The 144,179-nt window shown below is 45.6% G+C and overlaps 2 protein-coding genes across 3 annotated transcripts in view; both read left to right on the top strand.

Moving 5' to 3' along the window:
• The first annotated feature begins 57,147 nt into the window (after positions 1-57,147).
• Positions 57,148-136,971, top strand: LOC147691879 (prospero homeobox protein 1-like). Of its 2 annotated transcripts, none has more exons than XM_086938149.1 (5): positions 57,148-57,401; positions 91,923-93,347; positions 126,289-126,396; positions 134,668-134,862; positions 136,267-136,971. In XM_086938149.1, exons 2-5 carry the CDS (start codon positions 91,944-91,946, stop codon positions 136,450-136,452), a joined length of 1,893 nt encoding a protein of 630 aa, XP_086794275.1. In that variant the 5' UTR covers positions 57,148-57,401; positions 91,923-91,943; the 3' UTR covers positions 136,453-136,971. The 2 variants fall into 2 exon arrangements, with proteins under 2 accessions (XP_086794275.1, XP_086794277.1); XM_086938151.1 differs by having other exon boundaries at positions 57,365-57,503.
• A 6,235-nt stretch (positions 136,972-143,206) lies between these two features.
• Positions 143,207-144,179, top strand: part of LOC147691878 (prospero homeobox protein 1-like) — a 2,316-nt gene continuing 1,343 nt past the window's right edge. The window contains exon 1 of the mRNA XM_086936698.1: positions 143,207-143,404. Within this exon, the coding sequence (XP_086792824.1) occupies positions 143,279-143,404 (126 nt within the window). The 5' untranslated portion in view covers positions 143,207-143,278. The remainder of the gene's footprint in view (positions 143,405-144,179) is intronic.

Raw genomic sequence — 144,179 nt, 5'->3', positions numbered from 1 at the left:
GGGAACTTATTATTTGCGCCTTTGCTGCGAACTACGATGTTAAATTACTGAAGCTGATACTGAGCACGGACACAGCAGCAGGAAGGTGTGCACTACGTTGAGTGGAACTGCTAGTGGCCCTCAGACTGGGGAGTTGAACTGAATCTAGATGGGGTGTTGTGGTTCCCTTCGCCCCTGAACTAATTCTATGCAACGGAGGTGTGAAGCATCGACTCCGCAATCGGACCCCAGTAACAGCGCGCATTAGCGATGGGGTTGGGCTATTGCAGGGTGCGTAAGTCTTGGCTAAACCCCTGAAAGCTGTTAGGGTGGACGCTGACAGACCTCACTATGGGTAAATTAAAAGGGAAGAAAGAAGGAAGGCAGCCGCTATCGAATAGCGAACTCCCTGGCCAATCTGAACCAGACGCGCAGGAAGCACCTCGAGATCCTAGCATGCAGCAGCAATTCGATAAGATTCTGGCGGCCATTGCAGATTCCTGCACAGCTCTTCAGCAATATATCGCGCAGGTGGCAACGGGCCTTGGCCTCCTGAGAGCAGACCACTCTAAGTTGGCAGACAGGGTGAAACTAATGGAGGGAGCGCTTCAAGACGCAAAACCAGCACGGAACGCACTGAAGGCCGCGGTGACTGATGCCTTGGACCGGATCGCGGCGTTGGAGAGGCTGGCCGAGGATGCCAAAATTAGAAATCGGCGGAATGATATTCGAGTAGTGGGTCTGCCTGAAAAGGCGGAAGGGTCGGACAAGGTGCAGTATCTAGAGACCTGGTTGAAATCGGTGGTGACCCCCGAGGGATTGTCTTCCTTTTACACCTTGGAACGAGCGCACAGGGTTCCAGCTAAACCGCCGCTGCAGGGACGACCTCCAAGGCCGGTGGTGGCCCGCTTGTTGCACTTCAGAGACAGAGATTTGCTACTCCAGAAAGCGCACACTGATGGCCCTTTCCACGTCGGGAATAGCAAGGTCAACATATTCCCGGACTATACCTTTGAGGTCCAATGGCGCCGCTACTCCTTCTTGTCAATTAAAAGAGAATTGAGAGGGGAGGGCCTCCAGTATTCCTCGCTGTTCCCAGCTAAACTGAGAATAATTGTAGATTACAAGACCTGCTTCCATGAAACCCCAGACGAAGCATGGACATGGCTGGAATCTTATAGGGCTGGAAAGGACGGTCGGGGACGAGGGACTCACAACGCCTCAGAGGGACTTCCACAGCGCAGATCGCAAAGGCTTCGGCAGCGGCGGCCGGGCCTGCGGAGGCCCTCCACATCACAAACTGAGGCAGAGCGGCGGGAGGTGCTGGAGGCGGTATCTGCTCTCTCAGAAGATCGGTTGATGCACTCTCCAGAAGGTACTGACTCAGAAAAGGACAAAGAGCAATCAGAAACTGAAACCTCAGAAGCGGACAGTATACGAATGCTGCTGATCACACTAGGGACAGCGGATGGATTACTGGATGAGTAAAGGCTGTGGTATGGGAAGCTCATATACGACTGACAGAGATGGAGAGAGGGATGATGGACATTATAGCGATGGTGGGTCAACGGGGTTGGAGGCTGCGCGGGGGTGGAGGGACCCTTCCATTCCAAATGGAGAAACATGCATGTTGTATCTTATTTCGGGTTATCGGGGCGGGCATGAGTCTAGGGTGTAAACGGCGGCCCATTGCCACTGAGCTCCTCTCGTTGCCCATAAGTCATGCCCTCAGTAACTACTGGTGGGCTTAGAAGTATGCTAATGTTTGCAGTGGTTTGGATGAGGACTAGCGGTTTGGTTCTAGGTCCTGTTCTTGGGGGGGTGGGAATGTTGGGTAGTTGGGAGAAAAGTTGGGGCAGTGGGTTCACCGGTGTGGTTCCTGGAATACGGATTGAAATGCGTATAGTGTACTATAATGATGGGGGCGACTCATGATTTACGATGTATTACCTGAAATGTGAGGGGGCTTCACACAATGATAAGGCACCACAAGATCCACGCCTACTTAGTCAGAAGAGGGATACACATAGCATTACTTCAAGAAACTCACCTCACTAAGGCAGAGGGCTTAGCTTTGCAATGGAGATGGAGAGGACAGGTATTCAGCACCGCATACTCTGCATTTGCAAGGGGGCATTGATTTGGATTAGGGCCGAGATTCCTTTCCAAGTGACAAAACAGACAAAAGACCCTGAAGGAAGATTTGTGGCAGTAGAAGGGAGACTACGAGGTAGGGATATAGCGCTTTGTAGCATTTACGCACCAAATATTGACCAAGCGCGCTTTCTAGAACGCTTATCTGGCATGTTAGCACATTACTTTACAGGCTCTAAAGTACTCGGAGGGGATTTTAATTCCATAGCAGACCCATCACGAGATAGATCACACCCTCCACTAGCGGACTCCCCTGTGTATAGATTGTCTAAATGCAGGAGGGAGTAGCAAAACAGATGGGATTTAGTGGACGTATGGCGCACACACCATCCACATGCCCGGGACTACTCATACTATTGTGCGTTGCACGATCTGCACGTTTGATTGGATGCAGTTTTATGCTCCACGCTGCTGGTGCCCTCCATAGTACACACTGAATACCTCAACAGGACATTGTCTGATCACAACCCACTGATGTTTACTGTGCGCTGGATGATGGCACAATCTGCCATCCCCACCTGGCGACTTTTCCCTGAAACGTTGGATGACCCGATTTTCCAGAGGGAAATAGAGGAAGGGATAACACATTACTTTACTGAGAATGCGGGGACAGCGTCCACAAGAGCCATGGAATGGGATGCCTTTAAAGTGGTAGTACGAGGGCTCTGCATTAGTAAACATGTAGGAGTGAGGAAGGTGTTGCTACAGGATGTAGACTGTGCCGAGAGCAGGCTAAGAAAGGCGGAATTAGCAAGGCCTGGACACCCAGAGGTACAATCAGAGGTGGCCGCAGCTAAAGAAGGGGTGGTGGTGGAGGTAGGAAGACTGCGTTGCTTCGATCATAAAACTTACATCTCAAAGGCACACGCTGAGGGAGATAAGGCGGGGACATTGCTAGCTTGGATGGCTAATCTGCTGAATCGGGGCCTGCCAATATTGGCTCTAGAAGATGAAGATGGGGAGGCGATGTTCACCCAGAGTGAGATATTGAACAGATTCTTGCAGTACTATGAAGCATTATATAGCAGCTCGTTGGTGGCAGGGACATCCAAAATCGACTCCTTCCTGGGTGGGATCTTACTTCTGGAGTTGGAAGAGGAGCAAGCGCAATGCTTGGGCCGTGATATAACGATTGAGGAAGTTAGGAGTGCTATCAAGCATATGGCCCGTAATAAAACACCGGGAGTAGACGGATTGCCTGTAGAGTTCTACTGGCGATATGTAGATTTATTGGCTCCAAAGTTGTTAGAGATATATAGAGAGGCGAAGGAACTAGGTCAACTTCCTGGATCAATGCAGGAAGTGCTTGTGATCCCACTATTAAAGCCCGGCCGGGAAGGGACGGATACAGCCTCCTATCGCCGAGCTTGCTGTCAGAATTTGGAGATATAACAGGCCTATGGGTGAACTGGACCAAGACATGTCTGTTTCCAATGAGACCCGGGGAGCCACCACCCACCACATCTAGGGAAGGGCAATGGGAACCGAACTGCCTGGCGTACCTGGGTGTACATGTATATCATAGGGCCAATGATATGCTGGAAGGGAATGTAGGGAGATGCATTAGAGCATTAAAGGGTAGCATGGCCTTTTGGGCTACTCTCCCGCTATCCGTCACAGGTTGGTTAGCTTTATTAAAAATGGTGGCGCTGCCTAGGTTGTTATATTTCTTTAGAGCGTTACCGGTCTGGATACCGTGTTCGATCTTTAAGTCCTTGAAATCCTTGATTGTGGGGTTCTTATGGGGATCTGGTAGGCGAAGAGTGGCCCAAGCAACACTAATAAGACCACAGGTAGAGGGCGGGCTAGCCGTCCCTGATTTCGAATTGTATTATCTGGCGGCCCAGCTACAGGTATTGACGCAGGCAGTGGCGAGTGAATTCAGAGGCCCTGAGCACCTGAGAGGCGGGAGAATACCACGCCATGTTATATCCTACATAGTCATGCAACAAAAACGAGACCTTAGGGATCTTTCCATAGAAGAAAAGACACTGAGATTGTGCTGAGATTGTGCAGAGCGGGAGTTCTACATCCCTATGCGCCCCAAATTCCGCTGGGGATGGCTACAGTGTTACCCCACAGAGGCGATTGGACGCCTCTACAGGACTGAGAACAAGCGGGGATCCAAGTAATTGGGGATTTATATGAGGACGGGGAGTTGTTAACCTACCAAGCATTACAAGAGAAGTACGATTTACCTGGAGGAGGTTTTTCAATACACGCCGCGCTGGTTCATGCATTACGGGTACAGTGGAGGGAAGGGCTCATCGAACCTAAAACGACAAAGGCATGCCTATATGTAATGATGGCGGCAGGGACATTCAAAGCGGTCACATGTTTGTACTCTAGAATGCTGAATAAAGGGCTGGCACTGTTAGATACATTGAGAGGCAAATGGGAGCTGGGCATTGGGAAACCCATACCAGAGAAGGCATGGGAGCAGGTTGTAGGTAGGGCTTGGAAAAGCACGAGGAACGCAAGATTTCAGCTGGTGCATTTCTATATCCTACACCGGGCATACTTAACACCAGTTAGAATTAAGAAGTATTTTAAAGTGGAAGAAGCAGCGTGCCCCCGATGCGCGAGCAAAGGGGTAGAACTGGAACATATGTTATGGGAGTGCCCTAATTTAGAAGACTACTGGGAAGAAGTGGGAGACACGCTGCTCTGACCACGGAGCGACACTTAACTTTTGACATCGCAACATGCACACTGCACTGGTTCCCTCACACGCCTAAGACTAAGGTGACAAGCACATTTATAGATATGGGACTACTGCTGGCGAAAAGGGAAATCACCAGGCATTGGAAATCAAAAAACTGACCTAATAGCAAGAGATGGAAAGCTGAGTTCCTAAAGTGGGCAGGCAGTGAGAGTACCCTTAGATATCAGCAGGCGCGCCGGCTCAATAATGAAAAAGCCCTAGATTCAGCAAATGCATGGGAGGCACTGGTACAATCCTTATCGGATCACCAAGACGAGGGAAAGTAGGCGAAGTGGACTGGGTACTATAATGTCCTCTTGCAACTACAGGTGCACTACAGGATGCGGTTAGGGGTAGCTTCATCACGACAAGAATAGGGAACAGATGTCACAGGAACACACCGGGAGGAGGGTGACTTGTTGGGGTCGGGGGGGAGTTTAACTTGCGATTTAGAACCTGGAAGTCAAGATCTATAGCATGTTAAAGCTCAAATTCGTTACTATGCCATCATATTGCTTCCATATATTCTGGGTAGCTCCATGTGTGATAAAGTGGGGAGGGATAATGGGATGCTAGATACAAGTTGATGCTGAATGGTTGTGAATAATGTATCTTGCACGTCCGAAACCAATAAAATATGTTTTCAAAAAAATTGTAGAAATTCGAGTTTAGTGTGCCTGGACTGATAAAATCCATCTTTAAGTGAAGTTGGTTTTTACATTCTGTGTTTGAAAATACCACTTTTAGAAAGTAGGTATTGTATTGTCTAATTATCCAAGCCTGCCTCTGTTAGGTTGTGTTTTCCTTGTCTGGAGTTTGAGTGACAGGGCTGGGGGATTCCAGGAGACAGAATGAGTCAGCCCAGTGGTGAAAAGAGAGATCTGCATCTAGATGGGTGGGAGGAGTTGCACCTGTGACCTGAATAGGGCTGTGCCTGCCTTCCTCAATGCCGGCTCCACCTCCTGGGGTGCGGCTGATGTCTTTGCCCTGCACAATAAAAGAAGAGAAGGAATCTTGTCAACAAAGTGCTCCAAGACTGTGCTTTCCCTCCACAATGCTGGCTCCACCTCCTGTGGGGCGTCTGATGTTTCGGCCATGCACTGGGAAAGGAAAGAAGGAGTCATGTCAACAGAGTGCTCCAGAAATGGTTTGGACTGGGCAAAGGCCCCTCTGCCCTCAGAGGACAAAGGATTTTGGGGTATAAGTAGTGGGACCCAGATCCCAAGAATTTAGATCACTTTTGGACAACAAGAAGAAACCTTTGCTGAGGAGTCTAACCAGAAGAAACTGAGGAGAGACTATCCCTAAGCTGAAGTGCTGCTTGGGGGATTGGCCTGCAGTGGTTGCCTGACTGCCTAAGAAAGGAGAAAGGGACTTTGTGTACTTTCATCAACCAAGGGCTTGGAACAGAGCTTGCCTCCTGTTGAAGTCTCAGGGATAACAGACTTCAATCCCCAGCTCCCCAGAGTTCCTTGGGAAGTACCTGCTGCTGTTTTGGGCCTTCTGAGGGACTGCATGTCGCAAGGAGCTGGAAGTGCGACTCAAGAGGAAGAAGCGTGTCGCCGTCGCAGCCGCTGCCGTTGCATCTCTGAACAAGGGTGTTGCCGCTGTAGCTGACATATTGCACTGCATCGAGAGAAGCGTCTCAAACCGAGGAAGCAGCATGTCACCGTCGCAGCCGCTGTTGTCGCATATCTGAGCAAGGGTGTCGCCGCTGTAGCTGATGCATTGCACCGCAACAAGAGAAGCATCTTGCACCGAAGAAGAAGCGCGTCACCGTAGCAGCCGCTGCCGTCGCATTTCTGAATAAGGATGTTGCCACTGTAGCTGATGCATTGCACCCCATCAAGAAAAGCACCTCGCATCCATGAAGAAGCGTGCCGACGTCGGAGCCGCTGTCGGAGCCGCTGTCGTCGCACCTCTGTACAAGAGTTTTGCCGCATCGAGCGGAAGCATCTCGCATCGAGGGAGAAGAGTGTCACTGCCAAAGCCGCTGTCTTCGCATCTCTGAACAAGGGTGTCGCCTCTGCAGCTGACGCATGGAGCCGAGACTTCTCACAACATCGGAGAAGCGTGCCGCATCTGGAAGATCTTCACGTCTTTATTTCTTTGCACCAGAACTTTGCCACATTTCCATCGCTGCAACACTTTTGTTGTGGAAGCGTAACGCATCGCAAGGTACATTGACTTAAAGTGTCGCATTTTAAGAACTGAACAGAACTAAGCTAAAACTACCATTTTAAATACAGTATTGTGGATTTTTGTCGTTTATGGTCCTGTGTTAAATCTATATAAAGAATACTTATTTTTAATATACAACTGAGTGGTGTCCATCTGTAGTGTTGTCACTGGGTTACTGTATGTGGTCACAAATGCTTTACACACTGCCTCTGAGATAAGCCTGTCTGCTCGTGCCAAGCTACCAAGGGGGTTAGCAGGGGTTATTTTAGGAGTGTACCCCCTTACCCTGACTAGAGGCAAGGGTCCCTATTTGTCAGAAGTACCTACCTGTGCCAACTAGAGACTCCCAAATCTAACATTGGTGGTCGGAGGTGAGGATTCTGGACTTGCATTTGTGACTCATGTACAGTAATTGGTGAACACTACTAGTGAGTGCTGACCAAAAATGCAACCACATACTTTTTGGTAGATTTCTTTTTGGTGATTTTCTATTTTTGAGAGATGCCAAATTCAACCGTTATGGAGAGAGCAGAATCAATAGCCTCTATTGATCTTGATTGGGAAGAAGAGAAATTGGAAAACTACAAAGTAAGGTAGCTTAAGTACTTCTGAAAGAAATTCAATGTTTCCGTTGATGGGCTCAACAGGAATGAAGAGTTCTACAAGGCACAAAGGGCCTGGGTAGAAGCAAGGAAAACCCCTGAGAATGAGGATGGGGATGAGAAGGCAGATGTACAGCTGGAAGGGCCATTTGGTCCAGGAGGAAGGAAGGTACCTTCCCCCACAGGCACCAGTGTTTCTTCTGGAGGATAGAAAGAGATGTAGGAGGCATGAAATGGAAATGGCCAAGTTCAAGGTGAATGGGCAACTGGAGTTAGAAAATAGGAGATTGGCCCTAGAGGAAAATAAATTGCATTTTGAAGATGAGCAGGTTTTGAGGGAGTTGGAATTGAAGGGCAAGAGCTTAGAGGGTGAACCCCCTAAATATTGATTCAGAATTATCGACTGCCCAGAATATCAAAAAAATATATAGAATGAACAGAATATCGACTGACCAAAATATAGTTGGTCAGAACATCAAAATGAAGGTAAGAAATATCGATTCCCATAATATCGAATTTAAAATATCGTGTTCCATAATATTGAATTCTTTTTTAGTGTTATGTATGCTAGTATATGTGTTAAAAATATATATTATATTTGTAATGTATTTTGAATTGTTTTTTAAATAATTAATTTTTTGTTATTTAATTTTTGTGTAATTTAATTCCGTAGCGGGTTGTGGGTTTATAGGGGAATAGGGTGGGAAGTAATTTAATTATAGTAAATCTAATATGAGTTTTTATGAATTGATAATTATTTTTAATTTAATTTTGTGTTTTAGTTCTGTAGCGGGTTGTGGGTTTATAGGGGAATAGGATGGGAAGTAATTTAATTGTAATTAAGTAAATATGTATTTTTGTTTGTATGTATTGATAATTAATTAATTGTTAATTAATTATTAATTGGTAATTATTTTTTATTAATCGGTACTTAAGTTTTAATGAATGTATTAATTTATTGTTTGGAGTGGGTTGTGGGTATAGGGAAATAGGGTGGGAAGTAATTTAATTGTAATTAAGTAAATATGTATTTATATTTATATGCATTGATAATTAATTAATTGTTAATTAATTATTAATTGGTAATTAATTTTTATCAATTGGTAATTTTTTTATCGTATTACATTTTTGGTATTGAAAAGTAATTAGTAGTTAATTAATTATGAACAGGTGATTAATGTTTAATAAATAACATTTATTAGTATTTATAATTAATCAATAATTAAATATGTTGTCATTGGTAATTAATTTTAATTAATTTTTAATTGATATTGATAATTAATTTATTCTTATTTAAATATTAATTCATTACTTTCCCTACTGTTGCATTCTCTGGAGTGGGAATATTAATTTTTACTAAGTATGAGCCAAAAATCCGTTCTGTTCGTGGAATTTGCGGATTCTTGGCAAATTTGCGGTCCGTGAATTGCACAAATTTGCCCAAAAATCCGCAATTCGTAAGCTGGCAGATTTTTTTGCTAGGTCGCATTTCAAAAATACAATATCGCACGCGCGGCGTTGACTTACCGTGATTCTGAGTTCCCCAAATTGATTTTTCTCCCGGTTTGCGTGTGCTGTGCCATTTTGGATCTTGCTGGGTGATCGCGCAAGAGTTTTTCGACCATAAGTACGTAATCGCGGCCCGCCATCTTGCACAGCGAGAGTACGTCATAAGGGCCTGCGATCACGTATCGCGGGAGTAAACAATTGCGAACACGTAGATGCGGCACGCAGCTGACTTCCGGCGGGAGATTTGAACTTGAGCTTGCTTTCCCGAACTTGCAAAAATTGCAATTCTGCACAAGAAATCCACCGCAGGCAGTATAATCCTTCTGAAAATGATGATTTTGATCGGAATAACTTTTGACATTTGGCTGCACTTTTTGGTGCAAGGAGTCCATTTTTCGGGGGGGGGGAGGTGGGAGGAAGGAAGTGCCCAAGAGTCTCCAACTTCCTGTTCCTATCCAGCAGGCTCCTCCCAGTGCTTTGTCCATGTCCTGGTCACTTTTCATTTGGATCTGGAGCTGAAAGGATTACTCTTTGTGGCTGCTGCTGGATATTTGTATTTGAGGATTTTTTGGACTTTGGGTCACTTTTGGATTTGAGATTTTACAAATAAGTTGGTGTTGTTTGTTTGGGGGATTGCCGTCGCTGCAACTACATTTTTAAAACTTTTTCACAACTTTAAAAAAAATATATTGTGGGTAGCCACAGTATCTAGTAGGCCCAGGGTTAGTCATGGGTGCATGATACAACTGTTTCTGTGAGTGTTGTTGAACTTAAATCTCATTTCTGTCATGGAATTTTAGCTCACTGTTATAACTTGTATGTGTACTTTTTATTTTTATTTTGGGGTGCCTGTAAAACCACACTAGCCAGTAGGCCTAGGGATAGTGAGTCGTGCATGGACCAAGTCTTTCTGTGGGGTGTCTTGAATTTAAACATCTTTGAGGGCATGGATGGCATTGGATTGTGGTGATTTGTGTGTGTTTTTCGACTTTTTGGGGTGTTGTTGGGGCCTGGCCATGTGGGTTGGGGACATTTTTAGGCCTGGTCCAGGCAGGGCCTGGCCATGTGGCTGCGGGTCAAGGGGCCATTTTGAAGCCAGGCAGTGTGCTCAGGACTGCACCTAGTTTGCCTTGCTTTCATCCATTATGCCCAGGGGTACTCAGTGGGGCATGGACCAAGTCTTTCTGTCGAGTGTCTTGAATTTAAACATCATTGAGGGCATGGATGGCAGTGGATTGTGGTGATTTTTGTGTGTTTTTTTACTTTTTGGGGTGTTGTTGGGGCCTGGCTATGGGGGGGGGCATTTTGAGGCCTGGTTCAGGCAGGGCCTGGCCATGTGGCTGGGGGTCAAGGGGCCATTTTGAAGCCAGGCAGTGTGCTCAGGCCTGCACCCAGTGTGCCTTGCTTTCATCCATTATGCCCAGGGGTACTCAGTGGTGCATGAAACAACTCTCTCTGTGTGGTCTCTCTTCTAATAATGTAAACATCCATTTTTGATTAGAATTGCAATTTTTATTTTGTGTCTTTGGGTGTGTTGTAATAATAGTAAATGCCTAGTTGCAAATATTAATTGAAGCACGACATATGCAACATTTATTTAACTGATGTTCCTCTGGCTTCCTTTGCTTTTAGGTGCACAAGAGAACCACATCAGTCATCGTTCATCATTCATCAGAGGCAGGAAGAAGTCCTGCAGCAGTGTGTGCAGCACAACGTCACGTGACGTCACGTGTGGCCTAAGACATCTCTGCAACCCGTGCAACTGCAGCCTGCTGTTCTGACATCTGAATAAGATGTGCCCAAAGAAAGGTGGCCATAGCTCCTCTGCCAAGAAAGTTGCCAGTGTCACTGCCAGTAAGAAGGAGCAGAAGAAGCAAGTGGCGCCACTTACCAAGGAGACAGGTGTGCCCACAGACACTTTTTTCGGGGAAAAAAAACTACGCCTGCAGCAGCGGGGTTCGCCGGGGACCAAGCTGGGAGCAGCACCTCCGCTTCATTGGGCCCAGTGCCACCACGCCAAGTTAGGTGCAAGACCATGAGTGCTGCAGAGGCAGCCACTTTAATTGCTCAATCACCATCGACCAGTGATGTTGGCTCATCGCAAGAAAGTAGCATCCAATCAATGCAGGGTGTAACTCATCTGATGAGTGTTCAACAACCACAGCCGCAACGACAACCAAAGGTGCAACTGTTACAAGCGCAAGGAGAGGCGCAAGGAGAGGCGCATGGAGAGGTGCATGGAGAGGTGCAACTAGAGGCGCAACTTCCCACAATGCTTGTTCCTCCAGAAGTAGGGGCACATCAGGAAATTGAGATTGAAGCGGAGGTATCATCCGAGGAAGCCACTCCTCCTGATGATGATCCATTGTCTTCCAGATCCCCAGCAAGAAAAAGGTCAAGGAGGGCTACTACAAGTTCTTCTTCAAGCCCCCTTCCTTCTGATGATCTTGATGTTGATTGGAACCCACCAATGCAGTCTGAGAGTGAGGCACTCTAGGAGCCAACAAAGGTAGCTAAGCCTAAACGGAAGGTTCCCCCAAGGCTTCCATTTATGGGTGATGACGATGAACAAGAAGTGTTGTATTCTGCTGCTGATGAACAGTCTGACAACGACCCAGTCATCACAGTCATCACTCCAACCCGGGCGGGCATGCAGCTGACAGACATTTTTACCCTATCCCGAATTGCTGCTGAGCGGGATGTGGGCGGCGTGGCACTGGTACCACCACCAATGCAGTTGACTACTTCACCAACAACACGACCTACAGCTTCCATATTTTCTCATCAGGGACCTCCATCCAGCTCGACCTCCATTACCTCAACTAGTGGTGCTGTAGGTGCACAACAGTCAAATTCCGCCACGCCCATCCTCCACTTCATCTGGCATTGAAACTGAAAGTAGCACCTCCACCACCAGCAGACATCTCCAGTGCCCACTTTGGGACTTCTTTAGTGTTAGCAAAAAGGTGGAAAACATGGTCGTTTGTTCAATTTGTAAAAGTGTAGTTAGTCGGGGTAAGCTTGGTACCAACTATGGTACCGGAGGCCAGAGAGGTCATCTCCAAAAACACCTAAGGAAGATTCGGGAATGCAAAAAGTACAACAAATCCAAATGTATCCATTCATATTGCATCTGATGATGACGAGGGGATGATCGTGCAGGGGGGAAGCGAAGAAGCGCCCGACATTTTTTCTGGTACAGTGTGGCTGATACCTTTATGGGAGAGTGGGAGCTCATGAATATCTATAATGAACTGGCCCCATTTTTTGAAAATGTTTCTGTTTGGAAGCATTTTATAGATGATATTTTCTTTATTTGGAGTGGCTCAGTTGAACTTTTGCAAACTTTTATTCTTTGGCTCAATGCAAGTGATACAAATTTGAAATTCACAGTGAATTTCAACAACTCAAAAGTAGACTTCTTAGATATCAGCATTGAGGGCAAGGATGGACATCTGACAGTAAGCCTTTTTAGAAAAAGCACAGCTAAAAATACCATCCTCAAATTTGACAGCTATCACCCCAATTGCCAAAGGGAATCTATTCCCTTTGGTGAATTTTTGCGTATCCGTCGCAATTGTACAGATATGAGCTCCTTTCACAAACATGGAGATGAACTTCAAAAAATGCTGATCAAGAGGGGTTACCCCCATCGTCTTGTACGACATGCTTACAAAAGAGCTAAATATTATGACAGAGCAGCATTACTCCAGGGGACTAAACGTCCAAATCATAATCGGATAACATGTGTAATTAATCACTTCACCTTGAATTTTAAAATCAGGAATATCATCAATAAGAACTGGAGAATCCTGAATTCTGACGAACTTGCTCCCCCCTTACCTCTTCCGCTGCTAGCATTCAGAAGGAATAAAAATCTCAGAGACATGCTGGTCCATACCAGACAAATTAAAAATACATCTTCAGATAAATCACGCTCCATTACAGGCTTACCAGTAGTTCTTGGTAATCACAGATGGGGCTCTTGCCACGCATGTGACTCAGCCATCATATCTGACATTATCAAATATAATGATAAAGAAATAAAATTGTGTTTTTTGACAAACTGTCGCAGTAACAATATCATTTATATTCTGTTCTGCAGCTGTGGTTTGGCTTATGTCGGAGAAACAGGTCGCGAATTCCGAGTACGCTTCAGTGAACATAAGTCTGCCATCAGGACTAAAAAACTGATGGCACCTTTGGTCCAACATTGCCTGGAGAAAAATCACAATGAGCAGGACATTAGGTGGTCCATCCTGGAAAAGGTAATATTGAGACCAGGCCAACTTAATGAAATTACCCGGAAGAAACGCGAAACCTTTTGGATTTACCAACTGGATTGCGTAAAACACGGGCTAAATGAGGAGATCTCCTGGTATGTTACCAAGTAGATCTTTGGAGACCCTCCCGGGACATCATCTGCTTATTCTTCTTTTCCTACTTTTTTAAGTTTTTGATACATCCATGCTGTAATATAATATGTGCTCTTTACCCTCTCTTAAACTAAATGGTACAGATACCTGCTTTTCACATGTCTAGACTTCAGTCTTTTGTTACATTTATGTTGTAACATAATACTTGCCCTTCGTCTTGTATTATATTGTACAGATGTCTGCTGTATACATGGTTATGTATGTGGATTTGTACTATATTATTAAATAAGAATTTCGTATGATAACTGTGACTGTCCATATCCACAATTGATGATCTTCTTTACCAGTTCTTATTGTAAACAGAACAGGATTAGAAATGTTTCCTGTTATAAAATCTGATCCATGTATTAGTTTCTCTTTTTGGATTAGCAGATCCTTATTCGGTGTTTGTTTATATTCGTGTGCTCTGTTTTTGAGGGATGACAACTGTGTAGCGTAATACAGTTCGCTTTCTCTTTTTCATTCATTCCGCGTTCGTTAGGGTGTACCGTGTTGAGTGCCGGCAACATAAACAACTTATTTTAAGAACTGGCATTCCCTTTGGATATGGATACCTTTATTCGTTTTTTCACTCGTATCAGTGCACCAAGGTATGGAAATTGTGCAGCGATATAGTCTGTCTTCCATCTTTATTTTTGAACGCCGGTAGCGTATTTGTTATTTGCTAGTAGGGACTTCCGCCTACGACATATAAAACCGGACATAGAACCAAGGACGCCGTTTGGACCACGAGATCGGTAGACGGAGGGGAGTGAATGACACGTAGTTAGGACACGTCGGTAAGCAAGGCTCTACTGGAAATTGGGATATATATCATCCCTTAAATTTACTGCATGTCCGCTAGAATGAATAATTGTTTCTTCGTGGACTACATTGCGCCAACCTCTGTAGATACTTCCTCTGATATGCTTCCAATTTACCTTGTTGTTGAGTTATAGAGGTCATCCTGCCTGTAAATTGATAATTACTTTGTTGTTGTTTTTTTTTTGACATATTCACATATCTATTCGCAGACGGCCGGACTTAATTATTGAGCGGTCACAGTAGTCAACTTCATTCCCCGGGGAACTTATCGGCATTGGCAAATGTAAGACATCGTTTTACTTTCATAAACGAACTGTATAGCTGATAACACATGGATCACTAAGGGTCCGTTTTAACTGATCGAGTGTTCTTGCTCCATTTCCTAAAAATCTCATCTGTTTGTTTTTTCTAGAATTTGTATTAAGTAAATCCCTCCCCCTCGAGAAACAACCATCTCTTCATTTAATTTTGGATCCATAATGCGGTAGCTTACAGCTGCCTTAAAGGTGTGTATTTTTTAAAAACGCTTTTTTGAAGATTCACTAATGTAAGATTCCTCCGCTTTGAGGCACTACTTATGTATTTGACCTTTTTTTGGATCCATAGGGGCTTGCTATAAGCAAATTAGGGCTGGCGCTTCCCTCCTTCTACTTTTAATTGTTTGGTTTTTCTAGAACTCGTAGGAGGAAAATACCCTTTCTACAAGAAATAACCATTTTCGTCATCTTGCTTCGTACTTACCGGAATATTAGGCGTCAGCTTCGCAGCAGGTGTGGTTTGACTACATTATTTTACGACATTGTAACTGGGTTAGTCAGATCCTTATACCTCTAAAAATTGCATATTTTCATTCTAGCCATTCAGACATTTAGAAGACTGCACGTATTCAATCAAAAATATTCTTCCAGCACCAACCATGTGGTCCCCATAATTGGTAAGAATGCTTCTTATTACCCTTGGTATAGATCGACATATGTAAAGCTATTTTCAAGCTTAGAGTTCTAAGACACCATTATCCATCAGACGGGTGCTTCATATATACCCTGTCCTCCTACATTGTCGATTCCTGAGGTCAATAGGTTTTTGGAAATACGAACCAAGCAACACTTATTGTTGAACGTAAGTAGATGATTATATAATCTGTTAGATTATGATCCAACTTGATGGAAAGAAAGAAAATGTAAATTAGACATTTCCTCACTGGTGGTGGACTAGTTTTTGTGTATTGCGTTTTTGTATCATTGTCTTCTCACTCATTGAATAAATGTTCCTGTTTTTAACATACCCCTTTGTACAATTGTGCAATAGATTTATCTCTGCTATCTATTATGAACCTTTCTGATACAATTTGTGGTCATGTGAGGAGTCTCTGAATTGATCTAAATAATGTATTTTTACTCAAGTTCATAAAATTATCCCCCCTGTAATTGAGGGACAGATTTTTGTCTTTTTACATATAATCTTTAGATCCCCTGATATCTGGAAGGAATCTGTAAGAAGAAAGGTCCTGAGGAAGGTGGCCTAGAGCCGCCGAAACGCGCGTCGACCTGGTGAATTTCTTCCTGAGACCCTATTTTTGGCATTGAGATCGTGCCAACCCAGAATCAATTCTTCCCTTTTTCCTTTATTGGTGTGGTATGAATGAAGTTTGGATGTGAGGTTGTGTGGATTTTTTGAGTTTATGATATCAGGTGGTGTTTTCTTCAATTTTTGAGTCATGTGTATAACTCTTTTGTGATATTTTGTATACACTTGTCAGAAAATCATGTTCTCTGAGAAAAACTATTTATACAAAATTTAATTGAGACAATATGTTTTATATTGAATAAAAGAATAGAAAAAATATAAATAATACTAATAAACTAGATATAAAAATGAAAATTTGTTTTTTATACTTCTGTCAATAGTAATAGGATATATATCACCTTTGGGTAATTAGGGCCATTGTTGGAACAATCTCCTTACAACAACCAGTACCCCTGCCAGCAGCTCTGCAGTGGTAGCGCCCACACCCTCTACCCCAGCAACATGTATGAGCCACACTAAAAGTCTGGGAGAGACACCAATGTGAAAAAGTACATCAATGAGCCTAACTGGGTTGAAGAAGTCTGCATCACCATCATCACGTAAAACGGTCCAGACCACCATTAAAAGCATGTTTTGGTCGGAGGCTCCATTTGAAGGCAACCACCCAGCGGCATGTCTGTATAACGCAAAGCTGGCTAAAATGCTAGCGCTGGACCTTCTCCCTTTTTCTTTTGTGAAAGGGGTGGGTTTTCTAGAATTTGTGGCAACAGTCTGCTCTAAATTGAAGGTTCCTAGCCGGTCCTATTTTGCCAGAGTTGCGGTTCCAGCACTACATGAGGATGCGCTGGAAGTGATTGGGTCAGCTTTGCAGAAGAGTGCTGTTCACACTATCCACCTGACAACAGACATGTGGACCAATTGCCAAGCTGTGGATTACATGTGCATCACATGTGCATCACTGCACACCGGGTCTCTTTTGCAGGGGTTAGAGATAGGATATCTGCAGGTGTTGACAGTGGCACAATTTTTCAAGCTACTCGGAAACATGCAACAGTAGTCATGTTTGCCATGGAGAAATCTCATACTGCAGTTACCATTTTGGATGAGTTGAAGAGTAAGGTCTCTAAATGGCAGGTGCCAAGAAGTCGCATGATTGGTTATGTTTCCACGGATAATGGCAGTAATATAGTTAAGGCCATGAATGATGGTGGCTACTTCAGAGTGCCGTGTTTGGCGCACTGCATTAACATTATTGTTCAAGATTTCTTGAAAAGAGAAAACAGAGTCAGCAAGTTACTGACCACCTGCCGAAGAATCTGCACACATTTCAGCCATTCTTTTAAGGCCCGGAAGGAGATGAGGATCATTCAACGTAGCCGTGGAGTGCCAGTCAAAGGACTCATCCAGGAGGTGGCAACACATTGGGACTCAACCTTCTACATGCTTGAACGTCTGTTTGAGCAGTACTTGGTAATCAATGAGTATGTCAATAACATTAACATACGGTCTGCTGCTATGAAAGACATTAGGCCAGAGCCGGAGGAATGGGACCTAGTTAAAAGCCTGATAGACATGCTTCGTCCTTTTGAGGTCTTCACCCGTGAAGTCAGCAGGGAGGACTGTAGTTTGGGCAAAGCTATCCCATTGTTGTTCATGCTAGAGCAACAACTGAAGGCTGTGTCTTCAAAGTTCCGAGCTGATGTTCACAAATAAGACGCATATCGGTTGGCAGAGAGCTTATTAAGCCGCCTACTTGTCAATGAAAGGCTTTAAAAAAAAACATTCAGAACAACATTACATTTGTGCCACTATTCTGGATCCACGGTACAAAAAGGCACTGACCAGCAAAGCATTCATTCCTTTTGATGAAGAAGATGTTTCAAAGTAAAAACATTGGCTAGCTTTGTCAGCCACTCAGTTCGAAAAAGAGCGGCAGGAAATTGAAGGAAACACCACAAGTACTACTGAAGCAGCGGGCCATCCGGCGTCAAGGTCCACTTCAGTGGCGGAAGGCAGTCACTTTCCCTCACAGCCATTACCGACAGCAGCAACAGTATCCTCGTCATCATCACCTGCACCAGGCCCAGCCATAATATTGTCGGAAGCGGATTGGATAACTCAACAAGGTTTTGCTCGCGCCTGTATTGATGCAAAGGCAACACATGGTATGCAAAGTGGAGGCCTATCTGGATGACCCAACAGAGGTCTACATTGATCGTGACCCATTGGTGTATTGGTATGGGAAAAGGCCTCGCTGACCACTGCTCAGCAGGCCGGCTATAAATTATTTGTCTTGCCCACTCGCAAGCGTGTCTTCGGAACGGGTTTTCAGTGCTGCTGGTGCCATTGTCACTTCAAAAAGGTCCCGCCTCTCGCCCAAAAATGTGGAGAGGTTAACAATGATCAAGATGAATCAGCACTTCATACCACCAGATTACAAAATACGTGAATCCACGCAGGAAGAAGAGGACACCGACTTAGGTGACAGAAGCTCTTCTCTGTTAGCTGACCTACTCCATGTTCAATTAACAGAGTTTGAGGACGAGCTCTACTACCCTGACAACTAGGCTTGAAAAACTTACTTTTTGTTTTCTTTTATTTCTGTGTGTCTTTCTTTGATTTGCAACTTTTAGCACATCAAAACTTTAATCACAACAAATCCATCAGCAGCACTGTCTTCGTCTTATTTTCCATATTGAAGGTGTCGCTGTCTGCATTCCTGAAGTTCACAACTCAGTCATGCTTCTCTATCCTCCTCCTCCAGTCTCCCCCTATCCATTTCCCTCAAGGCAGAGGGCTGGATTACACGGAATCTAGAAACTGTCGCTTCAGTCCGTACACGAGTCCCCTCAAAAGAAGTGGGACTGGAATGACTCACTATGCTGACTGCACCTTCTGAAATTGACACGAGAGGCTGCCCTGTGGCCCTTCACTTAAGAATAAGAGGATGACAAGTGGAACAGGTAATGAATGATGAGATGGCATGCAGTGGTGGACAACACTGGTTGTCTGGCTCTGATGAAAGCAATTGTTGTTTGTTTGTTGTGCATGAAGTGAATCCTATCTATGTGTTCTGTTATTATTATGTAATCTTTTACACACTAAATGTAACTCAAGTGTACTCTGTTACCTTGTTTAATATAAATTGTACTTCCACAGCAGGGGCCAGCCACTACGTTGCATTTTTAAATATGGAAAATGTCCTTGGACTCAGTGTATAGACAACATTGAGTTTGCCAATAACATACCATGATGATGATGAGTCTTGATGATTAAAGTTACATATTATCTTTATTCTTTACAAAGTTACTCACTGGGATGAATGGATCATCATCATTGTCGGTTCGCAGAAGAAATATGGCTTTTTCGTAAGTGCAAAACAACAGGTAAACAAGTCAACAACAACCACAGCAGACCGAAATGTCTATCTAGTCGTGGTATGGGAGTGGTCGAGCCAGTGTAGTGTATGCCAGAGACCAGACAGCAGTTCATGTGAAATTGTGGCTATGTGGCTTGCTGCATAAAATTAGATATGCTTTGTCTGTCTGTGTCAAAGAGGTATGCTACATCATCAGGTTGGTTCACTCAGTGGTGCCTGCCTTGACCGTCTGCATGGCCCTGGCTTGCTGTGTGCAATTACTATCCTTGAAAAGGAGACTCAGAGTACGCACTTTAGAAATGATGCCTGTATGTAATACTGTTGCCTCTGAAACTGTTATTTTTGCCATACACACCGTACCTTATATTTTTTCTCAGTGCTGTTTTAATACCCCTTCCTGTTTTTCCATCAACAATTGCAGGCCGGCTTTTACCTTGTGCCATGGGAACAACATCAATCCGCAATTCCGCATCCGCCAGGCAGTCAGTGGATAGTGTGTCTGGTCACCAAGATTGATCAACGGAGCGTCAGATGGAATCAATGGAGGAGTACCGCGAATAAGAGGAATGGCTGGATGCATGCAACTTCCAAAATTGAACAGGACAACAATAACATACAGTTACAGTATCCTCTTCACTTCTCCTATCTTTTAAATAACTTATTGTTGTGAACTTCTATGAGTGCGACTCTCTGCTTCAAATTCATCCCTACAGCTATTTCATACCTTTCTTTGCTATTTTTAAAACTAATGTAATGTACTACTAAGTCATTCTCTCTCTGAGTGAAATTGCGTAATTACAGCAGCCCTGTACTGTCGAATAGTTTAGTACTACTTAGTAAGTTGTAGTTAGTACTACTTTTCAGTAACCGAACCAGCCATTTAGCAAACAACTTCATGCATGCACTTCCTTTATGTCCCTTAAAAGATTTATGGATATCTTCGTATCCAAATATTTGTTTTCCTTCATTTGGTGTTTGCCCATGCGTGGTTTTTTTTCCTCTCTCTACAAAACGTTCCCAAAAAATCCCATTCCCATCCAATTTTCAAACCCTAACCCTCTTCCCCCGGGCTGTGTGGTTTTCATTGAGGTGTGACTAAATGACAGCAATAATTCCACACACTTGCTGGGGAGGATAAGCTGCAAACAACCTCCTCAAATCAATATTAAGGCAGCTAGATGAATCCTAGGATATTGTAATTCTGCTTAAAAAACACCAATGAGTTTTTTCAAATGAATTCTGAATTTCATGCCCACCATCGATTGGATCCATCGTCAACATCATCCTCCTACATGTCAAGACTTGTTATGCTGCTGTGTCACCATTCTTGTTGTAGCCATAATCATCCATGCACATTTTTTTTCCCATACTTATCTTCAGCATTGCTTAGGCTACAAATATACTGTTCCTTCTAATACTCCTCCCAGGCCACTCAATGTCTCATTTTTTTCCTTTGTTTTTCATATGCTCCAACTGCTAGTGTGGTACCACTCCTACTACCACCACAGCAATGGAATTTCTGTCCTGGATGGATTTCATGGGCAACCGTAATCGCCATTTGCCATGCAACCAGCGCTGTGCCTAGCTCTGTTCTCAAACACGAATCACAGGTAAGATAAGCATTTTGGGGAGGTAGAATAATGGGCTAGGACACGGAGGAGAGGAGAGACTGACAGTAGTACTAGTAAAGTAGTGGTAGGCCAATTGAATTCGCTAACTCTGTTAGTGGCACTTTTGTACATTTTTGGACGTTTTAGATAATTCATGCTGGTAAGTTTGAGGAAACCAAACGTGCAGTAACCCCCGCCACCACCCCACAAAGTAATATGAACGTATACACTATGTTGAAGTATGTAAAATAAATAATTATATATTTACCCTAACAAAAATAAACTAGTCCAAAGACCCAAACCACCCCCTTCCCTAACCCCAACAAATGTCCATTTCAATGTCCCGCAAAATGTCCCTCAGAATCCCCAACTCCCAATTCACACCCCCCCAACAGTCTTTAAAAAAGGGGCAAGGGACACAGTCACCTCCGGCGGTGTCCTGTGGACAAGTGGTCCTGCAGCTCTCTGCGGAGGTCCTGGAGCTGGTGCTTCTGCTTCTCCACCGTGCACTCCAGGTAGGCCACTCGGCGGCGTTGCCGGCGCAGGTGTGCCATCCAGGCTCTGGGGGGGGCAGCTGCTGGTTTTGTTGCAGCTGAGCGGCAGCGGCGGGAGGCTGTCTGACCACGGTGCCGTACTGGACTCTGCTGGCTGGTGGACCAGGGGGCACTGGAGGAGGATGCAGCTGTTGCCACCTCCTCCTCCTGTTCCCGAGCCCACAGCCGGCGATATTCTGCTCAAATGGCCTCCAGCTTCCGGGCCCTGGCCCAGACAGCCATCTCCTTCCTGGTGAGCTTTTGTGGAACATCTATATGAAGAAAGAAAGAAAAATACTGTAACCAATACTCTTTAACAATAACACAAAATAATTCAACAGAAAGTTGTCTCACAGTAAAACTAGTAACTTGCAAGCACAGTATAACATTTTGGCATGTATCTTTCCGCCGTCTTTGTAGGCCTGTAACATTAGTGGGAGTTTGAGGAATTATACTAGCAGCACTATGGACTCACTACATAGTCAGAGAGTGAGAGAGTACACCAGTCTTCTTCTTTTTTTCTCTAGTTTTGCAAAAGAAATTACTTGTACGTGAACTTGTGGTAGCCGGCATAATGCCAGCTCAGTCAGCTTGCACCCAAGAAAAACAGACACAAGCCATGATGACGCAGACCCGCATTACTTTAAGCAGTACATGCAGGTGGGGATACGGAAGCTCTTACTTTTCTATAGAGGTGGGGCTGGCCTTACTCGGTTACATCAAGGGCTACTGCTCAATGTAATTTATATTTCGCACTGACCCCGGGCCTTCAGTACTACAAAAGGAAAATGAAGATTATTCATTTCTGATCATGTATCCAGCCGATCACATGATCTTTGCTTATATGATGGATGACTTTAGGTGCTTTGTTGTGATAGATTGAGTGAACAACAGCGATAGTCCACCCATGATTGACACAGCTGAAAGACAATTATTAACATAGGGAGTGAGTGTGGTACCCATAATTGCCGGAGGAAGGGACTTGACTTGAGATAAAGTCAACTATACAATACATAAACAATATATGCTGTGCTTGCAAAGTAAACTACTGTACTGTTAGTCAAGGGAGAATTTCTGAACAATCACAACTTATAGTATTTGGATTTCCTCTGCTTTGCTACTTTGGCACGGACATGCTGTTCAAAATGTACGAGTTACCTCTATAAGGACCTATATTGCTTTAACATGGAGTAAATCCTAACAATATTTATAAGAAGATGGCAAAGAGGAAAGCTGAAGCTTCAAAGTATTGTCAAAACATATTTTTATTTATTTTTTTCTTTTCTTTTTTCAGATAAATTTATTTGAAAACATTTATGCATCTGTACATATCATTTTGTCATATATCATGCTCAACAAAAGTTCATCACCATTACCAATACATTTTTGAGAATCTGTAAAGTGCAAATGCAAACAATAAGGCATAAGAAGAAATGTGCCCCTAACAATATATTCTAATCCTGACATTCATACATACATCCTCACATATCAATCATACCATTTCAATTCTTAAAAAACATACCTAACAAACATAAATACATAAACTAAGTACCACAAGACAAAAAAGAGAGACAACCCAAAGGTGTACTTGGTGGATTACAGTAGGAACTTGGATGTAATAGTTCTGCCAGTTAAGTTTTGGTCTGTATGGAATTGACCAATTTATATCCAAATTGTGGATGTTGGGCCGACGTACCTTTCGGTGATGATGTCACCTTCCTCAGGGCCAAGGACAACATGTAACAAAGTAGCATATATACAAAATCTCTACATATTTTAAAAGAACAGGGGCATTGCACAGTTTTTTCTTTTTCTATTAGATGAGTAATATGTAGCCAGGTTTCAGTGGATACAGGGTCTGACTGTTTTTAATGGGATGTATGCTTAGTTGCACAGAGTGTCTCACATATTGATAGTCCACAGGTAGTTGTCTGTTTAGTTGAGTAGTCGTAGGTAAGAGTCTGCTGTGTATCATATTTTCCTTCTGATCATTTTAATTGTAGGTCCCAAAATTAGAGAGTTCAGATCGGCCAGCCTCTATATCTGATTCGGCGAGGGCTGGTACCGCGACCGGGGGTTCCTGGGACTGAGACGGACATGCTGTTCAAACAAAGTAACAATCTTCATCCACTGAGCGTCTGCTCTACATACACATCTGCTATCTATGAGGAAGACGATACCATCAATGCTTCCAAAGTAAACGTCTATCATTCTTCTTAATGTCTCAACTGTACCAACTTTACTTTTTCGTAAAAACCAACTAACACCCTTTTCATTTTATTTGGTAAACCACAGTCTTGACTTGCATTTCAGTTTCACCCAAATGATATATTGCAATGCACACCACACATGCATTTTCTGATTCACCCACACAGGCAGTCAACTTCTCTTTCTCCTCCAACCATCCTTGCTTCAAGCAGCCATGCATCTGATTCCTTCCTATCAGCCACATGCATTAAAAAACACGTATCATTCTTTACAGTCATAAATGTTACGACTCGCTCGTCCTTCCTTACGCCCTTCTTTCCCTTTTAGTTCATCACATCCCTCAAGTTCATCTGATCTGACTTGGCTTCACGATAAAAGTTTCACAGCTGAGTTGAAGCCAAATAGAGGGGGCCATTGCTTACTCGAGAACTACCGCCACTAATGCTATGGCTAAGTCAAGGGTGACTGTCTTCTCCGTGATTGGTAAAAATGTAGTTCTAAATTAGTAACTGGTCATAACAGTACAGTGTACTTCTACTAGTGTACTGTCTACTGTACAGTACATCATACACCCCTTTGCGAGCCAACTCTAAAATGTCAATAAGTAAGGATTATAATAACTTACCACTGTCCGCCGCTGCTGAGCCATCCCCCGCAGCAGCTCCTCCTGGTGGCACTTGTGGCGCCGCCGCATCCACCCCTAGAGTGGACCCCTCGGCGCTGCTGGCCCCGGCACTGGTGGTGGGAAGTGCCACATCCGATGTTGTGATGACGCCTGGAAAAAACATGTCATATTTTTAGATGCCATACAACACCCCCTATTTCATCTCGTAATGGAAGAGAAAATGTTGAACAATTTTTAATTATTGGGACTGAAAAAAAGTCACGGTTTTGGGAAGGGTGTTAACTTATATGTTTAGCCATAACATGTAACACTTTTTGGCACAACTGATGAATGCTTGCTTTTTAACGTGCAACATTTTTCTAATTACAGACAGAACCACCTACTCCTCATCACCATCAGGAGGACTTGAAGTTCCAACAAGGTGAGGGCTCCCGAGTCCCGCACAGTTACTATTAATAATTAGATGTGTTGAAGTATATACTAGGGAAGGGTGTTTAAACTTTAACGTCATCTATCACCACTGCTCGCTGGGAATACTGCGCTATTAAAAATAAAGAAAACGTTTTTTTATTTCTTTTTTGAAAACAAAACTTTAAAACTAAAAAACACTGTGTGGTTTTTGTTCACGAGTGAGTGAGCGGAAAGGTTTGCAGTTGCACTACTGCACTTTGCAAGCATGCTACCGGGACTCTGATAGGTCGGGGCTCAGTGTCTTCTTCTGTTCTTCTGGGTCGTATAATCATTGGTCAGACACACTAGATAGTCGGTCAGGGGATTGGGGGTTCAACTTCTGTTCTGACTGAGGTATGTGGAAAGTCGAACTACACCTATCATCAACAATGTCCTATTTCTCTTGTCCATACTTCTGTATGTGCAGAATAGTCCCTGAAACACTAGTGGTATGGTATGTGCTACTATCAAATCAAAAAGCCAACTACTAGCTTATTCTTGGTGGACATTGATATTTTGTTGTTAGAAATTGTCAAAGCACTAACATTAAGAAGACTGGAATAGACAGCAAGGGCAACCCAGAGGACTGCACTCAGTGCCTCTAGAGCTATTGCTGGATCAGAGTTTTGTTTAACACCATTTGCCGAATGGGCAAGCTTAGCTACCTACACAGACCGACTCATAATAATAGTAAATAGTAGTAGCACAGAGAGTGATGGTAGAGGCAAGATAAGAATGTAGAAACAGTCTACAAGAAGATCAAAGACTATTTTGTACAAAAATAGAATTAGGAAACAGTTTGGAATGAATAGGATCTGTAAAAGTTAGGGAAGTATAATTATTAATATTAACAACAGAACAACATACTGAGGCCAGCAGAAGAGCCTGCAGAGGACCAATCCTGCCCACCTTGTTCCACCGGAGTCTCAGGTGTGGTCTTCTTGCCCCTGGGAGGTACTGATGATCATGAAATAAACACAAACATGGATGTTTGTTTTTGTGAAATATTTGATTTCTTTGACCACAATCTAAAATTATCTCGGGGAAACAAATTACCAACAATTGCAGTACATATATTGATTGACCTATCAGATCTGGTCAACTAGGATAGATTAGATAGAACAGTATTGCTGGATTCGCAGACCATCTACTTGGAAAGTTATGTAAATCACTAACTAAACCAACAACAAAAAGGTTCTACTACGACTGCTAGCACTCAGCAGCACGCGATGTGACAGACACATTCCGTCATGATGATTGCAGAACAATAAAAAATGTCCTACTACTAAATAACAAGTCATAATATACTCAACCTATCAATCTACCACTATCTCTTCTTAGTGGCAGCAGGAGTACAAAGGAAGGACTAGACTTGAGTCTCTAGTCTCTCTAGCATTACGCAGTTCTGCTCAAATGAGCACAAAGTTGCAAACAAGTAAGCATAGTAGCAACGCCACTGAGCAGGTGAGCAGTAGCACCTGCAATCACAGAAGCTATTTAAACATTAATGTACCTGCAATGTAATCGAATCTGCAGCATTCTTGCTCTTCGGGAAAAACATATATTAGCAATATAACACAGAGCAGAAGAAAACAAAGTAGTTATTAAATAGCTACTCACAGAGGCCAGGGATCTCCACGCCTAGCAGGTGGAGCAGGTACTGCTCCCGGTCAAGGAGGTCAGCCCACCGGTGCGTCGCCTGATGGTAGGTGAGCCGGACCCCCGGAGTCCCTAAGCATGGCCCGGCACACCTTATCCCAGAGCTGGCGACCTCCTGGAGGCCATACCCTGCACCGGGCCTGCCCCCTGCTGCCACGGTCTTCGTGAGGTGGCGCTGAACATAAAAGATAAGTGCGGCAATCTCCATCGCGCTGAAAATCTCCCGGCCCACTACATCCTCCCCCCTTAATTGCCCGCAAGGGAGCCTGGTACAGGGTGCGGAACCCTTCCCCTTGGTGTTCTTCCAGGCTCCCTTTGCATTGGTCCTGGACAGGAAAGTTAAATAAAAAATAGGAAAGAATAGTGAAAAAGTAAATAAAATAAAAGAGGTAAAAAAAGTAGTTTTTAAAGTAACGAAAAGTTGAAAAAAACACAAAATATAGATGTAGAAAAATAGATAATGAGTAAAAAAGATTTTTAAAAAGTTCAAAGAAACAAAGGATTGCAAAGATTAGGGGAGGATTGAAAAAGCATGTCCAGAACCATAGCAATGAATGAAAAACAAGATGGCTGCGCTCACTGAGGACCGCGTGAGTACGTTTGCACGATATTTCCCCCGCGAGCACGCAAAAACATACGCGACCACGTAATCGTGTCCCGCGCACAACGCGAGAATGCAACTAGCGCCTGGAAACGGAAATACGCAACGCATAGGTAACTTCGCGGTCGGCGCGTTGAAAGCTGCCCGCGAACATGCAAAGCGCCCCGCAAACACGCAAAAATAATAAATCCGCAAATTCGCACAAATTTGCGGACTATGCGGACCGCAAATTCGCTTTTGCACCAATTTGCGTACCGCAAATTCGCAAATTTCACCCATACTTAATTTTTACCCTCCCCCTATCCAACGCTTACCCTACTGTTGCACTCTCTGGAGTGGGAATAGTAATTGTTACCCCTACGCTTTCCAACGCTTTCCCTACTGTTGCACTCTCTGGAGTGGGACTAGTAATTTTCACCCTTCCGCTATCCAACGCTTTCCCTCCTGTTGCGCTTTCTGGAGTGGGAATAGTAATTTTTACCCCTACGCTATCCAACGCTTTCCCTACTGTTGTACTCTCTGGCGTGGGAATAGTAATTTTTACCCCTACGCCATCCAACGCTTTCCCTACTGTTGCACTCTTTGGAGTGGGAATAGTAATTTTTACCCCTATGCTATCCAACAATTTCCCTACTGTTGCACTCACTGGAGTGGGAATAGTAATGTTTACCCCTACGCTATCCAACGCTTTCCCTACTGTTGCACTCTCTGGTGTGGTAATAGTAATTTTAACCCTCCCGCTATCCAACACTTTCTCTACTGTTGCTCTTTCTGGAGTGGGAATAGTAATTTTTACCCCTACGCTATCCAATGCTTTCTCTACTATTGCACTCTTTGGAGTGGGAATAATAATTTTTACCCCTACGCTATCCAACGCTTTCCCTACTGTTGCACTTTCTGGAGTGGGAATAGTAATTTTAACCCTCCCGCTATCCAATGCTTTTCCTACTGTTGCACTCTTTGGAGTGGGAATAGTAATTTTTCCCCCTACGCTATCCAACGCTTTCCCTACTGTTGCACTCACTGGAGTGGGAATAGTAATTTTTACCCCTACGCTATCCAACGCTTTCCCTACTGTTGCACTCTCTGGAGTGGTAGTAGTAATTTAACCCTCTCGCTATCCAACACTTTCCCTACTGTTGCACTCCCTGGAGTTGGAATAGTAATTTTTACCCCTACGCTATCCAGGGCTTTCTCTACTGTTGCACTTAGAGTGATTATAGTAAATTTTACACTTTCCGCAATCCTACGGTAAAAATATTGTACATATTTTATTAATATTACCTTTATATATATATATATATGTATTAACAAAATAATTTGTCATTTTTTTTAACTTACATTAATTATTTATCAATTTTCGTGTTATTTAAGTAGTTTAAGTATGTTTAAGTTAATTATTTTTATGATTTCATTAATTAATAATTAATTTAAAGCATTTTTAAAAAATCGATATTTTGACTAACTATATTTTTTACATTGATATTTTTGATTCAATATTTTTGTACTTACCTGTTTGGAGATAGGAGGTCGATATTTTAGTATTCTATATTTTTACCTCGATATTTTAGTAACTCTATATTCTTTACATCGATATTGTTTCAGTGATCCTCCAGGGAAGAATTCTGCCGGGAGCAGAGAGAATGCCCTTCTCTTGAGGGCTTGCGGCAACAGGCTGCAAGCCAGACAGTAGGTGATCAGTCTGGATCATATTGGATCTACTGGGAGAACGGTCTCCTGTGTAGTGAGCCTAAGGTTGCTGAGCCAGGGTCAGCCCGTGTGCTGATGGTACCCCAGAGCTTCAGAGCCTTCCTACTGGGGCTGGCTCATGATGTGCCGTTGGCAGGAAATGTGGGGCAGGACAAGACCTTTGAGAGGCTTGTCACCCACTTTCATTGGCCCCAAATGTGCAAGAGTTCAGACACTCATTGCAGGACATGTCAGACTTGCCAGGCAAGTGGAAAGAGTGAGAGGAAGCAGTAGGCTCTTCTCCAGACATTCTCTGTGGTCGGTACCCCCTTTGAGCGGGTGGGGATTGACATTGTGGGGCTACTGGACCCCAAGACAGCCATGGCCAATAGGTTCATCCTGGTCTTGGTGGACAATGCCACCCGGTACCTGGAAACCATACGTCTGAGGACAGTGACAGCCCCCGTGGTGGGATGAGCACTGATGGGAATTTTCCCCCGAGTGAGATTCCCTCGCGAGGTAGTATCTGACCGGGGATCCAACTTCATTTCTAAGTATATGAAGTCCCTGTGGCAGGAGTGTGGGGTAACTTACGAGTTCACCACTCCTTACCACCCCCAAGGAAATGGGTTGGTTTAAAGGTTCAACCAAACCCTAAAGAGCATGATTATGGGTCTTGAGGAACCAATGAGGCATAGGTGTGACGTCCTCTTACCATGCCTGTTGTTTTCATACCGTGAGGTGCCACAGAAATCTCTAGGGTTCAGTCCCTTTGAGCTTCTCTATGGACACCCAGTCACAGGAGCTCTGAGCCTGGTCAAAGAAGGCTGAGAGCAATCTCTCAGGAAACCTCCCCAGGCTGTATATAGCTACATGCTGGCCTTCAGGAACCAGACTCAGCGTTTCAGACAACTCGCTGAGACGAATCTGGAACCCAGCCAGGAGGAGATGAAGCGATGGTATGACCAGAATGCCACTCTGGTAGAGTTTCAGCCTGGTCAGAAAGTGTGGGTCATGGCTTCAGTGGAGCCCTGTGCGCCCCAAGATAAGTGGACTGGACCGTTTGAGGTTGTGGAGCGCAAGAGTCCAGTTACCTACTTACGGTCTCCCAGGAACCCCTTGCAGGTCCTGCATGTCAACCCCCTTAAGCCCCATTTGGAGAGGTCTGAAGTGGGCATGCTCTTAGCAACAGATGCTGGAATGGAGGAGAATGAACCTCTTCCTGACCTCCTGTCTGCAACAGAGCAAGATGGGTCAGTGGGTGGTGTTAACCTCTCTTCTACCCTGACCCCTGAGCAACAGAATGACTGCTGCCAGTTGCTGGGACAATTTTATGATCTGTTGTCCCTGGTTCCTGGTTTCACAGATTGGTGCGTCCATGATGTGGATACTGGAGACAGCTTACCTATGAAGCGCAAAACTTACAGGGTAACTGACAGGGTGAGGGCTTGCATCAAAGAGGAGGTCTCAAATATGCTTGCGCTAGGGGTGATTGAGTCCTCTAGCAGTCCTTGGACCAGCCCAGTGGTCCTGGTCCCGAAGGCTGCCGTGCCTGGTGCCACACCCGAACTCCGGTTCTGTGTGGACTACCGAGAGCTCAATTCAGTCACGAAGACTGACGCGCACCCCATCCCCAGAGCTGATGAGCTCATTGATCGGCTAGGCACTGCACGGTATCTCAGCACGTTTGACTTGACGTCTGGGTACTGGCAGATCGCCTTGACTGATGGAGCAAAGGAGAAGTCAGCATTCTCCACACCAGAAGGGCATTTCCAGTTCTGTGTTATGCCCTTTGGGATGAAGAATGCCCCTGCTACCTTTCAGAGGTTGGTCAACCAGGTGTTGGTTGGACTGGATGAGTTCAGTGCTGCCTACCTGGATGACATCGTAGTATTCAGTGCCAGTTGGGAAGAACATCTGCACCACCTCTGGGAAGTGTTGTTGGTGCTGCGGAGGGCAGGCCTCACGATCAAGGCGAGTAAGTGCCAGATGGAGCAGGGTTCCGTGGTGTACTTGGGACACCAAGTTGGGAGCGGCCAGGTGGCACCCCTACAGCCCAAGTTTGAAACCATCCTGGCTTGGGAACCCCCAAAAGCCCAGACAGAGGTGAGAGCCTTTTTAGGACTCACAGGGTACTACAGGAGGTTTGTCAAGGGGTATGGCAACATTGTTGCACCCTTGCCAGAGCTGACTTCCAGGAAGCAGCCCAAGAAAGTGATTTGGACTGACACCTGTCAGAAAGCTTTTGAGGCCCTGAAAGCTGCCATGTGCACGACGCCCGTGCTCCTGCCACCCAACTTCTCCAGAGAGTTTATCGTTCAGACAGACGCTTCAGAGCATGGTGTGGGAGCTGTTTTGTCACAGATGACTGAGGAGAGCCTAGATCAACCTTTAGCCTTCATCAGTAGGAGATTATCAAACAGCTGCCGGTCGGGGGGCTGCGGGCCGTGCGGCAGAGCGGCAGAGAGGCTGAAAGGCACAGCTCCACAGCCCCACAGCAGTAAGGCAGAACGGCAGAGGGCAAAGAGGCTCAACAGTACAACCCCAAGGCAGAAAAAGCAACTTTAAGCCGGCACTTATGACTAAGCTAGGAGCTGGAGGTAGGCTGGCTGCATTACCTGTGTGGGTCAGATAAGTGTATCGTGCAGGACAGCCCACCTGATTTACCAGATTCAAGGCACGAGATAAACACTGAGCTGAAGACGGAGAGGAGGAGTAATTTCATTGACAAAAAAAAAAAACAGCAAGACGTGGGGAAAGCTAACAGGTAAGCGGGTGAGGAAGAGGTAGCGCGAGAGTGAGAGAGGGAGTGTGGCCCCCAAGCATCAGGCAGTGGAGTGAACTGTCCAGGAGAGCCCAGCCCTCAATCTCCCAATCTCTTGACTCCTGGCAACCCCTGTCCTGCTGTTCTCCATCAAGTTTTCACTCCCAAACACAGATCAACTGCAACTGCTACTGCAAATAGTTTGATCAGCACACAGCCAACAGCTCATCTCTATCCCGGTCCCGTAGCAGTGAAACATCCCAGATTGAGGTCAGGGAGGACGAGAGGAGGAGGAAAAGGGGGAAAGAAAACGCTACTCCACCCGACACAGGGGGAGAAAAAGGCGGGTTCCCTGGTGCCAATTAAAGATCATAACACCAGCTCGGCCGGAGTGCCAGGAGAACTAGAAACCACAACAGGAACCACACCAGAGGGAGTGAACCAAGCAGGGTCAAGGTCCGAAAACAGAGAACTGCGGCCCAAAGTGAGGGCTGAAGCCACAGCTATGATCACAGTCACAGCCACAGCCACTCATGCAGCAACAGCTATAGCAACTACGCCCACTACAGGAGCAGAAAGTAATAAGGCAGCAACAAGTAAAAAGGTCACAGAATCCGCCTCATGGGTTACCAAAAAAGGTGGCAAGATAGTCACTCCAACAGCACCCACCAGGCACCATTCATGTCCAAACAGCAGCAAACGGGCACTGATTACCGATTTTCTAAAAGCAGCCATCAAATCTACAGAGCAAAGCAGGAGTCGCGATCATAGTAATGACCCACTTATTTTTAACCTTCCCAAGGCCAAGAACACCAGCAAGAACATCTCTGACCCCCCTGAGGAGAGCTAATACAAATCCCTCCGACAAAGGTAGCCCTAACAGGGGCGGGAAGGAAATAGACGAACAGCGGGGCATGTGTTCAGACTTTCAATTGACTACAAAAAAAGAAACCCCGGATATACAGACATCAATAACCATACCGCAAAACCCAAGGCACTACGACCATCGTAGTAACCTGCAAGTAGTTGAGGCACAAGTATATGGTCACCCATCCACTTTAAAAACACAATTACAGCAACAACAACATATCATACTTGGAAATCCAGAGGCAATCCCAACCACCCAGAAACTTACAAATATCGCAAATTCCTTAATAAATATAAACACGGAAGAGCAATCGGTATCCCAATCTCTAGATGACTCTGGTTCGACAAAAATAACTTCCGACAATTGCAACAAACAAGATCAACTCAGTCTCCTAATCATTTCACTGCAAAAGGAAAATCAAACTGGGCAGAAAATCCCGTACCTCATCCAATATGATGACAATTCAGTCAGTTTCAACAATCTGGAAATGTCTCCTTTGCTGTCCCTGTCCCAACCAGGCAAGATCCTTGGCACTCCAGACCTTCCGGATCCTCCATTCCCGGACAGGCCATTTTTCGAAGAACAACGTGTTAATTCACCTTTAGAAGGATTACACAGTCACCCTCCACCATCAGTTTGGTGACACCTGCTAAACACCCTGCACACTAACGGCAAAGCGATGAACTACCACGCTCATAAGTTAGACACACAGGTAGACCTTCTAAATATCTTAGCAAACTACGTCCAGGGGGTCGAACAAAAGTTGCAAAACCTCAAAAACTTGATCACGAGGGTGCAGCAAGATCACGAAACAACATACCAACCACGTCATTTTCACTGCACCCAAATAATAGACCAACTGGCAACAGTTCCAACCCTAATGACGGAAATATTGGGGGTCGTCAGTAGCGCGCCAATGAAGACTGTACCTTCTCCCAAGAAAGCAACAGACCCATTGAGGGAAGTTGCCCAGGAATGTCTCAGTACTCAGAGGACCCCTAACAATAAAGCAACAGAGTCTACCACAGAACAAACTCAAGCAATTATGGATACATCTCAACAACTGAACGTACAGGGACCTATGAGTTCCCCATCCATCTCACCCAAGGTTAACACCAATCAGTCATCAGCAAATCAATTAAAAGCATTAACTCCATTATCCAAGCGGGAGAGAAAATGTTTGAGGAAGGCCAGAAACCGCAAACAACTCAGGCATTCAACAAAGGCAATTGACACCACGACTGAGCTAGAAAGGGCCGAAAGTGAAGTAATCACCTCTTCAATCCCAGGGGAGGCCAGAACTACTGAGGACCACTTCATTCACCCAATAGAATTGTTTGTTGCTCGAAGCACTCAAAAATCGCACACAGCGGAAAAAATTCCACCTGCAAAGGTATATGGAATATTCAATCCGGCTGACCGGAAGGGAAAACACCATCTCACAACTCAGGCTACACAAACTAAGAACCTTAAGCTAAGCAACAACACAAATGAACCTATAATAAATAACCTGAAGGAGGCCATTGGGCCTAAAACAACAGAAAGCTAAGAGAGGCCGAAAACAGAAACAACAAACACTCCAGGAAAGGGAGGTAGTGTATCGAACTCCATCATAAGTAATGATAACTCATTACAAAATTGCATAAGTAATCACCAGATTTCGTTCCTATCAGATCCAGAGCGAATCACTGTGGATCTGCAATCCAATCAGAGCCCGGTTATCGAAAGAGGACCCGCCCACTTCCACCAGGATCAGAAGTTGGATTTTATTCCCCAGTACATTTCAAGGGGACCTCATGACTTCCTCAACAGAAGCGCACTATTGAAAGTATTTAAAGCCCTTCCATCTCTGCGTCATATTAACACCAGCAACATAGAAACCATAGCGTTTAGCCCAAACTTCAATTCAATTGGCCAAGAGATCACCACAGTCACTTTCCTTGACAGCTCCATCATTGAGCAGATCTGGCGGCAACAGGACTCACTCGCCAAATGGGGCATTGAGGTAAAAAATCCAGCCTTCAACTGCTACCCAAGCCCACTTCAACCACCCAACCAGACAGAGGGCGTGCTCAGAGGAGCCAAAGGCCCAGAACAGGACAGCCCAACGAAGGTAATAACCCAAAGTTTAAGAAAAATCACCATCACTTTTTCTCACCCAGAAGCAGTTAGACCAGGCAGATAAATAGAGCCGGGAACAGCAACACTAGGGCATGAACACTATCTTCCAAAGCCCCAATTTTGAACCAAGGTTGCGACATCTGTTCCTGGAATGTGAACGGCCTAAATGTAAAACTGGAAGACCCTGATTTTATGAAATTCATCAACCAATATGATCTACTTCTCCTCCAAGAAACATGAAAGGCAAATTGTACTCCTATAGTAGGTTTCAAAGAATACCTAAATCCGGCTAAGAGAGTCCCCAAACAGCAAAAGGAGGACTCTCCACCTTTGTTTCGACTAACATCCCATGGCATGTTATCGCCATAGATCTTGATTCAACCTGGATGTTATGTATTAAAATAGTTGTGTCGCCCTGTTATAGCTTGTTAATATTGAATGTTTATATCCATCCCGCTTCCAAACTAAAGAGGTCAAGAGTGGAGAAATTATGTGCCGCATTAGCCACCCTCAAACTCATCATACTGTCGGGAGACTTCAATATGAACCTACTTCATGGATGGGAAAAAAGTAAAATTGGCGGCCCATATATCAGCAAACGACGAGATTTCCACGGAAATAGATGTGCAGCTCTTTTGGAAGAACTCTCAATGCACATGCTGAAAACACGTGGTCTGATCAACCTCCCTCCAGCCTGTACAAGGGTTACACAAAAAACAGGCTCAATCCTTGATTACACTTTTACGGACTACGATATTTTACCATACATTTCGAATTTTCAAATACAAGGTAGAGCAGAAAGTGATCATTTACCACAAACCTTCAAACTACTCGCAAATACACCAAGATTGATAACAAATAAGGTGATGTCTTCACAATCTCAATGTTTTAATCTAAAGCGCCTTACCTGGAAAAAGGAAACTATTGGTGACATAATGGGCGTATGTACCACCCCCCTGGAGAGCATCGAAAATGAATAATCGCGGATAGAGGCATGGGAATCCTTTGTTCTTAAACTAGACAAAGAACTCCCAAGACAGGGCAAAGCAAGCAAAGCAGGAGCTTCACTTGGGGCAGCATGGTTCACAAACAGCCTACGGAAACAAAAAAAACAACTGAATAAATATTTAAGACGTCTAAGAACCTGCAGTCGAGAATCCACCCAAGAGATCCTAAGCTTAATAGGAAAAACCAGAAAGGAATTCAAAATGAACATCAAGGTAGCCAAGCGAGATTATAGAGAACTCACATGGGCGAAACTCCTCCATGGCAGCAAGAAAGGGGAAGCCAGACTCTTATAATCAACCAGCTGTCAAATGTCCAGAACTGACACTTCAACTAGGATATAATGGAGGATACTTGGCGAGCCCATATTGATCAAACATATAATACAACCTCCACCCCAGTTCTAACAACTCATGGGAGGCAACCTGAGAATGGGGGATCCCAAGCAGGAATAGTCGATGAATCACCTAAGCCACGCCCACAGGAATTTGCCAGCCAGTTCACGCAAGACCAGGTCTATAAGACCATAAAATATCTAAGCCCAGAGGGAGCCCCAGGACCAAATGGTCTGCCAAACGCCCTATTTCGGCAGGACCCAACGTTCTGGAGCGGTATTCTGACCCCATTTTTTTCACATGCTATAGTAACTGGCTTAATCCCGGATTCGTGGCGAGGAAGCATTATAAATCCTATATACAAATCAGGCCCTCGAGCTGACCCCTCCAATTACAGAATGATTGCATTAATCGAAGTTGAGGCCAAGATATACTCATCAAACTTGTTGCTAGATCTAGAGGATTGGGTGGATCGTACAAACTTGATGCCAAACACGCAAGCGGGATTTCGGGCAGGAATGGGCACCCTCACAAACATCTCGGCAGTAACTCTTCTAGCCAATCAAGCCTATGCAAAATCCAGTACCTTGTATGCATGCTTCATTGATCTCAAAGCAGCATTCAATAAGGTTCCAAGGGCAAAATTATGGGCCAAAATGCAAAGTTGGGGGGTGCCCAGAAAACTACTAGAAGCCATATTTAACTTGAACTCGCACACGTGGGTCCAAATAAAAATAGGCGACGGGCGTACTCTAACAAAAAAGATTTTTACATCAAATGGACTAAAACAGGGGTGCGTTCTGGCTCCCTGCCTGTTTAACATCTATACTGCAGACCTTGAGAAGTACCTCCAACTCACACAAACCGACCCCCCAAAACTGGGCAAAACATCGATACCTAGTCTCCAATACGTGGATGACATAGTCCTCCTAGCCCAAACACCTATAGGCCTACAGAGATCGATATCTCAATTAGGTGCCTACATTACTTCCGCCCAACTTTCTATTAATCATCAAAAAACAAAGGTGCTATTCTTTTCAAAACCCCAGGAAAATAGGAAAAAAAGGAAATTTACTTTGAATTTAGATGCAAACCCAATATCCCAGGTGAATTCGTATAAATACCTGGGGTTTCATCTTGATCACAACTGAAACACAGCAAAACAAAAGCCAAACAACTCTTCTTCGCCTTTAAAACTGTTCAGAAGAAGCTAACAGGCTGCTCAACAGGCCATCTCCTTAAAGTAATCGCTGCTAAATTCCTCCCCTCCATATCCTATGGGTCAGAAATTTTTAAAACAAAAGATGCCACAGTCCTAAATCGCATTGCATTCTTCTAAAGAGATTGTTTTCAATTCCCCAATATATCTCTCAGGCTCAAATTCGATTGGAATATGGCCTAAAAAACCAGATACCAGCTAGACAAGGGGCAATGGCTAAATATTATTGGCGGATGAGGGAAGCCGATGATAACACCCTGGCCCACTTCGGTTGGGAAGAGATAGAAAAACAAGCCAGGCTAAAGAATTCAATTGTTATCATCTTAAAAGAGTCACTTCTGGCACTTCAACTAGAGGAAGATTGGCTCTCAATTCCCACATACTCTGGATTTAAAACAGTAGCGAATAACGCAATTAAACAGGTCTCTTTGCTAATGGACAAAACCACCTTTGCCATGAAAAGTCATGCATGGGGCGTGATACAATCATATGAGTTGCTGAAGCCCCACGCATACCTATCTGAACACTTTTCACATCATAAAAAGCACTTTTTTACGTTACTGCGGCTGGGCTCTTTTCCCACAAAAGACTTAACTCCGAAGTGAATATGCTGCTGGCCGACCAAAGAATGCCGCCTCTGTGGACAAGGAGAAGAGTCACTGCTACACCTGCTATGTATTTTCCCCTCATTACTAGAAATGAGAAAAACATTGCTCTGCGAGTTGTTGAGGAAGGCACACTCAAGGACATGCAGAGGGGCAGTTATACTATGTCTCGGAGGCTTGTCAATTCAACTATCTTGCAGAGGCATAACCTTCTGGCAAATGGCGGCAAAGGAACTGGATAAAAAAGCAAATGAAATAACTGGAGCAGTTCAGAACTGAACGGCCTTCTCAATTTTTAATTAGCCTTGCCATCTTGCATTTTATTGTTAGTAAAAATGTTCAGAATAATATTTTATTTCACAGTCAGATACTTCTAAAGCTATTGCTCGTCGCATCTTAATCACCTGATTGGCTCACGTACGCATTTTGAGCATTATCAAACATTCCCCAAGTTGTACTTATAATGTATTATAGTGGTGTCTACCCTTTTATGATTTTAATGAAATCAAATAAAAGTATTATGACTGACAGTAGGAGATTACTTCCACAGGAACAGAGGTGGAGTGCTAATGAACGTGAGGCATTTGCTGTGGTCTGGGCACTGAAGAAGCTGAGACCATACCTGTTTGGGGCTCACTTCCGGGTTCAGACAGACCACAGGTCCCTCAGATGGTTAATGCAGATGAGGGGTGAGAATCCAAAGCTGTTGAGGTGGTCCATTTCCCTACAGGGTATGGACTTTACGGTGGAATACCCCCCTGGTACAGAACACACGAACGCTGATGGTCTGTCCAGATTTTTCACTATTGAAAGTCTATCTGTTCTACATAGGCCAGAATGGGCAGTTAGATTATTACATTTTATAATCCTAACTGACTCAGAGAACATGGTAGAAATTTGAGTTTAGTATGCCTGGACTCAGAATGATAAAATGCATCTTTTAGTGAAGTTGGTTTTAACATTCTGTGTTTGAAAATACCACTTTTTATAAAGTAGGTATTTTCTTGTCTAATTATCCAAGCCTGCCTCTGCTAGGTTGTGTATTCCTTGTCTGGAGTTTGAGTGACAGAGCTGGGGGATTCCAGGAGACAGAATGAGTTAGCCCAGTGGTGAATAGAGAGATCTACCTCTAGATGGGTTGGCCTGAATAGGGCTGTGCCTGCCTTACACAATGCTGGCTCCACCTCCTGGGGTGCGTCTGATGTCTCTGCCCTGCACAGTGAAAGAAGAGAAGGAATCTTGTCAACAAAGTGCTCCAAGGCTGTGCTTACCCTCCACAATGCTGGCTCCACCTCCTGTGGGGCGTATGATGTTTATGCCCTGCACTATGAAAGGAAAGAAGGAGTCATGTCAACAGAGTGCTCCAGAACTGGTTTGGACTGGGCAAAGGCTCCTCTGCCCTCAAAGGACAAAGTATTTTGGGGTATAAGTAGTGGGACCCTGATCTCAAGAATTTAGATCACTTTTGGACAAGAAGAAGAAAACTTTCCTGAGGAGTGGAACCAGAAGAAACTGAGGAGAGACTACCCCTAAGCTGAAGTGCTGCTTGGGGGATTGCCCTGCAGTGGTTGCCTGACTGCCAAAAAAAGGGAGATAGGGACTTTGTGTACTTTCATCAACTTTTAAGGATCTCCAAGGGCTTAGAACAGAGCTTGCCTCCTGCTGAAGTCTCAGGAACAACAAACTTAAATCCCCAGGTCCCCAGAGTTCCTTGGAAGTGCCTGCTGCTGTTTTGGGCCTTCTGAGGGACTGCCTGTCGCAAGGAGCTGGAAGCGCGACTCAAGAGGAAGAAGCGTGTCGCTGTCGCAGCCGCTGCCGTCGCATCTCTGAACAAAGGTGTCGCTGCTGTAGCTGATGCATTGCACTGCATTGAGAGATGTGTTTCGCACCGAAGTAGCGTGTTGCAGCCGCTGCCGTCGCATCTCTGAACAAGGGTGTCGCCGCTGTAGCTGACGCATTGCACCGCATCAATAAAGGCACCTCGCATCCATGGAGAAGCGCGCCGCCGTCGGAGCTGCTGTTGTCTCATCTCTGAACAAGGGTGTCACCGCTGCAGTTGCCGCATCGAGCGGAAGCGTCTCGCAACGAGGGAGAAGAGTGTCGTTGCCAAGGCCGCCGTCATTGCATCTCTGTAAAAGGGTGTCGCTGCTGCAGCTGACGCATCGAGCCAAGACTTCTCGCACCATCGGAGAAGCGTGCTGCATCTGGAAGATCTTTGTATCTTTATTTCTTTGCACTGGAACTTTGCCGCATTTTCATCGCTGCAACACTTTTGTTGTGGAAGCGTAACGCATCGCAAGGTACGTTGACTTAAAATGTCGCATTTTAAGAACTGAACAGAACTAAGCTAAAACTACCATTTTAAATACAGTAGTGTGGATTTTTGTAATGTATGGTCTTGTGTTAAATCTATATAAAGAATACTTATTTTTAATATACAGCTGTGTGGTGTCCATCTGTAGTTTTGTCACTGGGTTACTGTACGTGGTCACAAATGCTTTACAAACTGCCTCTGAGATAAGCCTGTCTGCCAGTGCCAAGCACCAAGGGGGTGAGCAGGGGTTATTTTAGGAGTGTACCCCCTTACCCTGACTAGAGGCAAGGGTCCCTATTTGTCACAAGTACCTACCTGTGCCAACTAGAGATCCCCAAATATAACAGACCCCAACATTTTCAAAACTTGCAGAGGAATTCTGATCGGAATTGCCGTTTGACTCCATATTAATTTTTATTCTAGTGCCTTAACGTGAATCGCTATAGAACTTTGGGGGGTATCGTGTCCTAAGATAGTGCAACAGGCACTTTAGTTTTTTAGGGTCCATTAATTTCAACTGCCATTCTATACTGGCAGGGCATTAAGCTTTTTGTCATGATTACAACGCTAGGCTGTCCTGAGATTAACCCGCTACTGTTCGCGATCCATCTCCTTAATAGGAAAGCAGCTGTATCCCCAGCGCTTGGGGACCAGGGAGTAAGTAAGATTTATTTGTTTCAATTAATTAAAATTGTTACAAAATACATTTGCAAGATAGCATATAAGACAATAAAATCATTGTTCAATCATTAAAATAGTTTTTTTTTCTATTAACAATATGGGATTAAAACCCCTCCGTTTTCTTTTCATTTAAAAGCTGTTGCAGGTGTCCTGCAAATTTGGCAAACCTTGCCAGTTCCATTGGAATGTCCACGTTAAAAGAAATTTTATCTCCTCAGTGCAAGTATGTGTGCCCTATTTTTAAAAAGCAGCTTTATTAAAGCGCAGCGTGCATTCAACAGATTTGGGCCTTATACAGATAAAAATGGGCCTCGTATTGACACAGTCTGCCCGAGCCAATAATTGCCAGGGATTTCCAGCTGACATTTATATAGTTTATTGGGAAAACCATGAGTCTGACGAGAAGGATCAGCTTTAAGTATAGTATAGTTTTTAGTGCCAGTGGCTGATGTATAAAAGTTCACAATTCGCAATGTCGAGGTACAATTTAGGCCACCGCCAAGTAGTCTGACCAGGAATTGCTGCCATTAAAAACAAGCATTTACAAAGCAATGGTCTCGGCAGCATTAAAGGTAGAGCTATTGGCATTGCTCATGATTTTTTTTATCATAAATAAATGGCATTGTCATTTACATTGCCAATAGCTTCATCACTTGCATATGCGAGACCTATTGCATTAGCACCCACACACAGAGTAAGTAGTAGAGTGAGAAGTTGATAGTGAGTAGGAGAGAGTTATTAGTAAAGAGTATTAGAGAGCGCATCAGAGCTGTGTGAATAATAACAGCTGTGAGCCCGTGCCTGAGGTGCATCATCAGAGCTGTGTGAATAATTACAGCTGTGAGCCCCTGCCTGGGGTGCATCATCAGAGCGGTATGAATAATAACTGCGTCAGCCCCGTGCCTCAGGTGCATCATCAGAGCTGTGTGAATAATAACAGCTGTGAGCCCCTGCCTGAGGTGCATCATCAGAGCTGTGTGAATAATAACCTTGTCAGACCCGTGCCTGAGGTGCATCATCAGAGCTGTGTGAATAATAACTGTGTCAGCCCCATGCCTGAGGTGCATCATCAGAGCTGTGTGAATAATAACTGCGTCAGCCCCGTGCCTGAGGTGCATCACCAGAGCTGTGTGAATAATAACTGCGTCAGACAGTGCCTGAGGTGCATCATCAGAGCTGTGTGAATAATAACTGCGTCAGCCCCGTGCCTGAGGTGCATCATCAGAGCTGTGTGAATAATAACTGCGTCAGCCCGTGCGTGAGGTGCATCATCAGAGCTGCGTGAATAATAACTGTGTCAGCCCCGTGCCTGATGAGCTGTGTGAATAATAACTGTGTCAGCCCCGTGCCTGAGGTGCCTCATCAGAGCTGTGTGAATAATAACTGCGTCAGCCCCGTGCCTAAGGTGCATCATCAGAGCTGTGTGAATAATAACTGCGTCAGACCGTGCCTTTAGCTTTATAGTCAGAGTCAACAAGTAAGCATGGGAGGCACTGACTAACAACAAACAGACTGCCTGCATGTTTAAAATTTAACTCACTCTAACATAGTAAGTACGTAGTGTGCTTGGACAGGGAGACAGTCAAAATGTAAATGGAGGAGAGCAAGGATTTCCTTTTGACATTCGCAGGGAGATCCGTTTTAAATAAAAATAATACATTGACTACCAGAGCACCGTCAAAGAATTCCTACAAATTACATTAACAGAATCCCCTTAAAAGTCGTAGGTGTTGCAATACTTCATACACACGCTGGCACGCAAAGGCTGGGTACGTATTTTACAGCACGCGCTCCCCCCTCCGGGGCATGGACTCGGCTGCTCGGGGGACAATAAAAAGCTCGATAGCAGCTGAATCTATTTTAGCGGGTGCAGATGAAATACTTCAACAAAAAAACATTGCGGGGCTTATTTTACAGCACACTCTCCCCCCTCCGGGGAATGGACTCGGCCGCTCGGGGGACAATAGAAAGCTCGATAGCAGTTGAATCTATTTTAGCGGGTGCGGATAAAATACTTCAACAAAAAAACACTGCGGGCCTTGTCACTGCTGAGTCAGACATTCCTGCACCACAGTTGCAAGACATGGGTAGTGTGTATATTTTCAGCACAAACTTCCTTTATTTTCTCCACAAAGCTGCGCAGCATTTAGAAGCATGGCGTCGGAAGATTCCGACGTGCGCCTTGGGATTGGGTCGCGCTCGTGAGTTGTCTACGTTACAAGCTCACGCGCGCGACCCAATCCCAAGGCGGGCATCTGAATCCGCCTCTGCCATAGACAATGCTGCACGCGTGGCCAGCTTTTGTCTCCACTCCTTGTCGGTTCTTGTCGGCTGAGCCGACGACTATAGTTCTCTGGCGAGAACGCGCTTCGCGCGCTTCTAGCCGAGACCTAAAAATGCCCTTCAAAATGTCTTTCATTGTTTTGGAAGGTGCTGCGCAGATTTCGTGGAAATGGCAAATTATTGAGGTTTGTTTATTTAGGCCAAATTCAAGGCGTACCAGAGTATTCCAGGCCTTTGCTGGAATTTGAAAAATACGATTGTAGGTTAGAGTGACCAGAATTTTAAAGCCAAAAACCCGGACATTTCCCAAAAATAGAAGAAGGACTACCATTTTACTTCAATCCAGCGCACAAATGACTGTGCTCCTTAGCAGAGAATTACAGAAGACGCAGTAAGAACATACATAAAATGCCAGTAGCATGTCTGTTAATTAAATTGCTTTCTTATAACAGATGCTAACTATCCCTGCTTTGCAAAACATAAAAAGATACCTCCTAACGTTTTCAGTCGACCCTCTGTAAAAACCGGAACATCAGCTTAATTTCCTGAAATCTGCCGGGATAGCTGGTGAAAAACGGGGACTGTCTGGGCAAATCCGGACACCTGGTCACCCTATTGTAGGCATGACAATGTGCCAACTCTATAATGTTCGCCAAGGCTCCAGGGAACGCGATTTGTCCATGGGAAACTGAAGGCAGAAGTTTGGCTCTACCTACCTTCCAAATTGCTGCGGTAGTTGGACTGTGCAGATTGGCGTGGAGTTTACACATTGCAAATGTCACTGCCCTGGTCTTTTCTTCTATAGAGGAGATACGTGCATTAAACTTACCATCGCTCTTAAACGATACCCCCAAATAATTATATTTGGAGACAGTAGTTCTTTTCAGATTCTCCAGTCTCTAGTGATGTTTGGTTTTATTAGCATAACAACCAAAGCTAAGAACCTTGTTTCTTTTTCCGTTGGCCACTGGCGCTGGGGGACCAGTGGTAACAGACAGTATCCACCGCAGATACTGACTTGTGACCCCTGACTGCCTCAGGACCAAGAGATGAAGCACTTGTTCATTTTCATAACCCTTCTGTCGCGTGTATTCTGAAGGGGCGTTGTGGGGTATACAGTCTAACATGTATATCACCTGCCTGTAAACATGACAACATCACCCAAGCTTGACCAGTACCCTGTAACAGTAAAGCGAATGTACCTATATGGAAAACTCAATAAAATACTTTGACATTTAAAAAAACAAGCATTGGAAATGCAATAGGTCTCGCACCATTAGAGTTAGTGCTTTTAGAATTGTTTATGGGTTTTTTTGTAAATGTTTAGCATTTTTGTTTCCTGTAGCCAATGCTAAAGAATTACAAATAAAAAAAGCCATAAACATTTCTTAAAGCTCTAACTGAAATGGTCTGAGACCTATTGCACTGTGTGAGGGTGAGGGGTTGAGGGTGAGTGAGGGTGAGGGTGGGTGAGGGTGAGTGAGGGTGAGGGGTTGAGGGTGAGTGAGGGTGAGTGAGGGTGAGGGGTTGAGGGTGAGTGAGGGTGAGGCTGAGGGGTTGAGGGTGAGGTGTTGAGGGTGAGTGAGGGTGAGGGTGAGTGAGGGTGAGGGGTTGAGGGTGAGTGAGAGTAGTTGAGGCTGAGTGAGGGTGAGTGAGAGTGAGGGTGAGTGAGGGGTTGAGGGTGAAGGTTTGAGGGTGAGGGTGAGGGGTTGAGGGTGAGTGCGGGTGAGGGGTTGAGGGAGGGTGAGGGTGAGTGAGGGTGAGTGAGGGTGAGGAGTTGAGGGTGAGTGAGGGTGAGTGAGGGTGAGTGAGTGTGAGGGGTTGAGGGTGGGTGAGGGTGAGGCTGAGGTGTTGAGGGTGAGTGAGGGTGAGTGAGGGTGAGTGAGAGGTTGAGGGTGAAGGATTGAGGGTGTGAGGGTGAGGGGTTGAGGGTGAGTGAGGGTGGAGGGTGAGGGGGTGAGTGTGGGGGGGTGAGGGGGTGAGGGTGAGGGTGAGGGGATGAGGGTGAGGGGGTGAGGGTGTGGGGTAAGAGTGAGGGGGTGAGGGTTAGGGGGTGATTGTTAGGGGGTGTGAGCGTTAGGGGGTGTGAGTGTTAGGCGGTGTGCGGGTTAGGGGGTGTGAGGGTGAGTGTGAGTGAGGGGGTGTGAGGCTTCGGGTGTGTGACGTTGCGTGAGTGTGTGTGAGGGTGAGTGAGGGTGTGAGAGGTGTTGTTATGCAGAGGGTGTGTGACGGTGGGTGAGGGTGTGTGAGGGTGAGTGTGAGTCATTGTGAGGTGTTGAGTGAGGGTGAGGGTGAGTGAGGGGTTGAGGGTGAGTGAGGGTGGGTGAGGGTGAGGGGTTGAGGGTGAGGGAGGGTGAGGGGTTGAGGGAGGGTGAGGGTGAGGGATTGAGGGTGAGGGGTTGAGGGTGGGTGAGGGTGAGTGAGGGTGAGGGTGAGTGAGGGTGGGTTTGAAAAGTCCTACGTACATCTCCTATTGTTGAGCATCCTCACAATAATTTGGTACTTCAATCACATGCCGACTAACACTATGAAGATAAGGAACTTACAGTTACTCGCGCAAGTGAAATCCCGATAAATGTTGGAGGGCGGACAGTCAGACTTGCACGTGCGTATTCGACAGTTTTACCAGCAATAAACAAGCATGACCTGCTGTAAAAATACGACGAAAAACTAACAACAGGACGGCTACTGGTTAGATATCCAAATTAGCTAATTCCGAAGTAGACACCGAGAAGATTGTAGTCCGTTCTTTATGTCTACCTTGGTGATTCCTCCTTTGTTTCGCTTCGGGCGGAACTTTTAGAACGTGTACCGTAAGTAATCCATTGTTTCGTTGACCCCCTCATACACCGCATCAGGTAGGAGAACACAGAAGTATTACGTTATAAAATGTTTGTGTTTCAAGCGTTAAACTACGATTTTCGAAGCAACGGAGACTGCATTTATCAGTATACTTAAGAGCTGTTCCGCAGGTTACCAATCAGTATGCCGTTTTCTCTTATATCAGGTCACGAGTGACAGATTCAGAGCTTGCAATGTTCAGTTACCGGTTTGTGTTAAAACAATCCGGGCTAACGTAAAAAGATGTACATACTTATTGCAGATGTACAGAAAAGTCTAGAAGGCATTTTGAGATGGCCCAGTGTGCAAGTGAATAGGAGAAAGGTGGTTAAGTCTGTTAGTAGTGATTTTAGTAGGAAATGTATGTCAGTATAGAACTGAAATGTAACATTTATTTTGCAACTACGTTTTTCGCAAATTTAAAAAGCAATACTTCCTGCAGTGGGGGATGACAAGAAAATGTGCACTTGGCAGCAACACCGATTAAAATACGTTCGGCCAATGAGGCTTCAATGCAGCAAGCTTGCCATAGTGGAGCAATGTAACGCGTTTTAAATGTTTCGTGGGCACACTTCTATGTTGCAATAGAATAGTATGAAGATATGTAAAAAAGAAATCCGTACCGCTTCTAAGGCTGGTAATAGATCTTGATATAACCTTTGTTCAATGATACTCAATTTACCGACCTAGGACGGATGGAAGGCGGGGTAGCTAGCCCTTGTCTGCATTCACGTTGCTGCGCTACTGATTACCGCCGACGCCAGCTGCGATGGTGCCCCTCACATCTGTTTAGTGTTGCAGGCTATGCGCCCTACGGGTGCTGTCAGTTCACAGGTGGGTGTTGAAAACAGAGTGGGCATCGTCTGCTGGGACACCTCCGTTTTATGCGGCCAGTACGGCATCCAGTTTCTCGCACGCACGTTAAGCAGTACCGATTGCAGCAGTTTCTAGTTCGGATTGCACCGTGAACATGGAGTAGATGTTGATGGTGAAAATTCATGTCGCAGGGCATATTCTATAAAGGATTATAAAGACGGCGGGGGGAGGGGGGAGGAGAAATGCGACGCGAAATGGCAGGCAGGGGAGGGGGCGGAGCGGGGGTGTGGGAGGAGTGCGGGAACAGACGGCGAGGGGAGGAGAGTAGGAGGAGGAGAGTAGGGGAGGCACGGCCTAGCGGCCGTGCAATCAAGAAGTGAGGGGGCGGGAGAGTAGGCAAGGCAGGCGGCTGGGGACATGTGCACGCGCTTTTAAGCTCAATGCGCATGCGCATTGAGCTTAAAAGTCACAGGCACTGCAAGGAATCGCCACGATTCCTTGCAAGTTGGACAAAGAGTGGATAAGCCCCCATAGTCTCGCTTGCTCGATGCGCATGCGCATCGACAGGCGAGACCTAAAAACGCCCTGCTCTTACAGTGCACTGTAGAGTCCCCCTTCGGAGGACCAGGACATGGTCTATTCCAAACACAAATAGCCTATGAAATATAGGCAGTGCTTTAAATGGGCCTGTACTATCAGTTGTTGAGTACCTGCACTTTTTTATTTTGACAGAGCGAGAGTATCAGCACTTCCCAGCAGATATGCAATAATTTTAATTGTAAAGTCCCGGCACTTCTCAGAAGCAAGTGGGTACGCTGGTATAGGGTACCTGCACTTCTGTTTTTCCATATTGAGCACTGAATATATGTGACTGTCTGTTCCACCTACCAATGTCCTCCATCCTATGTCCGCTATCTCGCCTTATGTATCTCTCTTGTTATATGTACTCACCCGCATTTTGGCACTATTTTTATGTAGGTTTAAAGATGTCAGTCAGAAGTAGGGTAGCCAGGGGTACCATCTGTTCTCCCTATCCCGTATACCATATTCTATTCCCCTTTTTAGGTTTTGACTGGCCATGCGCTTTGCGCATGTGCCAAAAAACCTCTTGAGTTGTGTGTGTGGCTTTGGGTCGGCCCTCGTCATTGATTGGCTGGCTCCGTAAACGGAGCCTTGCCATTGGACGAGGGGCCTGTCCGTCAATGCCGGACCAGACACGGGGGCGTTCCTGAGATTCTTTGGCTTTTGCCGACGTCACGCGACGCCGGGAACGCCCCCGTGTCTGGTCCGGCATTGCCGGCACTTCTGCGTCTTCTGTTACTTCTGCAGTAACAGTGCAGGTGAGTGAACTGCCAAATTGCGAAAACACGCGTACTGATAGTGCTTGTCATCATCATTAATTCCAACATGACAGTCCCTTGTTTTCCAAACTCGCTCACGACAGCACCGTTGCTTTCCGGCGTGTTTTCACCAGCTCGACGTGTTTTTTCTTTTTAAAAATTGCCCTGTTGTTCTTCAGTGTTTCCTCGAAGTAGGCTGCCATTTGAACTTTACGGCCACCCCTTCACCAGTCACCATTCAGGGGAGATAGGCAGCGGAAACACGATCTGAAAACAGGAAACAGGCCGAGCAGAGGATGTGTCCTCGTGAAGGGCACCCGCGTGCACAGATAAGCAGCCGTCCGTCATACTCCGTCATACAGCCAGGGCCGCGCTGGGATTGGCCCAGCCGGCCCAGCCTCCGCCGTGTCATCGGGAGAAGGGGGAGTGGAGAGCAGGAAGCAGCCTACGTCTCTGTCCCGAGGCTCCCGAGCGAAGGAGGAGCCCCGGGGAAAGAGCAAGTCCCGCCTCGGCCCTGGCGTTGGGTCCCTGGTCCCCGCCGTGACTGCCCCGGTGAATCGGCCTAAATCCAGCAGCTTGCACCGGGCCCGAGGCATCATGAAAAGCCGCGTGTCTGTAAATAAATAAATTACACACCGCGTCACGGTAGAGTGATTTCAAGATTACACCATTTATTAATGCCGGAGATGTCTGAGCTCACTAATGCCGACTTCTGGTACCGAGAGAATGGGATGAGGGAATGCCCTGAAGTCTATAGCGCTGGCGGTGACTTGCAGACCCCGCCCCCTTCATCCGAAGTTTCCGTCTTTGGTCCCGGGCAGGCGATTACCTCTGAGCGGGGGCATGAATCGCTCCCAGTGTGTTTTTTTTACTTATGTTGTGGGGAGGAGGGTCTCCCCCTGACGTGGGAGTCTCATCACAGATGTCCCCTCGGCAGCGGACCGGCTGCGCTCTTTCCCAGACTGAGGCAAGCCCACGTCCTCGGCCAGCAAACTGCATGCACGTCCCAGGTGCCCGGCTCCAGTAGCAGCCTCCCAAAAAAAAGTTTCACGGCACTCTGTAAAGACTGAATCGCTGTCCAGAGTTTGCAAAACATCTGCCGTTCTGCAAAATGTCATTGTAGAATGCGAGTAGACCCTCGGCGCATTCCTTGGCAGGTGCATGCCAAGGAATGCGTGAGACTGTTCGTGCAGCACGAGGGGAGGTCGGAGGCTGGCCTCGCGCGAATGCATACCTGCCTGTATTATCTGCATTATTAATGCGCGCGGGATTCGGGTGGCACGAGTAATGCACCAATCACGCGATGCATTCGGCCCCTGCCTCTGCCGAGATTTATGTTTCACGGACTGGTTAATGTGCATGGTTAATAGCAGCTCTGCTGCAGGAATAAGGCCAAGCATTCCGTGCTGCCAATGAGCTGCACGCAGGGGCGGGTTGACGGGCCAGACCGAGGGGCTCTGGTGGCTACTGCAAAGGAGGTCAAGGTTGTGCGATCTCCTACCTGTGGCGATAAATGGCAGATGATGTATGATTGGCTGCAGAGCCCGAGAGTGGTCCAGCTGTGTTCTGAGCTACATTAGTGGGCACTGCCCATGTGTGATGTACCTGGGCACATCTGTGCCAGGCACACACACGGGCCCGGCCTGGAGTCCTCTTTGAGCGTTTGCTCACATTTTAGACACCGTCTGAAGGCGATGCTCATATCTGGCAAACCCGTGCCTTCAAAAGGCAGTCATTTTTGCGTGCAGTGTCCCAGGGACCTCACTGAACTTCACATATTTATTTCCGTTGACTCTGTGCAGAGAATTAGTTAGCCTAGACGTGCCATAAATTAGAACCAATTTGACCAGGAGGTGAATACCAAAGCCACTAAGCGCCTGTCCCCGTCCTGTCTGACAGTGTTGCGCTAGGTTGAACGTGGGCTGTCAGGGGAGGGATGTCCCTGCACCTGTCTCAGGTTTGCCTTGAAGTTTACTGCGATTTTATTCTCCTGGGTGCAGCAGGTGCAAGATGAAATCTGCTGTCTCTGAGACCCACGGGTGCCAGCTCACACACATTTGCAAAGTGCCCACCGCCCCCCAGGTACCCCCTGCATTCCAGCTATTTGAGTACATATACATACCACACAAACGACCCTCTTAGGCGAGGCACGTGTTATCCATTTGCTAAGAATCAAATCTGGAAAGAACTGAACCTGTCATGTCCAGCATATTTCACTTTATCGAGGCCACAATGCTTTTTGATAAAATAACACTAATTCCTATGTGATGGAGTACAGTAAACATGTTTTTACAGCAAGTTCTCTTCCAGTGATTTTACAACTGTGCTGCGTTTTCTTTGAAAATCCATTTCCTATTTACAAGGACGATGATTTTAATTTGTTTTATTTTTTTGTGTCAAATGAGCCAATTAAGTGTCATTGATATCCTGTAATTGTCGTTTATAGAATGTGCACTTTTTTGGTGCATACATTTGCTCAGTCGTCTTTGACACGTCACAGCAACTGTAATGTTTTACATATGGCGATATATCTACGCCAGCCCAATTAAAACAGCGTCTGCCTCAGATTCCTATTGAAGGTTGTGCTATAATTAGAGTGTATGCATGTACGCACATCTTCAGTACCATGTATGACAATAATCAGAACCTTGCTGATTGTCACATTGTCCCCATGGACGTCACACATTGAAATTCTGACTCAGAAGTGCTTCAATTTCATGTTAATCATAACTAGAAGGATAACCCTTAAATAGATTTCTTTCAAAATATCAGTTCCTTTGTTTCTCTGCGTTCCACTAAATATATTTTCTTGAATGTATCTGAGTAGGGAACCTTTTGCCCTTCCGATTAGGAGCTATCAATAAACTGAAAGTGCTAACAGACGTCTTGCTGAAAAAAAAAATGAATCCTACCGTTTGACCTGCAGTTTTGACAACTTAAAACACAAAAATTGGTACGAAATGCACACACTACAATGATCCTCCTTTCCTTTGGGGTTTTCTTTTAACTTAGCAATTAAAATTAATACAGCCAAAAATATTTTTCCTTATTTCTTCTCATTTTCATGTAGTTACCATGTGCACACTAAAAAAAAAAAAAAATGCCAGAGCCAGTAGATATGGATTTATGGATGATACAAGCCGTTCCCTACACATATATAATTTATACAAAAGGCCATGATTTCCTCGTTAGTGTAAATGCCTCTTGTCTCCAGAGTTCACAGTGGAATAATGGCTGGGAAGCAGAGTTCGGTGAGGGCGTTGCTAGATCACGCAGCTAGAGTGAATGTGTCTGCTCCCATGGTACCCTGAGACAAGCTCCGTCGTTTGGTTCTTTGCGCCTTTTTAAAGGAAGAGATCATATCTATTTTAAAGATAAAAAGGAATTGGTTAACAAAGCACCAAAAGGAATGAGGCACCATTCTGAAACAAATTCTATACAACGAGCCTGGCAGTATTAAAAAGTCTCCTGACCTGTAGCAAATTATACCTATTGCTCGTTGGTCAATATATCTCTTCCGTTGTCAATGGAAGCGCATTAAATGGAGATTCTGCAGACAAACTGAGTTCTGCTACATCAGTCCTTGCCAAAGTCTGACATTGTTAATACATTAATAATATGTCTGTAATGTAATGGAAAACTATTAATCACATCTGGTTATGTGCCAGAAATCTAACCTGTTGTTGGCTGATTTTTGACAGCAAAGCTCTACATATGCTTGATATTCAGCCGACTTGCGCGCTCTACACCTTTTCATTGTCCTTGCACCAAACTCATCAAATAATATAATCCATAATCCTGTATAATGGCCGTCATTATTGCTCTGATTTATTTAATGAGCATTTGAGGGGGAATTGCTTTACTACGACTGTATGTGTTAAGAAGACACTTGGGCTCACATTTATTTTCAATTTCTCCTCTGTCGCTGAGGTCTGTGCATGCATCACGCTGAGGCATGTCTAACACTGAATGTATTTATTGGAAATTATAAGTGGGGCGACAATGATGGGCAACTAAAAGTCAAATAGATGGGCAGAAAGGAATAGTGGATTTATTTGCACCCCAAACTTAAAACAGAAAATATGAAATCAGAGGAACAGCCATGTGCACCTAGGTTTGTCGCTTTGAGATTTCTTGAAAGCCGTTTAATGCTACCAGTAGTCTTCAGAATTTTTTTATTGCTAAAACTGTTATTGGAGGTAGCCCATTATTCATTGCCTCTATACAACTAATTAGTGAAAGGTCTGCATGCATATCTTGTATGATGCAGGGGGTCCCTCAAGTCTAATATACTTGTTGCCTTACATTTTTACTCCTTGCCACTTACCTGCCAGCAGTCCGGAGGCTCATGGGGTCTTATGAAAACTGAGCTTGTTCACTGAGATTTTCTGCAGGCCATATAATATGGGCTGAAAAGTATTTTTACTAGCTAACCACTACTTAATAATGACAATTTTTCTAAATAAATAAAGCCCCAAATAATGGAAATGCACTAACATTTATTAAGATTCCCAAACTACATATAGGAGCATCACCGGTATCTGAATGTGCAATCCTATTTCATGACCTTTATTAGGACTTTTTATTCCATATTATGCTTTGCTTCTGTGATAATGAATGTTGCTAAGGTTTTTTTGGGGGGGGGGGGGGGGGGACATTATGAAATGTTTTAAGTTGCTTAATTTGAGTTATTGATAAATGCCTCTGACCTTCAGTCAGAGCCAAAGACTATTAAATCCGCATTTAGTCACAAACTCCCTCCCTGCGGCGTGGGATATCACGGGATCCCATGAAATTGTCTGGATTATCGTTTGAGTTAATACGTCCCTCGTCAGTCCCATGCCATCTTTATGGGATTTAAACATCTTCTGCTGTAGAGAAATCTGTTCCATACACCACAATTTCACTGTTGTTGATTACACATAAGTATTGCGACAGTTTTGCAGCAGGCTGGTCTGTATTCAGATCAACGTGGCGAGGCAATCCGAGTTTTCAGCACATTTCCTAAAACAAACTATTGCAGCCTGTCCTATAATAGCATTTTGTGAATTGAATATGATGAGAATGGCAATTGCATCCATAAGGCAATTATTATAAACGACTTTGCTATGGAAACACAATCCAACCATCTGTTGGCATTTCACAGTATCTTTGGCTTCACAGAGTTGAAGGCCAGACAATATTTAAATACAGTGAACTATGCAGAGATTGTCCTCACATCAAGGAATTAGCATGATGCGGAAAGAGGTTTCATAAGGGCGTGATTGTGAAACTGAACTGACTTACTGATGGCCAAGGAGGAGAAGGCTGAGCAATCAGATAGTTGGAAATGAAGCCTTCTCCGAGAAGCATTGTGTTGATCCACCTCAGTTATTTCTTTCTATGAGTGATCATATGGGCTGTATTACGGATGAATTAATAAACGCACCGATCTATATGCGCCATAAGGGAGTTGCTTCAATTCGGAGAGTAAACTAGTGGAATTACTAAAGTCCAGTTTGTAGTATACAGATGTTTCAGACCCACTCGTATACATTCCGCACATGCTATAGTTTCTTCAAAAGGATGAGGGCGTGACCTTGTTAGGGCTTAGTGGGAGGCATGGACTTGCGACAGGGGAATGGAGGCAATCTATCGTAATCATTACAGACAATAAGAACTGTGTCTGCTAGCCTGTTTGACACAGGATGCATTTTCCACAATATGTACTCAGCCCATCCTTTTGAATTACAAAATAGTTAATTGTGGAATTTGTTTTACATTTGCAATCTCATAGGTTCAGCTCTGTGGGTAATAGACCTAGCAGGAATTCTAATATAGTTTGGAATAAGCCTTCTTTTATGTACGATCAACATTTTTGAGTGCTGTAAAAAGTTACATTAAAAGTTGATTGACCCATTTTTTGTCATTGTTATGTAATAACCCAATCAGCCTAGTGTGACACCGAAGTCTGTGATTTAAGTCAAGACTGAAAGAAATACGTTGATTTAAAAATTGAAACATTTCCAGCTGAGGTGCTATTTATTTATTTAGACCTTGTAAATGCTCACAAGCAATTATATCTTTCGTACTTTTATACTCATCGCTAAAAACTGGATTGCTCGTTTATGTTCAATGATAATTGCTGTTAGCCAACCCAGTAGCAACCCTTCTATCAATTGCATAGTTGTTTCCCCCTGGATTTGAACTTGAAACGAGCAGGTTAAACGCCATTTTCTGCAGCAGCATTAAAAATACTGAAGCTAGTATTAAAACCCAATAGGAGAAAAGTAAAAATGTTGAAATGTATAAGATCCCTATGTATTAGGAACGGGAAGAGGTTAAAGTAGACACCGGCATAATGACCAGACACATTTAATCAAGTTCACATTTCATGAAGTTTCATGAGTTTGTCGCTCATTTGATTCCCATTTAGTCTACAGCTGACAGGTTTTAGGTTTTGCCTAGCCAATGCGTACGAAGTACGCATGTGCTAGGAAAAAGCTAATGAGTATAGTATGGGGGCTGGGAATCCGCCCCCGTCTTTCATTGGCTAGCTCCATAAATGGAGGCTAGCCATTGGAAGACACGTTTGTCCGTCAATGCAGGACCAGATTCGGGGGCGTTCCCGAGAATTTTTGGCTTTTGGCAACGTCAGCCGAAAGCCAGTTCTCGGGAACGCCCCGAGTCTGTTCCGGCATTGACGGCACCCGCCCTCAATACAGTTGCCTCGTCCCTTGCCGATTTTTTTGAGCCCCCTGGCAGGTGCCCACCCTGCCAGGGACATTGCCGTCTTTGAGCGAGTGCCACCTCGCTTTATATTTTAATTGAAGCCGGTGCCCACCTGGCATTGCCCCGTGTTTACACCGCCGCCGGCCCGGTGGGAGATTAGGAGGCGCTGTCCGGCCTCCCGACCCCAGGGCCGCGCTGCGATTGGCTGCGACCCGGAAGTCAGGCAGGCCGGGGGCGGGACAAGCGGAAGTGCCGGAGAAGAAGAGCTCCAGCGCAAGGAGAAGAAGCCGCCTGCCGTGTCCTTCCCTGGGCTCCCAAGTGAAGGGGGAGCCCCAGAGTTCTGGCCAGTCTAGAGGGAGGAGCGGGAGTCCTCTAGCCCCTGGCCGCCCTGTGTTGCGTAGGTGCGTCACCAACTTTGAGGGGGGCAAGCCAGGCTCGTCTGAGCTGCCGCAGTAAGTTAAAGGTAAGCTGTTGGGGGTGGGGGGGGGCAGGGGGGTTCTGCAACCCTGGCGACATGCTCACCTGCTGCCCCTGTCGCCCTGGGCCTCTGTGGCGAGCTGGCCGCACCCACATCATCCGTCAGCAGCAGTGTGCGGTGGCTTCAGTAGGTCCTGACAGGCGGCTTCGGGCCGACGTTTCAGCTGCTGAGGGTTAGGGTGGGTGGTTCTGTCGTCCACCTCCCTCCTCCCCCAATCCCCCCCCCCCCCCCCCGAATTGGAAAGTGTTTTGTTTCTTATGTTTTAACAAGGCCGAGCTGTTTATGTCCGCCTGGTTCCGTCGCGCGAGGGCCGGCGCTTCACGCCACCTTCCTCTCTTTGCGGCATAGTAAGGGAACCACCTGTTAGTGCGACCTCGACTGCCCCGCATATGCATAATGGGGATTGGATGTGAGTGCGCACAGCCGTGGCACCGCCAAGTCCTGTAAGGTGTACACGGTGTGCTGTCAGCCACTTATGAAGGCCTGTGGGGTGCACACAGACACGTCCTATAAATTGCACACACTGCGCTGCTTTATTCAGCTTACCAAGGTACCTGTATGCACATGGGAAATGACCTGCAGCGCACACGCAGCAAATCGTGGCACGGATGTCTGGAGAATGTTCACGCGCGTCTACTACAGACAATATGTTGTTCAAGTATCTATAGTGTACGTGTAGCACTCTTGCTGTCAGATATAGCGTCCATTTATAAAGCAAGTTTGCATAGTGCGCGTAATGCACATTGTTAATGATACTGTTAATTACTAGCCAGACGCTGAGCAGATCCAGGCAGAATATTCACACCTTTCTATTACGAGCAGGAATCTATACCTCGTAGGATGGGACATACGTATACTAGCATCATAGAACAAAAAATCCACCCAGTAATACATATTGAATTCAAATATCAGCTTCGCCAATGGTGAATGTATATATGTGTGTGTTTATCCCATACAACCTCAGTGCACGTCTATGCTGTAAAGACACGAACCACAACCCACTGTTTTGTAGTGGATGAGTGGGCGGATGGATGAGTGAGCGGATGGATGAGTAGGTGGAAGGATGAGCGGATGGATGAGTGGGTGGATGGATGGATGGATGAGTAGGTGGAAGGATGAGTGGATGGATGAGTAGGTGGAAGGATGAGCGGGCGGATGGGTGGGTGGAAGGATGAGCAGATGGATGTGTGAGCGGATGGATGAATAGGTGGAAGGATGAGTGGATGGATGAGTAGGTGGGCAGCTGGAGGGAGGGACGAGGGAGCGGATGTATGATGAGGTCGGCGGGCACCTGCTTTGATAGATGAGTGGGTACCGGAATGGACAAGTGGGCAGCTGGGTGGGTGAATGAAGAGATTGGCAAGCGCATTCGTAGATAGATGAGCGGGTGGATCAGTGGCTGGGAGTTCAGATGGGTTAGATGAGTGGTTGAATTTGCTATTGTAAATGACAATGCCATTTATGTTAAAAAAAACATAAATAAAAATAATGTCAAGAGCAATGCCAATAGCTCTAACTTTAACAAAGGCAAAACCATTGCATTGTAAATGCTTGTTCTTTTTTTTTGCAGTTTTGTATAGCGCGAACCCGACCCGAAGGCATCAGAGAGCTTTACACGAGCACCAGTTGCGTTACAGATGGACACGCTCATTTTTAGGCAGGGGGATATTAAGTGATTTGCCCAGAATCACAGAATGCGTGGGCCTACCGCCAAACTCGGACCTGGTTTCCCATACGTCGAAATCGCCCGGTCTGGCTGTTAAGCCATGCTCTTTCTCGGCGACTGTTGTCTCACTGTGCCCGTCTTATACTTTCCTGATACCTGTTTTCCTTTTCCACCCCCTCCCCATGCCTGACATTTCTACTTCCTCAATCCCTCATTTCTCAATTTGGGTGTCCCTGTGGAAAGCAGCTAAGGACGCCCCCTCCCCCCGCGGGTTCCCGTCTCTCTCTCCTGATTGCTGTCATTTTGTTTCTCTCTTGTTGTCTTTTCCCTCTCCTAGCGTCAGTTCGTTATCCAGTCTCCCTTTCTCTCACTCTCTCGCCTGATCCCTCCTCTCCTGCCCGCCCGGCCCCTCCTGCCCCCGGATAAAGCTGCTTTACATATGAACCTGTCACAGACACTCTCCCCATCCCATCCCTAACACTTTCCCATTCAGACAGGACTTGGCTGTGGCAGGGGGCACTCCACCGCCAATGGGCGCGTGGCCCCGTGACGACGGTCAATCCGATTGGTCACTCGTGATGAATGTAGGAGTTTGGAGTTCCCCACGTGGGGGCGAATGCCCATTGTGATGTCACACGAGGAGCGAGCGAGCGGTGCCCGTGCTGTCAGTCAGAACCAGAGCGCGCTGGGGACAGCTGCCGGAGGTGAGTACCTGAGATGTGCCCGAGTTATCACTCCGCGTTGAGCGCGCCCGGGAGGCGTGCGCGCGCGGCGGAGGGCCGCAGGGTGCGAACGAGCAGCTGGAGGTTGGTGCAACTGTCCGCTCTGTGGGGCGCTCTACTCAGCCTATCACTGCCTGTGTTCTGTACTGGCAGAGAAAAAGGCCGGGTTGGGATACTACCGTGGCGGGGCGATTGTGTTTAATTTAGGAGAGCGCTCACTTGTTCCAGAATTGTAGCTGTACCCCCACTGTGACACATCTCGAGTGTGGGACCTACACACAGCTTCGCCCGTGTACCCCATTTCTGATTGCCGAAGACCCTTGTTGTTTTAATATCGAAACTCTCCCATATAGCTCAGGCAAACAAAGCGCCTCGACGCCGTATCACAGCATTCGTTGACATAGTTCAGTCTAGGGCTCAGACACAACAATGCACTTCCATTTCCAATGCAGGAACGCGCATATAGCGTAGCATGTGTTTAGTGGCATTCAGCGCCCCTTGTTATTCCTGCGCATTGACCCCATAGAGATCAGTCAGTGCACCCTACCCTGAGCTCCAGTTATCACTGAATGCTCGAACAGAGAACCTCAACCGTGGCCGCTGCCTCCACCTGTCTTTCCTGAATGGATAGGTACTGTACCCACATACAGCTGGCAGTGCATCTCAATCCTGACCTGCTGCATTCGCTGTCAGTGTAACGGACACATACATAAAGCTCTTGTTGTGCATCTTAGTCGTGGCGCGCAACATTCTCTTAGAGTGCATACATGGGCACCAACATGCCACTTTGCAAGGGTTTCTCAAATGTGGAATGCAATATCGCGTTAGTATAACATATGGACCCGAATTCTTCTCTGCCATTGCTCGACAACCCCGACTTGCAGCACTCCCTGTTAGGGTAGCATACAGCCTCACATACACCTGTGTCGAGTGTACGCCTGTCTTGTAAATGCAGCCTCACTTCTCTTCCTATGCGAGCGGAAGTATCGCCCCGAGACACCCACGACTTCCTTATTTTGGCGCTGACGTGCCTGGTGGCCTTTACCTGGTTAAATAGTGTGTGACGCAGAGCATTGAATTAGACTGTGCGCTGACGGGGACCCTCAGAGTGTGGGTCCTCAGGCCCCAGGGTTTCTGCTCAGATAGCTTTCTGTCAATTCTGCAGGTCCGGGTCGAGAAAGGTGTTGTGTATTGGTTCTCACTTTTTTGCTGTGTGTGGTAGCTTAGTGGACTAATTCGTCCGCTGTAGGGTCCTGTGCTTGTACTCATGGTCACTGGTTTACATCCGGGGTCCAATCAGCCTTTCATCCTTCTGAGGTCAATAAAATGAGTACCATTGTTTTGGGTAACAATAAACTGTTATTCAGCACCAAGATACCCTTCTGGGTTCAACTTGTGCTTTGCAAATACACGTAATGTTACTGGTACGTCTTCCAGAGCACATCAAAGATGAAAATGAAGGGCCAAGCATCAGAACAGATGGACAAACTGTTACTGGAGGGTCTGGGCACATAGTAGGGACAAGTAGTGTTTGTATTTTTTTTTATAAATAACAATAGGGGCGTAGAGTTTTCCTTAGTAGCCTGTCTATGGTGCTGCTGTACAGTGTATCTTTGATGCCACACAATGACCCTTTCTTTCACCACCATCCACTTCCTGTCTCTTCAATTCACTCTTGCAGATTATTTTTCACATATGCTTTGTCACTTTGTCACTGTTTTCCTATCTTTCTCTTCCTCCTTCTTTCTCCCTTTCCCGCCTTTCTCTGGGCCAAAGTCTGATGATGAAAAACACATGTGTTGGTCCCAAAAATGAGTGCTGATGACCACCACTTACAACCACAGGCATACATTACGCTCAGCTACAAGCTTCCTCAGCCACGGGTCTCTAAAACCAGGAGATATTTGGGAAATGTGAAATTAGAAGGAAAATGTGACTATTATTGCATTGTTTGACATGTTAAACATGCTAATATGAGAAAATAAATGGTTAGCAGTAAATTAATTTCCGTCAAAATGTATATAAGGGTATATATACGTGCTTTGCACTTCAAAGTGTAAGTGGACATTATCAATAACACCCTCAATTGCAATATATCTTTGATTTCTAATTCTTGATACACTTAATTTATTGTCCTAGAAAACAGACATGGATCATAGTTTTTTGCCCTGTCATTCAAAATGACCCTTCTTTTCTCACTTGCAATGTTTGCTTTTTGTGGCACATATTTAATGTGCCAAATCGGAAAACAATAGCATAATACTTGTCGTAGTTTACATTTCTTAGAATAAATGCCATTAAGCCCCAAATATTTATGAGAAAATATCATGTTGTTTTAGGTGGCCCCAAGTAAATAATTTTCTCATGAGGGGGTGCCTGGCCTGAATAAGCTTGAAATCTGCGGTGATAGATTGTGCTACAATGAGATATTGCGTGAAGGTGGAACAAGAGTACTTGGTGCTGTTGAGTTGAAGGATGCTATGGGCTAGCACATTTTACAGTCCTTGCTAAGAGCCTTTTGTGTCTAGTAGTAGATACGTGTATACTTGATGAATCGGGTACAGATGTCAAAGGGAACAAGAGACAGGGATTCTTGAGGATCTCGCATACTGAGCTTATGCTCCTTAGCAAAGTGTTGTGAGGCACCAACCTTAGAGCACAACTTAGTGACGGCACCAAATTGCCTTCTTTTAATTATATGGGGTGTAGTTCCCACAGACATACTTCTATTTTGCCTGGACAGCTACAAATCTGTGCACCATTCTTGTGCATGTGTTTCTTGGTGTCAGGATGGGCAACATGCTGCTGCATGTAGTTTGCCTGGAAAGAGGTAAGCTAGAGGTCATTGTAGTCCAAGACTTAGGGCCTGACTATGGATACTCCATCACAAACTTGACGGATGTTCTGTCCGCCGGATTACAAGTTCCACTGGATATCGTGGAATTGTAATTTGGCAGATGGGCTATCCGTCACGTAATTGTAATCATGCCTTTAGATTAACTCAGAGAGGTGGCTTGTGTTGTATCATGGTGATCCACTCCCTTGGGATGAGAAATATCTAGAGGCATGTGTCTTCTTCATCCGCTGCCTCAAGGGTACTGTCAATATTTTTAATTAGTACATTTTTCTGATCAATCAGAGTAAGCCTTGTTGTGTTTCAGAATATCCACTACAGAAATACAGTACTACAAGGATGTTGCTGCAAAAAAAACAACTAAAATATTGAAATATTGTGTCGGTAGGTATATATTGGCAAGTCTAGATTTACTGTTCTTACCTCCACATCTACATATCTTGTATAATTTCTATTTATATGGCGCTTACTACCCTTGACAAGGCGTTCATATAAATACATTCACTAATGCTGCTTTCAGATTTGAAAAAAGGCACAGACACAGCAAAGGGTCCGTGTTCCCAAAATCTTTTTAACGCGTTTCAGCCGTTCAAAACAGAAGTGGCGACACATCTTTAACAGTTGAGCAGAATTGAATTAAAACCATAAGTCGAAAATAATACAGATTGTTTCATGGATAAAGGGCAGAGACCTTTGACAGATGGGCATATAATTCATCTTCAGTGTTTAAACCTACTTGGGCTGTGCTATTCATTTTGAGGATGTGGAATGATTCTACCTTCTTAAACGTTGTTCCCTATTTCCACCTCTTATGTTGCTAGAAACTGAATCGATAACAAAGTATCTGAGGTATAAGTCATTGCTATTGTGCATTTCCTCAAAATACCCGGCAACATGGCAACTGTGTTTCTTGTTTTTGATGCCGCTCAAGTGTTGGAGGATCCTTTTATGTACTTTCAAAACTGTGCTTCCCACATACATTTTGGAACATGTGCATCTTAGGATATACACAACATACTCACTCTTACAGTGCAAGGTACTGCATGTTTTTATGGGGTAATAGTTATTGGTGATATGACTTCAGTTGTATTGACCACATATCTGCAAGCCCTGCACTTGTGGCATTTTCTAAAGCCCATATTTCTATTTAGCCAATTGTTTGTAGTTGTTCTCATCTCAGGGCTACTGCTTACTACTTACTGTTGCATGGACTTAGCCCGTCTAGAGGTCGTATGAGGTTTGTTGTGCATGGTGTCCCCAATAATGGTATCACCTTGGATTAATTGCCAGTGTCCGGTGAGTATCCTTCTAACCCTCTGGTTTCTATGCATTATCCTGTGATCACCCTCCACTCCTGTTCACGATCTGCTTGGTGTATTTTTTTGTGAGCAATAGGGGTTCTCTTTTCCGCGTGTTAGTCTTATGTTTGGCAGTCTGAGTGATGTCTGAGCTATTTCATCTTTCTGAGAACCTATCTGATAATTCTGTTTGTGCCAATTTTAGCTGTTCCTCATCATTGAAGTTACGCCGCATGTGATCATTTTCGGCATGGGGGATACTATGCATAAGTTTGTTTGTGTGAAAACTTTGAGCGTGCAGTATGATATTGCCAGTAGCGGGCCTTCTATATGTTTTGGTATGTTGCTTATCATCTTTCACATACACAGTTAAGTCTAAAAAGTGTACTTTTTTTTTTTTTTGAAACCCTTTATTGAGGCAATTATAAATTACACAGCTGTTTCACCTACATCCTGCAAAGTCAGGCCGGCAGCTACCACAATTTTCTTAATACAAATTGCTCATTGAGGGGGCTCATTTCTGACACAGCAAGCCGCCTACAACCCAACAGGGCCGGCCGCGTTAAAGACTATAGGGAGCTGTGTGAGGTTGCATTCAGTAATGATGGAGATGACGACGTACATAGAGCAGAGAATGCATGAGGTTTTCGATTTTTTGTTTTTTTATGTTCAACATTCAACTTCAACTTAACTATGTGGTCCGACAACCTGGTGGGTCTAGTGTGACAGTTCTTCCCTCTATGTACCCACCCAACGCATATTTGAAGGAAAGGGGAGGAGCTTTCTATGTGCAAGACAGAACCTGTAGCACTAATCCTGTCTTGACTACGAGGCCTTACACTGATTCTACTGTACCCAGTGGAGAAATCCTTGTAGCACGGGGAGGGGGAATAGGGAAGGTGTTACTGAGGACTAGGGAATGAGAAGACTAGACGTGTCCATTAGTATTTCATGTTAAATCTACATTCGTCGGGTTATGTGGAAGGGGCTGATTAACTAGCTAAACAATGTGGGGCATCGTGATTCGCCATGCTTTCAACCTACAGAGTTGAAATGAAGTGTAGATTTCCGATACCAAAGGGGCACAGTGGATGTAACTGAATCTGGCACAGGTGTACCAGCATGTAGGGGCGCAGTTACGTGCGTCGGGTATGGCATACAGACTGGGGTGTATTCCGCAAGCGCTATGTATTAGGTATGAGGTGCAGTGTGCGGTATTGCAGGGGCATCCCCCTGGCCTGGCGCGTCTTCGTCTGGCTGTGTATTGGCTTGTAAACGGAGAAGGTATGCAGCAAGCGGGCCCCATACTTCCTTGGGTCTCGATTTATGAGGAAGAAGCTCTGCATAATTGTGCAGTTGGTCTTGCCATGTGGTCATTGTAGTCAGCCAGTCCTTAAACTTGGGTGCTCGTCCACGTCCCCAGCGGCATGCCACCTGCCGCTTCGCAAGGAGAATGCCCAAAGCGAAAAATTTACGGTGTGCCTGCAGCGCAGGGCATGTCTGCCTCAGCAACGCGTCCTTCGGGCAGGGTGACACACTCACCCCGACCATCCGACATAGCCGTAAAAACTTCCTCCCAGTAGGCAGCCACTCCGTGGGACGTCCACGCGAGGTGGAAAAAATTCGCTCCCTCGGCACCACAGCGTAAACACCTGTCATCCTCCCGGAGTCGAAAGCGGTGCAGTTTGGCCGGTGTATAATAAAGCCTGTGCAAGAATTTATAGTGTACTAATCTGAGGCGAGTGATACCTGTCACTGCCGTAGTGTGTGCTCAGCTCTCTTCCCATTGTTCATCCGACATTTGGGCGTCAAGGTCACTGTCCCAGTCACGTCTTGCTCTAAGGGAGGGTGGAGATGTCTGTGTGTGCTTGTAGAGCATAGAGACAACATGCTTCGGTGTGTCTGATTGGAGTAAAGAATGAAGGGGCTGTACTGTGTCTGGTTCATCCGGGAAGGCGGGGTGACCGCCTTTACATTCTGCCTTAGTCGCACATAAAGAAACGTATCCATGACTGAGGGGGAGTTATCTCCAAAGACTTGTGCTGATGTTCGTAGGCTGCCCTGAAGATATAGGTCACCCCATGTGTGGATTGCCAACCTTGTGAGCATTTTATGGCCTATTTCTTCGCAAGTGATATGGAGTCGTGTGCTAGTGGCATAAGAGGTGAGTATAGGAACGGCGTTCCCATAGCATCCGCTTAGTGCCTCCAGGCAAGCACCGTACAGTCAACCGTAGTCAGATCACGGTCTACAATCCTTGAATTGAATAGAGATAGCCAGACGGTTGCGTTGGCCTCATGTAGCCATCCTCGACTGCCAGATGTGCCATGAAGGGGGGTGGGGTGTAGCCAGTATGCGGCAAAGTGGGCTTGCGCGCAATCATAGTTTCGCCGGAAGTTGGGAACGTCGAATCCTCCCTGGTGGTAGGGGAGTATTAGTGTTTTCATGCCAATTCGAGGTTTTTTGCCACCCCATATGAGTCTCGACATTTGTGGGTTAAGTGCACGGAAAAAATGGGAACCCGGGTTATACGGGATATTAGTGAAAATATACAGTAGTTTAGGTAACACTACCATTTTGATCAGGGAAATGCGCCCTGCCATCGATAGTGGGAGATGGAGCCACCTGGTGACTTTCTCAGTCAGCTTGTCCAAGACTGTACCGTAATTAGCTCTGATAAGAGTATCACAGTGCCTAGTCACGTTGATACCTAGATATTGGATCTCCTCTGCCTCCCAGATTGGAGGATAATCAAGGGGGAATTGCGTGGTGATATCAGTCAGTGGGAGCAGGGCTGACTTCGACCAGTTTATTTGTATCCCTGCGACAACGCCGAATTTAGTAATCTCGCGCAGCAAAGGATTAAGGTTCTCCTGAGGTTTATGGATGTAAAGGGTCATATCGTCGGCGTACAAAGCTATAAGTAATTGTCTTTCCGGGTATATGAGGGAGCGGTGATTATGGTGCTGGCGCAGTTTGGCCGCTAAGGGTTCGATCGCTATTGCAAACAGGACCGGGGACAGCGGGCACCCTTGCCGTGTTCCGCGGTGAATCTCGAAGGGGGGAGAGCGGGAGCCATTCAGCAGTACAGAAGCCATTGGCTGACGATATAGTAGTCGAATCCAGTCTAAGAAACTAAAAGGAAATCCCATCCGTTCGAGCAATGCCAGTAGATAATCCCACTCTAGCGAATCGAAAGCCTTCGTGGCATCTAGTAAGACGGCGGCCGCTTCACATGTGGGGGTTATTTCTTGCATCACTGCTTGAAATGTGCGCAAATTATGAGAAGTCGCGCGATTCGGGACAAAGCCCGCTTGATCTGGTAACACCAGCCTTTCCATCAGCAGATTAAGGCACAATGCAAGCACTTTCGCTAGGATTTTAATATCCGAGTTTAATGGGGAAAGGGTTTCTGTATGAGTCGCAAGACTCCGGCGGCTTGCCCGGCTTCAGCAGCGATGCAATAAGGGCCTCCCGCATAGTGGTCGGTAGGGTACCTTCCTCTAGAGCTGTGTAATACCCTTTTGTAATATCGGGCCAGAATGTGCATGTAGGCCTTGTAAAAGTCAATTGGCATACCATCTGATCCCGGCGATTTACCCGATTTCATGGACATTATAGCGTCTGTGATTTCCTCCAATTCAAGTACGTGATGTAGGAATTTCTGTTGGGATGGGCCTAACCATGCTAATGCAGTGTTATGTTATGTTATTTGTTTTTGTATCGCGCACAGCTGCCCCAGCAAAGGGGCGTCCTGGCGCACTAAGAAGGTATACATAACACAACATTAAAAAGAGACTTAGTCAGAAAGTTTAAGCAAAGAGAAAAGTTTTAATGGCCCGTCATATAGATAGGTGTTTAAGTTTATTGGAGTGGATCTTTGGGAGGTGTAGAGTGTGGAGTAGTGTTCAGCGAGTACCCTAAGTTGGTCCGGTAAACTTCGCTGGGGTGCATTGTGATCGTCAAGCAGTGTAGTGATACAGTTGTGATATCTAGGGGGATTAACAGCGGATGCAAGTGCCCTGCCTGGCCTATCTCCCTCACCATATCTGCGTGCAGTGTGTGGCTTCCCTAGGAACTTACAGATAGTTCTGTATACTCATTAAGTTTCTCTCGGAGTTGAGCTCTGGCTGCATGGCTGTGTGTGTTACTGTCTATGTCTTTTTCGAGTTGTTTCAGCTCTAATTCGAGTTTACGCAACTCGTCACGTAGGGATTTGAGGACGCCTCCCCCTTTAGCAATGCACCATCCCCTGACGGTAACCTTAAAGGCCTCCCAGACTGTTGTTAGGCTGGACACCGAGGATATGTTGCGATCAAAGAAATCTTTTATGTCCTGTTCTAGTTCCTCCTTGAAGGCCGAGTCGGTCAGGTGGGCAGGGTTAAGGCGCCAGTTTAAGTAAGGGGAAACATCCAGTGGGATGCGCAGTGTCAATAATACTGGGGAGTGGTCGGAGAATGTGCGAGCGAGGTGAGATGCTCAAACTAGCCAAGAGGAGAGCCCTGCAGTACAGAATATGTACTCTAACCACGCCCAGGTGGAGTGCACTGCTGAATAGTGAGTGCCCTGTGCGTGCGTGGGATGAATATGTCTCCAAACGTCTATCAGGCGATATTCTTCGACAATATCCGAGAGGGCTCGCTGAGTGTGCGTGTAGTGTGTCGCCTGTGGGTGAGATCTATCCATGTTAGGGCGAAGTGCGGTGTTGAAATCCCCTCCCAAGACAACATGAGCAATCCCCATCGACTGAACTTTACCCCACAGCATAAGAAGTGTGGATGGGTCGTCTGTATTAGGCCCATAGTAACATGCAAAGAGGACTGTATGTGAGTAAAGCCTTCCCCATACCATGCAGAATCTGCCAGTCGAGTCAGTTTCAGTTCCATCAAGAGTGAAGCGCACTCCTCGTCTAACCAAGATTGTTACCCCTCTAGCGTAGTTGGAATATGATGAGAAAACTCTGCTGGAGGCCCAGCGGGACGCAAACATCGGAGGATTTCCCAACATTAAATGTGTTTCTTGAAGCATGGCGATGGACACTCCCTGCCTATCTAAGTAACCCAGAATCTGCCTGTTCTTCCTCGGGTTATTAAGCCCACGTACATTCCACAAAATCAATTGTAGTTGTTGAAGAGGTTGTGTTTCCGTTACATCACCCCTCCCAGCAAGTGTGGAAATGTGCATTGGTCAAGCATAGAGGTAGATACAATAAACCACGTTATCGGTGCATCTAACGATCCCAAATCCCAGTGTGTCTTTCTCGACCCAATTCCACTCCAGAGTTGCTGTAACTATGATCATAAGTTGTCGGAACTCCCGCCCACCCACGCCGGCAACCTCAACCCGCCGGGTAAAGAGCACCTCCCATCCCACCCAACATCCCACAAAAATAAAAATAAAACAACATCTCAAAGCTATCTCTTCCCTAAGGAGGGAGAGGTTGTAAAGGGGATCACCCATTGGGGAAACAAGTCTAGGGGCGCCCGACCTGCCTCCCACCTCACAATTCGCACCCACTAGACGCCAGGTAGTAACCGGGTCGTCTGTCCTGGGATGGAGGTGGGTTACCGAGCACAGCTTATTAATCAGACCAGTATATAGGAAGTCTTTAAAAGTACCTCACCGGGAATTCAGTGCGCCATGAGCAGCAATGTACAGGCATGCGAGTCACTTTCACCAGGCACATGCCTAGTTAATTTCAGTCCTGTTGCTCCTTCGGCGAGTGTGATCTGGAGCGGCGCCCTTCCACGTCGCCCCTGGCACGGTCACGTTTATGCTGCTTTAGGAAATCTTCAACTTGCAGCAGGCTTGCAAAGATGTGTTGTTTGCCTTGGTAGGAGATCTTTAGTTTCGCAGGGTAGAGCATGGCGTAGGACAGTTCCTGAGCTTGCAACTTCTTTTTCACAGCAACAAATTTGCGCCGCGCCTCTTGCACTGCGGGGGTAAAATCAGGGAAAAAAGATAAGGTTGCATTGCCATAGTTTACAGTGCCGAGTTTGCGGGCGCGGCGCAGCACCGCGTCACGGTCTCTATTGTTCAGAAAACGTGCAACAATGGGTCTAGGTGCAGCCCCTGGTGGAGGGCGGGCTGCGAGAGATCTGTGTGCCCTCTAGACGATGAGGTGTGGGGAGAAGGATTCCTTCCCAAACAGTTCAGTAACCAAGGATTCGACGAAAGGCTCTATTTTCCCAGTGTTGGTCGATTCCGCCAGGCCTAAAATGCGGACATTATTTTGGCGGGACCTGGCTTCCAAGTCCTAGTTCTTGTCTGCAATGACTTTAAGGAGCCTGTCCATTTGGGTAACTTGCCGGTTCGCAGAGGCGGCCCCATCTTCCAATCCAGAAATTCTGTCCTCGGCCTCTTTTATGCGGGTATCATGTTGGTCCAATTTAGCCTCTATCCCATCCATGCGGGTATTCATGGTGTCTATTTTGGCATCTATGGTTGAGAGGCTTTGTTTCATACCTAAAAGTAGGGATTTCCAGTCTTCGTCTGGCTGTGTGGATGTGGTAGGACTGCCGTCCGGCCCAGGCATCGTTTTGGTTGCCCTTCTGGCTTCAAACGGAATCTTGTATTGCTTGGCGTCGCAACGACCCATGACACACCTCGGCGTCCGTAATGTCGCGATCTTGGGATCAGCCAGGCTCTTGTTGATCGAGGGACAGGAATTGGGGGAGAAGTCACAGGCTTGCGAAACGTATTCTGTCACCCCAGACCCCCACTGCGGTGGTCCTCGAATATGGTCGCTTTGGCGGGAGGGATTATGGCCTCTGCGCTTCTTAACCTATAGCAGTGTGGAGGGGGGGGTGTGTGATAAAGACTTTGGCCTTGGCGGATTCCAACGTCTGTCCGTACCGCGCCGATCGCTAAAACAAAACAAAATGGTAGCCACGAGGGTAAGGAGCGGCAGGGCCCCACTACGCGCCCTATGGCCGACTCGTTGTGGCTGTACGGGGCTTACGGGACAACGGCACAGCCAGGATCCCTCGGCGGCAGTTCAGTTTAGGCGGCGCGGTCGCCTGTCAGGCAGCGCTGGGCGCCGCGTCAGAGTTAATGTCTGTGGCGGGATCAAGCAAGGGGGTAGGCCGTGCAGTGTCAGTATCCAGGCAGGGGGGAGGGGGGGATGATCGGCGAAGGCTGCAGCCGTTCGGGGGGCCCTCACCTCAGGATTCCGCCTCGAGAGGGCCCGAGAGTCGTCACCGTTCAATGGTTGGGCAGCCGCGTCCAGGCCTCAGTTCCTCGGCATTTCCCAGTTCGTCGCCGCGGGAGGCAGGACCACAGGAGAACGTGAGGCGCCGCTCACCAGAACAAAGGCGATTTACTCCGGTTCCGGTACTGTTCTGCGGGAGATTGTGGTATCGGAACGTTCACCCCAGCAAGGCGGTTAAGGTCCCGTTGCAGGTAGGGCGATTTTCGCCGGTCAGGATGACGTGAAGGATAGATTTAGGCTCGGCTAGGCGTGAGCCTCACTGCAGTGCGGCCATCTTGGTCTGGCGCCACCTAGCGCCCCCAAGTCTAAAAAGTGTTCTTCTTGTGTACTGATACATAGGGTGACCAGCTGTTCAGAGCAAAAAACCAGGACAGACACTGACATAGAAATAGGACTAAATGTTGACACTTTACTGATCTCGCCAACATTTAATCTCTCTCTCTCTCTCTCTCTCTCTCTCTCTCTCTCTCTCTCTCTCTCTCTCTCTCTCTCTCTCTCTCTCTCTTCCTCTCTCTCTCATATGCAACACACCACATCATGGCCAAGGAAGTATTTAATTTTTATGCTACAGAAACCCATACCGCTGTAGCATGAACTCTGCACACTGCAAGGGGAGCTTTGTGATTCTACTCAGGTGATGGGCTCCGCAGTGATTGATTCACCTCCCCACCACCATTAAATCCTGCTGTGCTGACTGAATTAAGTCAGGCAGCTCTTTCAACAAAACTCTGTCCATGGTGTCATGAGAGGGCTGGTGTGAACATGAGCATACTGAGTACAATGATAAATGTGCGAGCTCACCCCACCCTCTCTCAAAACCAGGACATTTATCTGTTTTTGTAACAAGTGTCGGGACGCCGGGACAGTCATCGAAAAACCGGGACTGTCCGGGCAAATCCGGGATGTCTGGTCTCCCTACTGATAGAGCTACTAAAGTGTAAGTTTAGATTGTTGTTGTTTAATTTCTCTGTAAAAAATGCTTGGCTGAGCATTCTGCCCCCCTCCAAATGACAAATATAGTGTCTCTATATCCAGTTCAAATGATCGCATTGTATGTCCATTCTGCAGTGAATTGTTGTGCGAGCACCTGCTCCTTCCATCAGCCCATATGCAGATTCACATAGCTGAGGGTGAATCAGGTGCCCATAGCTGTGCCCATGATTTGCCTGTATGTCTGTTTGCCAAACAGAAATAAATAGTTGGGTTGGCACCAATATGTCTTGGACAGCAGCATTTGTGTGTGTTTGCGAAATGACAATGGTCAAGTACCAAGGAAGAATTCAAAAGGGCTTAGAACATCCTGGGGGGAGATACTAGTGTGGGGAGATGTTACATCCATAGTTATTAATACAAAATTACTCTACCAGGGAATATCATAGATTCTTCGTAAAAAGTCACCAGTGTCCTGAATATATGGGAGAACAAATTGTAGATATGCTTTTGCAGGAAAAAAATCTATGTCCCAGGAGGTGCCATCAAACACCCCCCAATGGCTGATGTAATTGGGCTCCCCGGGGGCATTGTGGCATTTTTGTGCATCGTTGGTATAGTATACAAGACTGGCATTGTGAGAAAATCATTTTTCAAAACATACTCCTCTTGGGTAAGCAGACCTGTACCACATCATTCTGACAATTCTATATGATAAACCACTCTAATATCAGTAACATCTGAATACTATTGTACTATAGCAGTCCATGTCATTTAACTGTTTCATTGCTTCCGTTTTGTACATTGAGATAGGCCACAACATGATGTTTCCTCCTTTTTCGACTGTCGTACCACCACATCATGTCTGTGCCTCAGTTTATTCATCAAAATGTAGTACTTTACATGTCAGCCTCCGACAGTATTTTCCTGCATGTCTCACTTGTGTTACGTTGTAGGGTTTTAGAGCTTGCACCACTAATTCTGAGGAGATATTGATGGAATCTTTTGGCATAGCTGGTTTGAAGGTTGACAATAGTTTAAACAGCATTGATGTCCTTTCATACACATCTAGTTCCTATACATTGATTAGATCTTGTTCACTTAAAGCTTCATGTTTACCATAAATTTCCCTCTCTAGTTGTTCTAGTACCATCATCATTTTGATGTTGGATACTTGTAGATTGGAACCTACTTCCTTTGACTTTTGTGCATTTGCTGGCCGGATCACTGTTTACTTGAATAGAAATTGCGTAGTTTTAATTTTCTGATGAACTTGCATAAATCATTGTTCATTTGACCATAGTTGAATTTGGTAGGTGCACAATATTAGAGACCCAAAGATAAAATCTGTTGTTCTTCTTTGGTTAGTTCAAAGTCAGATAGGTTCAGAATAGTTTGGGTGTTTTGTAGACTCATTTCTTGGTGAATTTGGTCTGCTTGGATTTGGTAAATTGTTTCTGATTGGTGCTGTCTGTATTTTCTTTTCCTCCTCCCTTGGTATTCTTTTGTGATTTGGTCTGGGATTTTATGTCCTGTCCAGCTGTAAAAAATGTAGCTCCTCAATGTCCGACGGGACTGATTTGCTTGATGTAAACTCATCTGGATCAGTTTCAACTTCCGAGCTGACGTTCAAAGTGGTTCCTGTTTGTTTCGAATAAACACTTTGCTGAAAGCTTTGAGATAACTTTTGCCCGCCTATGTTGTGAATTTTAGCGGTTTGCAGTTTTTTATTGGTTGCTCTTGCTTTGTTGGTCTGCCTTTCATCTCTGCCTCAAAATTGTTGATCAGATCCTGTTCGGAATAGTCCTTCAAATCCTTCCTGAGAGCATCTATTTCTTTCAGTAGGCTCTTGGGATGAAGGTCAGCATACGCAGGTAGTACATCCAACATTCTTTGAGATGGACCTGAATTGTTCTCAGCCCACTCTCTCAGCATTTCTGAGTTGGGATTCTCATAACTAGGTGCAGTTACTATAAGTAGGCCGCTTGGTATGCATCTAACTTCCAAATATTTTTTAGAAGACTTACTCTCCCACTATTTTGATATTTCATTTTTGGGTAATTTTCAAGACTTTTAAATTATTGTGGACATCTTCTACATACTGACTCCATCACTTGCTCCTCCCAAAGCTGCAGTATTAATATCATCTTTCTCTTTACTAAACATTATGGCAGTGGGATCCTCCCTCTCCTTTATACACTGTCAAGCGTGTTAACAGAATCCCGTAATCACAATACTGCTGTGTCCCTCCCCCGGATCCAGAAACTAAGTTCAATGGTGAGAGCTACCTGGATACTCGGGCGACATCTGACACTCTGGCTACCATTTACTTCTGCCCTAATCGTTTCCTCAGCAGAAGGGCTCCACAGCTTGTATCTACACAAATCATGCTGCCGCTGGTGGCTGCGGTGCATTCAAACAAAGGGGTGTGTCAGGTTCCATTGCCAGCAATGTCTGTAACATATCACCAATGCCGCTTTTAGATTCGAAAAAGGCACCGACACGACAAAGGGTCTGTGTTCCCACAATCGTTTTGTTGTGTTACCACCACGTAACGCATTTCGGCCGATCACTCAGCTTTGCTCTCACAATGAGTGCCATTTTGCTTTCATGTTAATAATGTGATATATTCACATACTCAACATAAAATAAATACTTGGTCTGTATACAACAGAAGAAGTACTTTGCATTGCGCAACCAATATATCAGCGTTTCGTGTCTCTCAGATGTTTGGACATTAAATAATAATTCTGAAACAATTTGTGTCATGATATTAGTGGCAACTAAAATAATAAAATAAAAGCCAAATCAGAATATTACACAAGTGCGAAACAATAAGCACAATATTTATGGTACGCATAGCTTTTGAGCATGATGCCCTCAACGTCAAATCCACAATTGAATATATACAATTGTAATTTCCACCATGATTAGACAATTTCAAAACATATCATGTGCATTGTATCCATGTGTCTTTGCATAATAGGTTGTATGATTTTCACAAAAATATAACATCATAAAAAGCCTCATTACAAGAACTCATACAGACTTTAGCCCAAGTGGGCAGCAACAAATGAATCAAGATGAAATTAATGTGCCATAAAAAGGTATATGGAATATTATCAAACTATATGCCCCCAATATAAGAAGTTAATCTCTGACATGATTATGACTGTTCCGGACATAACATTGGCACTAGCACAAAAAATGGTGAATTGTGACATATGTTGCCAATCCTTTGACTAAACATTGCATAATGGCAGATATCCTTGCCTTATTGTGAGTATGCTTGGCTTAATTGTGGCCAAGTTTAGCAGATGTATAGCTATTAGTATTTCCTTTGTGCTAGTGGGGATTTTCTGCTGTGATTGTTATTTCATTAGTCAAGTAGAGGAATTTCATGTTGATAAAGCATTACCTGACATTACTGTTAGTAACCCTAATCCAGGTTCTGGTAGTCCGGATAATTGACTACCACAATATCACGAAGGTGAATATTTATAGGTGAATGTAATTGTATTTACATTATGAACTTTACACCTATTTAACTTGAAGATATATGTATTTTCAAGGTATGTAGATATGTAGTTATGAGTAATAAATATATGCGTACTTATATTTGTGTACTTTTGTGAGATTGTATTATTTTTAAGAATATATTTTGTTATGACAATATTTTGTCTCTCAGTATTGTGACAAACATTTGGATGATTGCTACTAGTAATCCGGGAAGGTGGGATCACTATTGTGATTGTATTTGATGTGGTTACTGCGTTAGCAATGGTCAAAGCCATTAGCATCTCAGGGCTATCTCCAGTGATCAGAAGTAGAACTTGGTACAGAAAAAGTTGGAGATCCCTGATTTAGAGTCAGGCTTGATATATAGGTCAAAGGTTTCTATAAAGATTAGTGTGGAATGGAAGGGTGATTTGGAGATTTTCAGGTAGCTGCAAGGCCTGCCTCATTGTTGAATAACTCTACCCTGTCACGTTGATGTAGTTCCTTGCATCAGTTCCCTTTGTCTCGATTTGGTGTCAGGAGTCAGTCAGATTTATCTAACCAAAGGGAAGTTGGGTTACAATTGGTTAAGAAGTGATAAAACGCACATTTGGCCGACTGCTTCTCTTTTGTTGAGAAGGATACGTGGTGATGTGATGGAGACCCTGGGGTGTTTGTGTTGAGCAGTTATTCTTTTAGAGAGTTTTCTTTGTTGGTGATCGTAGTGATGTGTGAGATCAATACACTGAGAAGGAAGGCTGAAGAATGTTTTTGGTTTGTAATTTTGATGATTGCGCTATGCCGTGAACAATGAATGCTTGTGGATGAGTGTTGATGTCAAGTTTATGGGACATTGGGACTTTAAGATGCCCTGAGAAAGTGATGAAATCTGTATTTATGGTTTGGTTGGTGTGAATGAGTTGAAATGTGGGAAGTGTGAATGTGGGGAGGTCGGTGGTGAGGTTGATAGATTTATAAGTCAGGGTTGACTGATGTGAGTGATTGATTTGGCCTGTGTTGTAGCAGGCTGATGATGTGCGGCATGGTGGCGTAAGATTCTGTTTGCGAGAAGATTTGTGATTGACTAAGGAGCGGTAGTGTATGTGGGTGCGGTTCAACATACAGAACTTAAACAAACCTTGGGCACACACTATATACAAATTATATACGGTAAATTATTCCCATTCAGTAATAATCAAGATTAGACAAAGTGTCATCGACCTATGATTCACAGGTGACATTCATGCTCATTTCAATTTAGAGAGGATATAGCAACAAATTAAGACCTGTTTTTTTATTTCTCATTTCTTATTTCATTAAGTTTGTGCTAATATAAGCACACTGAATTAAGGGGCCAAGTGAGTAAGTAACGAAGAGAATGCAGAAAAGATTGGTAAAAGAGTACCAGAACTGCACACTGAGCCAAGTTACAGTAATTTGTGGATTGCAGGATTTACGGGTTTACTGTGTGAAATCTTATAACCCCATGTAACAGTAGTCCTGTAATAGCTGATCACATACCTGTTTCAAATAGAATATGATCAGGTGGTAGGCTCGGTCGTACTCGAAGGTCAATGTGCTACACAATATATATTCTCTTGCCGTGCTGATTAGATTCAGTAATGATTGGTGTTCAATTGTAAAAGACTGTGGCCCTGGTGAAGTTGCTAAACCGATGAAACATTTGTTGGCTACATGAACATTGAAAATTATCTACGAATAAAAGATCTCTGAAGCCAAAGAATTGGATGACTATATTTTTCATGTGGAACATATATTCTTCCTCTTTTTAATGTCTAATTAGGATTTTTACTGAATGGGAATAATTTACCATATATAGTGTTTGCCCAAGGTTTGTTTACATTTGTATAGGACTCCTATCTTTAGGAAGTTCAATTAGGAGTGTAGGGTAAACATTCCTTCCTTATGGGCACCACTCTTAGGAATTTCTAATTCTAAATACTGTGTCTTACTGTCAGGTGAGCGTCACTGCAAGATCCCTAATTTACCCATGCGATTGCCTTAACATATAGAACTGTAGCAAGTATGCAATGGGTCCTGGTGTAAGCAGGGAAAATTACCCCTTTGACTGCTCTTGGGGTAGTAAAATACAGTGTTGTAAGGGGTACTGGGCCTCTGGACCTCTTCCACTCCATCTGCTGCACCAATAGGTAACTACGCCACAGTGAACATATAAGTATCTCCAGGGAGTGGTGTTATTAGTGACTGAGATGGTATGTATTGGGTGGCTCTGAATAAATAATTTTCCAAGTGTCAGAGCATGGGTGGTGGTGTGGGTGATATGAGGCGCTAAGGTTTAACAATGATATGGGAAGTTATGGTGATGTGGTATCAGAAACTGTGATTGTGTGGTTTTGGGAGTACTTGTATTGCGTTTCTGGGTCGTGTTGTGAGTGGCTTGAGCATGGCTCGAGCGACAGAAATTGCGCGTGGAGGTGGTCAGTGGTATTAGATGCGGATAGGAATCTTCATTTTGTGAGCAGTTAGGGGAGTTGGAAGAGTGACTACACCAGATGGCATGGTCAGTGGCGAGAGCAGGGTCATTAGTGCTATATACATTTTCTAAGAAGTTGTCCCTGAACATAAACAAACAAAGGATTCGAAAGGACCGAATGACGAAATTGTGAAATTGTGCCACATTTTGTCATATGCCTTTTGGAAAAGTCAACATGTTGATGTACAGATCATTGCTCTTTGGGCGGGAAGCCTCAGTTAACCTCTTGTTAAATTCATTAGATCGAATAAAATGTCTTTATCGAGTGGTGTATTGGTTAAGGAATAAGAGTAAACACCCCCACCCACTACCCTGCTGATACCTATGCACTGAGGCAAGGGAGATGCAGTCCGCACCGAGAGTACGATATATCCTAACCCAACCCACTCTGTTGTGAACTGAAGTAGTTAGGTTTTTAAAAATAACGCGTGCCTCTCCTGGATTCTGTCAGGATATATTCATTGAGTAGTAGAGAGCCCTTAGCGCATCAGATGAACCCCAAAGCCCATGAGCGCGAGCGGCGAGTGACGAAGGACGTCGACGTCGAGCGCAGACCCCTTCCGGGTCCTTCCTCCTCAGATGTTCCGTCACCTGTCTGAGTGCGTGGGCGGCATGTCGCCTTTCCATCGATTGGGCAGAAGGGCTGTTTGCTTTAACTGTAACCCCGGAGTCAACAAACTTGCGAAGCTCGTGAAGGTTGACACAGAAGGAACTTTGACCCATGTGTCCTGCATTCCTTGTCTCCTTAGCTCACCCACCGAGTGAAGTGGCTTCCTGTGGCCCGCCTCTGCCAAAATCATACTCCCTACCAAATCTGTGCCTACAACGAAAGAAACCTGGGTGCCCGCTCCAGAGCTAGTTCTAGAAGGTTTTGACACTTGGCGATAGAGAAAGTTGCAGTGAGACATCTCCCTTGTATTTTTTTTAATACAGAATCAGCGCACACTTAAATGCTTTCTGGCGCTGCGGAAACTATTCAGTCCAACAATAGCCACAAAAAGCCCGGAGGAGGAATCGACGGGCTTCACGGAAGCGGTGGGATTTTATCTTTTTCCCGACTTTCATAAACCATTGCCTGAACCTTGACATAAGCTCTCCTTTGTTTGACTTTTTCGAAACTTGGGGACTTTAGAAGGCGATGGTCATCTAAGTGTAAATGTCTGGATCGCCTGTAGGGCCAGAGTCGACTGGTCAACAATTCTGATCCTATTCCATGTGCGGCCCTGTTCACCACGCATAGGTTTTGAAATCGGTTGGCGATTATATAGGCAGCCACCAGTGATTTGGAGTCACCGCTGCCGAGATATTTGGTGTCGCCATACCCCTGGGTTTGGCCGTTGGTGCCTCTTAGGCATGCACTACCTACCTCTTTTCTCATCAATGGCTAATTAAAATCCTCGCAAGAAAAGAAAGTAAAAGGGATGTCCTGTTTACATTTTGTAGTTTCCACTTCTCGCACTTTTTCTAGGCCCCTAGTAGCAAATATTAGGCTATCGAGGGTCTGCGTAAAGGCGTACAAGATCAAAGCTATGATGTCATCATAGTTAAATTGTGTGTGCTGTTAATGTCACCGAATTACCGTCCATGTCGCCGGTGCTTGGTGGAAATCAGACTAAATGTACTGAATATAATTACATAGGGTTTTTGAAACCGAGGATAAACTAAAGTATTCGAAAAAGGGGGAACCATCTTGCACGAATGTGAAATTAAATATTTGAAATTCAGAAGCCTGGAGATTCACCCTGCAAGTTTCTTTTCGGAGTGACACTGACCCTGGGGCCACTATGTGATCAAAAGGGAACTTTGTCCCACACTGTAATGAGACTTTTTTGGCCGAAGTTCATACGAATTACCATTTGGTGGCGCTAATTTCATTCATCCTTTGCAGAGGTCAGACTGTTGTTGAACGTGGCTTCTGCTTTATCAAGTCCACGGTCGGACTGGCCTTTAGGGCAATATGACAGAGGCAGAAAGGCTGTTCTGACAGGTCAGTGTGTGGGCCGTTTTTTTTGCTGTTTGCTGACCCGTGTTATAGTCTGAGGGACGGTTTTTACTGATGCTTTCCCTATGACTTCACGCTTTCCCTGCAGCAAGAACACATTTATGCTGTCTCCCATTCCATGCAGAACACCTAAGCGTGTCTGGACAAGTTCAAAATTGCCTCAATTTGCAAATGTGGGCTAGTTTTTTTAGCTGTCTGATACGCTAATGAAGTCCACTTTTATAGTGGTGCCTAGGCCTATTTTCTGTTCCCTGACAGAGTGCATTAAACGAACAGAAGGAAGTCACCTGCACTGGGTTACTTTTTCTTCAGCTCCAGAAGCTTTTTAAGGACATACATAAGTCCTTGAAAATACAGAATAGGTACAGCAGATTGTCTCTGGTCCAGTTACTGACCATTAACATTCATTACTCCAAGTCACGTCCAGGTTTCCCTGGCAACAATCCTGTCCTTCCTTCATGCATCCACAATGAGGCGGAGTCCATGGCTATTTGGTTTTTTTCTGATTTCTAGGATATGACAGAAAGGGGAATTGTGGTGACCATCTATCAAGCTGCTAAGGATATGGTTAGTCGCTAGTCTCCGGACTTTCCATTGACGCTGCTAAGGAAGGGGGTGGGCTTAATTTAGGGAGGGTGGAGACTTGGCAGCTTACTTTATTTTTAAATGTCTTTATGCTAAGGGAAGAAGGTTCTGTGTAACAAGGCAAAATCTATTTTTTAAGGACTGGAATGAGGGAGACAGACTAGGAGGTAACGGCCAGGCCTTTGCGGACAGACAGTTGGCGGTTTAACACTTGCACATGCCAGGTGTACCCCCAACCCCCACCGAGCTAACAAAAAGGACCTTCCATGCTTGGGAAGGAAGTAAGATATTGGGCTGTGTTTGTTCTGCTCTCTGAGTGTCCTCGCCACACACTCTAGCTAATCCGACTGGGAGGGTTCACTTAAACCCCTGATAGGGTGCCACCTTTCTATGAGAAGTTAGACCAGCTCATTTTCTCTGATTGATATTGCAGGGCATCTACTGCTAACTGGATTGTGTTTAGCAGTGAGTTCCAGGTTCCGGTGTTGTGTTCTTTCCCCCGCTCTTTCTCATTAGAGATGCTAATGGAGTTGTTGATGTTGTTGGCTACCAGAGGTGGATCGAGGGAGTGGGGCTCTTTGTGATCTGGTGTGTATGTTGCTAGCATGTCTTCCCATTCTTGTGTATTAAGGTAAGACACTATTGCCCTACCTTCAGCTTTCCGGCTAGAGTTGTGAGGACTTGCTGCCTCCCTGCCCGACGAGCTTGTTGCTAAGCCATAGGTTTCTGGATCTGTGAGTGGTGGAGCACATCCAGCTGTTGAATGAGACTTGATGGGTGTGCTGTGGCTGTGGCTCATAGATTGTATGCCCGGCGCCGGGCTAGGTTGTGTTTCCTTGGGGAGAGCCGGTGTTGGTGTCTGTAGGCCGGCCCCGGAATCCCTTTCGGTTGGACGGCTGTCTGATTTATCGGCTAGTTTTGGTGCCGAAGTAGGTTTTGAATTGGCTTTGAGCTCGTCCAGTGGGGGCCGCAGGACATTGCCCCGACTGCATATAGCCTGACCGGCTGAGTTGGCGGGTGATAATTGCTGATTGGAAATTGAATCATGGGACTTTCTTCTTGCAATTGAGGTCTCCAGAGGTGTGCTGATGTTCCTGTGCTTTGAGGTACCTCGTTGATGAGGGTCTGCCGTGGAGTTTTCTAGGGACAAGGGGCTTGTGATCATTTCTAGCAATGGTGGTGGCGAGCATGTTGGTCTCAGTAGCGAGGGGAGCAGTGGGGTTTGCAAACCATGCAGATGTTTGTTGCTAGAAAAAATGGCTGAGCCCGCATCCTTTAAGAATTCAAACTTTGTATATATTTTGGGCTGGTGGAGCTTTTTTGCGGTTTGTGGTTCTCTTGCTAAGGTCTCTTGGATCAAGGCCGTTGGCGAACCCTGCTCTATTTTGTTATAGTTCGGCTTCGATGCCTGCTCTGTTATGGAGAGATTCGGCTCCATGCCGGTGGGTGAGCTTGGGTTTGTTTTTTTCTTGTTTCCTTTTCCTTTTCCGTTTCCCGTTTTTGCCTTCGGTTTTGGCTTTGGCTCCGGGGACCCCCTGGCCCTTCCTGACCTCATGCCGTTGTCTGAGAGTGCTTCAAGAGGTGATCCTTACCAGAATGGGCCCCGGGTGAGCTCGGAGCTTCTCCTCTCTTCCTCTCTTCCCCGGCTCTGCGACTCTCTGGCTCTCAGTTTGGAATCCGTCCTCTCTCGCTGCGGCGGGTATCGCCTCTCTCCCTCGCTCCCCGGGAAAGAGTAGGGGAAGAAAATAGGCTGGCTCACGCACAGCCGAGCGTGCTGAGCTGGACTGAGCTGAGCCCGCGGGCCCGTGAGCCCCCCCACAGGGTCCTGCGCTGAATGAGGTGAGGGTGGTAGGAGCAATTTGGGAACCTGTGCCCCCACACCTGCACCCCGCAGCTGCTTATGTAGTGGAGCTCACGGGGGAGACTGGTTGCGAGTGGAGCTCACAGGGAAGACTGGCTGCGAGCGTAGCATACAGGGGGGGCCGCGGGTCAATCAGACCTAGTCAGACTGCCTGTCGGTCAACCCCCCGGGCTCTTACTTCGCGGCCGCCTCTATCGGCAGCCTCGCTCGCGTCTCTCCCCCCCGGTGCCTTATGCCTTGCGCCTTGCTCCGGTACTGGTGCTGAATTGCCTGGACGCACAGCTTCACCTTTCCTCCTTTCCTCCTTTCGTCAGGCAGATAGGCGGGTGGAGCCGTGCAGTGCGTTTCAGCAGCTGAGTGGGTCCTGCATTGCGGAAAGGAAAGCCCGGGAGGCCACCAGCAAAAAATCCGCCGCCTTCGCTTCGCCTCGCCTCACCGCTCCTCACTCGCTCGCTCCTCCTACGATACGTGACCAGGAGTAACGTACAAAACTATAAAGATCATGAACATCTCGCAGACAACAAAGATACGAATCGTCAAAGCAATGGTCTTTCCTACAACAATGTATGGTTGTGAAAGCTGGACAACTAAAGCAAAAATGAGTGTCAAAGAATGTACTCCTTCGATCTCTGGTGCTGGAAAAGGCTTTTGCGTATCTCATGGCCTTATGGAAGAATAAATCAATCAATATTTGACCAGATCAAGCTGGAACTTTCACTAGAATTGTTTATGTTAAAAAAAAATGCATATATTTTGGCCACATAATCAGAAGTGAAGACTCCCTGGAAAAGAACATTATTTTGGGAATGATGGAAGGAAAAGAGGAAGACCAAGATCTCGCCAGAGTCCAGCCCGTCTGCGCCCGTCCGCGGCAGGCCGGGGCAAGGGGCACCCCCGTATGTCCACTTGTTGACATACTCTCCCTCCGACCTTCTGTCCCTTTGGACTCCTGGTACCATCAGCCCACATACATCCAGCCTGCTGCAACACTTAAGCCTTCTCTCTATCCCTCCATCTACTGCTCCCGCTGCCACATCAAGTTTCACTTCTTTGGCCCGCTCCACCTCCTCTGCTCCTTCCCCACCTCCCGCCCCTCACAAGCCGACCTTTAACATTACTGCAGCGCTCCTTAACACCAGATCAGCCGTCAGTCATCAGTATGAGCTCTACGATTACCTTGACACCCACAATCCTGATCTTCTGTTTTTAACAGAGACCTGGTTCAAGGCCGACTCCCTACCTAACGTCTTAGCAGCACTCCCTCCCTCATACTCCATCGTTCGAGCAGACCGACCGGAGGGCAGAAGAGGCGGTGGAGTGGCCCTAATTGCTCATACCGACCTTCACTTTCAGATTCTCCCCTGTCCCCCCATCCTTGAAGTCGACTGCCTGATAATTCGCTCTACTTCTCATGTCACTCCCCTAACTGCTGTTCTTATCTATCGCCCCCCTAACCTCACCCCCACCTTTGTTTCTTGCCTCCAGGACATCCTCGCAACTCTGGTCGTTAATAACTCGTCAGTACTGGTCCTGGGTGACCTTAACTTTTGGCCCAACGACCCGGCCGAAAGCTCTCAATCCAAGGAGTTCACCGATCTTATGACCAGCCTCAATTTCACCGCCCATGTCCACAGTCCCACCCATGTGCATGGCCACTCACTCGACCAGGTTTGGACCCTGAACATCCCTACCTCTTCCCCTACCATATCCCCCTGCCCCTGGTCGGACCATTTTTTAATCTCCTTTTCCCTTGCCTTAGCCCCAGCGGTTAAACCTCCCCTTCCCAAGAACACCTGGGTTAGGAAATGGGGTAAGGCAGACATGCCATCCTTCCACTCATCCCTAGTCAACTCCTGCCCCGATCTCTCTGGCCTCGCCGCCCCGGATCAGTTGGCCACTATCGATGGGTGGCTGACCCGAGCTGGCGAAGACTTCGCCCCCTTGAGGCGGATCACGGTTAAGCGAGCTCACGCCGCTAACCGTTGGTTCACCCCTGACCTCAAGGTAATGAAACTGGCCGCTCGCAGAGCAGAGCGTGTATGGAGAAGAGAATACTGCCCTTTAAAAAAAACCATCTATCTCTCCGTGCTTAAGACATACAAGCAGGGTATCCTTGATGCTAAGACCCTGTTCTATTCCAACAGGATATTGGCAGCGGAATCCCAAACTAAGGAGATTTTTGCCACAGTTCACGAACTTGCTTCGTCTAATAGAGCGGCGGCTTCCATTCCCCCCTCCCAACCGCTCTGCGGCTCACTCAACGATTTCTTCGTTGACAAGGTCGCAAAGATTAAAGCCAACATTCCTCTCCCTTCCCCCACTTTTACTAACCCTTCCCCGCCCGTTATCACGTCCAAACTCACTTCCATTCCCCCCTCAACCAAGGCCACGCTCTTCCCCCTGCTTCAAAAGGTAAAGTCAGGCTCCCCCCTCGACTTTGCCCCCGCTCACATCCTTAGAGAAATCTTCCTAAATTGCCCCACTCCTCCCCTCACACTTTTGAACGACTCGCTCAGCAACGGAGCGGTCCCCACTGCTCACAAATTCGCGGCTATTATTCCCATTCTAAAAAAACCCGGTGCAGATCCTTCTTCCCCTTCCAACTACCGCCCCATCTCCCTCCTGCCTTACTTGGGTACAGTTCTAGAAGCCCACGTGACCAGCACCCTGAGCGCCTATGTGGAAACCAACCACTGCCTCTCTCCCAGGCAGGCGGGCTTCCGCCCGCTCCATCCCACCGAGAGGGTGGTGACCTCAGTGATGGACAGCCTACACGAGGGCATCGACACCAATTGTCAGCAGGCCCTCATCCTTCTAGATCTGTCCGCCGCTTTTGACACGGTGGACCATTCCACCCTTCTCACCCGTGTCAAGGCGGCGGGCATCGAGGGCCTGGCCCTCGCCTGGCTTGAGTCCTTCCTGAGCGACAGGGCTCAGGCGGTTCACCTAGCTGGTTTTACCGCTGCTCCTTGCAGGGTTGTATGTGGAGTCCCCCAAGGTTCCTCACTTTCCCCTCTTTTGTTTAATTTATACATCTACCCTCTCATTTTTATGTTACAGCAGCTCGAGGTCACGGTGTTTAATTACGCCGATGACCTCCAGCTAATTTTCAACCTTTCCCACTCCCCTTCCTCCTCCCAGAACGTCCAGTCCGTTATGTTGTTCATCCAGGACTGGATGAACTGCAACCACCTCAAACTCAATCCAGATAAGACGGAGTTAGTCTTGACTGGAGGTGGTTGCAGTCCCTGGCCCCCCTCCCACTGGCCCTCCTCACTTGGTGTCCCCCCGCTCCCTGTCCCCAAGGTCAAAACCCTTGGCATTTTCCTCAACTCTTCACTCTCCGTTCACTCACAGGTCTCCTCAGTTGTTTCTTCTTGTTTTTTTTCCCTTAGAACTATTAGGAAGATCTCTCGCTTCTTCTCTCTGCCTGCGTTAAAAATTATAGTGATGGCCATGGTGCTCTCGCGCCTCGATTATGGCAACATCATTTACAACGGCGCCCCAGCCTACGCCATTCACCGCTTGCAGCTAGTGCAGAACCAGGCTGCCCGCCTGATCCACGGCCTGCCCAAATTCCATCGGGTTACCCCCTCAATGCAGGCACTGCACTGGCTGCCGGTGAAAGAGCGAGCCCTGTTCAAACTTGGCTGTACCACCTTCCAGGCCAAAATGGGCACCGCCCCGGAGTTCATCTGCTCCGCCATCAAACCCTACGCACCTGGCAGAGAGCTCCGCTCCACCCATCAGGCCCTGCTAACCATCCCCCGTTTCCGTAAGAAAAAGGCCGGAGGAACAAAATTTGCAGTTCTCGCTCCTGCGTTCTGGAACTCCCTTCCGACCGAACTCCGAATGACTTCCTCCTACATAGAGTTTCGGAAGGGTCTTAAAACTCTGCTCTTTTCCCAAGCCTACAAGGTCTGACCCCCCTCCGCTCCTGCTACCCCCTCGCAGTCCTAAAGCGCCAAGAAACCGCATGGTAGAAGAGCGCTATATAAATGTTTTTAAATTCAAATTTTAAATTCAAATTCAAATTCAAGATCTCGGTGGTTAGACACACTCAAATATTTTAAAAACAAGAATCTCCAAGACCTAAAGTATTATGTTATTGTTAAAAAGAATTAGAGGATTTTTATCCATCGAATCACCAAGAATCCAACATGACTGAATAGATAAAACGACAACTTTTAGGAATAGATTAGATACTCAGTCAATGTATGTGTTTTAATAAACGCGGAATGAATAGTGAATTTTGCTGATTTGCCAAATTTTTTATTGACTTTAACTTAAAAATACTGTGTATTCTGAGAAATGCTGGCAAGGTGGCATCCTTAGGCCTTATGAGATAGGACATGGGCGACATGTAAAAAAGAGCCCTATCACCCAGATAAAAAACTCTGTGAGTGATGAAGTGATGCCTAAATTTACGAACCGAACCTTGAAGACCTGCATTGGTGCTGTGACACGGCTTACCCTTTCTCTATTCCTATCTACTCATGGTTTGGATTAGGGAATATAGGTATCACAGCAACACATAATGTTGGGAGCAGCCTAAGAAATAGAAGAGGCAGTGAAATGCTCCCCGCTCCAGTATTTTCAGGAAGAGGTGAAAACAAATCTGAAACTAGAAAACACTTAAGTTGGTGCTCTGAACACGTGCTTTGCACCACAGTTGAATGCATATTATGAGATATTCCTATGGTGTATAGCCCACCATTCTCGGCCAAAATCACTTAACGTTTTTCATGTCCGGCTACAGGAGAAGGTGAGCATATGCACGGTAATCAACCCTGAGGAGGAGTTGAGACAACAAATACTATTAAGATCGAAACCTTCCTACCTGCCAAAACACATTCCCAAGAATAAAATTCCCCACCACACTGGCCCTGGACAAGGTGACATGATGTCCTATTCCTGAGTCGATGTACTTACAAAAAAGATTCAAGTGAAAAGGCTAATACAATTGTGACGAGAAAGCGATTGAGATTGCAGGATCCAAGATTCATAAAGAGCGCCAAACTAAATAATTTCTCTCTCTGTGGTTACCATGGAAGGACAGCATCAAGAGGACTGTCCATCAAACGGGAGATTTGAATATTGCCTAAGCAAACACTTTGAGAGGAAATAGGCAAAACACTCACTTCAGAGGCTCTTCTAGCTTCCATCCCTATGGGCTGCAGTATCCAGTGGTTCATTCCCACTGACATATCCCAGCCCTCTTCGCCCTTCGCTCTTGACCACACTGCACTGCTCATGAGCAGATATGCCCGAAAACTCGCACCAGAAGGCAGAGCAGTCAAATCATTAGATACAGACAAAAGCAGATTTTGCCCTCTTTGTATGGTTCTGACAATTCTGGAAAACACAAAAAACGAGCGGCAAGAGGCATGAGAATTGGAGTCAGAAGTATGGGGAGGCTTAGTTTAAGAGGACCGGTCTGAAAAATTGAAAACTGCACTTACTGCTGTCCAGCCCATGACATTCCGCCGATCGACAACCTGATCTACAGTCTGTAGCAACAAACCGCTTTTGTCCCAAATTGCAGCTGCAACCATCCGGAAGTCCACAGAGAGTTCGACTTAACTGTGACCTTAGCCCAGAGTTGTAGTGATTTAGGGGCAGGCACACTGGCTTCCGCCAACAGACTGACCCAAGTTGCAATCTAAAGGTTTCGTGCTGCCTTCCCGCTCCCAACTGAAGGTGGTCTGAGGAGCTACTCATGGTTTCCCGGTGATATTTTTTGAATTGCAAAGGGGTGTGGTGTTCTCATGGCCACACCTTTAGTTGTTGGGCAGTTAGAAGGTACGTCACTGGCACATCTGTGCCATCTCAGGTCTGGCGCATAAGCTTCATAAATGAGGACTTCAAGCACACAGGTGGGAGGTCTTGAATAGTTGACTAAGGTGTCTGGTAGGTTTTTATGCCACTCAACGTGCCTTTCGAGCAAACCTGTCACTGAGAAACTCATCACACATTGCAAGACATGTTAGAGTGGCTAACACAATGGAGTTCTCCCTTGCACCCTCCTAGCAGCAGTAATAGGGTGTTGCAGCTCCATTCAGCTTGCTGACGATTAGTGCTTTGGTGTTCTGCAGCGGGGAGGTGTCTCTGACGTGTCTTGTTTACTATTGGTGGGATCAGTGCTTAATTTGTGAAAGAAAGAGTGCCTGGTGCCCGTAGCTCTGCTCAGAAACCAATGGGTGGTCCAATTAAAATGTTGGCACGTGAAATACCAATGCTGCCACCTGATGCTTCTTTAATCCACAGCCAGACACTCCTTGCCCTTTTATCTCACCCTTGCAGGATCCTGCTTTCCCCAGTGTGACGTTTTCCCCCCTTTCTCTGTCTTTCTGCTTTATCCCTCTCTTTCTCTTGGTTAATGTCTGATGCGGAAAAATAAATGCTGGTCCCCAAAATAAGTTCTGTGCCCCCACCGGCACCCAGGAGCTAAACTGAGTGGGGTAATAGTCACTTGTTTGGAACTGGGGTTATACATCTGTTTTACATGGGGATCTACAAAGTGTATGCCCTGGGGTTAAGATACAGTGTAGCACTGTATACAGAGCATTATAGGATAATGTCTGTATAAGGCACTCACAAGTGTACGTCAAAAGGATATTGGAAGTCACTGAGGAGTTATAGAACTAAAACGAGCATCGAAGACTCAGACCAAATGTCTCTTATAAGGTCACAGGACTCTGAGGTGCCTTGCAATAACCATTTCATGTAAACCTGGTGATCTTTTACCTCTGCACCAGAATGGTAAGGGGTGAGAGCGGTAAGGCAAACGGGATCTGAGGAGACTACCAGCTGCGACTAGGTGCAGCGTGTTATCCCCCTCATTCTAGGAATTTTATTTTTAAATACTTTTGTTTTAATGCAGTATGGTTGGTTAAACATGACAACTGGGAAATGTAAGTTAAAAACGCCTGTTTTGTCGAAATGCGCTTGTCCTCCTCAACAGCTTTTCTCCTTGACATGCTCTGGGTGTCCTACTGGCTGCCATTACTGTTCTATATGTAAAAAAAACCATAGGGACTGCCTAAGTACTTCATCCAGTCGCAGCAGACAGCGCAAAAGGCTGCTTCTAGAGTTATCCTGAATATACCGAAACATTGTTCTATTGTCTGACAGTTCAGAGACCTTCACTGGCTGCCAGTGCACAAAATAATCATCTCAAAGCATTAGTACTTATTTTCATGCCTTTTCTAACATGGGTCAAAATATCTCCCAAGCTTAGTTGTCCAAATGCCCTATCTAGACCTCTTAGATCCTAAAATGCCATTTTTTTCATTATCCCTCTATTTAGATGAGCCACACACTCAGGCACTTCTTTTCCTTCTTAGCTGCACTCTCCCACAAGAACTTCGTCTGGTTCCCTGCAAGAACTTCGTCTGGTCTTCTGCAAGAACCCAATTTGGCTTCTGGAAGAACATTGTCTGGTAGCCTCAGAATCTTCCTCTAGTAAATAGCTGAAAACGCATCTTTTATTCCAACTAACTCTGCCGGCTGCGCCGTAACCAGAATTTCTCAGCACCTGGACACCCTAGTTTTGGGTAGCTGCTACGCTCTACAAAATCTACATACATGAATTAATTCATTCATTGTAGAGGGGCTCAGCCCTCCTTCCCCATTTTTCTAAATGTGGAATCCTTGGGTTTGGCCGCTGCCTGTTAATGTGCCTGCTGCCACCATGTCATGGGGCTGTCAAAACCTCTGGTGCTGCTATGGCACATTCAAGCGCTGGCAGGAGAAGACAATATAGTGCCTGTTCCTTGCATGTGAGGAAGCATGCACAGCAGTTACCTATGTTGTAGTTGTCATCGCTTCTGCTGCCACCTCCTGGTGATTGCTCTTTGTGTTATGCCACCAAGCTGCCCAGAGATTGGCTGTGCACAGTTGCTTTCCTGCTTGCAGTAGTGTAGTACTTTATTAGTGTGGGCTGAGCGAATGGCTTCTGAACTTCAGATTGCAACAGTGTCAGGTTTCTCAGCCTCAGTGATTTGACATTTTGTGTTCCTCGAATAATTTTTGTGCTTACAAGTGGAAATCAATGAAGTTGGGGTGAAGTGACCTGCAGGGGACGCGAAACAGCCTTTACACCGTGGCTCGAACCATGCTATGCCTTAACAGCACGGTTCGAGCACATATGCCTCTGTACAACGCATTCCTTTACCAAGGAAATCGTTATGCGTTAAAGAAAGCATTGTTGGATTGATGTTGGACTTTAAGTCCAACACCTTCGTACTGTTGCACAGACTGGAGTTGGAATAGTAAATTATATTATTCTAATTCCAGCGCTTTCCCTAAGGCAAGTCATTGTAATGATTTGCGTGGTAGCCGAATGTGCTGTAAAGACGTATTAGTTGTTCGGACCGTGTTATTAAGCAGGCGTAATTAACGCCTGGGTGGTTCTGACATACAACCACAGGGGACTGCTTGGTAGAGGGTTCCTCACAAGCTTTATTTACATTTCTTGTCCCTTTTTTTTTATCGTGCAGGTACTTTTATCATCCCTGCTGTCTCCCTTAGTCACTGTTTTCCCCTATTCTCTTACTCCTTCTTTCGCCCATTAATATCTTTCTCTGTCTTGCTCTGGGTCAAAGTCTGATGATAAGAAATAAGCCCCATTCCTACAAATAAGTGCAAGTGCCCACCACCTGCAACCACCTGCACCACACAACACATACACCAGCTCCTTGTACGGCCACCCACCATAACCATCTGCCTTTCACAGAGCTGGTGATGGTCCACTGTAGGAGGAAGTAAACAGTGCTTTCCCCCATCCTCCTTTATTGAACAATTAAACTTTGATTTGTCATGCTTAGTCTGCGATATGCAGCCTGAAGCCTGGATTTACTAGAAGACAGTGCAGTTTCATGGCGTCCTCACTTGACCTCTTCATCCATTGGTCTGTCATTGTGTCAATCATGGTTTTCTTCGCCCATTAGAACATACAGCATGGGGCAAAAGGTCTGCCCACTTTAGCCACTGGCTAATTTTACTGTGAGTGATGGCATTCTGCTTTATCAAAAGGAGCACCTTTACATGTAAAGTAGTTCCCTTCAGTACCAGGGACTACATTGCCAATGTGTACTTTTTGAGACACAAAACTGACAAAGTTAAACGGCTCATGGACAACGTCAGACCTAGAGGTTGTGGTAAAAGTACCTTGAAGCAGCCTCTTGACTGTTGTTGAGTGCTGTACAAAGACAACTAACGTCACAAATAGAAATAAATATGAAAAGAACATCTAAAATGTACTTCAAATGTTGTAAGTCACACATATCAAAGCTTAGCTTTCCATTTAAAATTCTTAAAATGGTAAGATTGTAAAACTAAGGAAAGGTAAGCTTAGTTGGTACATTGAAACCAGGCTTCTTAAATGAGTAACACATTGATAATAATCAAAAACCGTAAGAGATGGCTTGCAAATTCGGCCTTATTTGTGTGTCCCGACTGCCCGCAGTGCCCGTGGGATATGCATTTTACTCTAACCCCAGGTGTATAGAAAAATGCCACTGTGCATTACAGTGAGCTGCAGCTCTCCTGTATTGGACCAATGTCTCAACCCCTCCTCTTCTCACAGTGCTTCCTCCCTCAGACAGGTCTGACCACGACAGTGCTTAATTTGAGCCGGTGCCGGCCCTTAATGATCAACACTGCAGCTTTTCATGAGCACCAGTTAAGAACACAATGATTTCTGGTAGACACAGGGAGATTAAGTGATTTGCCCAAAATCACAGGATGTTGAGCCGACACTGAGACTCAAACCTAGTTCCCCAGCCTTGAAGTCAGAAGCTCTAGCCATTACGCCACACCCCTCCCCACTTTCAAGTTCTGTTTTAGGCAGTGGTAACAGGAGAAATAAACTGGTACAAGCCTTCTGACAAAAGGCCCAGCACTTTTTTTTAAAAACAAATTAACCACTGGGCCAGGATCAAATACGTGAAAGGTCCTAGCCGAGCAAATTGGCGGTGGGGCCCGGGATCCCAGAGCACCTTTAACTTGACATCAGTGGGAGGGGTGGCTATCGGCAGCCACGTCCACTCGATCCAGATGAATGGATAGACACTAAGTGGTGCTGGAACAATTTTCAGAGTAGGGGTGCTGCCATTAGAGTCACATCACTAAATGCATAGGGATTGTCAAAAATCCAAACGTCACACAAAGAACAAGTGTAGCAAGTGTATTCAGGAAGAGAGTGATAAGGGTGTATGTAGCTGCTGGTGGTGCATTTTAAAGCATGGTGTCACAAATATATTACTAAAGCATGGTGTGGTAGAGCACTGTCATGTACAGACAGCTCACTTTCTATTGAAATAGCCACTACATGTGAACAACTGTACAGGTTTACTGACAAAACCATGTAGCGCACAAATGATAATCTGTAGAAATCAAGTTTATCATTTGTGCATCACCAAGTGAAGTGTCTTGATTTGTTTTATCCAATTAAAATCTTTGTTTCCATCACTCTACAAAATTACAAAAAGTAGACTTAATTTTTGCTCTCCTAACTTTTGATATACTAAAAAAAAAGTATGCAGTTCATTTACAGGTATTTATATTTTGTTGTGTGTTAGAAAAAATGACATCCTACAGCCTTTCCTTTCACAGTCCCTGTGCCTCAGCAAGAGTGTCACATAGTTCACTTTATAAAATCCTCAGATTTTTAGGTCAGAGAAAGTAAACAACAATATTCATATTAAAATAATAAGCAGCAAGGTGTCACAAGACACAGCCTGACATTAGATCTCTGTATTTGAAGCACAGTAAGTGTGACAAGATAAAACAACATTTAAAAACATCTTTATTGATCATTCGTCTTTTGAACTGAAGCATGGTTATTATGGGGTTGCAGCAGCACTCCCTGCACCACTACTTCCAACACCTATGTAGACACTGTTGCTGCAGTGACACAGAGTGGCCAGTCTGAGTGTGGAATGTGTAGCAGCAGTGTCATCTAGTAGATAGTCTGAATATGTAACATGCAGTAGTGACCCAGAGTGCTCAGACTTAGGATAGCAGTTGCAACTGCTGTGTGGGGTCAGGGGAAAGATTTGCTTGTGGGCAGCCCTGAAATTTATATTTCTGAGCTTGGGAACCTTCCCTCCTAGGATGAGCTAACTTGACCATTTGACTGTGCATGCATATACCATTAATTTTCTAGAGCAAACACGAGATATGTAAGGCTGTTGGCGGCACCAGAAAGAATGACCGAGGTATTCATGTTTGATGCTGAGAGTGTTTCACACTCTCTCTGTTTACTTTACCAGAGGAGTCTGTATGGAAAAAATGGTGGCAGTCTCAGTATGGCATTGTCCAGCAGTGACATCTAGTGATTAGTCACAGTATGGCACACAGTCATTGACACCTAGAGACCAGTCAGAGTTTAGCTTTGGTGTCCTCTGGTGACCAGTCTGAATATTGCATATTTATCAGTGATTCCTAGTTACCAGTCAGAGGATGGCATGTGCAGCAAGGCTGCCTAATGGTAATTTAAAGGATGGCCTTACCTGTGGTTCTTAAGTGGTTTCCGGCTGGAATCTGACTGAACTAAAAAAAGACAGAGGGCCCTCAGTGATCCATACCATTATACATAATTTACGGCCAAGGGTACTGATATTGGGAAATAGTGTGGTTTATTTAAATTGACCTGGGGCCTAATTACTTTAATCATTCCTAAAATGGTTGCAAAAGTATGACAATCCATCACACCCGTCTAATCCATGTCTGTGTCTCTTTTACAGAAGGTCTGGGACCATCAAATCATGTCCCTCGCAGTTGTGGACCTAAAGGAGGAGTGCCTGGAGGACGAGGAGCTTGAAGGAATGAGTTACACCTACCCGCTCAGCTTCCAGACTAAAGAGACCCCAAGTGGGGACCAGCCTGTTCCATACTCTGACAGAAACATCATCTCCCAGCTCCTGAGGAAGGGTATTGTCAAGACTAGGAATGCAGACACTTCAGAGCCCGGGGACCCTGGCGACCTCTGTCCAACACGCCCGGTACAGGAGTTTTCGCCCCATGGGAGCCTGTTCAAACGCCAACTGGAGTCTGAGGGCTTCTATGAGGAATTTATGAAGGCCAAGAGGGCCAGGGTGGAGAACATTGTATGCAACATCAGCAGCTCATGCAGCTCTGGATTTCGTAATGGTGGGTCCTCTGAAGGGGAAGACCCTGTTGGGAGCAGCTATGAAACCTCTATTCGAGATGCCCCCTCTCGGAAAGCTGAGAGGGGTCAGGAGCGTAGCGAGCTGAAGCACCAAATGGAGATGATGAGGGGGCAACTCTTACAGCTACAGGAGAAGCTGTATCGGATGTACGCTGGAATGTCTGAGGACTACGGTGGCGTTGGACTTTCCAGAGAGCGCATTGCACGAGGTGTGTCTAGTGCCAGTGCCGCAAGGTCAAGAGATCCAACAGATGATTCTTGCCACTACCAGGATGCCACGGTTTCAAAAGAGATGCAAAAGTCCCGCCAGTCCAGTGTGATAGAACGAGGAATTCGAATGCTGGACTCACAGCCAAAGAGCCTAGCAGAGGCCTTGAAGGAGGAGTTGAGCACTGCAGTCACGCAGGTGGTGGATGCCGTTGTCCAGGCATTTGCCCGGACTGGTGTACAAGAAGTGCCACCTCCCGTTCAAGTTACTAGTTCTCACCGCCTGATGGAACATGGGGGTTGCAGCACTGGGACATCTTCTCAACCACCGCAACACTACTTTGAGGCTCTCTCTAGCGGCACTTCCTCCGAAGGTGACACAGTCAACTTGGAAGAAGACCAGACGGAAGCTTTGCCCCTGGTGGTCAGGAAGAACCCCATCATCCAGTCTGAGTCCAGCTCCTCTCACCGGCAACGCTTATCACCTCTCGACTTGGACAAAGGCGGCCTGGTGGTTGCCGCTTTCCCTCCTGTGACACAGTACTCCATGCCAAAGATGTCCCACACAGTGCCTCTTGGCCAGCTACACTTTAAGGAAAGGGTACCAATTGAAGCCTTCTGGGAAGGAGTCAGCCTACGGACAAAGCTTTCCTCCAGACACCTGATGCAGCAGGAGTGCCCTCTTTTCCAGCTGTCCGGCTCAACCGAAGGCACATCTTCAGCACATGTTCCAAAACTGGAGAGCAGAGACCCCCATGGCAGCGCAGACACATCTCTGTACAGACCATCATCTATATCCTTTCTAAAGCATGTTTCACATGTGGAAACAAGCCTGCTTAGTTGTATGTGTGTATGGGTGTGAGTGTGTGTGCGTGCACATGTGCACTTTGGGGCTTATTTATGAGCCCTTCCGTCCCATTTGCACCGCCAGTGCGTCACTTTTTGTGACGCACCAGGAAGGTAAAAAGTGCGCCATGTTGCGTCATATTTACAAAGTGACGCATCTAGGTAGATGCGTCACTTTGTAAACCCGTGTGCTACATTATACCTGCGCCAAGTATAATGTATGCAGGGTGGTGGTTCTGACGCAAGTAAGGCTCGTAGAAGTGACGCAGTGAAATCAATCAGATTGCACTGCATGACTTCTAGTATGCAAATGTGTCAATATCTTACACCTGCCTCATGGCAGACTAAGGCTGACGAAGGCACATTTTGCATGGGACTTGACCGTGTGTAATGACCCATTGCTGGAGTTGCGTCACTTTTGTGCCACACTCCAGCAATGCGTCATTTTTGTGCCTACAGATACATCAGAAATACTGACGTATCTATAACTCCTTGCGACATAGAGCGTCATATTGTAAATATGACGCATCCAGCATGTCGCAAGTAGGGCACAATGAAAAGTGACGCATCACTGTTTTCACCCAGCGATGCGTCACTTTTCATAAATGAGGCCCTTCGTGTCTACAGACAAGGTTAGATCTCCTCCTATCTCCACAGTGTGTGCAAGCGGGGAATGAGAGCATCAGAGATAAGAAATACATGACCTCATATAGATTTTCAAACCTTTCGAAAGTAAGTTTGACAGTGCACAGTGTGTTAATCGTTATATATGTATAGACAGATCTAATGTGCGTGTGCATGCACATATGTACACATATACGTACAGTATCCATGAAGAAGCAGAGAGTGTAATATCTGAATAATTACCATTCCAGAGTTTGGGCTGGATCATGATATGCGAAAGACGTAGCCTTTCGTGGCTCATGATATCCTGTTCCCTCCTTGGAACAAATACCATATTGCACTTAGCTCTCTGCTTGTATGGTTTATGCCATGCTGTTTCTTTATGAGCAATAGTTATGAACAAAAGTGTTTATCCAGACCACAAGGAGTTAAATCAGTGAACTGAGATAAAACCACAATCACTGAGTCTGGAGTGCACTCTGTAAGGCAATAATTAGTGTTGTCTGAACGTAGTTCAACTCTATTATGGTAATAAGGCCTTTGCACTGCAATAACAAATGTGTGAATCTGTATTTATTAGCATATATGTTCAAATTGCATGTTATTGGGCCACATTTATTTTCACTGGCAATTTATTTATGCAATGCCACTGAAACCTCATGTGGCCCCAAAATATTTGAGCAAGTTAGCAATAAATATAGGTCTTGATATTTGTTCTGATATTTATCACTAGAGTTCAAATGTCAAACCCCATGTTTGTGCCACACTTCAGTTGTGCATTCTCGGTCACTGTTCAGTGAGACTGTGCTCTGGGTCTCCTTACATACCCCTGTTTATATAAAATACACATGAAAGAACAGCATTATAAAAGCTTCTACACGTGCATGTGTAGGAAAGTAATATGCTATTTGTTAGGGAGATTAGGGGCAGCATGATCCTCACGAGGATTTTCCCCTCGTGAATTACAGCTCATCTCCTCACTCATCAATGATAATGGATTGCACATTGGTACAAAATACCTGGTTTCTGTTTCACCAACAAAGAGCAGCATGGCTAAAAATAAAAATAAAAGCTGTCACCGTGGCTCCTTTATAGTGCTGTTTGTACTTTCAGCCAGGCAGCTGTACAACATGGCACAGAAAACATTGACAAAGCCAAGTACTCTGTTTGTCTTTTAAAAGAATTGTTAAGCTATGTTTTACAACTGCGTGGCTGCTACAGAACATGGCCGAAAGTGGAAAAAAACACTACGATGATGCAACCAGCATTGACTGTGTCATAGTACTTTTACTTTTACTTACTTGACTTTTAGCTTTGCTGCACAGCAGCAGTGGTGTTGTCCAACATGGCTAAAAATACTTTGATAAAGTCAATAGATTTTGAAAAGACGAGACCTATTGATTTTGCCAATGCTTGTTTCACCTAGGGAGCTGTTGACTATCCCTTTCTCTGAATGCATGGTTCGGTTATTTTGTCATTTTAACTAGCGACTGATACTCTTACTGTGATACAGCTGGAAGGAGAAGGCCACAGGATTCCACAGGCTTTCTAATTTTGATTCAAAAGTGCTTGCTTTACAAAGTACAATACAAATATCTCAGAATATATGTCTGAACAATGGAAAGTACAATCAAGGAACTTAAATGGGGTGATGAGAATGGCCAGCACCCCAATTCTATACACGGTTACAGCACCAATGCCCGTAAATGACTCAAGTCTGAGGACATTGAACACATGAAATTAAAGACTATTCCAGGCTGAAAGTGAGCGTGTGAAATCCAGTGTTATGGGTAGGATCACTCCATTCGAAATATGTGGCATGGGTTGCTAAATAATGCAGCAAGGTTGAGTAAATTATGCGGCAAGAAAAGTCAAATTACTATTACGTGCCTTAATGCGGCACATTTTCTGATAGTATTGGTTAAATATTTTTACATTTGTTAACACTTTTGTACATTGGTCATACTTTATTAGTACCAATGACACTCCCAAATATTAAAATAAGCAACAGAAATCTTCCCATTCAACCTTTGCAAAGGGCTCTCCACTGTGTGGCAACACATGTTGCTGTGTTGACTCCGCTCAAATTTATAACACTTTACCCAATTCTACATTACGCCTCTCCAGTCTAGTGCACACCATGCCACTATAGTATACAGCATGCCACTGCACTATAACAATTTATTCCACTGTACGCTACATCAATCCACTCCAGGATACTCCTCTCTACTGTATTGCACTCATCTCTCCAATGCTCCACTGTATGTTGTTCCACTGTACGCCACTCCACTGTAACACGCTCCACTGTACCCCACTGTACAACAGTACACTCTATAACAGTACACTGTACAACACTCTCCTCTCCTCCACTGCACCGTACCACACTCCACCTAATGGCATCCAAGGTCGTCCTTGGTTGTGAGTTTCTACAGAACAGTGTTGGGAAATGTTATTGTCACAAAGGAGACTATTCAGAGATTGAATTAGTGTGTTGTTAGCCTCGTTCCAGCGTAAGTTGAGATCACCCAGGATTATGTAGTTAGTGTCTTTGAGTGCGCAGTGGGCAATCAAGTCGGATAGGTGTTCACCAAAAGTGGGTGTGTTGCCAGGTGGGGTGATAGAGAAGATTACCAACTAAAGGGCTGTTATCCTTAGTCTTGATGGTGACAGATAGACATTCAAAGGAGCTATATTTGCATGAGTCCATTACAGCGATGTCAATGTCATCTTTATGGATGATGGCTACACCTCCCCCGGGTTGATCTTTTCTATCTTTATTGATGATGGTGAAACCTGGGGGCACAAACATGTCTAACAAGGTGGGGAGATCTCATTTAGCCATGTCTCCGTGATGAACGCAATGTCTAAGTCATGAGAGAGGATGGCTTCAGCTAATTCCGTTGCATGCTTGGGGGCTGATCTACAGTTAATGAGCATGCAGTTAGTAGGTAGATTATTTTTGTTCGGAAGCTTTCCTGATGGGGCCCTCGGTATGGAGGTGAGGGAGGGCGAGGGTCTTGTGGTTTTCATGGGGGGAAGTCTTTTCCAAAGCCCGTGATCACTTGAATATTGGAGTTAGTGGAAGTTGGGAGAGGGGAGTCATAAGTGGAGGCTAGGTCCATAGCTTCTTCAGCGGACATTGCTGCTTTAGTTCTGGAAGGTCTTTGTGTTTGGATCTCCACATCTTTCCTAGTGTGGCTTTGAGCTCCAGACGCGGGGGCTTTGATTCTTGTGAGAGATTGTAGTGGGATCACAGCGTCGGTTCTAGGGGGCCTCAGCAGCCGGTTCTCGAGGGCGGGTGAAGTCCCGAATTGGGGTTTTAGAGGGGTAGTTCAGTCGGATAGGAAGCCCTGAGTTGGGAATGTTGAAGCTTTCAAGCCTTGTCTAGGTTAGAAAGGATTTCATCAAGGCACCTGAATATAATTTCTAACTGACTTTCTAGTAGTTCCAGCGGGTACGCCACATTTTCCGGGGCTGGTGGTGTGCATTTTTGGGTAGGGACATCTCGTGGGGTGGGGGGCAGGGTCGAATTGTGAGGTCTAATGCTGAGTAGGTCAGCCCGGCTGTCTCTGTTAGCGACCCTCGGTACGGGGTTTAGCCGTGAGCTCTTCCTTAATGATTCTGCTGGAGAGATGAGGGGGTCAATAGACGGAGCCCGAGGGATGATGGAGTGATGTTGAGGAAAATAAGATTGAGGGGGCTGTGGGGACTTATCTTCCTTGAAAGATTGAAGGTCATGGTTCGTGGGGACGGAGGAGTGGGAGGAGTTTCTGGGGGGGAGGCTGGGGGATCTCATCAGGGGAGTGGAAGCAGATATTTGCTTCTCCTGATGGGGCAGGTTGATCGGGGAAGGGGGCTGGGGTGGAGCGGGACGAAGAGAGTGAAGATGTGCGGAGCAAAGAGTAGGGAAGAGGGAGTCAAAGGCCTTTAAGTTCTCGTTGTTGGCCTGTATCAAAACTGTGCCATTTGAGTAAATGGTCACTGATATGTTCCCTTTTCTAGTTGCCTGGTTGGGGAGAGAGTATATTTACAACAAGGGTCGTCAGTTTACAGCCATGTGAGGTGGTCGTCATTTTAGATATGTGAAGTTGCATTCTTGATGTAGTGTTTCAGCTCTCAGGTCTATCTGTGCGGAAGATGAGATCCATCTTTACCTGCCCTTTGGAGGAGCAGTGGTACGTGTCTACAAATAGTGTTTCTGGGTGTTGTCTGATTAGATTATGTTTGTGGTTCCTTCTCGCTTTTGGAGAGAGGTTAGAGGGGAAGCTAATAGCAAAGGCATTCACGCTGTGTGGTTTCATGTGGATCGACATGGGTGGTTCGACAGAAAATGGCGTGCCTGGTTACATTATTGGACGGGACGAGTTGTTGATAGGGAGGCGGGACCCCCTTGGTCTGGTAGTATTGACTGTGGGAGACTGCCCACGACGAATGTTTGGTGGGCACTTAAGGGTCCACCCTACTATGGGATCCGTGATTGAGGGGGCACAGAGTAGACTAAGGTATAAGAGTGGTTGCTGCAGGGGGGAGAAAGCGTCATGAAGCAGGTAGTGGGGCACAGAGTAGACTAAGGTATAAGAGTGGTTGCTGCAGGGGGGGTGAAAGCGACATAGAGCAGGTGTGGTACCTTAGTGTGGGCCCGGAATCACTAGCGTCGTCGGAGCAGGCGGATGGTAGTCCTTATTGGTCGGCATCAGAGGGTCCGGCAATCTCTAGGCTTCGGGAGGCTGGCCTGATTCCTCATCAAGACGGGATATGTGAAGATCAAGTCGCGCTTGGCTTAGCGTACTGGGTATGCCCTTAAACTGTGTGGGCATTTATCTTAGGGTCCTGGGTATAGTCTTAAACCTGGCGGTGAATTACATGACACTCTGATTGCCGAGGTGGATTGGCGTCGGCCATTTTCATACAAGGTTTCGGGCCATGCCAGTCCGGAGTGTGAGCAGGCTCATTTTTATGCTTCCTATTGGGCAGGTCTCAGGGGAGGGAGCTTTCATCTGCTTGAGTGTCCCAGTAAGCGGGGATCTCGCCTTTGATTTAATAAGTGAATCAAAAGGGGGGCAAGGACAGCTTCAAGTGGTCTCCAATGATCACTCAAGTCCCAAGCAGCGGCCATCTTAGGGCCAGGCATCACCAGCCAAGCTGATCCTGAGAGGGATTCTAGCTCTTTACAAAGCTTCTTTCAGGGTAGATCAAGTGACTTACTATGAAGGACAAGGGAGGGGTAGCCGCGCCCCAGCTTAAGCACGAACAGCCTAGTGTGATGTTCACTCGATCACTCAAGGTCCCAAAGCGGCAGCCATCTTAGGGCCAGGTATCGCCATTCGAGCCGATCCTAGCTCCATTCAATTCTTTTGCTTGTGCAGAGCAGGGTCCCACTGTGTAGAGCACGGGGGAGCCGCGCCCCAGCCCGCTGCGCGCTCTGGTGTGAGGGGGCAGCAGAGCCAAGCTTCACATCACCAGCGACAAGCGCGGTCTCGCCGCTCCACGCGCCCGTTGGGTTGAAGTATCGGTGTGATGAGCTAAGGGAGTCTCCACTGCAGCTCCGGTCTCCCGCGGGGCAGATCGGCGGTTGGATCTGGGGCAAGTCTGTGCCGAACCACTCCGTCGGTGCGATGCCGTCCCAGCCTCGGGAGTCACCGATGCGGCTCCAGGCTCCCGCAGGGCAGACCAGCCAGGAGGCAGGGGACGTCTTCTTAGAGCCCCAGAAATGTCACCCAGATCCCCCTGGACGTCATGGAAGATAGGCTAAAGTTTCTCCTACCCAGCGACAAAGATCTCTCCAAAACTGACCTCACCTCGCTCTATAACACGAATATGGTAATCCTTCTTGACCAACTAGCACCCTTGAAACTAAGAAGAAAATCGAGCCATTCCGTCCAGATCTTGGTTCGACTGTGACACTAATGAAGAAAGGAGACAACTAAGAGCCGCAGAAAAACGATGGAGGAGCTTGCCCACTACCTTCCATCGCGACAAACTCAGAACTATCCGTAGAGAAATACAACAATTATATCAAGAACAATAAATCTATGTATTTCCGCTCTGCTCTCGATAGCGCAAAATTCAGACCCAAGGAGCTCTTCAGTATTATTAGACAGCAAACCTCCAAACTGGATACTTCCCTGGGGCAAGCCTCCAAAGAACGATGCGACAACTTCGCCAACTTCTTCAATGATAAGATCTCCAAGATCGAGCGCTCTCTGGTCACCAACTGCTCTTCCCCTCCCCATAGCAGCCTGGGTGAGGTGCTTGGTAGCGCTCCCCCTCCCACCACTATACCCTGGTCACTCTTCCATCCCATTCTAGATGAAGATATAGTCAAACGTATCTCCACCTCTAAACCTTCATCTCACATCCTAGACACCCTTCCGGGTCAACTCACCAAAAAACCGAAACTCTCCCTAGCTCCACTATGGTGCAGGATTATTAACAGCTCCCTAAAAACCGGAATCGTCCCAGACTGTCTAAAAGTGGGGCAAGTCACCCCACTGCTAAAAAAAACAGGCCTGGACATAAATGACTTAAACAACTCCAGACCCGTCTCTAACCTTCCTCTTCTTTCCAAAATCCTAGAAAGATGTGTACTCCAACAACTAACTCAGCACTTGGACAATACCAACCTCATCGACTCACATCAGTCGGGATTCAGGAAAGGGTCCAGCACGGAAACCTCAATCCTCAACATAATTGATGACATACACAAATCACTGGACTCAGACCAATGTTGCCTCCTCATTCTCCTAGACTTATCGGCAGCATTCGACACAGTTGATCACAATCTTCTCCTCAAAGCTCTCGAAGAAAGGGCCGGACTTGACGACGTGGTCCTCAACTGCACAACCGCTACCAAAGATTCAAAATCAGAAACTTTGAATCCGACCTTCTCCCAGTCAAGAGGGGAGTGCCCAAAGGATCAGTGCTCTCGCCTCAACTCTTCAACATTTACATGGAACCCCAAACCACCCTACTCAGAAAAGCTAACATCCCCTTCCACCTCTACGCTGATGATACCCAAATCTACTTGCAAATCTCCTCTTCTAAAGACATTCATAGACTCAATGAAACACTAAAGGAAGTGCAACGTTGGCTGTCAAGCAACCACTTAAAGCTGAAACCGGACAAAACCGAACTACTTCTCATCTCGAACAAAGAAGGGGGCGTGGCTTGGTAAGCCACGATGGCGGCGGCGTTTTGCTGAGGCTCCGCGATCGGGCTTGCATCCTGCCCATTACCAGGGATCGCCGTGAGCCTCAGCCAAAGCAACGACAACTGACAGAAGTGGCAGCACCAGGGGCTTCACCCGAAAGAGTCGTGGCCGCTGCTGAAGTGCGGTACCGACAGGAGGAAGCTTTGTTTGCCGGGACGAGGAGCCGGACCGCAAGATGGCGGCCGCGTCCCCGGCCACCTAGACCCTGAGTGTCCGCACCCCCGCAGCCGGTCCGGAGACCCCGGGGACCGCGCACACATCGAGGCGGCGGAAATCCTAACAGGTCGGCGTCCCTGATTTCTGAAGGCTTGTGCGGCACGGGACTCGGCGCGGCGAATGCGCATCGGCGCACAAGATGGTGGACGCCAGCCCGGAGCCTCGCCCCACCTGCACCTCTACCCGACTGGTTGCCGGTCTGGCCGCTGGGCACTGAGGGACGCCGGCCAGCGCACCACCGTTGCGGCGCCCGGATCCCTCTGCGGCGGAGCAGCTCCTGACGAGTGGTGAGTGCCGGCTCCCCCCCTCCCCCCTGGGGGCCCCCGCCACTATCTCCACAGCGACCTCCAGGCCCCCCCTGAGACCCCCAGCGGTCATCCCACATCCACGCCGTGGGCCGGGAACCGAGGCTGCATTGACTCCCCTGGCGCAGCGGACAGCACTGCTATTCGAGCTGCCTGACCTCGGCATGGCGCCCGGAGAGGCCTAGGAGCCTCGCCCCACCTGCACCTCTGTCCGACTGATTGCCGGTCTGGCTGCTGGGCACTGAGGGACGCCAGCCAGCGCACCACCGTCGCGGCGCCCGGATCCCTCTGCAGCGGAGCAGCTCCTGACGGGTGGTGAGTGCCGGCTCCCCCCCTCCCCCCCTGGGGGGCCTCCACCACTACCCCCGCAGCGACCTCTGGGCCCCCCCCCTGAGACCCCCAGCGGTCATCCCACATCCACGCCATGGGCCGGGGACCGAGGCTGCACTGACCCCCCTGGCGCAGCGGACAGCACTGCTACTCGAGCTGCCTGACCTCGGCATGGCGCCCGGAGAGGCCTAGGCGCCGAGCCTGCCCCGGGCTTCCCTACAGCAGCGACGCCGGTGACCCGCCCTCCGGGACACGGCGGAGTCACACCGCAACAGGAGCAGCGCCTCACCACCACGGTCCCACGGGAACCCTCCAAGCAACACACTTTACTTCGACCCCCGCCACGGCCTGTTCACGGCTTTGGGGGAAGGGGTGTGCAGCTGGCCCTATACCACGTCCATAGCCTGCAGCCTTGGACCCACGCAGGCCCTACCACCGAACCCGGGGACCCCGAGCGAACCCCCGGGGGCCCTGACTGCCACAAGAGCCTGCTTGCTCGACCCCCACAGGAGTGACCCTCGACCCAACTACCCGTGGCCCCCGGACCCCGAGACGCCGCGGCGCCCTCTTCCACAGCCCAATGGGGAAACCAAGGGGCACGCAGGTGACCGCCGTCCCTGAAACGGCCATCGAGAACATGCCGCACACAAGGACATGGACTCAGGCGAACACGTCGAACGCTGATCCCACGCTATCGGCGAAACTGGATCAGGTGCTGGCGGCTATCGAAATGTCCCGGCTCTCTATGGAGGAACGTCTAGGCACCCTGACGACGGACATCAACCTAATACGCGACGATCACCGCAAACTGGTGGATAGAGTGAAGGAGGGAGAGCGAAACGTGGCGGCGCTTCAGCCCACGGTGAAGACGCAAGAAGCAGACATGAAGGAAGTCATGCGCCGAGTGGCGGCCCTCGAGGAGCGCACTATTGATTTGGAAGGGCGCTCAAGACGTTGCAACATCCGCGTCCTGGGTCTGCCGGAGGGTATCGAGAACTCGGACCCGCTGACCTATATGGAATCATGGACCAGGTCGTTTACCCCCGAATCGGAGCGGTCAGCTTTCTTCTCCATCGAAAGGGCACATAGGGTCCCAGCCCAGAAACCCAAACCGGGCCTGCCCCCACGCCCTATGCTGGCCAAGTTCCTGCATTTCCGAGACCGAGACGCGGTGCTCCGCGCGGCCCGGATGGCGGGCCCCTTGCAAGTGGAAGACCAGCAGGTCATGGTGTTCCCAGACTACGCCCGCGAGGTACAACAGCAGCGCACGACCTATCTGGAAGTTAAGAGGCGTCTCCGTGAAAATGGTCTTCAGTACTCCCTACTGTTCCCGGCCCGCCTCAAGGTGCTTCATAACGGGAAATCCATATTTTTCACCACGGCGGAGGAAGCACAGGACTGGGCGGAATTCCACTGTCCGTTGATCCCTAAGCCCGGTCCCCAGCGGAGACAAAACAATGACTCACGGCGTTCTAGAAGGCGAGGCGTGAATCGCACCCGAACAGACAACTCCAAGAGTCACGCATCCTCACCCTCGGGCTCACCCGATCTCACGCAAATTATGCAAGAACGACGGGACGCCCTACGGGCAGTGACTGAGCTACACACTTCTCCTCCAGCTTCGGACCTGGAACACCAACCACACCTGTTCACCCCCGAGAAGGACCGGGACAGTGATGGCACAATGTCAGGATTTGGGCCGATTTCATCTCCCCTCCTTGCGGTGCACACCACGGACACCACCCATGCAGGTCAACCAGGCACCTCTTCAGGGTGAACAATTGGACAATTGCTGTATCCTCTTTCCTTTTGGCTATTGATCACGCTATGCGTAGACTGCGCGCCGAAGAGGCATAGTTAGTTGGCTGTACAGACACACGCGCAAATGCCATTTTTCCTACAACAGCCCGATCTGCGAACAGCCCAGCAGTAACGCACGCTACCACCCCCACAGAATTTTGTTATATTTCTCCCCTAGTGGGACACTAGTTTGGATATGCCACCTCCGGTGATATATCCCCGGCAATGGGACTGTTCCCCACTTTTGGTTCTACACGTTGTAGCCCCCGTTAGACCCTCCCCCACACATATGGCAGCATGGCGCGCAGGAGCACATACGAGACACAGGCCCACACGGTCCTTGGGAGGTACAAGGGTTCCCCACTCGCAAGCAAGAAACCACAGCAATGGCGACTCCACGGTCAGATGTTAACGTCCTCACGCTGAACGTACGGGGCCTCCACACACCTAGCAAACGCTATTCCGTCTACTCTTACATTAAACGCATGTCAGCTTGCATAGCACTGTTACAAGAGACACACACCAACGCTACCGAGCTGGCCCGATTACAGGCCAAATGGCGGGGGACCTTTTGCGCCACGACCTACTCAGCGTTCGCTCGTGGCGCCTTAGTGTGGGTTCGGCCAGGCACCCCTTTTCGGACACTTAGACGGGTGGTTGACAGGGAGGGCAGATACGCATTGTTAGAGGGAATCTTAGACGGGCAAGGGGTCCTCCTGGGCAGCATTTACGCCCCTAACACCGAACAAGATAAATTCTGGGATCACCTCACAGTAGTCCTGGCCCAATTCGCTGCCATTCCATGGATTTTGGGAGGTGATTACAATTGCACGCTGAACCCCACTCTAGACAGATCACACCCCCCTCCCACAGGCTCCCCAACCCCCCGACAGGCGGAATTCTTCAGGGCCTGGACCACACACTGGGCACTCACCGACGCGTGGCGACACTTACACCCGCTGGCCCGTGTCTATTCGTTCCACTCGATTCCACACAACCTCCGGGTCCGTTTGGACAGGTTCTTATGCTCGGCACATATCCTCCCACGGGTCACGTCCTCGGACTATCTGGGTCGGATCCTCTCGGACCACGATGCCCACATCTTACGCCTGACCTGGCGCCCCCCACGCCCGCCGGTCCCCACCTGGCGCCTCCCTAAGGACTGCTTGTCAGACCAAGTCTTCAGAGACACACACAAAACCAGTATCCAGGATTACTTCCTACACAACGCGGGTACGACATCATCGGCGTTAATGGAATGGGATGCATTCAAAGTGGTGGCGCGGGGGGAATGCATACAACAAATTGCAGGGGTTCGTCGCACACTAGAACAGACGCTCCTCACGTCGGAACGGCGTCTGGCTACGCTTACGAAACAAACCGATGACTCGGAAGAGAGCGTTGCGCTCACGGCCGAGGCGAAGTCGATATACCAGGCTGCTTGCGCCGATCTCCGGAAGTATAATTTTCGCGCCTATGCCTCCAGAGTACACAAAGAGCGGGACAAAACGGGGGCACTGCTTGCCTGGATGGCACGACAGGACGCCGAGACCAAGCCGATTACGGATATTATCAATCCGGAAGGCATATTGGTGCGATCCCAGGCCGAGATTCTCCTGGCGTTCCAACGCCATTACGCACAGGTATACGAGGCCCCAACCCGCTACGCTCCATCATGCGTGGATTGCTTCCTCGATTCGCTGACGCTGCCCACGATATCGGACGCTGACAAGCGCACGGTTGACACCAAAATAACGCCCTCGGATGTCACTCAGGCATTACGTGCCCTTTCCCGGAATAAAGCCCCGGGACTTGACGGCTTCCCACTGGAGTACTACTCGACGTTCTCTGCCCTGTTAGCTCCCCGAATGGCTCGGATGTTCGCAGCGGCTCTCCATCTGGGAGTGCTTCCTCAGTCACTACGGGAATCCGTTATCGTGACCTTCCCCAAACCCCACAGGGACCCGCTCCAACTAGGGTCATATCGTCCTATCACGCTCCTCTCGGCGGACTGCAAGGTCCTCGGGAAGATCCTGGCTGACAGGTACACTCAGGTCATACGCCCACTGGTCCACCCTGACCAATGTGGGTTTGTACCGGGCAGGAACACCTCACAGAACATCCGCCGTGTCTTCCATGTACAGGATCAGGTTCGGGACAGATTCCCGCGCGCCGCTTGCCTGATCATGGACTTGGAAAAGGCGTTTGACACTCTCACCTGGCCATACCTATTCGCGATCCTGAGTCGTCTCAACGTCGGCCCGACACTCATGGCATACACTCGCCTCCTATACACCGACCTAACCTCGCGAGTGCGGATTGGGAAACACATATCCTCTGCATTCGAGGTCCGCCGAGGCACGCGACAGGGATGCCCCCTATCACCCCTTTTATTCGCCCTGGCCGTCGAACCGCTGGCGGTTAGACTGCGTCAGGAGGGAACCCACTGGGGCATCCCGCTCGCGGATAATATGCATTGCGTCTCCCTGTACGCAGATGACCTCCTGATATATGTCCGAGATATAGAGGCGGATCTAACCCCCATAGGGGTGGCACTGATAGAGTTTGCGGACGCCTCAGGACTCCAGGTGAACTGGGACAAGTCCACGGTCTACCCATTCCACCCGCACTTACCACCCCGAGACGTCGAGCTGGGGACCCGCAGGCTCTCGTGGTCCGCTGAGGCCCCTCGGTACCTCGGTGTCCGCCTGTACCACTCACCGGCGGACATCTTTGACGGCAATCACCGAAAGGTGCTTGCTAATCTACGCCCGACTGTAGCCTTCTGGAACAAGCTCCCGTTGGCCCCGATAGGACGGATAGCCCTGGCAAAAATGGTGATGCTCCCCCGACTTCTCTATCACTTCACAAACCTGCCGGTGGTACCGCCCAGATCTTTCTTTCGGGACCTCAACTCTTTGCTAGGCACCCTTATCTGGGGCACGAATCGACACAGAGTGGCCTTGAAAACCCTTCAACTTCCCACATCACAAGGCGGACTTGGAGCTCCTTCCTTCGAGTCCTACTTCCTGGCGGCACAGCTCCAATGGTTATCATATTGGACAGCGGACCGCTACACCCTGGAGACCGCTACCCCGACCGGCAGAGTTCCGACCCCGGAGCTCATCCGTCTCCTTATCCCGGGCACCAAACCCAGACGGACATACCCCCGACAAGTCACAATAGCGCGCCAATGTATGATGCGGATCCACCGGATGGCCCCAAGTAGGACCCCATACTCCCCACTGCTGCCGCTGGTGGGCTGCCCCAGACAAGACTCCTATTTCTCGGCGCCAATGTTAGCTGAGTGGACTCGTTGCACCATCATGGATATGGAGTCGCTCTTCGAGGAAGGACAACTGAAACCAATCACTCAGCTAGCTGCAGAATACGACCTCCCCCCAGGTCAATTCTTTAGGCACCGACAGCTGCTTGAGGGATTCCGTCCCCACCATAATCTTAGGGCAGGGGAACCGGATACGCACCCAGTAGTGCACACTATCCTACACATGGGAGTGGGTCGCCATCTGATCACCTGGTTGTATAAATCTATCCAGGAACTCTCACACGCCCCCCTGGCGGCCCTGCGGGCCACATGGGAGGAAGACATCGGTCGCGCACTACACGACTCAGAATGGACCAAGGCGCTCGAGGCCCCGAAACGCGTCTCCAGAAATGCCAGATTCAAAAACATCCAATACTACATACTGCACAGGGCATACCTCACGCCGGCGCGCCTACAACGGTTTTACCCATCCACACAATTCCTATGCCCCAGATGTCGTTCCCCCGACGCAGATTTCCGTCACATGTTCTGGGACTGCCCCGGCCTACACTCCCTGTGGAAAACTGTGCACGACACACTGGCGGATCTCACAGGCCTCACAACACTAGCTTCCTGGGAATCCAGCGCACTGGGCATCCTACACATCCCTAAACAGGAACCTGTACACAGGCGGTTCGTGTCCTTGGCGCTGCTGCTGGCAAACAGATGCATAGCTATGCATTGGCGATCCCTGGAAGGTCCCCCTATAGCAGCCTGGACAGGAGCAGTTTGTAAGTGGGCGGCAGCGGAGGAGGACGCCCTTAGGGAGGAAGAGGCCAAGGGCGCGCGTAAACATCCCATTTCCATGGAATGGGCCATGCTCCTACACAGCTTCCGGCAGTCCCTGCGCACAGAAGACCCACCTACGCCCCCCCCCCTCACCCCCACTCCCTCTCCCGAATGAACATATAGCTCCTGTCCAAGGCCCAGGCCCCACACTGTAATCCCACTAGGCTCTGACATGGAATGCCCCCGCTATCTGGCTACACTGCCCTGATATAGACGCACTTTGAGGGAACCCTTCGTCTCCCGGCATCCGACACCTGCTCCTCTTCTACTGTGCACCTGCTAACGCCCATATGCTCCCCTCCCCAGTTGTGTTTCCCCAGTTACCAGCAATACAATCATAAGAACTGTACAGACTCTGACACTACGCCATCAAGGCGGGCATCCCTGTATCCTCTAGTATCCACCCTTCTCCCTTATGGAGCACGATAATAGGATCCCAGCCTGAGACTGTATCAAGCCAATCTGTACTGTTTCACAGAAGAAATGTCATAAATTCATAAGTTTGCTCACAGAAAAGTTGCGCGCATGGCTGACCGTGGCTGAATGTTGAAGCCACGCCAGCAGTTGATTCTCTGTGTACCCAAGTATTATGATGCAACAATAAAAACACATTTAAAAAAAAAAATTAAAAAAAATCTCGAACAAAGAAGAGAACCCACAAATGGTTGAGTGGTTAAAAGATATCGATGTGCTCAATGGGAACCTCACCCTGGCTAACTCCGTTAAATCATTAGGCATCATGCTAGACTCCAAACTAGACTTGACCAAACACATTAAGATCTCGGCGAAGAGTGCTTTCCTTAACCTGAAGCTACTAAACAAAATAAAACCTTTCATTCCATCCAAAGATCTCAAACAAGCCACCCAAGCATTGGTGCTGTCAAGACTGGACTATGGAAACGCAATCCTCTCGGGAATAGCCAAAACTCATCTTGCTCCTCTGAAAACAACCCTCAACGCGGCTCCCAGAATGGTCACTGGAATTAAGAAATTTGATCATATATCTCCGGCACTAAAAGTACTCAAGTGGCTACCAATAGAAATGCAGGCGAACTTTAGAACAGCCTGCCTGAATATCTGGCGTCCAAACTCAAAAAAGCAGGTCAGAACAGGAACCTCAGAAGCTCTAATTCCCTACTTCTTATTCCGCTAAAAGATCGAAAAAACATAAAAACGCAGACAGGTCCTTTGCCGGAAATGCACCTAAAATATGGAACTCTATCCCCCCCCATATCAAAACTATTCCTTCCTTCCTTGAATTCAAAAGTCAGCTCAAAATCCTTTTTCTCGACCGCTCCCTATCTAACAGATAGGAGCAGTTTGGAGTGTTTAAAGTGACATTGCTCCTATCTCGGATGCGGATTGTCAAGACCCTGTAATGGAACTCGTCATCATTCTCTTTACGATTCGTATCCTGAATGTCTCACTTTTTTGTATTATGTAATGCTTTCTTTTGCACTGTTCTGTAATTGTTGTGAAGCACTCCGATACCTTCCGGTCAGGCTAGTGCTATATAGAACTTCTTAAATAAATAAATAAATTGTTAGAAAACTTTACTTATTCTTTCTATACAAACCAAGCTCAAAATGCACAAACATTACACATTTTAAAGTGATAGTTATACCTTCGATTTATACATTACACACCACCTTTACATTAATATAACTTTATTTATTCTTTAACTACAATTTAAAGTTACACTACCCATAAATAAAACATTGAAAGCTGCTACATATACCATTCATTTACAATTTACACAACAGCTTCAAATTATTATGACTCACGCACCTGCATGCGCAGTGAATTCAACCCGGTAGCCACAATATATTAACTATAACATGCACCTTTTCCTTGCACTCCTTATACCGTTTTCATATTATCTCACTTATACCATTTAAAATAAGAGTATTTACGATAATAGTTATGACATAGCAAATTACATCTTTTTAAAGAATTCAGTGCATGGTAGAGTGTGGAGGTCCAGTTAATGTACTGTGGCTAACAAGTTGAACATTTGTTTTTTTCTTTATATATATATACTAGCAGCCCGTCCCGACGTTGTCCGGGTATGAATTGCTGCCGGCCAGTAGTATATTGTTTTGTAGGATTTCGTTTTGTTAGCATTTCTTATCTGTGACAGGCCTGTGAAACGCTCCGATTCACAGTGCACTGCTGATACACTTAATAGTGCGCGTTCAGTAGTGTGTGAACTCGAGTTTCCCTACTTTATTTTTCCTTGCAATATTATATAGCGCAAACTCGACAACATGGCATGAGCACAATTTACATTACAGTAGAACACATTCATTTGTGGTAGGCACGGGGAGACCAAGCGATTTGCCAGGATTCACAGGATGTTGAGCTGATGCCGAGATTCGAACGTAGCTCCCCAGCTCTAAAGTTCGCAATTCTAGAACTTGTGGCGGGAGGTGTGTCTAAAAGTGTATGTCGGTGCTGGCCATCATTGAGAGAGACCTGTGCATTTTTCAAATGGGTCGTGAAAAAATATGAGTATGTTGCTGGAGATGTGGGCCGCCGTGCCACCAATGTACTTACCGGGGGAGGGTAAACACCCATTATTCCGCAACATTCTTTCCGCATACCATCACTCCGCATACTTTCATTACGAAAGTACCATGACTCCGCAATGCCATTATAACGTATGGCATTACATTTTATATGCTTTAACCACGCATACATTTACAACGAAATTCGTTGTAAATGCATGAATGGTAAAAGCATGTTTATCTATACTAATATAATAAAGAGAGAGCCCAAACCTTTGAGGCGGGTAATCTCAGGAACCACAGCACCAATCACAACACCCAATACAGCGTTGGAAAGGGCAGTTGCAGCAGAAGGACATAGGCTAGGCAGACGCCCACCATATACATTTAAAAGGTAAAAGAACCGTGCCAGCAAAGTAGTCCCTTGTGGGCGTGTCTGTGTTGTGCTGTGGGCGTGTGCTGGGGGTGTGACAAACGCTGGGTGCGTGTGGTACGTTCCGCCTTTCATGCCATGTCTCATATCGTGTGCTAATCCCACCCTGCTCCCTTTAAATACCCCTGCACCCCATAATCATAACCCACCCTTACTCCTTAAAATACCCCAACACCCTTAAACACTAACCCATCTTAACCCTATAAATATACCCTGTACCCCAAAACCCAAACCTATCCCTAAACCCTAAAAATGCCCCTTTACCCCAAACCCAGCCCTGAACCCTATAAATACCCCTGTACCTCAAAACCCAAACCTACCCCTGAACCCTAAAAATACCCCTGTACCTCAAACCCAAACCTAGCCCTGAACCCTAAAAATGCACTGTACCCCAAAACCCAAACCTACCCCTGAACCCTAAAATACCCCTGTACCCCAAACCCCAAACCTAGCCCTGAACTCTAAAAATACCCCTGTACCCCAAAACCCAAACCTAGCCCTGAACCCTAAAAATACCCCTGTACCCCAAAACCCAAACCTAGCCCTCAACCCTTAAAATACCCCTGTACCCCAAAACCCAAACCTACCCCTGAACCCTAAAAATACCCCTATACCCCAAACCCAAACCTAGCCCTGAACCCTAAAAATACCCCTGTACCCCCAAAACCCATACCTATCCATAAACCTTAAAACTACCCCTGTACCCAGAGGGGGCCCGAGGTGGGGGTGTAGCAACGATCTTTAAAAGGCAACTTATGGTAACCAAAATCTTAGCAGAGACCATAAACACCGTTGACCTACTGGGGATAAAAATTACCTCGAACAACTCCTGTCTTATTATTTTAACAGTATACTGCCCACCTCAAAGTACCCCCATGTTCAATGATCTCTTCATTCCCATCATATCAGATCTATGCACACGTTATAAAAATATTCTGGTAACGGGTGACTTTAATGTCCATTGGGATAAAAGTGATCAAAACTCATCCGTCCAGACTTTACAGACCACCATGACCGCCCTTGGACTGACACAACTCGTGGAAGCCCCAACTCATATAAAAGGCCATATCTTAGATCTCATTTGGTCCTCAACACCAAAAGCGGTCATCACAAGTATTTCACCTTGTATCTGGTCAGATCACCACCTTATCTTATACGACCTACCGCAAAATATCTATCAGGCCAAATTACCGCTAAAAACAAAAAAAGTGCGCCAATGGAAGAAAGTGAATTCAGAAACCCTAACCAAAGTCTTGCCCAAATACAAACAGGATCTTACTACCTTCTCTGATAGCACAGACCTAGACTCAAAGTATGATGCGATAATAACCACCCTTAGGCAATCAATCGATGAGCTAGCTCCTGAAAAAACACAAAAAGTAAAAGGTGTAGAGAAAGGAGCCCCCTGGTTCACCGAGGGTTTACGTGAACAAAAAAGAAAACTTCGCTACCTCGAAAGATGCTGGAGGAAATCTAAAAAGGATACTGACAGGGAATCATATAGAGCATTGTTTCAATCATATAAAAAGCTTATTACATCAGCTAAAAAGGATTACTATGAGACACGCATTAATAATGCTACTAACATCCAGAGAGAGACCTTTCAAATCCTGAAAGAGCTGAGCAAGAAGGAGGAAAAGGCAGATATCCAGATCGACTGTGATACCTTTCAAGGTTACTTCCTCGAAAAAGTAGCGCCCATCTTGTCCGATATCAAGAAGGACAACCCAGTCTCTTATATCGATCAACCGCCTCCTCCATGTTCTTCGGTCCCTGTTTTCACCAGCTTTCCTGAAATTGACTCCACCATGCTGAGACAACTTGTATCATCCACTAAATCAGGCTCCCCCGCCGATCCCTGCCCGCCTGACATCCTTCAGCTAGCAATGCCGATTCTAGAAGACCAAATCCTAGATCTTCTAAACACTTCATTAGCCACTGGAACACTACCATCTACCTTCAAAGAGGCACGCGTCAGACCCCTGATAAAAAAGCCTGGAGCAGATCCAACTAGCCTGAAGAACTACAGGCCAATCTCCCAGCTGCCATTTCTGTCAAAGGTACTAGAACAGCATGTATTAAAATCTCTGTCATCCCTCCTGGAATCTCACCACCTCCTCCAGGAGCGGCAAGCTGGTTTCCGTGCCCACCATAGCACGGAACTAGTAATGCTGTCAGTACTAGATGAGCTAAGATGCATGGCTGACGGTAAAAAGCCAAGCGCCCTGATTTTATTAGATCTTTCAGCGGCGTTTGATACCGTCAGCCATGCACTGCTCCTGGACAGACTGGCTAGGTTTGGGATAGGAGAGCAAGCCCTCAAATGGTTAACAGCTTTCCTGACAGGAAGGACGCAGAAGATTCAGTTGGCAGACCAGGTCTCAGACGTGGGCATTTTAGCCTGTGGAGTCCCGCAGGGATCAGCACTCTCTCCGCTCTTATTCAACCTATACTTACAACCATTGATAGAGTCCCTGGCAAACATGAATTGTAAAGTTTTTAACTATGCCGACGATACGCAGCTGTTGCTAAGTATCGATAATACTCCATCGGCTCAGTCTTTGGCCCAAGACATACTACGATTTACTGTGAATTGGATGTCGTCCAATTTGCCGAAAATCAATCCAGATAAGACGGAAGTGCTCGTAGTCTCAACCTCAACTTCCCCCTGGAATGATTTATTTTGGCCACAAGAACTAGGACCCACCCCAAAACCGTGCCGTAGTGTCAAGAGTCTTGGGATGAAAATTGACCAGGAACTCTCGATGGTCAACCAAGTATCTGCGGTAGTTGGTTCCTGTACCAACCTGATCAGGCAACTACGCAAACTCGCCCCCCTGCTCTCGAGAAACATGCTGCGAACTATTGTCTCAGCCACTATAGTGTCTCGAATAGACTACGGGAACGCGCTGTACCTCGGCCTTCCAAAAAAACTCCATTAACCGTCTTCGGGTTATCCTGAACGACGCAGCACGTTTGATCTTTGGACTGCCGAGGAGGACTCATGCCTCCCCTCTGCTCTACAGGCTACATTGGTTGCCCGTGACGCAGAGAGTAGAATTTAAGAGCATGTGTATCTGCCACAAAGCAATCCACGGACAGGCGCCAGCCTACATAAAAGAAAGGCTTGAGATATACGAACCTAAGCGCGCCTTGCGATCATCCGGATCTTTTCTGCTATCCTGTCCACGTTTCAAGTTAACAACAAAAGGAGGCAGATCTTTTTCAGTTCAGGCTCCGACCATCTGGAATAAGCTACCGGAGGCGCTTCGCAGAGAACCTAATCTCCTCCTTTTTAGGAAGTCCCTGAAAACCTTACTTTTCAAAGACGCATTCCTATCTCAATAGTCGGCTACCAGATCAGACACCTCTATATTCCTTTCCTTCTTTGTTGCTGTACTTGTTCAGTAGCGCTTTGAGACCTGTAGGTGAGTTGGCGCGATACAAAACACAGTTACAAATTACAAATTACAAATTACAAACTACCCCATAACCCAAAACTATATCTGAACCCTTAAAATACCCAAACACCCCAAAACATATACCTCAGTACCCCAAAACATATACCCGTATACCCATACTTACCTTATCCAAACATTTTTAAAAAAACATGCTTTTACCATTCATGCATTTACAACGAAATTTGTTGTAAATGTATGCGTGGTAAAAGCATATAAAATGTAATGCCATGCGTTATAATGGCATTGCGGAGTCATGGTACTTTCGTAATGAAAGTATGCGGAGTGATGGTATGTGGAAAGAAAGTTGCGGAATAATGGGTGTTTATCCTCCCCCGGTAAGTACATTGGTGGCACGGCGGCCCACATCTCCAGCAACATACTCATTTTTTTTTACCACCCATTTAAAAAATGCACAGGTCTCTCTCATTGATGGCCAGCACCGACATAAACTTTTAGACACCCCTCCCGCCACAAGTTCTAGAATTGCGAACTTTAGAGCTGCAGAGCTACATTCGAATCTCGGCATCAGCTCAACATCCTGTGATTCCAGGCAAATCGCTTTGTCTCCCCGTGCCTACCACAAATGAATGTGTTCTTCTGTAATGTAAATTGTGCTCATGCCATGTTGTCGAGTTCGCGCTATATAATTTTGCAAGGAAAAATAAAGTAGGGAAACTCGAGTTCAAACACTACTGAACGCGCACTCTTAAGTGCATCAGCAGTGGTCTGTGAATCGGAGCGTTTAAGAGGCCTGTCACAGATAGGAAATGCTATCAAAACGAAATCCTACAAAACAATATACTACTGGCCGGCAGCAATTCATACCCGGACAACGTCGGGACGGGCTGCTAGTGGTTTTATAATTGTAAAACCCGAATACAGTTTATTTGATTTGATTTACATTGCACCGTCCTTCTACCGTCCAAATAAAAATTAATTGTATAGATACATGCAGTAGTGCCAGTGCCTATTTTGTTAAAGAAAGTGTGCCAGTGCCTGAAGCTGAACTCAGAAGCCCGCAGCCTGTGCAATTAAACGTAAATGCACCGCATAGCGACTGCAGCCTGAAATCCAACTCATGCCTCTTTAAACCACTACCAGATTCTCCCTACCCCTTTATCTCACTCCTGCAGGTTCCTGCTTTCTTCCTTTGTGACGGTTTTTCCATCTTTCTCTTCCTCCTTCTTACCAATTTGTGTGTTTTCCCCTCTTGTGTTCTCTGCAAACATCTGATGTTGAAAAATAAGTTCAGGCCCCCAAATTAAGTGCTGGTGGAACCCACCAACAACCCCAGCTCAAATTAAGCACTGAATAAGCATTAATGTTTTCACTTCTTCTAAACTGGCGTGCCTTACTTATTCGCTACATCATTATAAAATTGCAAAGCGGGTCCTCAGTTCCAGAGGTACCATGTCCACTGGTTGTAATATCGAGCCCAAGGATATTGACACACAAGAATATTGTGGACTGACTATTGAGGGACAAAATATCTACTGGTAAGTGCATTTAGGAAAGGGAAAGTATAGTTTTACCATTCCTAACTCCACATCTACATACCTTGAAGAAATATATATATATAACGTCAACGTCAATCTCTTGTTCGCTTGCTTTTCTTCGCACTGCTGGAAAAGAGCAGGAACGGACTCCACGTTTGCTGGTGCAGTATTATTTTATTTGCTTAGTGCTTCGCCATGACGCGTTTCGGCCTATGCAGGCCTTGATCTCATGGGCCTGCATGTATATTTATATATATAGAATGTGGCCTAATGGCTAGAGCGGTCGACCTTGAAGCTGTGGAACTGGGTTTGAGTCTTGGTAGGGATGCTCAACATCCTGAGATTATGGGCAAATCAGTTAATCTCCCTGTGCCAAACAAAATGGATGTGTCCGTCTGTAACACAACTGGTGCTCATGTAAAGTGCTCTGATACCTTCGGGTCAAGTTTGCTATATATTTATCACCAAGGTACATATATGTGGCATTAGGTATCGAAAATCCTTACCTTTCAATGTTTTGGATTCGATATTTTGCCTCAATATTTGTAAGTTCTCGATATTCAAACACAATGTTGACAGTATAGGCAAGGATAGTCATGTAGAACGTGATAGTACAGTTTGTATTTATCATGTACTATGTAACTATGAGGCCCTATAGGCGTCAAGACATTGGACTATAAAAGGAGATGCAACATATTTATGTATGTATGTATCCGGTATTTGTAGAGCGCAAACACATCTCTCCAAGGTGTCTCACGGCGCTGGGGGCCGTCCGGGAGATTCGGTGAGTTTATGCCCGGAGTTACAGGGTGTTTAGCTGAGCTGCAGCCGGCCGCCAGCAATCGAACCGTGAGCCCTGTGCTCCGGAGTCAACCGCTCTGGACACTGCGCCACACCTCTCCCTGTGGTTCTTCTCAGTTGGCAATGACACAGAATCTCCCATGAGACCCTTCTGCCGTTTGGCCTGAACAAACACTCTAATATTGCGCTTCATCAGAATGTAGTATTATGTGAACATGTTTCCTCGTAATAATCAGGGTTCCCAAAATATGCTTAGTTAATACAGAATTTTGATGTTGATTTTTTTCTCTGCATATTTAACTAGCCAATTATGGGGTGAAGTGATTCCAACACTTGCTACCAAAACTCCTTTTATACCAGAATGTAAAGTAATTTTGGCCAAAATAAGGATCAAGATTGTGCAACTGGATTCCTGTTAAAAATAGCAGAGAATGTAATTGCACTCCCTTTACCCCTTTTCTCACAGCAGGCACCAGGCAGAGAGCTGGACAGACCTCGCCGGCACAGGCGTTTGACTATTTACAGGATCAGGCATTTGATAGTGAAGCTGTTCAAGGTTACACAGATGTTATAGGTTTGAGTGTCTGGCCGAATGCGGTCTCTCATGTGAGAGAAACTGTACAGGTAGGTCTTTTGACCACAAGTCAAAAGTCAGAAACTAGGTATCTGACAGTGGATCCATTCACAGGTTACACGGATTTTACAGGTGTGACCGCAGAGCTATCTCTCAGGTGATGGAAATTGTACAGGTTTTCCTTTTGGACCACAAAAGTCAAAGATGAGGCATCAGAGTGGGAAGAGTTTCTTAGGTTACGCATGTTTACATGTTTGAGCATTTGACCGCAGAGCTATCTCTCAGGTGGGTGAAATCGTACAGGCTTGTGCGTGGCGACCAAGCTGCTCCTGAGGTTACACAGGAGACATCTGGTCACCCTAAGCAGAGTGCCCCAGCGAGGCATGTGTGCCCGCGCGTTAAAGCGCCCTTCGTTCCTGTAATTCCCAGGGTCTTTGTATCACTTTAACAGTTGAGGATGTTCACATCGTTAAGCAGAGGGCAGCCAGCCTAAGCGGATTAACCCCTCTCGGATCCCCCTATAAGACGATTCACTTCTTAAAGCCCCTGGGGACTGGGGCTGGCGCGGAGAGGCGATTATTGAAGCTGGAATCTGTAGCAGAATGCGAGGCCATCTTTGGACGGTCTACAGATGAGCAGATTATTAGGGTGCGTGCAGGCGGGCGAGCGCAAACAGGAGGGAGGGGGGCTCAAGAGACAAGAGATGGCGGGAAAGGGGAGTTACCTCAGAGAAGGCCGGAGAACCGACAGGCAAGAGATAAGGAAAGGAAGGGAAGGTTTGTTAGAGAATACATGAAGCGGGCAATGGACGGATAGGCTGTAGGACTGCGATTTAGCCAGTATTTTATCGACATAGTCGGTATTTTGAGTAGAAGGCTAATAAACAAAAAGCATTGGCAAAGCCAATAGGTTTTGCCTTGGCAAGATCTATTGGCTTTGTCAATGTTTTTTTAAATATTACTTGCACAGGAGTGCGACCCTCTGTGCAACATAGCTTAAAGTACAAAAAAAAGCAATAGGACGTAGCCGGACAGTGTCATAGCGTTTTTTAAAAACTTTAAACTATGCACGTACAAACAAGTTAAAATTGTTATTTTTCCAAACTTAATATGCAGTTTATATTCTTGAACAAATGCCCATTGCAGTTATCAGGGTGTCAAAATATATCTAGCTGGAAAATTGAGCATGAATGAAGAGGCTGTGGCGTTATGGCCAGAGCTGCTGACTTTAGAGCTGGGGAACCAGGTTCGAGTTTCGGCGTCAACTCAACACTCTGTGATTCTGGGCAAATCACTTGCAAATAGATTCATCAAGCCGAAATCGGCTCGCAAAGGGCCAGATTCTGAGAATCTGGCCCTTTGCGAGCGCTATTTTTTTATTTGGGATTCATCATCCCAAATGCAAAAATCGCAATTCTAGAAATCGCTAAATTGCGATTTATTGCATTTAAGGAATCTCAATTTGAGATTCCTTAAATTAAATTCATGAACCATTTTAAAATTGTGAATTCGCAATCTGGGGCCGCTATTTACCGTGAAGTCTAACTACGTGGTAAATAGCAAAAACTTAGAAAAATGCACTTTAGTGTATTTTTCTAAGTTGTATGTTACACACACACATGTCCTTTGGACATGTGTGTGCGCAACACCAGTGTACATTACCATTTCAGGGGTGCTACAGGGTGTCCTTTGGACGCCCTGACACCCTTGAAATTGCTTCCTTATTTGCGATTCGCTAATTGCTAATCGCAAATAAGGAATGACTCCCCATTTATTCCTATGGGCCTTTAGGCCCATAGGAATGAATGGGAAAGCCATTCCTTATTTGCGATTCGCAATTAGCGAATCACAAATAAGGAAGCAGTAGAAATCGTATAAAATATTGCGATTTCTACATGCATCCCGTTTTTCGAGTCTTTAATAGCGAATCTTTAAAATTCGCTAATAAGGACTCGCAAAACGTTACTTTGATGACTCTGGGGGTTAATCTCCCCATGTCTGTAAAAATGAATGCATGCTGGCCCTCATGTACAGCACTCCAAGTCCTTCCAGTTGACTTTGCACTATATAAAACAACCTATGATGGAGGCAACTAGGGACAGGGTGGGGAAGGGGCATGCAGTGACAGGAGCAAGGTGGTGGGAGGGACAGGCCAGCAATGAATGGGGAAGGGGCATACGAATGGGTGAAAGGGGTGGGGACAGGGATGTAGATGTGAGAGGTTTGAATTCCGAGGAAGTGTTAGGAAGAAGGGAAGGGCATAGGTGGGGATAGTGGGAACAATGGAAGTAAGAGGTCAGAGCTGTCCGAGGGTAGACATGGCAAGAAAGCAAAACAGAATGATGTGAACTAAAACAGTCAAGGGAAGAAGGAAAAATGAGATAAAACACATCAAAGGAAAGTTCACCAATAAGGGTATTAGCGAGGAGAGAAACTGGGAAAAGAGGAGAGGAAGATATTAAGGGAAGAGGATGGGAAGTAAGAAGCAATGAGAAGAAGAACTTGAGATCTTAATAGAAGATGGAGGAATGAGAAACAGGCAAAAAAGAGACAAAAGTAATGGGGAAGGGTGAGAATAATGCGAGGAAGCTCAAGGAGAGCAGAGATAATGGATTGAAGGAGCAGAGGAAGCCGGAGGGAGTGATCATAGGGAATTCTTCTAGATGGGTGGGGTTTTGAATGAGTAAGGAGGAGTGAGGGCTAGAGAGGGACATGAACACACCCATAAAAAGTGTAAGTCCATTTCAATTCGCAAATTGCACTTCTATAGTTTCTACAGCCAGAAAAACACAAAACAGTCATACAGGTACTCCCGCTCAGAGTGAGTAAGTCTAGCCACTGGAACTGCAACAGACTCCCAAATATTGAAGACATGGACTTAAAATAAAAGCCCCAAAAGAGCGAATGTAATTTTTTTTAACATATTTTAGTGTTTTAAAATATAAATAAATGTAATTTAATGGTAAAAAATCTATACATAAAACAGATTAAATAGTTTATTAGAAAATATGTTAACCTTTTTTAAATGTAAACATTACTGGAACTTTATCGAAAAAAAGAAATTAATGTAAGTTATTTGTATACATAACTTTAACTAATGTTTACTATATAATAAACAAATATATATTTTATACATTAGGTAGGAAATTATTTCTATTTCAAGCTGAAGAAAAATCATTTAAATAAATTATAATATATTCAAAATCATTAAATAGTTAATTAAAAATTCCATTATTGCTGTAGCATTTTTCTATTATGTTCTACATTTAAAGTATAATTTTAAATGCATTTACATAACCATTTATCCTTAAAATATTTTTACTATTTTTTTATGTTTAATAAACTTATAAACTTTCCCCTGTATTTTACCAAAGGAAGATCTCTGCCTCGGTGGCGGAGATTCCCGCCTACATGTGAAAAGTTAGAAGTAGTAACTTTACACTCCTAAATTAGGCTCTACCCCTTGAATGCAAGGGTTTAAGGACATGTAAGTGTACACTTTTGACAAACTTTGCGCTTGTAAATGGTGAATAGCCGAAAGTAGTGAAGTTACCCAAAAGGGTAAGAGTAAACATACACGTGTAGATTTACTCATGTGTAAGTTCACTTTTGTGAACAGCCCTCTATGAACTAGACACTTTTAAAGAGGTCTATTGATTTACGTCCATGTGTTCCCAGTACCACGTAAGACTCTAGAAAATGATGTAGTACAGCTGAACAACCACAAATCTCTCTTTTTCCCAAAGGAGCACTGTTGAATTCTTAACAAATAACAGAAAAATCCACTGCATCATGGTCTTGACTCCAGAGAGACATTTCTACAATTAAAAAAAGAAAAGATCCGAATATTACAGCTGAAGGCCTGCACTGTCGGAGGCAAGTGTGCAGTGGGTCTAAATGAAAGCATTGATAATAGGCTGTCTATCCGAATGCTGACAATTAAAACAACTTAATTGTCATGCACAGAATCCCATCCAGCCATGGGGCCATCTGCCCCTGTACCTACTGCACCATTGATAGCGAAAGTTCTGCTTACTGTTGCTACAAAAGGAAAGCGTCAGCGATGAAAGACAGACTGATGAATGAATAACTGAGATGGCCACCAGGCCATCTAAAAGATTCTGTGCTGTATTTCCCCACAAAATGTACAGCATTGTTCTTCATGTTGTTCAGTGAAACCTCTCGGTGAGGGGACGCTCATTCCTTATTCCGAGTCTGCCCGGGGCTAGTGATCAGTTCGATATGTATATTGAGTGGCAATGGTCGCTGTAGCAGGCAAAGGGGACACTCCATGTTAACTGCCTTATATTAAATTTATTACATTTGTAACAAGCATCTAGTTTTCCTACCCATGCTGGCATGGTAGTTTGTAAAAATATAGTCAACAAAATAAAGACTCAAAATTCCAGACTGTGAAAACAAAGACCATACAAATATTAGCTACCTACAAAAAAGTTGACCTGCAGATAATACCACGTAGAAATTCTTGTTCCTAAATATGCTTGAATTAAGCAATATTACCAAGAAGGGAAAGCACTCCCAGATAGTTATTGCCTGGAGTGGGGTCAAAGGGCAGGAGGTGAAACCGAGGGCCATAATCCACTCTGGTCAATAACTCAGTGAGAGTGCCCCTGAATAATATTGCTATTATAAATCAGGCAATTCAAATTTGGGATGAAATTTACAAAATTGTTTTATCAGTTGTAAGTTTTTCATAGTACTATTTCGATGGAACAATAAGCATACTTGTTGGGTTCTTTTTGGTGAAAAGGCTTTTCTGTTTAGGTTCACTTGAAATGCATTATAGCGAATGCTTAATATTGAGTGTTAGAAAAAGAAACATATAGAAAGGGTGATATTAGATTTTAGTCACAATGTAAATTATTTATTGTTGGTTAAATACTAATTTTTTAGATGTGTGATTTCTAAGATGATTTCACTTGGTGAAAAATACTGATCCTCTGATAGGATTTGATGAACCTTCTTTGAGAGAAAAGTGGAAATTATGGTTGCTGGTCCATAAGCTAAAATGAGTTCCATTTTGTATCAGTTCCAAAATATAGACCACCTACTCCAGTGGAGAAAACAATCTGTGTAAAATGTGGAATTCCAACAGCAGCAGCATCAGTCAGTTGATTCCCCAGTGTTCTACTGCAGCTTCACTGCATACTTCTAATAAGTGACTATAATGCTTGCATTCATATTCATGACAACTGTGGGGCAGACCTGAAAGCTGTGTTGCTGAAATAAGGGCAGTAGAAAACATTGTCTATGAGGGAGATAGCAGTAAATGAACAAAATGGGGTGTTTAATTTTGCCATGGAAAAGGCAGTTAGTGCTTCTGAAAGTTAAAATGATGACCGATTTTCTATATCTTCTAGAATATCTTCCTCATCCATGTGAGAAGAAAGTCTGTCATGTTGAGTGGAACATACTTCCAACCGAAGTAATATTGCTGAGTGTTCTACTCTATCTTCAGCATAGAGTTAAGTTCTAATGAACAACTAGAATGCCAGCATCCCATATTCATTACAAAAATAGGTTACTCCTGGGTACCATGTTGCTGTAGTAGAAGCTGTTGAAATTAAAGCCTTTTCTTTGAAGCAGACTCTGAATAAAGGAACATTGAGGGGTTATTGCAAAAACCAGCTGTTTGTGGGGGGAAGTATTTGTTTTAGACTTTTATGACAAAATATATGTTTATGGGTTTTAAATAGTTAATAAGAGACACCCTAACCTAACTCCAGCACTACCTTTCTACATCTTTGTCAATTTTGTCACTCAATACCTCCTTCATTTAAAAATAGTAACATTTTGGTAAAAATAGACGTTTTTAAAGTCTGCCACTTAAATGCATGAGAGTAGATTTAATTACAGTTGCGGGAATATATCTGCAGACAGCGTTTATTTTTTTTAATTAATAGGTTTGTGCTTCCAGTATATTGAGTTGCTGTTAGACATTTCATTTGTCTTTTCAGTTCTACCACTTTCTTTGGTCAGTGGTTGCATTGCCCCGTGTTAATATGCACTGGCTTCAGAGCCATTTGTATTGATATTTAAATGTAAGGAAATGATAAACGCATGTAAAAATATATATTTATTGTTTAGTACTTTAGAAGTAATAACATTCAAAGGTAATTAAAATATTGTAACATAAATAACGTAACTCAGAACAATGAAGCAATAGTTTTGAAACAGTGAAAACTCACAGACTATACAATTTTAACTGTCCGGGAACACATTATATATGGATGTATGATGATACAACGCGTACCTTCGCAATGCAATATGTTACATCGCTGTTTTGACAACGCAAGTCGTTACATCGACTTGCGCTGGAGGGCGCTGGACTTAGGAATAGTGTGAATTACTATTCCAACTCCAGTCTACGTACAGTAGGGAAGGTGCTGGAATAGTAATTCACACTATTCCTTAGTCTAGGGCGCCCTCCAGTGCAATTCGATGTAACAACTTGCGTTGTTAAAACCACGATGTAACCATACCGCGTTGTAATGGTTTTACAAAATACATGGAAAAGAATATTTTTGGGTACTCATTTTTTGGGGGAGGTTTCAAAAGCAGATGTAAGACCCATTTTCATATCCATATTCAATCTTCTGCACAGGGAAGTGAATGATTCCAAAGCTCTCTCCTACAGTAGCATGTCTGTCAGTACCAGCACATTCTGTGAGCCAGGTAAACACTATAGTTCTTTTTTTCTCAATCAATCAAGTAGTACTTGTATAGCACTGCTAATCACCCTAGAGGGTATCCAGACGCTGTGCTGCATGGTATCAGTCAAAGAGCCAACTCTTGAGTCTCTTCCTGAAGAGGGTCAGTGAGGGTGCGGTGCGAGATGAAGGGGGAGGGTGTTCTAGTCTTTGGCGGTGAGGTGTGAGAAGGATCGTCCTCCGGAACGGCAGCAGCAAATACTTGCTATCTGTGCAATGGTGAGGTGCACGGAGCAAAGATTCCTGGTCAGTCGGTGGAAGTGCAGGCGGTGGTTCATATATGCGGGTCCTTGGACATGGAGGGCTTTGTAGGCATGGATCAGAAGCTTGAATTGGTATCTGTTCTGGACAGGGATCCAAGGGAGGTTTTTCAGGTGCTGGGTGATGTGTGCCCTTTTAGGCAGTTTGAGGATCAGTCTGGCAGTTGCATTCTGGATTGTGTGGAGTCTTTGCATGAGTTCGGTGGAGGGGCCTGCACCTCTTTTGAGGTCTCTCTGTGATCTTTACCGACAGCTGTAAGGGGACGGAGGTGTTCAATTATGTTGATTGGTACTATAATGAGGCTTGTCTCAGATACTGGCTATGAATCTCATGTGTAGATATTGACCGTCTGAGAGCCAATCAAAACATAGCATTTTGGAGTGTACAGCCATCTGATTTACAATGGTAGTCATAACAGTAAACTAACTCTTTTCTACAATAGGTGGGAAGTATGTTTGGCTAGATATGGAGCATTTAAAAAGATTAAACATTTTGTAGGTTGGTCTTTTTTCATGTCTTTCTTCTTATAGTCTATATTTTTAATTATTACTTTTCAGAGGTTAAGTTGTTGACAGAGCAATTGACATAGACGTTTCAGAGTATGTGTAGTAGTACTCCTGTAGTACTAATTCACATGCTCATAAATGCAATTCTCAAAGGTATGGACGTAGATCTAAGCCTGCCCAAGTGTTATCTCTCATATGCAGAGTTCTCAATCAAGAGTGCAAACAACTGTGAAACTGTAGTTCAGCGTTTTAACTGTATATGTGGGTGTGGCAAGGGGACTGCCTGGAAAATAGGGAATATCTACTATAAAGTGGCAGAAGGAATGGGGAAATTAAGGATGGGAACACTGAGGGACATTTAAATACAAAAACACATACAAAAAGGTAAGTTATATGCAATCCACCAAAGTTACGAACAGATCTATTCCAGTGTTACTTAAGCCAAAATAAGCGCTCATCTACTCCATTCAAGCCTTGGAGTAAGTCACACACCACAAATTGTGTACTTACAGATACTGCAATGAACCATGCTCAAAACAATAAAAGCAGGGAATAGTGCTACCACCACAAAGACCTACATCAAAAATGGAGAAAAAAAATGTCATAGAACATTAGATATTGCAGATACCCCTAAAAACCTAATTTTACAATATTACAAAGTAAAAGAAATACAATTAATTAAACATGGTCATAAACATTATTACACACAAATATCACATTGTGTAAATGTAAATACAACAGATTCATATATTGAGCAAATTACAAATATATAAATGGCTAATAATTTTAAAAAACTTCACTGATTTCACATGTAACACTACTCTATACACACTCAACCATACATCACAACAAAATGCATGTTCAAAAACACAAACACACACATAATGGAACACAATACAACTACAGCTGAGGTTTGACTCTGCATCGTATCACAGCACTAGAGGAGACATCATAGCCAGGTTTTAGGCTCTACTTATGTGCTACCAATATTAATGTTTGTCAGGTATGCATTATTTTCCTGAGGTTATGCCTATTTCTCTATTCTTTTTAATTTGTGGTGCAACATATCATAGGGTGCCATCTCCATCTACATTATGTTGAACTACATTTGCCAGATTTCTCCCTGAAATAGTAGTAATTTACTAGCAGTAACTTTAAGGTCATATATTCAGTTGTACGTGTCCCTGCCCCCGTAATAAGCTGTAAGGAGGTGGGGACAGATTTCCCTACTACTGGGTGCATACTACAGCCTAGAATCACTGAATTGCATTTATCTACATGCCCAGAGATCACTACGCTTAGCTTAGATTTAAGTTTGTGAACTAGGCCCAAAGTGTTGAATCGAATATGAAAATGATGGAATTATATGATCTCTGTTCTATTGCTGTGTTAAACATAAATCTCTTTAGACATTACTACGGGTGAGTGCTCATTCTCCATACTCATTTTCATTCTTGACCTTGCGATCTCTCCTTTCTTCACACCCTTGTTTTATTTAGAAGGTTCCTTAACTCTATCACTCTCAGGAGGGCCTGACTCCAGGGCATCTGAAGAAGGCTAAGCTTATGTTTTTCTACTGTCGCTATCCCAGCTCCACAACCCTGAAGACTTACTTCAACGATGTCAAGGTAAGCATGCAGCCTAGATAAGCTTTACAAAAGGGGTTGGTGATGAACAGAGTGTCCCAGTGTAAGAATTGGCTTGTGTAGTTTGGTTTGCCCTGTTCCCATCATGCACTGGGACAGGAAAAGACTAATTTGCATACAGCCAGGTTCTGAAACTGGGATGGTGCAGTGAGCTAAAAAACGGTGTTGGATCTAGCCCTGATCTCTTGACTGGGTGAGAGTATTCTGTTTAATTCAGAGACTCTGTCCCTCACCACCCCTTGTTGTAAATATTTTTGTCCACCCTAAGCGTGGAAGGGTATACTCAGATGTGAGTCCCTTGCTCATTGCACCATCAGGATTCAAGCAAGCCGGGCCGAAGAGGCTGAAATGCCAGAAACCGGTCCCCGGTAGCTTGTTTCCTTCCCAGTGTAAGAATTGGCTTGTGTAGTTTGGTTTGCCCTGTTCCCATCATGCACTGGGACAGGAAAAGACTAATTTGCATACAGCCAGGTTCTGAAACTGGGATGGTGCAGTGAGTTAAAAAACGGTGTTGGATCTAGCCCTGATCTCTTGACTGGGTGAGAGTATTCTGTTTAATTCAGAGACTCTGTCCCTCACCACCCCTTGTTGTAAATATAGCCTAGATAAGCTGGCACCATACATCATTTTCGAGTGCGTGAGCAGGAGGGAAGGGGCGGGTCACATCGTCCCAACAATGAAGAACTATTTCAGATACAATTAAGAGGTTCTACTGGTAGTGGGGCAAAGTAGTTTATCTGGTGGTGTTAGGTAGCTTCAGTCTGTCGGGGAGAGGCTGTGTCAATGAAGTATCTCTTTAATGGCTCTTAGCAGGGTATTCCTTCTACTAGTTAATGTTTATGAATTGAGTAGTCTCTCTCTTACACACAAGCACGCATGCGACGTTCACACACACAACACATAGGTTCAAAGCATTTAAGCTGGCTCTTCATGCCCTGCTCTATCACTTTTGCTCCCTCTCATTGATTTAATGTCTGTAAATTTGGTATTATTTCTCTTTCATAGGTAATGTCTCAACGTTGTTTTTCCATCTATCAAGGGATTCAAATTAGATATTTTCCATCTCCTTTGTAGTTCGATCAATGTCTCTAAATTGAATACTCTGTTACGGCCCTGTTGTTTTAATATCTGTATGCAGCTATTATGTCTTGTTCTCTTGGGTTAATGTCTCCAAGTGTATCATTATATCATTCTCTTAGCTTTAATGTCTATGTAGGTGCTGTCTCTTGTTGAGTTAACATCTCTAAGTTGGGTATTCTTTCCTTTTTAACTCAATCATTGGTTTAATGTCTGCGCTCTTATTCCAATCTTCTAGTCGTAGTTAGTTTACTCCACTCCAGTGGTTCTAAATCATTTGACTTATGGGGACTCCCACTTAATCATTACTGGAACCCGGGGCCCCCCATTTCATCATTATTGGAATCCAAGAACCTCCTACTGAGTCATTACTAGAACCCAGGGACCCCGGCCTAAGCATGCTGCTAATCACCACATGTGGCCAAGGTAACTTCTGTGCCTATTGCTGGCATTCCCCAGTAGTAGTCACATATGACCTGGCATTGGAGACTGCTTTGATGTACCAATGCAGGCTTACACAAGGGGACTTCTCAATGCTTAAAGCTAGATGTTCATCCAAGGAAATTTCCACAAGGAGACAATTTTTTTTATTAGTTAATGCTTCAGAAATCACAAACGTGCATCTCGCTCAGAGGGTCAGGGGATCCCATCATTTCAAGAGAGTCTGTATTCTTGAGTTTGTACAATCTGCAGAAGTAGTCGGCTGTGTTGGACCATAGCTGTGATGATGTTGCTTCTCGATTATAGAAGGTTTACAGGGGTCATAAATGGAAAGTCAAGTTGGGACCCATCACATTTCCTCAGAATGTTTCCATTAGTGAAGGTGGCCTCAGGATCCCTACGACTTGCCTACTGTTATATTACTATGACCCAGGCTTGACCCATAGCTTCCTTCTACGTTATAAGTGATTAGGGGTCATACGGAGGGGTGTGCCTAGATCCCCCTTACCTTTCCTCTCTCATAGACTGAACAATAGGAATTGTTGTCCGTTAATTGCTGGAGATGGTTCTTCAGGCTTATATTTCTCCACAGATTAAGGATCCTGTGGAAGGCTGTACCATTTAAATTACTTCAGAACCCTTCTGCCAGGAACGCAAGTACCAGTGCTGACTCTCTTCTGGTGGGAACATCTTCTACCCCCTTGGGAAATTTTGCCTTTATGAGGCCCACCTCTCCATCTCATTTATCACAGTTAATATACTTATGCAGTGATCCCTCAGTCTTCTCACAGCAATAAAAATTGATGAAATGTTTCATAGAATGTATCCACAGTTGCCAACCATCAACATTTACACATTTCAAACACAATGTCTGCATCTGGAGTACAACTTTAAGTAGCAACTGGCATTTATATTTACCCTCAGTGTATGCTATGCCTGAGGAGTAAAATTACATTGCATTCATGAAGGGCATAGGGAGAACGTGTCGGGATTGATTTTGTTCCATGTAGCGACGACGTTGGCCAGGCACAATGTAAAGTCGGAACAGTTACTCTCAACCCATGGTTTTTCGCCCACTAAGCCACGCTAGACAGAGACGAGCCAAAAGCAAATTAGTCTTGATCCTGCTCCAATAGGAACAGTCCTGCCAGAATTATCAGGTCAGGTCTCCTCCTCTATCTACTATAATGCGGCTGCAAGCATTCCAGCTGAGGTTAATTCAGCCACTCCTTCCATCTCGTCCGAATACAGTTGATAATAGCAATGTACGAATATCATATGATTTCCTTTTTCATAATTATATGAAATTTTAGGAAAATAATGCAAACTGCAGACAAGGTATTTAGCACAATTGTTATTATGAAATGCGCCATCACATCCATTTTGGAAGCATCTAAAAAATAGTGCTAAATCGCACGTATCACAGACAGTAGCCGTTCGCGTTCTGTTTGTTCATACTGTTCCTGTGCTTCCACTGTAGAATTTTGCCCCTAGCGGACAAAAAATTATACAATGTGTCAAAATGGCATCATTTCAGGCATTTCGTATAACAAATGTACCACAAAATGCCGGAAATTACGAAAATTACACCAGCATAATGCACGGCCTAGTTGTTAAACACTATTTTGATGGGTTCTTCAACATATGTTTACATGATCCAAGGTCCTACACTGTTTGATTTTAATATTGTTGAGCTTTTTAAACACACAACATTCAGAAACAATAAACAAGTGACACTGAAGACCACTTGGATTAGTGTGGTTACATCATCTTCTAGAAGCTAGAAGCAACTTTCAATCTCTTTTACTGAGAAAAAGTGGTCAACGAAACTCTGTTGTCGTCTTCATCAAATGTTTGATATGATTTTTACATGAATGCAGAGATTTCCCTCCTTAAATTCACTTCCAACGGACCTTTATATGTATGTTTTATTGGGCGTACGGCGCTCCCTGAATTCAAGTAAAAACAGGACATTGAATAGCGTCATTGCGGATGGTGCATCTATACACAGGTAGGCAGGTGCCCAATGCTTCCATCATCTGAGTTGTTTCCCATATTCTGGAATGTACTCCGTAGGTTTTTTCAATTGGGGCAGATTCACAAAGGGCTTCCTCACTCGTGGTGAAAGCCCCGCAGTCATGGTGGTGGGGGGGGGCCCACTTGTGGCAGGGAACCCGCATTTGTCAACCGACTTCCGCAATGAGTAACTGCAGTGGGGAGGTCCCGCCGTGCTGGCGCCCCCTTCCTGCCCTCCCACTGCCACGACTGCAGGCCTCCGTCACAAGTGCGGAGGCCATTTCTGACTCGGCCCCATTGTGTGCATTCGGGCACGCTCAGTCAGTTTCAAGGAAACGTCAACGTTTTCTCAGTATCTTGTACTACTGGAACTGATTCCCAAAAACTGTGACATGGGCTGAAACTAAAAGAAGGCAAAAGTCAGGCACACAGCTCAACGTTTTATAATATATGAAACACACCTTAATAGATAACAGCCTCAAGTGACTGGTATCGGTTATTTTTTTGTTTAAATCATATATGCACAGAGTAACTAGTAGACCATCACAGGCAACACACATTACTTCCTGAAAAAGTTTTTGTTGAATCTAAAAATCTAAAATGCAAAGATATAAATTAACTAGCAAAACTCATGATGTTTGAATTGCCATTGTATTTAGGTCTCCTAGGGCGCTCCCGAGAATTGAAAACAAAAGTCATATTCATTTTATCGATAAAACAGACTATATTATAATGATTATGTAGAATCCAGTTTAAAGTGTTAGAGCCTGATTTAGGGTATAGTGGGCAGCCCTCCGTCCGTCAGGGTGACAGAGATCATTACCTCCGCCACCACTGCTGTACTACCCGCCCCTTATATTTCAAGAGTTCTGCAGACTTGTAGAGATATTTATGTGATGGAGGCTTCTTTGAAGATACCAAAATTTTGGTGAGCAGCCACCATGTTTTAGGCTGACATTCCACAAACTTTCTTGTTTTCCAAAAACAAACTTTTAAGTGGGACCTTGTTCTTGAGAAACATTAAAGTCAGTGATAGTTTCCTGGCTACAATATCATGCAATTGATTATTTGCATTTTGTAGATTACATCCTAAATGTGTTTTGTTGGCCAATGTAAGTTTTTGATTTAAATATGCTTATTTTAAGAACAATCTTGGTTGAGACCCTTTAGGTTGGAGAAAAAGTGTTGTTTATTATCCTATATCATTTTTTAGGTCTCGCCTATGCAGCGCAGATTTCTATTGGCACTCGTGCATCGTGCACGTTTGGCATTTCCCTTGCGGGAGCGAGCAGCAGCGCCATCTGTTTTCAATTATCACACTTATCGCTGCTCGCTCCTGCAAGGTAAAGGCTGTCCATGGACCTCCCTGTGTCTCTTTAGCCCGCAGCTCTGTCCACTCAGCGGGTAACTTTTTCTGACCGCCTCTGTTAGTCACAGCATAATACACAGAGGCAAGGGAGTTTACCGTTCTTATTTAGAAGATAGATTGTTTTCAAAAAGCTCAATTTACATCAGCAGCTCTGTCCGCTCAGCGGGTTACTTTCTCTGACCGCCTCTGTGAGTCACGGCAGCCCGCAGCTCTGTCCGCTCAGAGGGGAGGAACCGCCATGATGGAGGGCCCTCGCTCCTTTCTGCTGTTCGCCCTTTCTCTGGCGATTTCATGGATCTTTTATAATTCACTTTCACACAACACAGCGGCTGTCTGCTATGGGAACCGGCCGAGCGCATGCTGGGGCTCAGAGCTCCAACTCATTTCACTAGGCGGCCATTTCACTTTTCCACTTAGTGCCGAGGCTTGCGGTAGTCGCAGTGCTCGTCGGACTCTATGTCCAGCCAAATAATTAAGACAATGTTTTTGAGTTAGCGCATATTATAGCACAGATTTTACCGTCTGTGTAACAGGAGTTGGCAAATTAAGTCTACTCAATTTATCGAAATTTGAGGGATAAACTATCGAGGTGGCGCTACAGGTCACTACACCTTTTAGTGGTGAGACGGTATCTCGCCCAACAGTGTTGAGGTTTTTTTCTATTATGAATCGTGGTTGTGTATATTTTCTTCAAGTAGAAATATTTGCCAACTGAAATGGGCTGGAGAACATGCATGCTGAAGGTGTTTAAAGCCTTACATGCTCCTTTCTCTGTGGTTTCTGTTCTCTGACTTTGGCTGTGCCCTTCATTTCTTTTCAGCTCTTGTTCCTTTGGCTGCCTTCAGAATCCCACAGATCACTCTTGCTGGGAGGGGGTTGGCCTGGGGCAAGTAAGTAAAGTGGATAAACCTCCCCCTTCCTGTGGTGACCTCGGTGTGCTCTTGCGGGGTGAACTGTTCAGAGCTACGATACTGGCAGCATTCGGCTGGAATGTTGTCTCATCGTGCTGAGCACCGGCACTAGTGCTCTGCATATAGTCATTCATGGTCAGTTAATGCATTGTGAAGCTGGTAGGATAGCTCAGCGAGCGTAGTGCACATTGCTGCGATTTGTGTTTGACATGCAACAGCTGAAACTGCGCGCCATGGTGGGGGAAGTGTCGCATTACATAGCGCCATAAGGCAGCTACCTACAATGGCCCTAACTTAGCACCTGCCACGGGCAGCAATCACTAACTGAAAAATAGTGTTTAGCATAGTGTGTTACGCGATTGGTATTTTGCTGCTTCAGTTAGTGCATTTAGATATATGTCTCAACAAGTAACATTATATCTACAACAAGCCGGGACTCTTGGCTTTGTTTATGGTTGTTGGTTGCATAAAATAAATAAGTAACAGTTATTGCTTCGTTCCATAGCATTTTGAATATGCTTTAGTTCTGATATGATGGGACTTAGAAAGAACTATAGCGAGTCTTTTTGAAGTTACCTGAAAGGCAATGAAGGCTAGTATTCCTGCAGAAAAAAAACACCTGGGGGTGACGGCAAAAATAGAGAGTGAGATAACAACCAGTCCCTGCACCTGCTTTTCAAAACTGTTGGTGCTGAGCACCGGCACTAGTGCTCTGCTTATAGTCAATCATGGTTAGTTATGCTTCTAAGACCTCTCTCTCACTAACTAACTCGCTACCTCTCTGTCTTACTAAATAACTTTCTCTCTCACTAACTCACTCACTTACTAACTCTCTCACTGTCTCATTAACTTACTAACTCTCTCACTGTCTCACTATCTAACTAACCAACTCTATCATTAACAAACAAATTAACTTGCTAACTATCTCACTAACTGTTACACAGGTACTATTTCTCCAAGCTTCAGCCTCCTGTTATTCATGCCCCCCATAACAACAACAAAAAACATAACAAGCAAGCATTAACACACGCAGAAACACGTTACCAGCATTTAAAGAACAAAATTAGATCATGGCATTATTTATAGGTAATACTTTTTTAATATACTCTTTCACTTGTACGTAATGCTTTCTTGGTTATATATAAGGTAACAAAAATGCTTTAAACACTTCTTTATTATAACTTTGCAGCATTCTACAAACTAATGTACAGCACAGCTTAAAACATAGGGAAAGTCAATATCTCTGGCTAAACACTTATAAGGTCCCAAAGGCGAGACCTATTGGCTATGCCAATGCTTCTTTTTCATTATCTATGAAGTGGACGCAAACAAAGGATTCAAGGCGGTTCATGGGAGCTCAGACATTTCTTTATATTACTTCATGTGGACCATGCAATAGCATTAACGTATGTTGATCCTCTGTGCACACAATTATTCAATTTTCCTTGAATCTTCAAGCTTAATGTTGTGCTACTACATCTGTTGCACTGTGTCTGGCAGTGCCTCTCATTAATACGAATAGATCGCAACTCCAGCAATGCGCCACATTTCCGGCACAGATGCGTCACGCATCTGTGCCGTTTTTGCACCATGGTGCGCCGCATTATAAATGCGGCGCACCATGGGTGGCGGAGCTGTGGCGCACTGTGGCGCACGTTAACTGGCGCATCCCTGGGGATGCGCCAGTTAACATAAATCTGCCCCTTAGTGAATAGCTGAGCAGTAGATCAGGACGCTATTATTTTGTTCTTCTTGCATATTTAACTATCAAAACTGTTATCTAAATAATGTAATTGTTAACAGTTTGGGTGGTGCGCAAGACTTACCACAACTGGCCTAGATCAACAATTTACTTGGGCTAGTACTTTTTTGTGAGGACTATGCAATGGATTTTTCTTTTAGAGTATATGGCTGGTTTGGCTGGGCTGTCTGAAGGATATTTTGGGCTAAGACATACTTTTTCTGTTTTCAGGAATGCTTGAAAATTTTCACATTGGTGTGGACGAAGGCGGTGGGTGGGATGTGGGTGTGAGGGCAAGTTACTTGCAGTACTTTTAAATTCCTCGCATCGCACTCCCTGCCCCTCACAATAATACATGCCCACCATATCCACTCTCTATGTGTTGTTGCATCTCCATCATGGAGGGAGCAAAGAGAAAGCTGATTAAAGTGAGGGGAGGCAGGTGGGCATGATGGTGAGGGCTGCAAAGGGATTGCTGTACGAGTTGTGAAACATACTTTGTATTGTACACAATGTGCCTTGATACCCTTCCGAAGTCACAGTTATATAGAGGCAGGGTGACTTTACAAGTAAATGAGTCACAGTAGTGTGTAAGTTGTGGATTTATTTGCATGAAGCCCTCAGATTTCGTTCACCAGTCTTCCCTTGGGGTTTTGAATTATTATTTGCACTCACCATTCACTCTTATCTCTCCATAGTTCAACCGCTCCATCACCTCCCAGCTTATCAAGTGGTTCAGCAACTTCCGTGAGTTCTTCTACATTCAGATGGAGAAATTCTCCCGCCAGGCAGTGACAGAGGGGGTGGTCAGTGCAGACAGGCTGACCGTGACTCGGGATTCTGAGCTGGCCCGCATCCTAAACCAGCACTATAACAAGTCCAGTGACTATGAGGTGAGTTGACTCTTGCTAATGTGTTTACTTTGAAGCCAAATGAACCAGGCCTGGGAGGAAGGTAAAGGTGCTGTGGAGAAAGTCTGGGATGTGGAGGCAGACATGAAAGAAGGGATTAACTGAGCCAGGGCAGGCTCGAGGGGTGAAGTTTAATGGTTAGGTTGGCCATATCATGCCACTGGTCCCATGCTTTTATAAATCTGCTGTGCTTCAGTGACACTTATAGATTTTTAATTACAAGCAAGCCTGCCACCTTCATTAAAAATGAGGCAACTTGTGTGGCCAGACCACTGATGGCGCCAGACGCCATGTTTTCTCTTTGCTGGCAGTACATTTGTTTTAATACTTAGAAAGAACTGCTGCTTATTGCACCTGGCCAACTCTAGCTAAGTAGGGATGCCTCTGCCTAGTAATAGATTCACTGGGCCTCATTTGAGGTTGGAGGAACAGGAATCTCTAAATATGGAGGCTGACTTCCACCAGTGAGCCGAAAGCCTGTGCCTCTGTCCACCTTATGGGCTGGCAGACTGACTCTAGGACCTAACGGTGACACTGAGTCTTATAGGCATTTCAGCACAACCTATTACACTGAATGATCTGCATTAGGCTGTCTTGCAAATGCTGAATGTTACTGGGATGTTGGATATTTTGGTACGTATCTGGGTGTCGGTGTACGTGTAATAGTCCTCACAAAGCAGCACAGGGGTACTATATAGGTATCAAATAGGGACAGAGATAAGATGCTCCTTGTGGGACCCTCAGCAGAGGGTTGCTGGAGTAGCCAGGAAGTAGACTGTTTCAGCTGGTGAGATCTGTGACACAGGAATGAGGTGAACAAGTAGGGGGCTGGACCTCCTAAACTCTTGCATGATGATTTGGGAGTATTTTGTGGTCAACCCTTTTGTTTGCCAAAGAGTGGTGGAGGACAATTGCAAAAGTATGGTCATGGTCTTAAGCAATGAACAGTTTCTCTGGGTGTTGACAACAGTTTATAGGATCTTGGCCAGAGCTGGACACTGTCTAAAGGTCTTTGTTCAAGGGTCCCAAGTCAACATTAGGTTTCTTAACGGGGTTAGTTGAACATGTTTTAGTTTCAAGGGAACAATGCCCTGTGTATGACTGCGGTATCAATAAATGTAGTGATAATCAGCACAAGGGCTTTCCTGGAATGTTCGATGATCTTGATCTTGGCATTACAGATATAAGTCATGGGGGCACGGGCATTGTCATATTGATGACACTAGCTTCATCGCCTTCTTGAGTAGCAATTCATTCACAAAAGTGGGATACTGGGTTGGCCTTGGATGTAAGTTGTGGTGAATTATGAAATGGTCAGGAATGTATACGTGAGCCAAGTTATTGTAAGTTAATGTACTTAACAAACTTTTGTGTTTTTTTTTAAAGATTCCAGTCAAGTTCCTTGATGTTTCCCAAATCACTCTGCGTGAATTTTTCAGTGCCGTTCTCACGGGGAAAGATGCTGACCCTTCTTGGAAGAAAGCCATCTACAAGGTTATCTGCAAGCTAGATAGTGATATTCCGGAGGCCTTTAAATCCACCAATTGCTTGCTGGAAACAATGAACGAGTGAACTTGTGTGATCAATGTTGGTTTCAGATGGTCTTGTGTGGATCCCTGGAAGCAACAGCGAGGACAAGCAGGGACAAACCAATTTTATTTTTTTATGGGACCTATTGGCTTTGAAGTGGATACCTTACCCACTGTTAGCGCTGACGGGAATCTCCCGTCCCTGTTAGAATGACTCTGTTGTGGGCAAACTGATTTTGCTGCTGAAAAATGAAGTATTTTAAAAGTGAAGTGTGCACCTATACTCAGGTCTGGCTAAATCTTGCACATTGCTCTGAATCCCCACAACTAGCTGCAGCCATTTCACTCGAAAGTTGAATGAAAATGTGACTATTTTGCACCTCAACCAGAAATACTTTAAATTACTACAATCTAGATACAAGTTCTTGCGGTTGTCATCTGACATAGTGAATGATGGAGTGCTCTGAAGTTTTAAAATTGTATTTATTTAATTACCAAGATATTTGGGTATATTGTGCCCGTTTGTAATTCTTCAAATAAAGAACTTACATTTTGAACTGAATTGGTTTGTCAGCGTTTTATTTTAAGAACTGTAACATTTAGGTAAAGATTTAAGTTGAAAATATCCCAACAACAATTTGATAGGCCACTTACTTATCGCAGACCGCCCTCCAAAATTGGTTCATACTTGGTTCACTTTTAATCGATGTGAAATACTCATATTTGTCTTGCTATGAAGGTGAATGTATTGGGTGTTTTGCTTTTTTAGTTCTGAATGTTGTTTTGACATAATCAGCTTCTAAGTTGCTTTTTTGCAACTAGATTTAAGATCCTTAAGATCTCTTTTTTCTTGTTCTAGTTTGACGTGCTAAAACAGGTTAATTTTGGCAAACAAAATAGTAAGTGAACATCAGCAACTGACCTTTAGTTTTTGGCAAGGCCCATTCGCAAAAAGAGGAGTTCCTAGCACTAACAATAGGAGATGTTTTTAGGCTGAGACAGAGGAAGCTCTCAAGGAATGAATCGTGGCCAATACTATCACCATAGGATATCAGACTATCCCTGAATTATGAGGAGCAAAGGGAGAGGACACCAGAACAACCAGAACTCAGACTAAATTTACGGGTAAATGTAGCTAACAAGCCACTCTACCCCTCGAGATCTGTTCTCCATAGAGGGCTAGGTTTGCCTCCACCACAAAATATGACCACTTTAAACATGGGTAGAACTTCACCAATGTTTCATAAACACAAAATTGTGGCTCATTTTGTATGAAAAAGGAAGCGGTGAGACCAATGCCACATCAGACACTGGCTTCGAAAAAGTCACAAGTTACACCTCCTAATGGCACCACCCCCTGAAGTGGGCACATTGAAAAAGTAGTACTTGCAGATTTAGCGGCAGTAGAAATGACAAAGTCCAGAACCTGTGAAAAACACTTTCAGAGAAGAGAGCACGACCTTACACTACCTTAAAAACCAGGATGGCAACAATATCAAACCTAAATAACAACAAAGCCTAGGACTTAATCAGCAACAGTTGATAGTCTTTTTTCAAATTTTCCCGTGCATTTCTTACCAGTATTAATTGGCATATCTCAGCTCCACTCGACCTACAGGCTTTGTTGTTATTTAGGTAGTTACACAGGGGGTATTAGCCTGTTTGGTCATTATACACCTCCCTCGGACCCTCTCTTACGATTTGTTATGATAACAATATCAAACCAGCAGACAAAGGTAGTGCAGGAGTCAACCAGATTGTGGGGGGCTCTAAACAGAAATATCTTAGACCCCTGTCAGATGAAACTAAACCAGACCTAATACTGTCCTCACCACATAAATCAACAGAGAAATACAGTCGGTGAGAGAGGCCGAATATACTTCTAACAAGAAGCAGAATTGCAAGTGACAGACGACCTAAGTCTGCCGTACTTTAAATGCACTGCTCAAAGTGCATCATGAGACAATATCATTACCAGGCAGACCTATAATATCAGAATTAGGTTTCATACTAGATTACCTGTTACAATTTTGGGACTATTTCCGGAGATACAGATGCATTTATATCCACATCGACCGGCACGGATCGGGGGTGGCGGTGCAGGAACGGGGGAGGGGATTATAAAAAGACGAAAAAACGTACCTTACTACCGGGTCTCTCGTCGGGTCGGTAATGGAACAGGTAGTAGGCAGCGAGGCTCCCCGGACCAATTACAACGCTGCAATGCAGCTTTTTGATTGATCTGAGCACCGTGGTTCAATGATCAGCCATTACCTGGGGGCCTGGGCATGTTCTCCATGCAGGCTATAATGCACCTAGGAGGGTGCTACCACTCCTCCCCTGCTCGGTGAGCAGAGCAGCCCTGCCTCATCACGCAAAGCTGCCACAGCATGACAAAATAAAATTTTAATAAGATTATGTTATTATCATTATATTTTTCATTTCTTTCACTGCTTCAAAGCTGTGAGGCGACACTCTTCAGCCTTAGCGGAGTAGCCGCCAGTGTTTATATCTAAATATGTTGCCTATCCAACAAAGTCTACAATAACAAATGAAAATATTCAATAGCCAACACCCCAGATCTTTCTGGTGGATATGCCATTTTGGGCAATATCTGCACACTAGGCGCAGCTGTTCATTCCTTTTTAGCCATGATAAGCTGTCAAGGACTGGATGTAGAGAAGGTCTTTTGAGTTTCCATCTTGAATGACTGAGGAAATGGTGACTCACTCCAACAGACATGGTGCCACCCTGCACTTAATAATACACAAGAAAAGTGTTGAATGTCTCCTTAGGGGGGTCCCGGTTAGTAGGACCAAAACACAAATGGTAAAAAAAACTCCTTGACAATCTTATAGCTCCTAATAGAAAATGAATAATAACACAGTAGTTTCCTTGAAAGCTCCAGACTCCCTCTGACATCAGGAAACAAGAAAGAGTCAAGCAGGGACATCCAGAAGTGAACCTAGCAGAAGTTCCAACTACAAGAAGCTCATATCGGGACAAAAATAGTTGCAAGGAGGCAAAGAACACTAGTAACTAATACATTGCGATGCCTCTTTATAACTAACATCAGAGGATAATGCTTTGCTTTTCTTGGATTGGGAACCTTAGCTAGAATTCTCTGGAAAGACAATACCTTGGAAAGGGCAGTTTATAAGTCTTGACCACGCCTCTTTCCTGAAATTCATGGCTTCAGTTTGGCACATGACAAAGAAGCCCAACTTTAACATCCTTTGCTCTGCACTGACCTTCACACTCCAACCACTGCCCTTCTCGTCCAACGCTTCATGCACCTTGCAGAGCACTCTTCCAAATGACTGTAAGTGCAGAAATGCCATTGTGGTCTAGGGGACAAGGACACCTAACCATGCACTGAGTGAGGCGTACCTCAACATGCTGCCTACAAGGCTTTATATGGGTGGCACTTGGCACCTGCACTTTTTTAATTCGAAAAGGCATGTGCCTTCTCTTTTTAGCTGAGATGTAATACTTTAATTAAAGTCATGGCCTCTGTATCCCTGGTAGAGAATCACCCGCCACATTTAGAACCCCCCGCCAGACACCGATTGCCTTCAGTGGAGTGGCCACGCTGACGGCTGCACTGAAACCTTGCCAATCAGGCCCCATGAGATCCAATTTGCTCTGTTCTGCTTGCGTAAGTCTGTGGTTTAATTGCAAAACATTGTCATTGATAGTGTAGGACTGACTCTTAACTTCCCTATGAGCCTTTTCTTGTGCGATTTTCAATTCTCTGATTTCCTCTCAGATCGCATAGAGAATATCTCTCAGCTTGTTTTTTTTTTAGCTGAGGCCTCCACCGAGCCCACCCTTGACTCGATCTGAGTACTTTTGTTTTCTGAAAATAAACTCCCAACGCGTAAGTTTGTTTTCAGAACTTTAAAAAGCAATGGTTCTGACACTCAGGGAGTTATCTCCCTGGTTGTGGGAACCATTGTGCATTTCCTCTACCTGGGAGCTCCCTGTCTCCCATATCCGTCCTAAGTAAGAAAAACAAGTGAAGAGATGGATGATTATTAACAGTGCATTATAGAATGAGAAGCAGGAGTTTAGAGTTATAGGTAAGGAGTGTTCTTGATCCAGGAAGGGTTCTAGAGATATAGAGTGATGGTTATAGGATTAGAGTCAGAGGGGGCCGTACAACTGAATTAATAGGTTACAGTTTCTTAAATTAATCTGTTCATTTTAAATCTTGGATATGAAGCTCATAGTCAGAACGTTTAGGCACTAGCACAGTTTGTGTGGGAGGAGAATAACGAGAAGCAATACCGATAATCTGCCCAAGATGTCAGTTCGAAGTGTGTGTAAATATATGGTAGAAGAGATCCATTTCAGGCATAGGAAAATGCACCTCAGGTACTTCTATACCTTAACCTTAAGGGTAAACAAACATATGCGGTTCAATAAGTTATAAAGCCCCTCCCAAACAGCCCTGAAACATTGGAACTACACCCGTCACAGTGCTTCTTTGTTTTCTGGTAGGTTGGTATACAGCCGTAACGTTAGCAAGACTGCCTGCAGTGGAGAGCTTTAGCTATAGAGTCATACACAAAGGGGCCTACAGAATTGGACACAGGGCTATAATAGAGTTAAACACATAGCAATGATGAAGTTAGATGTATTGATACAGAGCTAGAAAGGAGGGTATAGAGTTAGACTCAGAGTTTACAAAGATAGACACAAATTGATTATTGAGTAAAACATTGGTTGTTATAGAGCTATAAAAGGGGGCGATGGACTCAGACACAGGTGTTATAGATTTTGATACAGAGGGATTATGGAATTTGAGACAGGGCTAAAATAGAGTTAGACACAGAGAGATGATAACGTTTGATGCATTGATATAGAGCTAGAAAGGAGAGTATAGAGTTAGACTTGGGGATTACAAAGATAGACACAGATGGATTATTGAGTGAGACATTGGTTGTAATAGAGGTATAAAAGGGGCTATGGAGTCGGACACATGTTATAGAGTTGGCAAAGGTATTATAGAATTGGACAATACCTTCCTGCACAAAAACAATAATTAATGGCATTTTCTTTTTTCTATTCGTAGAAAGTGGAAAAACGAGTAGAAATAAAAGTACTTCTCCTTGTTGCTCCATTCCTGCACCTCTCTTGAGAAGGCGTAGGATTCTACACAATGTTGTACATCTGGTAATGCATCAAGTTCCATGGACGTTGTGTGGGAACATCCACAGCAACACAAATGGAATGCCCCTTTCAGGCAGAATAATGTATTAAAGGGGCCCATATTTAGAAGCCCATGAAAAGTCATGCAGGGTGACTTCAAATGGCCTTGTAAATATGGGCAGCCCGATTCCACGGCCGATGCGTCAGAACAAGTGATGCACCTGCGGCGCAATGGCCTTGTAAATAAGCCCCTGGGTCTATAGAGTGAACCACAAGGTGGTTTAAAGAGTTAGACACAGAGGGGATTACAGAGTTAAACACAGGGGTGTCATTGGGTTTGACCCAGGGAATATAAAGTTATATGTAGTTATAGTGTTAGAGATAGGCGGGGTTTAGAGATTTGGAAAGAGAAGTTATAGAATTTGTCACAGAGTAGTTTATAGAGTTAGACAAGAGCTACACACAGAGTTAGTACAGAGATAAAGGAGTTAGCGGTGGGCGTGGGGTAGTTACTGAAACTAATTACCATAGGGGGTTAGAGAGTTAGAGAAAGGTGGTTACGGTGGAGTTAACAGACGTAGAGTTAGACTATAGGGTTATAGGCAGGGGTGTGGAATTTATCGAAATATGTACTTGTCCATGGGACAAGTAGCTTCATAAATCTACTTGTCCTGTAACAAAATCCACTTGTCCATTTGGTGCTATGTAGTGCACCGTCAAATAATGGCTGCAATCTCTTTGTAGAAGAGCTCTGATAATAGCCTCTCTGGTTATGTCAGGCTAATACTATAGAAGGATTTGAATTTTGGAGGTTTTCACCAGCTCTTCTCTAATCTTTTCCCATACTGAGAAAGGTCGGAAATTTACCCCTGACAACGGCAGAAGTAAAGTTTCTTCCAGGGCTGGGAAAAATGTGGTTGGAGAAAAAGTGAACTTGTAAACACTCAACAGATTTCCGCTGGGGCATATTCATATTTGCTCATGCTAAGATGCAAATCACAAATATTTGCTAGGACTACGGTTTTCTGGCCTACTTAAGAAATTCATGTGAATTCATGAAAAACGTAAATCTCCTTTAATACAAGGATATATATCATGGGTGCCCTTTCGTGACTTTAACATTTGAGCCCCTAATGAAATTTGAGTTAACCAAGACCTTTTGTTTTTATTGAAATGCTATCTCTTCCTATCTGTGAGCTGGCTTCATTGTGTGTGACAGCATTCTGCTCTTTTACAAGAGGGCAAGTTACTTGCAGTACTTTTAAATTCCTCGCATCGCACTCCCTGCCCCTCACAATAATACATGCCCACCATATCCACTCTCTATGTGTTGTTGCATCTCCATCATGGAGGGAGCAAAGAGAAAGCTGATTAAAGTGAGGGGAGGCAGGTGGGCATGATGGTGAGGGCTGCAAAGGGATTGCTGTACGAGTTGTGAAACATACTTTGTATTGTACACAATGTGCCTTGATACCCTTCCGAAGTCACAGTTACATAGAGGCAGGGTGACTTTACAAGTAAATGAGTCACAGTAGTGTGTAAGTTGTGGATTTATTTGCATGAAGCCCTCAGATTTCGTTCACCAGTCTTCCCTTGGGGTTTTGAATTATTATTTGCACTCACCATTCACTCTTATCTCTCCATAGTTCAACCGCTCCATCACCTCCCAGCTTATCAAGTGGTTCAGCAACTTCCGTGAGTTCTTCTACATTCAGATGGAGAAATTCTCCCGCCAGGCAGTGACAGAGGGGGTGGTCAGTGCAGACAGGCTGACCGTGACTCGGGATTCTGAGCTGGCCCGCATCCTAAACCAGCACTATAACAAGTCCAGTGACTATGAGGTGAGTTGACTCTTGCTAATGTGTTTACTTTGAAGCCAAATGAACCAGGCCTGGGAGGAAGGTAAAGGTGCTGTGGAGAAAGACTGGGATGTGGAGGCAGACATGAAAGACGGGATTAACTGAGCCAGGGCAGGCTCGAGGGGTGAAGTTTAATGGTTAGGTTGGCCATATCATGCCACTGGTCCCATGCTTTTATAAATCTGCTGTGCTTCAGTGACACTTATAGATTTTTAATTACAAGCAAGCCTGCCACCTTCATTAAAAATGAGGCAACTTGTGTGGCCAGACCACTGATGGCGCCAGACGCCATGTTTTCTCTTTGCTGGCAGTACATTTGTTTTAATACTTAGAAAGAACTGCTGCTTATTGCACCTGGCCAACTCTAGCTAAGTAGGGATGCCTCTGCCTAGTAATAGATTCACTGGGCCTCATTTGAGGTTGGAGGAACAGGAATCTCTAAATATGGAGGCTGACTTCCACCAGTGAGCCGAAAGCCTGTGCCTCTGTCCACCTTATGGGCTGGCAGGCTGACTCTAGGACCTAACGGTGACACTGAGTCTTATAGGCATTTCAGCACAACCTATTACACTGAATGATCTGCATTAGGCTGTCTTGCAAATGCTGAATGTTACTGGGATGTTGGATATTTTGGTACGTAGCTGGGTGTCGGTGTACGTGTAATAGTCCTCACAAAGCAGCACAGGGGTACTATATAGGCATCAAATAGGGACAGAGATAAGATGCTCCTTGTGGGACCCTCAGCAGAGGGTTGCTG

Source organism: Lissotriton vulgaris, chromosome 9 (genome assembly GCF_964263255.1).
Source record: "Lissotriton vulgaris chromosome 9, aLisVul1.2, whole genome shotgun sequence".
In the NCBI taxonomy this organism is placed as follows: Eukaryota; Metazoa; Chordata; class Amphibia; order Caudata; family Salamandridae; genus Lissotriton; species Lissotriton vulgaris.
The sequence above is the reverse complement of the archived record's forward strand: the minus strand, read 5'-3'. Positions and strand labels throughout refer to the sequence as shown.

What these genes read in the sequence shown, in the direction of transcription:
- LOC147691879 (XM_086938149.1), top strand. Translation starts at nt 91,944, where the DNA reads ATGTCCCTCGCAGTTGTGGACCTAAAGGAGGAGTGCCTGGAGGACGAG. An exon ending in CTTACTTCAACGATGTCAAG is followed by an intron (nt 126,397 to 134,667) that starts GTAAGCATGCAG and finishes ATCTCTCCATAG; the next exon opens with TTCAACCGCTCCATCACCTC. An exon ending in ACAAGTCCAGTGACTATGAG is followed by an intron (nt 134,863 to 136,266) that starts GTGAGTTGACTC and finishes TTTTTTTTAAAG; the next exon opens with ATTCCAGTCAAGTTCCTTGA.